The sequence below is a fragment of the Nelumbo lutea genome, chromosome 1 (assembly GCF_056320005.1).
Source record: "Nelumbo lutea isolate HS-2025 chromosome 1, American lotus-T2T, whole genome shotgun sequence".
NCBI lineage: Eukaryota > Viridiplantae > Streptophyta > Magnoliopsida > Proteales > Nelumbonaceae > Nelumbo > Nelumbo lutea.
Genome location: NC_142684.1, coordinates 78,986,568 through 79,130,746, shown reverse-complemented (window position 1 = coordinate 79,130,746; position 144,179 = coordinate 78,986,568). Strand labels below are relative to the sequence as shown.

The following is a 144,179-nucleotide window of genomic DNA, read 5'->3' as shown; positions in this document are numbered from 1 at the left end:
GCAAGGCTTGTAATAAACCACACAGTTGTTATGGATGCCTATAAGTCTTATGTAGTTAGCAATCAAAGACCGCATATGCCACGGTGGTTCAGAATTGTTGGCTACCAATAGAAGCTCAACAATAGTTTTCGCATCACCTTCAATTATCATGTGTGATATCAGTGTGTGTTTGGGGATTTTTCCACTTTGATTGTTAAACTGTAATTTAAATTGAAATGTTGAGATTTAAAACACCATAATAGCAAATGCTCACCTACATAGTGTTTGGTATTGTGGTGTTTTAAGTATCAATGTAAATGTATGTAGTTGAATCATAGAAATGGTGGTTAAGAAAACAACGTGTTTTAGAACATGAAAGAATGCATGATTGTTTAATGTAGTTTTGAATGCATATGCGCTATTAGGAACTAAGGGCCCATTTGGTTCGTGATCAAAATCGGAATTAGATTCGGAATCCCTTGGAATTGGAATTGGAATGGTGTATTTCATTTGGTTGTTTGATTCAGACTGGAATCAGAGTCAGATTCTGATTTATGCTATTAAGAGGCTGGAATTGGATTCAGCCATGATTTTCAATTTTGTCCCTAATAAAAAAAAAAAGAAGAAAATGCATGAAAATACCAAAAAATGCAAAAATTTTACAGGAAATGCAGAGATTGCAATAATTTTGTAGAAAATTCAGAAAAATGCATGAAATACTCAAAATTTGCAGAAATTGTAAAAAAAAAAAAACCAAATGTAAGAATTTTGCAGAAAAAATGCATACCAAAAAATGCAAATATTTTATAGGAAATGCAGAGATTACAGTAATTTTGTAGAAAATTCAGAAAAATGCATGAAATACTCAAAATTGTTAAAAAAAATGTAAGAATTTTGCAGAAAAAAATGCAGAAACACCATTTGCAGAAAAAATACAGAAAAATGCATAAAGAAATTCTATTAAGAGGTGTCTATTAAATGGGATTCATCTTGTGTTGTAGTAAGTAACACGTGGTAAGTATTAAATCTAAGTGGGGAGAGGAACCGTTGGCTGTACAGGGTCCATTACCACCAGCTCTTTCAACTAAAATACTTACCACGTGGAGTTAATACTTACCCGTACACCATGTGGGGGGAATGTCATGTTTCATTGCAGGTGTGTATTACATTTTGGTATCATGAAACACACATGGGAATGGCACCCCGGGAATGGGAATGGCATTCCCTGGGGTGGGGTCAGGAATGGGCATTCCCCCCATATAGGAGAATCCCATTCCGCCTAGAATGGACGTTTAAGCAAACATCCAAAATGGGAATGAATCATTCCGATTCTGATTCTAAATTCTTATTTTCTTGAATCAAATAGACCCTAAATCTGTTCATGAATGAGACTCGGGCTTAGCTTTTGTCAAAATTTGATGGTCCAACCCAAAACCTGAACCTGAAACGTTATGATACCGAGCCTGAAGCCCGACCCGTGAATAAATCTGCTAGGCACCTCAAAAGACAACTGAGTGGAAATACCCCCTGTGGAAGGGAAAGGGAGGTGTTTTGACATGTTCCCTTACACTCCATTCACTTCATCTATGATATTGATACGGTAAAATGCCTACATAACAACCACATCGAGTCTAAATACGAAGAAAAGTTGTGCTTTGATCTCAGCACTTCAGTTATTGATTTTCTCAAAAAAAGAAAAAAGAAAAAAAGCACTTCAGTTATTGACAACTTGCCACGTAGAGGGCAGCGATGAAATGTTGATTTATACCATCCATCTAATGATCTTAACAAAACAAATCCATTTACTGACGGCCTACTTTCGTTAATTATTTGTTTGACACCCAGCCCTTAATCAATTAGTTAAGTGAATATCTATCCAAAATATATATATATATATATATAGAATGAAAATTATTATTATATATTAAAATCAAATTTAAAGCGTTCATGATGGTATTTTAATTTAACAACAGAGTTACTAATTATTAACTCTATTCAATGATTGGCCAATGAGCTATGAGTTGCAGAATAGCAACGTAACTAAACATCAGAAGCACAGATGTTTAATTTTAATTTTAATCAGGCAGATGAACTTGGGGATATCTTCCATGAAACTCCAAGTGTTTTGCTGCTCTAGAGGCCTCCAATCCTCCCTAACAAAAACTCTCTCAGTTGCCCAACCGCCTGCACCTTTCCAACATGAGTTCCCTGAAAAAAAAATGAAATATCACAAAAATAAATCATATAGCTAGTTAATAATTAGAACAAATAATACTCTAAAATTTGAAGTTTGAATAGTTAATAATCACCCAACATAAAGAAAAGTTTTGGGCATCATGGAGTCTCTACATATTCACTCAGTTTGGAAAGAATACAAATGCAAATACATAGAAAATAATACAAAATATAAGGTTTTGCATTCTACATATTTGCATTTGTACTCTTTCCAAATACATGTGTGTAGTTCATGACATAGCTAGAAAGGCAAAAACAGCTAACAAATCTTTCGTTCCTTTTACTCAACCCCCCCCCCCCCCCCCTAATTCATCAGTCCATTTCCTGCTGTAAAAGGGGGCTCCTGAATCCTGATGTTATCCTAATTATGTTTTGAGTGGCTTCTTTCTTTTGAAAAAGAAGAGAAAAAAACTATTATATGTGTAATGTGATCACATGGAAGTGTATGTGGTAACTGCAACAATAAAGTTTTTTCCTTTTTAATTTCCAACTTACCTCTACATAGAAGGAAATCATACTTACACCTTCCGAGGTGGTAAGGCTGGTGTCAGTAACCTCAAAGCCTAGACCACTCATGGCCTCCATCAGTTTAGTGAATCCTCCTCTCTTCTTCTCAGAGGTTATCTTTATACACAACTTATTCTCATCTACATGAGTCACTTTGACGTCTGTCTGTGGAAACCAAGTAACAAAACTGGAAGGTTCAAAATCTTCCCAGACAATAAATTAAGAAAATAATTAAGGAAGACGTACGTTTACACAAAGATCTAGAGAGAATTACCTTTATATCGCATTTCTCAATCCCACCTGTCGTATCATCCTCACCACTCCTGGGCTTGTGTATTTCCTCTTCACACGGCACTGCTATCTCTTGAAGCTGTTCACTGAGACCCTTCACTTGCTCCTTTAGGCCCTTAATATAATTGATCGCATCATCGATGATGGCGGCTTTATTCATCTGAAAACCCAACAGATAATTCAAATAAACTCAGTGAAGTCTTATATGGGGTGGCACCCAATACTCCAACAGGCAGGACTGATCAAAGATAGCTAGAGGGAAAAGGAAACAGAGAAGTTGGAGTGATTGCATTTGTTATAATTGGGACTAATGCACGTAAACTCATGAGCCTGTCTTTTAGTTTCTTCCTCCTCTTCCTCTCGGCTTCGAGATTCTTAGACTTGAAAACTGTTGTCTTGTCATACTTACGCCAACCCCGACCTGCTCTTCTCCCGCTGTTCTCTTCATTGACCATGCAGAGACCATCCATGAGTGGATCCGCCATGAATATTTCTATAAATATTGGAGATGATCTCTGAGAGGGAGGGTTGTGGGAAGGAGGTTGGGTTATGGAGTTAGTACTCACACAGTCACATTTATGGAGGGGAGAGCAGTCAGGGAGCCGAGAATCTTCGAAAGTAGTTTGTTGAGTTGCCGTACTATCCCATCATGATCACAGTTTCTTGGCGCCAGTAGGTTAACTTTTAGCATGGGATTCCATGTAGTTTCTCTTCTTAACTGAATGAATATAAACACTCCAGTGGTCTAATTGCAAAGCAAGGAAAATAACTGGGGGAGATCACCGGCAGCTGTCAATGTTATCACTTAAAAAGCTTTTCAAGTTTGGAAATTGAATGCAATTTCTTTCAGTTTCAGACTTTCGGGGCTGGCATAGTGCGGAGCCAGGCAGCACATTTGGTAGGGCGGAGTCGACACCAGCACAGGACCAATGGCGCGACCACATGCGGCGAGCTCGGATGACTGCCCTGTCAAGGCCGGATCGCATCCTGACTGTTTGCATGCGTCCATTGTCACGAGACCTCAAGTATAAGTAGGGCATAACTTCCCCAAGGTAAAGGATTCGAAAACTGGAGCCCAAACTCCCATTCTCCCCATCTCTTTCGCTCTCTAGCTTTTTGGCAACCTCGTCTAAACTCCTTGGACCTTGTCCGTCTTATCTACTATGCCCTCACTAACTTGATCGTCGGAGTCCCTGCATCGAGTTATCACCCGAGGCCTCTGATGTTCCCTTCCTCACAGATACTCGGCCTCAACCGGCATCAGTCGACCTTGGACAAACTTCATTGACCCTTGGCCATAGCACACTTCAAGCTCCTTTGGCCCTCGGCCTTGACACCCCTTAGATCCAACCACTAGCCTTCTCGTCCTAGAAACTAAGCAAATTTATTGTGTTGCTCTCGGCCAATTTGAGCACCAACAAAGCCAATATTTGGTCCATTAATATAAGATAAAAATATAGGTGTCAATGGACCAGATTTGGGTTGAAACCAATCTAAATTAAAACAAATTTGAACATATTGGATGATCCAAACATTGAACTGGACCAGTCCAAAATGGTCCAAAACATTCATTGGATTGGATTGGACCTGGTCCATTTGTAATGGACTCACATTGGATTGGATCAAATTGGACCAAATCTAGTCCAATTGACACCCCTACTCACAACGTGTGCCTTTTACAGCCATGCATTGGAAATATCTTTGTAATTGCATGTGTTTTTTCATGGGAAGATGTTCCCAATGCAAGGCTGCAATGGACTTGTGAGAATGGTGTGAGCATGGTCTTGTGAGTATCAAATCTTATTTCCTAATACTTAGTTTGAAAAAATACAAATACAAATATGTACAGTGCAAATATATGCAAAATACAAGGTTTTGCACTCTACACATTTGTATTTGTACTTCCAAACTGAGCCTAAGGAGTACAAACACAAATATGTAGAGTACAAAACTATGTATTTTGTATTATTTTTATGTATTTATACCATACATATTTGTATTTGTACTCCTTCTAAACTGAGCCTAATAATCAAAGTTCACTCCAGTGCATTGGTTTAAATAGGATAATTGTTGTGTTGTAAAATGAGGTTTTAGACAATTATCAGAAAACTTATGGGTAGCTTAAGACAATATGTAAACAGTAAGGATACAGTTTATCAATTTCATGAATAGTAAAAATAATTTAAGAGATTAACCCAATTTCTAATGAAGAAAAGGTGAGGAGAATAACTCTTGACAATCCTTCTCAACTCTCAACTCTCCAAACTAATTTGTACATGTAAGATTTCTTGGTCATTTGAGAAAGCTCACTAGACAACCAATGAATGAGTTCCAGTTAAAATGTTCACTAGTTGGTCAATTTTGTCTTTTATTTATTTATTTATTTTTTGCATATAATTTTACTTCAGCCTTGTATAATTGTACCCCACTTTTGTTGGTGTTGTCTACAAGCTACTATATATGGTCTGGGTCTGACCATGTATTTCTATTATAATTGGATCAGGGTTGATTTTAGTTATTCCGAATGGATTAAAAGCCAAACCGATTATACAAGTAACATTATAACGTCAACTTTTTTCTTGATATATTTATAATATTATCATATTAATATTCAATTGTGTCAATTCAACAGATAAATGGGTTTATCGTTAAATTACTGCTTAAAAGTAGAGTTGCAACTTGGGCAGGCCCAATTTGAATCCAACCTGAGGCCTGAGTTTTTGGGCTTTGATCTTGGCTTAGATAGAAAATTTAGGCCTGACCTAAACCTGGTTGGGCTTGGGTTCAGACCCTGGATAGACCATGCCCAACCCTTTTCTAATATACATTTTATTTAATTATAAACAGCGTGGCTCCCTTTTATAGAATAAATAAATAAATAAATATATATATATATATTATTTATATTAAAATATCTTTTTTCTAATTATACATACATATTCAAATATGTTTCTTTCAATCCATTCTACTACTTAGTTTGGCTATGAATCCCAAAAAAAAGTGATTGTACCAAAATATATTCACAAGTTCTTTTAAACTTGACCGAAAGTTGGATTTGACATCAGGTTGGGCCTGAACCAAGCCCATGATTTGCATGGTTGAGCCAGTGTTGACCTCAACCTGACCCAACCTACCCAAGAAAGTTGCACCTCAAGTTAAAAGTATAAGTTGGCCAGGCCACTCTTATGAACTTAGGCCCCATTTGGTTCATGGGAATAGGGGTCTGGAATCGGAATCGGAATAGCCTATTCCAACTCCAACTGTTTGGTTGGATGGAATTGGAGTCCCATTCTCATTCCTGCTGGAATGGTATTCCCTCATTTGAGAGAATGGCCATTCCCTGCCCCTCCCTTGGGAATGAAATCTCATTCCTGTTGATTTCAATTCCCATTTCCATTCTTGTCTGAACCAAACAGACTATGAGAATGGACCATTCCGATTCCGATTCCGATTCTAACTATGAACCAAATGGACCCTTAGATTTCCTACTTTCTCTACCCACACCCTACCCTTGGTATACTGCAGCCACATATCTCACGGTACAAGATGACAGTGTGGCTGCAATTTAAGGCGGGTAGACAGTGGGCAATGGGTAGAGAATTGTGGGCAAGGAAATCCAAAGTGCATTCTTTTTAGGTCAGATCTGATAGTTGCAATTGCCAATTAATAATGGATAATTTACTAGAATACCCCTATAATTTCATAAATTTACTTAAACCTACCTTATAGTTTATATTTTACTAAAACATACCTTATAATTTGCAACTTATTTATTTAATTGACCTTTCACTAAGAACTATTTATTTTGTCATATGAAAATATTAACACGATCATTTAAACTAAGTAGAAAATGTTTAAGGGCATGGACTCATGGTTGTTTATTCCAAAAGTATCTATAAACTAAAGTGGAAAATGTTAAGCCATAGTTATTTATTCCAAAAATACCTCTAATACTTTTTTTATTCGAGTGATGGAAAACATTCGGTTGCGGCTGTGGCTAAAAATCACCTAGGCAGAGTTTTGGATTAGAAGAGGTGTAATCTTGGCATCTCTATCATCAACGTCGTGGATGTCCGGGTTGCATGAGAGGCCCATAATCTGGCCGGAAACTTTGCGGTGCAAGAGATTATCATAAAAGGAGATTCGAGAATAGTTATTTCTTGTCTCAGAGGTCAAATTATGCCTCCCTAGACGCTTAGAAATATTGTGAAGGACTGCTTAATGATCAGAGATTCAGAGACCAGTTTAGGCATGGGGTGGAATATAGACACGTGTTTAGAGAAGCTAATTTAGCTGCAGACTGGATTGCTGGTGAGGCTAATTCGGTTGGTAATGGTTATATTTCTCTTAACCTTTGTAATCTCCCTTGGGACCTCGACTTAATTTGTTAAGAGTGATTTGTGGGGTTGTGCTACCCCAGTCTAGTCTAGTGTACCAACTCCTTGTTATGAAAAAGATTTAAAAAAAAAAAAAAAAAACTGGTTCTCCACATTTATCGAGTCGGAACCAGATCTACTACCCTGACCTGGACCAAAGCCAACCAATTAAAAGTTTAAAACACTTACGTGCCTAACCTGGCCCATGCCGGCCCATGATCACCCCTACCTGAAACATTTATCGGCTGTCCCCTACGCTTCCAACTTTTTATGCAGCCAAAAAAATTGTGCATTTTTTATCTCAAAGAACTCTCACGACTGTCTCTGACGGACTCTTCTGAGAACGAATCCTCAAAACACTCGTCGAAAGCAAAGTTTACGGTCTACCGCTACCGGCTTGTCAGGGCGAAGAAATTATCTCCGGTTGACGATATAATCGAGCACCAGAAGAAGTAAAACGACATATCGAATAAGGATATGTGATCTGATACGTTTCTCTCTATGGCCAATCGGGTATGTTTGAACGTGCCTGCAGACAGTTCGATCAAATGCGCGAGTTAAAATGCACCCGCACGCTGAAATCCTTGGTGCCTTCTCCATATCGACTTGCACCGATTTCAAGAAGTTCTATAAACTTGGTTAGATTTTCCGTGAATTTATCGGATTCTCCAGATAGTACAGTATTATGATCTGGGCTTTCTGTGACATGAGTTTATCGGATTCTGCGCTTTCCTTTATTAATAAGATGGAAGGGGATGATTTGGGTAGAATGGTATAGATTTGTTGCGTCCCAGATGTTAAAAGTATCAATGTCAAGCCGCGGGGCATGTTTCTTGCGTTAGAGGCGGTTAAGTTAGTTGTGGAATTGGATACGAAAGGAATGAAAAGTGATATATTTGGCTTTAATGCTTTGATTAAAGGGTTTTTCAATGCTGCAAATTTAGAAGCAGCGAAGTGACTTTACTGTGAATTGCAGAAAATTAATTCCGAGTAGACAGAATTTTGAGGCACTTGTCCCTTTTCTCTGTGACCAGGGAGATTTTGATCTGGCCCTTGAGCTCTGCGAATAAAGTCTAAGTTGATGACATATGAATGCTGATCTCCTGTAAGCAGTGGTGGATGGGCTGGTCAAGGAGTCAAAACTATAGGAACAGAAGAAGCTTCTGAAGCTAGGCGGTCGAAAAGTTTCCCCACTCTGGCCTACAAGTGCCTTTGTGATGCGCATCGATAATTTTCTTTGGTGCATATTATGTAAGTTGAGTCCATTCTAATCACCAAAGCGATGTTTTCAATGGTTGATAACCTGTTATTCCAGTTTCCAATGTAATAAGAGCCTTCAATTAAATTCTCCCCTTGTTGAGCCTAACATGCCTACTTGATCCAGTCATGATTGGCCTATTATCCTTGCAAGCAGAAAGAGTACATGTTATCATTTTGGTGATATTATACTGTCCTCATTTGTATGCATAATTTTCTTCACTTTTTATTTGTTTTAATAATTGAAGTGTAAAAGCTAGGAGATTTGCTTAGTGCAATAGTAAAATCTTGGGAAACCGTGGAAATATGGGTTTGAGTCTGAGACTTGCTACTTTGTGCAAGAAAATGCCAATGGTTAGGTCCATATCCAGTCCACTCCTCCCAAGACCCTGGATAACCAGAACAAACATTGAGTACTAGACCATTTTAGTTAAGTACAAAACTTGGAAGTTCAGAACATATCAACCGATCTTAAAAAAATATTCATACCATGCCATGGATTTTCTTAATGTAAGTATTTGATGGTTTATGGACATTATGAGGGAGGTGTTGAGGCTGTGTTAAAAAGTTGTTAAGATAAGGGCTATGGTGTTACGCAAGGAAGTTGACTTTCAAAGGAGATGAAACAGGAAAACTTATTGAGAATGAAACAAAGAAAATAGAGGAGTATTGCAGCTGCTTTTATGTAAAATTAGTCCAAACATTTGATGTATGCATACCATAATTTATGGATATTTTGCTTATTTCATCAATTACTTTATATTGGTGTAGAATGGTTCTAATCTTCAATTACAAAGAAAAGGAAAGATCCAGTTTGGGTAGGATTGAAGGGTAGGTTCCTTCTTGTCTAAACTGGACATGTGGTTGACAAGGGGGCTTCTGGAGCCACCAAGGACAAATATGAGGCAGTGTATCTCCCATGTCAAATTGGCCTGATCTAATGAACGTTTTGCACTGTCTGAACTGTTTAGAAAAAAACAAAGATATGACTAACTAAAAAAAAAAAGGCTACATTGGGAGTTGATTATTGAATTTTGATGGCTGGCAATTCTAGAGGACATTAATAATTTCATATAAGGAGTAAAAGCAAAATAAGTAGGCTGTTTCTGCTCATCTGCTGAAGATATGTTTGATGGGTCTTTGCCGTGAATCCTAGCTGCTTATTACTTGCATGGAGATAATTGAATCATTGAGTAGATGATTTTGTTTGACCTTTTAACTGGGTAGTTCTATGTCGTAAACAGTAAACACTTGATATATGATTTTTTATGGCTAACTCAATATATGAAGTGTTCTATTGTTGCTACATTATTTCTTTTTCCTAGTCATTCAAGTCTTAACCCCGAGTTGGAAAGTTTGGTAACCATCAGTTTGCTTTTTCTTCAGGATATTCCCCATCTGATGCATGTGCACTGAATAATTGGTTCAGTGTGGCCATATGTAAGGTATGAGGTGGCTCCCTTTTATATACACTTTCTCAAATAGGTCTTTGTTTTGAAATTACAGCAAAGAGAAATATGCTAATCATGGGTCTGCATTTACACATCTAATGATTACCAATTTTTATACATCAAATTAGAATTGAAAGAGAGCAGATCCAACATGTCTACATAGAATCTGTATTTGTCATCTTATACAACATGTCATATGTTATATGGATCATAAATGGTACAACATATGGTTACTGCAAAATGTTAGAGATTAGTGAAAATTGGTTACTCAGATAACATTTCATTCTGACCAAGAAAACTTTTAAACCACTGAACAGAAGCCTTGGGGATCCTTGTAAGGTTGTTCTTGTAGTCTATGTAGTACAGGCCAAATCGGACCGTGTAGCCTGAGTTCCATTCCCAGTTGTCAAGTAATGACCATATGAAATAACCACGTACATCACAGCCATCTTGCCTGTTTTGATTCATGTTCTATTTGTTATTTGTGATCTTGATTGTGAAAGACATGAGAAAAGGAGCTGATTCTTAAGTTAGCAAACATAAACTGCATAAAGTCCCACACTGAAACTACACCAAGTGCACAGAAGGTGATTAATTACCTTATAGCAGCAGATAAGTTTGACAGGTAGTCCCTATGGTAGCTTATCCTCTTATTATCCTGTAAAGCTGTGCTCAAGGCCATGAAAGGTTTGTTTGGATCATCCATACCTGCATCAGTGAAAATAAATTATGACATATCTCCAAGAAGTTAGAGCTTTAGTCATTGAGATATATTATCTTACCATTTTCAGTTATAAAGACAGGTGGATTCCCATATTTATCTTTTACGTATCTTGCTAACTTGCGAATACCCCATGGAACAATATGCAGCCAGTGAGATGCAGCCTGTAGGAAAGATACATGAGAACAGCCTTGTGGAAAAATCTATGGGCTATGGTACATCTTAAAATAAGCTTATATCTTGGACATACTGTCTCTCCAATTGCAATTCCACCTCGAGAAGCTAAGATGAAAGACATACAACACCATTATCAGATCTTGACTTGATCCAATTTGTTAACAAGTACAAGAGCATTGCTTTGGCATCTTACATGTTGTAATAACAGCAGCATCAGATGAAGCATCCTGCAATACTAGTTTACGGATTCGAATCTGATCGTTGCAAGCATATAATGTGGTATAATGATTTAGGCCAATAAAATCCATTGAACCTACCAAAAGTTTGGACATCTCAGATGTGATTTCAGGAAGCCTGTGCTTCACAAGATTCTGCATTGAAAGAGGATATTTCCCGAAGAAAAGGGGATCAAGAAACCTGCTTGCAGTTGTTTCCATGTTAATCACATACCCATATTTAATCCTTTACCATCCAAATGTTCTTTTTTTTCTTAAACTTTTTATTTATATTAGATATTGTGAGAGGTTACCATCCAATCCCGAAGTCCATAGCTCTTTGTGCAGCATACTTATCCTCATCAGCATCAGATATTGGCTCATACCATTTGGCATCAAGTGCTATACCAATAAAGCCTCCTTGTTTTTCCTGAAAGACCAAAATAAAAAAAGCTTTATGAACAACTTTTCTTGTTAAATCTGGTTTATAGAACTATTTTTATTGCTAGTCAGAGAAACATATCTAGGATTATGATAGGTCACCTTGAAATGAAGCTGGTAAGTATGAAAGGCAGTGGCATGAGATAAGAGGATATTATGAGCAACTATATATGGTTCAATGGATGATTTTCCCTTCTTGCAGAACAAGTGGCCGAGAATGGAACATCTCCCTGGAGCTTGAAGTCCTGTGTCATAACCTTGGAGTGAGAACCCATGAGGTTCATTGAAAGTAATCCACTGCTTCACTCTATCACCGAAAGCTTGGAAGCAGGTAAACGCAAAATTCTCAAAGTCTTTTCTGCAGTTAATAGACACATATTCAGCAGAGACTATTTGTTACTATTTCAAAAATACCTGTAACGTAGAATTCTTACACTATTTTTCCGCTCAACCATCCATTGTATTTATCTTCAAGCGCCTGTGGAAGATCCCAGTGGTATAGGGTGACATATGGTTGTATTCCTAATAAAAAGAACTTTGAATCTTCAGTAATTTGGAATCTCATGAAAATTTAGTTACACTTATCTGAAGGAGAGACCTTTTTCTAGAAGAGAGTCAATGAGGTTATTGTAGTATTTTATTCCTTCTGTATTGAGTTCTCCACTTCCCTCTGTTAAAGACGAGACTAAGAGAGAGCTATATAGAAGCAAAAGTCAGTTGAAAAGAGCAATGTTGAAAGCTGTGTTACCAGGGAATATCCGTGACCATGATATTGAGAATCTGTAAGCATCCATTCCAATGTTCTTCATTAGGTCCACGTCCGTCTGTTTATGGAGGATATCTATTGTTCAGTTGTTAAAACAGAAATTTTACTGCCTTTTGTTTTGACTACACCACATGATTATATATTATTATGTTGACCAAACTTAGAATACTATTTATTTGTTGACCTTCATCCTCACCGACATGATTTGTTCTTTTATTTCATATATTGAAGGAAAAATATTAAAATGACATATGCAAATGGTATATTGTTTTGATCTGTTCTTTTTATCTTATTATAGTTCTAGTCCACCTTAACAACCTTATCTAGATGAAGTCATTCTTCTTAATTTCCAATGGTTATGATGGCTTCCAATATTAAAAGTTAATGAATCAAACAATCCACCTCTGAACCTGGTTAGTATTCCTTTGATTTCACCTTGAATCGGTGATATTGATCAACAGCCACGTCTGCGTTGCTAAAGTCCATAATCCTCCCTGTTTACAACACAGAATTGAGCTTGATAAAGTTGATCTGTAAGATGATTATAATAGGTACCCGTCATCCATCTTCGAGTTTGAATTCAAACCTGGTCGCCTAGTGAAGGTATCCCATATACTGGCTCCTTTATTCCCTTCATTTACAGCTCCTTCAAACTACCACATGGACAAGTCACGGCACCATATTCAGCAGTCATGAAATTGTGATTGAAAGGAAAAGAGAAGGAACCTGATAAATTTATCCAAAAGCAAAAGAATTGAAGTTTTTTTTTGGGGGGTAGAGACCTGATAAGCAGAAGAAGCAGTTCCAAAGACAAATCCATCTGGAAAGTCAGCTCGACTGATGGCCTTGGACGACGATTTCACCAACAGCTCCATGATCAACAGCGTGATTAGAACGAAGTCCATTGATACAATCTAGTTTGTCTAACTGGAACCAAGGCTATGGAAAGTTAAGTTTGTGAAGCAGGGTATATGAGATAAGCAATAATGGAGGAGTGTGCTTCAGTCGGGAAGGTGAAGACGTGGTTGCAGAAGAAGTACGCAAAAGCCGCCCTTTATTTTATTCTCTGGGCTCTGGCTTGTTAAAGGATTTTGGGAGTTCGTATTTATATAATTTTAAGTTCCTAACCTTAACGTTATGTGCACGTTAGGGGTGTTTCGTCTCTTGCAGGATTGGACTGATGTTCGATTGAGTGTCAGTTTAGGATAAGTAGAATTTTAACTTTAAGCTACGGAGAAAGATTAACACGCAGAGAATGGTAGGGTTCCACGTCAGCAACGAACAGTTTCCTTGACAGTTTTATACGTCATCATTTGAGGCGCCCATTTGTGAGGAGCAGATACCGTCTTCCAACTGATCTTCGGTTGGTTGCGTTTATTACTAATACGTTGCATTTAGGTTTAGATTGGATTGGCTTTTTTTTTTTTCTATATTTTTTGTCGGTGTCTATGATTGAATTGGTTGTTGGAGAAATGGTATGATAATAAAAGTTACTTTTGATAATTTAAGACAGTGGCTTAAGATTAGTATAAGAGTGTAGACACTGCATAGCATGATTCATATGCTAACATGCAATTATGCACCATTTAAGTGCAATTTCTTTCTCCTGGACGTTAGATAATCTCCAAATTTACTTTTAGTGTATGTAGGAGGATGATGGTGAATTGGTGATGTTCCATTGGGAGTATATGGTTTGTTAAAGTGTTAACAACGAAACGAAAGGTCAATATCTTCGTTACAATTTTGATGTCGTTGAAGAGTAGAGCATTTAGCTTTTTTTTGTTTATTCTTTTTTTTTCCATGTGGATACACATAGGGGTATCACATTCCAACCCTTGTGTAGGTGGAATCAAGGATTAAGGTATTGATACGATATTCTTGATATAGAGTATATCATATTTCACGCGTCATGTGTATGGCCGTATTGTGCTGTATTGATGTATATGATTCAATACGCACTGATACGGAGATGTATTCATGCCTAGTTTGATAAAACTATATATTTACTACTTTTGGATTGTCTTTCATCTTTAATAAAAATTAAAAAATACATTTATAAAAATTGAAATGGATAATTTAAGATTTAAAAATTTCAAAAAAATTTAATGAGAACTAAAAATTATAAAATTAATATATTTCATCTACCATAGATGATTTATATATTTTATTTTACATATAATTATATGTTAAAATGAAAACATGGTTATTATTATTTGAAAAAAAATAGAGTTATTATATAAAAGTAATAAATAAATAAAAGTTTCCTAACAAAATCAATGGAAAACAGAAAAGTATAATTATAAAAACTGAAATGAATAATTAAGATTTAGTTTTCCTAAAAAATTTAATAAAAACCGAAAATCATAAATGATTTATTTTATTTACCTTAAAGGGTTTATATGTTTTATTTTACAATTATATGTAAAATAAAAGCATTATATGTTAAAAATGAAAATATATTTATCATTTAAAAAAGGAGTTGTTATTTATATAAAAATACTAAATTAATAATATTCTCAAATATTAATAAAAATTGGAAATTATAATTATAAAAATTGAAAGAGTGATAATTATTGTATGATGTTTGAATGTTCTAGAGTCCCGTTATTATTTATTGTAATGTTTCTCTTCATATAACCTATTGAAGTATGCATTTCTCATGTGTTTATACTTTATTCGTAGACAATTCTGCTTTTAGTTTAATATTATTAATGTATTTATGTGATTTGTATGCATTTCATTAGCTTATCCAAGCATTTCTATATTTTCGTTTGTATCCATGTGTTTCCAAAACATATCCGTGTCTGTGTCCATATACGATTTATCCGATATGATACTCGATACCGATACTTTGATCCTTGGGTCTGTGTCCATGTGGTTCCAAGTCTTCGTTACAAACATTTGCAGACTGCATACCTTACTAACTAACAAATTGATACCTTGCAATTCAAACTTGTGCTCGAAAACCCAGTTCAAATCCATTTTAATGTTAGATCCTCTAGCTCTAAGTAACATCCATACGCCCATACCTACAGCTGTTTGAGAGCGCTTCAGCATTGTTTGAGTTGTATTGAATGAACTGCTTTCAATAAGCTAGTACAATTAGCTTCACCAGAAAATTGATTTTGCAGTTCATGCATGTTTTTGGCTTTCTAGGTTTTTCACCAAACATGGCTTCAAGACTTTTTTCTGTATTGGGCTTACCTTGCATACCTTTATTTGCTTATTAATTATTTATTTTGGCATGGGTTTAGAGAAATACTTTTGGTCCTTAAAGAATGAGGGGAAAATGGTCCTTTTCACGGTGGATAATGGGGCAACATCACCTTTGCTTTGAAAAATTTTAACTTTTAAAACAATTTGTCTCCCAATAAAGTCTTGCATTGCATTTGTACATCCAAATTTAAAGCCCGAATGATGCATATTTATGTGAAACTAACCATATCCTGTAATTGATCCGATCCATGGATGTAAATTCAAAAACAAACTTTTGATGTAATCTGGGATGTTATGCATCTCCCTTTGTGATCAAATGTGGTCTGGCCCAAATGTAAGAACTGGATATGGATCAAATGCATTAGATTTGACTCAAATTTTCCTACTCACACGGACTCGGGTATCATTTGATTTGCTCCAGATCCAACTCTTTCATGCCATAATCCTATTAATAGACAACCTTCTATGTGGGGCCCAATTGATGACGCAGCCAATTTATTTAAATGTGTCAATTACATAAGTGGAAAAGTCAAAAAGCAAATATGGTTTCCCATACCTAACTTCTGTAATAGGTTTTTATTTGATAAGTAACAATTTTTGTGGGGAAACAAGAAAGAAAGATAGGAAACCCTTTTACCTAGAAAAGTGGAGTAAGTTATGCACGCTCAAAAGTAATGGAGGTGTAGGAATCAGAAAATTAGAGCTTATAAACTCTGCAAATTTGATGAAGTTAGGTTGGAGAATTCTGGAAGTCCAAGATAACTCATGGGAAAAAGTAGTAGAAGCCATGTACCTGAAAAATGAGAATTTTCTTCATGTCCCCCATCAACGCCAAAAAAAAAAAAAAAAAAGCTTCTTTGGGCATGGAGAGGCATTTGCAGGCAGAAAGAAAATCTTAAGAAGGGAATGGATTGGAAAATAGGAAATGAAAAAAAAAAAAAAACGCGCTTACAGACAGATAATTGGGTAATGAACAAGCCCTTGAGAAATCTAATTCCAAATAATACCAATTGATAGATCATGAGAACGGAAAAGTAGAGATGATTATTGAAAATAATAACTGGAATATGCCAAAAGTAAATGAGCTATTTTCAGAAGAAATAGCAAAAAAAAAAAAAATCAAGCAATAATAATCCCCTCAATCAAGAAGGAAGACGAATAGTATGGGGAGTAGACCCAAGTGGAATTTTTTGACTTTTCTCGGCTAAATTTTCATATGGAACTTATTTAAAGAAGAAGAAATGAATAAACAAATAAAGAAATTTAGTAAAAATAGATATAATTAATTGCTTTCAGTCTCTCAGAAAATGTCATCACTATTCTATAGCCTATCAATTCCTAAGTGTGATGAGTCTACGACTTTACTGGAGTGGTGGTCAGATGTAAGAGACAGTGAGGCAAATAAGACAGTTGATCTTTCCTAAGATGTGGTATTTATGGAAGAACGGAAGTGGTAAAGTACAAACAACAAAAGTTTTAACCCTCCCCTAGATAGTGTGAATAAGGCCTTACAAAGCCAAAAGAGAACACCTGGAAGCAAAAGAGGGGGCTGGCTAGGTTTGCACGAAAACAAGATGAACTATTTGGATTAATTGGGTCCCATCAGGACAAAAGAAATAATAATAATAAACAAGCTAGGGACGGGTGTGCTTTCAGGTTTCAATAATAGAATAATCCATAACCGTGACAGTCAGAAATGAGAGCGGGCCTGGAGGCCCATAAGTTAGCAAAGTCGATAAGGTTATGTTTGATTTGAAGGAAAATATAGGAAAATTATACAAAGTTTATAAAAGATTTTCCCACCTTTTCCTTTCTTTCCCTACTTTTCCCCAAGTGGAGATGTTAGGCTGAAGTCCGCTGAACTCGTCAATTGATGGCAATAAATGTTTATAGCGCAATCAACCATTTTAATAAACACCTAAGTTCATCTACATTCTTTTATCCGTAAGTTGTACAGTCATTATATATAATATTATTTTTATTTTTATTTGTAAGATAATAAATAATTTTTTTAAAAGAAGTTTGGCTCACAATCGAGTTCGAGCCAAGCTCGAATGTACGAACTTTTGAACCAAGTTGAATTTAAACTTAAGTCTCTAACTTAAATCGAGCTTGAACTCAAGCTCGAGCCTAATATTGGCAAACTGAGCACTAATAGCTAAATATTCGGTGTGGCTCGGCTTGAACCCATCCCTAATCATTAACACCACCACCCACAAACCCAACAACTAACACCTCTCCTAACCTCGCAACTACAAAGTTTTTTTCTTTGCTTGGCTTCACCATAAATTGATTCCAAAATCTACCAGAATTCATCCAATAGTTTTAACATATACATCTGTTTTAATAAGGATGCCATCATAATTGAAGGAAAATGGTAAGGATTAAAATACTGATATACCCAATACGGTTATACTTATGCTGTTTTTTCTTTTTTTTAATAATTAAGGAGTTAGGAAAGAAATCTTCAACCTTTTAAATATTTTAAAAAGTCTGTGTATCAATGTATCTAAACATATTTAAACACACCAATTCCAATACAATATGCCCTATTGATATTTTTAATCCTTAAAAAATGGTTTATATTAAAATTGATTTTCTTTTGAAAAGAAGAATATGGATGACAGATGACTATTTTGAAGTGTGATTGTAGTCGCTCTACAAGCCTTGTTGAGCTAATGGCCTAAATGCCAATGAGTAAATAGCCACAATTCTGATGAGTTCTTGTTAGATGACTCTAGGCAAACTTTTAAAGAGCAACAATAGTGGTTCTACAGTAGGGCTTGTGAATTTATTACTAGTGTAGAACATTTTACAGTGGGGCCCATGAATTTATTATTAGTGTATAACATTTCACAGTGGGGCTGATGAATTTATTACTAGTAAAGAACATTTTTATTGGTTTCCCTACTAGCCACTGCAGCCACACATTGGAAACATTTTTCATGAATGATTAGGGAGATGTCTCCAAGCGAGAACGACTGCAGTGGTCTATTGGGAGAATGTTGGGAGCATTTTGTTGGTAGCAGATCCCTACTTGAAATAAGAGGATTGTGGGATATATATTTGTGTATCATTTTTTATTTAATTTATATTTATATTTTAGTTTTTAAATTTTTATTTATAAAAATATTAAAATTTGAATTTGAGGCTAAAAGAGGATTTGACAAAAATAGCAGGGCAATACACCTTTGGAGCCTTGGAATTCATAGATCACAAAATATCACCCAAAATCAAAATAAAGATCACCCTTATCAAACAAGTTATGGATTACAAAAGTTTATACATACATAGTGGTTAACTTGTGACTCAGTGATTAAGTCAAATGGGTTAATGGTTCAATCACCTGATTTTGAGTCTTTTTTTTTTACCAAATCAATGGTGTTTGAGGACTTTTCAAGTTTTTTAAGAGAAGCTGACTTGAAATTGTGACCAACTAACGGTTTGAATATATGATTCAACCCTCTGGGTCAACAACATAATGAAACACTAGTTTCATGTTGAGAAATTGTAGGGTTGTTAAGACGTCGGTTATATGATGTAGTTTTTCTTTAAGGTTTCTCTTTTGATTGAGTTACAAGCAAAAGCTTATAATTGCATGTTTTATTGCCTTTTTTTTTATGCCTAATAACAAATTCATTCATGAATGCTTGTCTTACAATTAGAAAAATCAATAACAAAAAAGTAAAAAATACAACGGTAAAACCTTGTTAAGACAAACTCAAGAAACCTCTACAAATGGCGCAAAGCTGCAAACTAAAAAACGTCAAAAAGGTCGGCTATATCCCTCCAACAGAGATGAATTTAGAAAGTGTGTCTCCCTACAGATATTTGGAGGAATCTCTGCAGATGCCAAATTGCCAGGTCACTCCTCCCTCCCTGGCAATTCCAAGATAAGATTTCCATGGGACCTATAGGTGGCATGTTGTGGCCTGCCACCTTAGCCTCTGGGATATGCAAGTCCCCACCAGCTCACACCTGAGTTTTGTCTTGTGACTACTTAGAGCTCACATCAAATATGGATTCTCCTTTAGGTTTTTGGCCCATAGTTAGCCCATAACTTGAACTAATGGGCCCAAACCGTGGCATAACATCCAATTCCACATTCTCAAATCCAATAAGCTTTCCATTGTCAATCCTATTGGTTGTTATCACATGCATAGTTTCATCATTAACTTTTAAGCAATGTTTTCAAAATCGGACCGCATTAGACTGTTGAATTGAAAAAATTCAGAACTGGTCATTTGATTGGTTTTGTTTCACTTCAAAACTGCTATTTAACCAAAAACCATTGATTTAATCAATAAACCGCTGAACCGGGAGGTCGTTAATCTCATGGCCCATTCTCCTGTAAACGTTCATATTCGAATGAAACAAATCAACAAGTTATGCTTTCAATTCTTGGCTAAAGCCTTATAGACATCCACCAATACTTTCGCTCTGATATATTTACTCAATTTCCATACTTCTTTGGCATTTAGCTTGTATGATTTTCCCACTGCTTCAGCAATTGACTTCCCAACACTAGCAGTAAGATATGCAATAGGCAAACCAAAGAGATTTGGACATAGAGGTCCACCTTATCCAATTTATTGTCCTCTGGCTCCAAATCTGCAACACCTTTCTCCATCACAATCAGATCATCTTTATAACTCCATGGCTCATTTTCAAACACTAAATCTCTTTTCTGTTTATCCTGAAATTGAACCAAATACGATTTTTCTCCAAACTCTGAAACAGCTGCTCCACCCAATAACCTCCATTAAGTGCTCACTAAAGCCACTCGTAAGCCTGACAGCCAAACTGGTTTATCAGTGAAAAATCCTGATCTCTAAACACTTCTTCGAATCTTTTGGTCCTAGATCTTCATTACATCCCTGAATTGTTTGTTGTTCTTCTGAATCAAGAAGATTAGAAAGTTTTGAAATCAATGTTATAGTCATTGTCAAAAAAAAAAAAAAAAACTCGCAAAAAGAGCAAGAGAGAACTCATCCCAAAGGGAAACAGCAAGAAAGAGAGAAAGAGAGAGAGACCCTCAAATATTTTACTGTTTATATGCAAAGGAATACATGTTTTATTGCCTAATTGGTGTTAGAGGTAATTTTAATTGACTAGAGATTAAATTGTTGGGAAATTGTCTAAAACCCACCATCACTTTTTATGAATTCTCTTAAGTTCACCATAATTTTTTAAAACGTCCAAACTCACTATGTCAATGAGATTTTATTTTCTAAAACTCACCATCCGTTAGAACACCGTTAAGGTTCATTGACCCAAATTGTCCATGTCAACCTAAATGCAAGTTTCATAATTAGAGGCGTCAAGAAGAGGCACCACTATACTTCCTTGCTTCTTCATATAGGACATTACTTCTCTTTGTGCTTATCCCTCCCTCACTCATTTCATCATTATAGGACCCATCATTACATGAAAATCTATTCTCACCTCTACAAAATCAATGCCATTAGCAGCAAAAAAAAAAAAAAAAGGGAAGTCCTACTTCTCCAGCAATAGCTTTAGCCAACAACATTTTACCAGTCCCAGGAGGCCCATGGAGAAGAATAACTTTTGGGCAATAGATGCTTTTGTTTTGAAACTCTTCATCATTCTTTACTATTCGCACAATTTCGTGTAATTCCCTTTTCATGTATTCCTGTCTAGCAAAATCATCAAACGTGACACCAGTGGTTTCCTATGCTGATATGAATTTGGCCCTGCTCAGATGGTAAGAAATAAAGATACAGGACAACAGTTAGACTAACTTGTCGAAAGTGCTTTTGACAACAATTAGATAGACTTGCAAAAATATCCAACATGGAGTACCCAAAGGAATGCATTATATATAGAAAAATTAAGGGGTCATTTGGTAAGTCTTTTTTGAAAGATATTCTGGAAGCTCTGACAGTCAAAAGGCGATATAAATTTTTGCATCAAGATCTTAATAACTTAAAGACCATTTGTTTAATGTGTGTCTTTCCGCACAAAGATGAATTGAAAAAAAAGCGAAAAGCTCAACTTGAAACTTCTCAAAAATAACCCGAAATAGGCTTTCTACGTCTTTTCCAGATTGTTGCTAGATCTTTTTCCAACCAAACAGAAAAAGACCAAAATGCAGACTACTAAGCTTTTAAAAATTCAACAGCCTATGCAAAAGAACATGCCAAAAATTTACGAATTGAATTCTGTATTGTGATATGAGGTAAACAATCAAAATAATCTGTAACAGGTTTAGCGAATTCATGAATGTGGCAATTGAATTCTACAAACATCTTCTCTTTTACTCTTGGTAATTTAACAAGTGAACTCTTAGGGGTGGCTTTTCTTTTCCCTTTCTCCTCTCTAGTTAGTAAGTTGGATTTAAGTTCTAATATCCAAGTGTTAAGATTACAATTACGAGATGCATTGTGGTAGGACCCTGACTTGAACATTTTCTCATTTAGATAAATGTGGTATTCTACTTTGCAAATCAGAAAATTTTGTTCATATTACATAAATAATTGTTTAAGCCTAGTTTGGAAGTATGAAGTCTGAACTGCATTAGCGAATCCATAAGTTTTACATTTTGCCGGTCACCAACACCACCCACATTAACTAGGGCCAATGTGGATTGGTCCTGATTCAAGGAACTGCTAGGGGATCAAGCTTTTGTTCCTTCATCTAATGTTATTGTTATTTTAGGAAATATGACTTCTCGTGCTTCAACAAATAAGTCTGTTATTATACCACCATTGAAATGTGATGTAATTGTGCCATACTAAAGTCTAATATTCTAAGGAATCTAGGCAAATACTTTTACAGATGTGTAAGCCCTTCTCCTTAATCTCTTTAGGGTTAGATGTATAATTGATTATTATTTTACATGTTATTTAACAAGTATTGTGTTGTTATTTTTAGGAAGATGCCAAGTGTTCATTCTTCAAGTGGTGTGACCAATATGCGAAGGACATATAAGAAAATGAGATTTTTCACGCAATACAAGGTGATGGTTCAACAATGGAGTTGCCTCAAAGGGATATAATAAATGAAATGAAAATGGAACAAGCATGTTTTAAACATGAGATACAGTTGGAAGTAGTCAAGATTAAAAATATGATAACCTTACTTTTAATGGCAATAGTTGTTTTATTAGTTTTGAGTATTATGTTGCTTCTACGTTTGTAGGATTTTAGGTATAAATGTGAAGCCAATGAAACTTCTATTGTGGTTACATTAGAAGAACATTATCGTATATATTTTTTGTCTTTATGTGTTGGTCAAAGTTGATGTATCAAGGAGGTTTCCTAAATATTGATAAGACGTGGTCCTCCAAACTGATCTACCTGATATGAAGTGCACAAGTTGGGATTTAAACAAAAGAAATAATACATCAGCCCATTCTTAAGCTGTACAAGCTCTACAGATAGAGTTAAGGAGAAGTAAAAATGATCAAAATGAGAGAACTCAATAACACCTAAACTACTTATGGACAGGTAAAAATAATAAAAAAAAAAATAGAAGCTAGTTATTAAAGAATTGGTTTATCCATTACTTTGATTTGAGAGAACTCAATATAAGAAATTAGTTTATGCTTCTTTAAAAAGATATACATGAAGCTAGTTATTAAAGAAAGAGAAGTACACAAAAATCAGATGCCAATGATATAGTTGAAACTCAAAGGAATTCCTCCTGCAACTAGGAAATGAGGATGTTAGAGTGTGGAAGTGGGGCAACTCTAGTTTGTTCTTGGTGAGATTGCTCTATAGGCAACTATTGACTAGTGCAATGGTACACCTGGTGACATGCAAAAGATAAAGGTAGCATTCTCACTTGTGATATGAGCATCCACTCCATGGCATGTGTATTCTGACCATAACTTAAGAGTCATCGGACCACCTCTTCCTTCATGGCTAGTTTGTGACCAGTAAAATGCTCTACTATTGCAACATGTTGAATGTCGTCAAATGGTGCCTCTCAGTAAAATAGGGATCATATGAAATTCATTTCTCATCTAATTAACCTGACAATACATAGGCGTGAAGCTTGCGAGAGGAATGTCTCATAAGCTGTTGGGTAGAAACCAAGTTTATCCATAAACTATTTCTCTTTCAAATAACCAAACTTATAGATATTCAGCTAGTACAATCCCAAACAAGATATCAACAAAAAACAATCATAAACCAAGCAAAGAGAGACACACGATATTTAACATGGAAAATCCCTCCAATGTGAAGGCTAAAAACCACGGGGCCAAAGAAACCCAACCAAAATCTCCACTAATAACTTGAAGTAACAATTACAACAACTCAAACACTACAATATGCTCACAAACTTAAAGCAAATATAGATTCTCAAACATATACACAAGAATACCAAAAGCTGTGAAAAGAAGTCAGAAAAACTCATAAAAGTGGTTACTGTTCAGGCCACAAAATTGAGACCTGCAATGCTCCAAATTAGATCTCCACCGTCCAGATCGTAGGTCCCTGAGTCCGAACAAGCCCTCCAAATTTCAGCCAAATTGGACCACAAATGACCCTTGATCAGAGTATTTGATGAAGACTGTCGCGAGTTGTTTTCTTTTCCCGGCCAGCTGCGAGTTGCTTCATTTCAACCTCAAATAACCGACAACTCAGAACTCCGATCAAAGATCCAACCGTTCAAATGAGGAACAACGAGTCATCCACCTGCTATCCAAGTTTCAACTCGATCGAATGGTGGATCGGAAAGTTATGGCCGTTGAAGAACGCTGCACACTAAAAATCTGCAGCACAATTTTTCTGATTTCTCTCTTTTTGCTCTCTCTGTATTCAACACACTACACAGATCAGATATAATTTAAAACAAAAACAATGGACTGAAGGAATATGGGTTGTAACATAGGTCAATGTCTCATAATGGGCTGGACCCAACATAAGCAACTCAATTTAAGGGTCATTGTCTCATCCCTTTAGACTAAGAGTTCTAAAACTTCAAAATGAAAGACTTGGAAGAACGATATTCAAGGTTCAGATTATTTTCAAACCAACCTGACCTTTTGGTATTAGGGTTCTAACCTAGCCCAAGTTGCAACCCTAACTAGTAATTAGAATGGCCATCAATGCATCATAGTTAACTAGACCCACCAAGGCATACTTTGATTAAGCTAGAAAGCCTCTAAATTAATAGATCCATTTGTAGCCGGATCCAACTATTAGGGGTCAACTAGGGGTGCAACTTGGGCTGGCCCAGCCTGAGCCCAAACCGGCCCAACTCGGAATTTTACACAGGTTGGGCTTGGATTATCGTCCTTGGGCTAGGCTCGGGCTTAGCCCTTAGGTAGCCCGAGCCCAGCCTAAGCCCATGTATATATATATATATATAACTTTTGTATAGATATTTTGCATACATATTTACATACATACATAAATATATGTATATATATTTGCATAAATACATTTATATATGTATAATTTTAGAATGGGTTCATTGACCAACCCGAGCCCAGCCTGGGCCTGATCCCAACCAAAGTACAGCAAATTACAGGCGGGTTGGACTCGGGTTGGGAAAACCAAGTTTGACCTTGGGCTTGAGCCAAGCTCGGGCCTTAAGCCCAAATTTTAGGGCTGGGCTTGGGTTGACCATAAACTTGGCCTAACCCGCCTGACTTGCACCCCTAGGGTCAACTACCCCTTAATTATTTATACATTTTTAATAATTAAACACAAATGAGAAAAATTATATAGGTTATTTGATATTGCCTTTAATTAGTTTCATTCATACCCAAACAAAACAGCTAATCAAATATATCATTTTGCTTTTAATAATTAAAATAAAAAAATTCAAGCAAAACAGGTAATCACTCGGTAAAGCACTGTACACCAAACACAGTAAGTATCCTTTCTATTCTCATTTTTAACAAAACATGGTAAAGCATTTTAAATGGTGTAAATTTATAATGCATGTAAACCACTCTAACATGTCCTGATGAACCTCCTCAGAAAACTTCACGTACGGCTGCATTGTCTTCAAAAAGAACTTCAAAGGTGCATTACTATTGGTCGTGAACACAATTAGTAACTTGAAATTTGAATCATGTGGCATCACAGAAATACAGAACATGAAGAAAATTATGGGAAAACAAGAACTCACATGGATGATTTTCCAAAAATAATCTGAATTATAGACCTCATTGCTTAGTATGCAAAACTGATGTTTTGACTTTCAGGGATTTCTCATGCCCAAAAATGGTTGTAGCTAAATATTACCTATGTACATAGATATATTCAAAGTTACTAGCTCCCAATATGTCAAACTATAAAACTAGTACAAACCTATTTTACCTGGATACGGCAAGGACACAGTTGGGTATGACATCCAATATGAAATTTTCACTAAAAAATTGAAGTATCTATAGAACCACTGTACAGGTATCCAGGTACCATAGTGGATCCTTTTATCTTTATATCTAACTTTGCAAATTGATTATTCTCTTTAGTTTTTTTTTTATAATTATTTAGTGTTACAACACAAAATTTTCCTTTAGTAGGAAACCCATAAATCTTTCCTTCATTTTCATTGCCCCTTGGACATGTTGAGCATGTTTACACATGGCAATGCAAATCAGGTTGCCTGACTTGAACTGCAACTAGAGCTGTCGTCTACATAAAAAAACATTACATAAGAAAAAAGAGAGGAATAAAAAGCACTCTAATAATAAGCCCAAGATAATAAGCATGCCTAGAGAGGAATAAAAACTTTTTTGCATGATGCCTTACTTGAATTCGGTTCTGATCATCATCATAATCAACAGCAGCTACTCCTTTATAATGCACCATCTAGGGCCATTTGTTCAATTAAGTAACTTGAACCCCCATCACTTGACCCATGACTCATATATATCAGACAAAGAAGCCCTCTGCAATTCCATGGCTCCATCTAATAACCCCATTCTCTCACAGCTGGACCTCATCAATTGCCTCTTCTTTATCATCTTCTTCTAATCTAAACTCACCTTCCTCAATATCTCTTCCACTGCCCATTACCTTGCAACAGACATTCCACTATCCATTACCTCTTCTTAAGTGGAGGTGATCTTGTTAGATTTTTTTTTTCTTTTAATGCAATTTTTTGTAGTTGAATGGTACTATTCATTAGCCTCTCCACATGTCTGATTTTAGAGATAATTAATTTACTAGTCAAGATGCATTTTTACAGTTCTGTAGTTTGAGACAAACCTATATCAGCATTTATGGTTGAGAAAACCTCAACTCTTGGCTGCACTACTCTTCTTGTAGATGGAGACCACTCCGAGCTTGAGAGTGTGATTGTGACTGCGTACGTGGTTAGGGTTGTAGCTGAGTAAAACCCCCATACCAATGCACGAGTTGGGATTGGGAACTAGATTGAGCACCCTAATAACACAGTGATAGGCATGTGATTTCTTAGTAATTTTAATACTTATAAATGAAAAAATAGAATAAATAATCATCAACGGACCTCTACAGCTGAGTGCGATTGTGGTGAAAGAAAACCTCCGTACCAATGCCCCATTTGAGGTTGGGTACTAGTTTTGGAGGAAGATAACCCTCATACCAATGCACGGTTTGTGGTTGTTGGTTGAGTTGTGAACTCTGAGTTCGCAACCAATACTTACATCAAGAATTGAACTGGAAACCAAAACTTTTTTTTTTTCATATGCCTGCCCGTTCAACCACCAAATTACTTGAAGGCCTAGGACCTCCTCTTGATGAGTGACTTCTCCCTCTTGATGGGGCAGCACATCCCCTTGATCAACGCCTACCCAAGATATTAGATGTTGTATCACCTTGTCCTACTTGATTAGTCCTAGAGCAACTCCTTGAGTTATGACCATACTCTTTACAATGAGATCAACACCATCTCCTTCATCCACTACCATGATTAGCTGTTGAAGGACCTTCATCTGTAGTACGACACCATTGTACCCTTGGCCTCCCAATTTTCTTTGGGATTTCAGGTGCTTATATTGGATCCCAACTCGATGTAGGCCAATGTTTTTCCTCTGGGATTGGATGCAAAACATGACTATAGAATCGCAGATATGAGGCTCAAGCATATGACTCATGACAGTAATCCTCAATATTCTCCCTTTGTTGCTTTATGTAAACAATTGCATGAATACAAAGTAACCCACGTAGATCCCATTGCCGACACGTGCATGACCTTACATTAAGTTTTACCACATTGGTACTGGAATTATACCACACTTCATATTCATTTTCATCATAGTGTAAGATATCATAAGCCCTACAAGTAGCAAGTAGGTTATATAAATAAATAAGCTATTATTATTGATCAAAAGTAGAATAGAAATTAAGGAAATATTAATTTTATACTTGTAGTTGGACCTCCTCCTATTTAACAATTTTTTTATGTTTCCCATGATAATAGTATTACCGGTCATAGCTCGGCTACACATTTCCTTAACCATTTCCATCCACTTCCTTTTAATACTTTCAAGTAATTGGATGACCGGCATATACCTAGATGACATTATCCACATGTTAAATGACTCTGTTGAATTGTTCGTGATGTCGTCGACCTTGGAATGAATGGAAAATGCATGTCTAGACCATAGGGTTGGATCAATTTGATTACACCATTAATAAGCATCGGGGCTGATATCCTTTATAGATTGCATTGCAGTTAGAAAACCAGGTCTTATGTATGCTCTAGCAGCTGCCCAAAAAAGACACTTAAGGGCTTCTCCTTTGTACAACCTTTTGAAATTACTATACAAGTGCCTAACACAATATGTATGCTCAACACCGGGCATGATATGTTTGCATGCATTATCTAGTCCCTGTAGGCATAATCCATAATAAAAAATAAATAAATAATTGAAAAATACTAATAACAAATACTAGTAATGAATTCACATAATAATTTAGGTAGTTAGTTAAAAGCATACCTTTTGTCGGTCGGACATCATAGTGAATCTACAACTAGGATTTACTATAAAGGCATTTTGTAACTGCTCCATGAACCATGTCCAACTGTGAATGCCTATCTCAACTATGCCAATTTCTATAGGAAATAGACAATTGTCACTATCAAGACCAAAGACACCATCAAGTCGACCCTTGAAGTGGGTCCCGTCCAATCCAATAAATCTCCTACATCATATAACCACCCATTCCTCATCACACCATAACTCACAAAAACCCGCTTGAAAACATCAAGCATTGATAATGATACCCTATCAACATGAATTCTAGCAATGCTCCTAGGATTTGAACTCAAAGTAGCCTCACAATAGTTATGTGTGCCATCGATTTTCTCCATCGTTTTCATTTAGCTCTATAAACCTTTTGAGGCTTAATATCCACATCATATTTCTCCCTCAAATAAGAAACCATGGCCCTAGCTGACATTGTAGGATCTGTCTGTATTCTATCTCCTATCTTTTTAGCTATCCAAGAATAACTAGCTTCCTTATTTACAATCAACTTAGGACACGTATGCTCACTGTGTAATGTCTTTACCATGAAGGTAATATCATCTTGTACAATTGATGCATAGATCCGCCAATGACAGCCTTCTGTTGCACACTTATAGATACACCTATCGGGACCATTCTTAACCCTTATTAGAGAAACCCCCTTCAAAACATAATAGTCTCTAATTGCCCATCTAAAATCCCTCTTGTTGTTGAACATCATTCCAACTGCCAATTCCGATTTCTCTTCATTCCATTGAGGAATATCTTTTTTGTGTCTTTCATCATCAAATCTAATAAAACTCTCATATTCAAATGTTGGCTCATCCCAAATGTAAAATTGCAACCTGTCCAAAAATTAGATGTACTACGTTCATAAGAACCATGCTATCAGACAAGAACCAGAAAAAAAATAAGAACCATGCCATTGCAGCCTACCCAAAAAATCAGATGTATTAAATTCATAAGAACCATGCTATCAGACAAAAAACAGAAAAAAAAAAAAAAAGTAAGAACCATGCCATTGCAGCGTGCCCAAAAATTAGTTGTATTAAATTCATAAGAACCACTATATCAGATAAAAGGAAATCAAACAAAAATAACACAAAAAAAGAACCATGCCATTGCAATTTGCCTTTTTTAATGCCCAAAAATCAAACAAAATAAAGCATTTTGTGTTCTAAAGTACTAAGGCTGAACAGAACAAAGAGACAGACAAAAAAAGTATAAGTTGTTTTCTACTGTACTTAGTGAATCAAATCAATTCTGATGTAATCAGATTGTTAAATCCAATTATAACTATGAAAAAAAACTAAAATATGATAATGTTTCTCTAAACAGGTTTGTTAAAACCACTTATAACCATCAATTTTACAGGTGTAAAGAGAGGAAAATGTCTTGTTTTACTATTCTATAACAAAGTACTTGGTCTAAAAAAGATGAATATAGTGGCATAGCTCTGTTCATGGTGGGGACGACGAATAGTTGCATTTGGTCTTACAAGAAGCAGACAATTGATGCAAAAAAATAAAAAAAAGTAGTAAAAAAAATCATGATTTCCAACAAACAAGCAAGAAAGACTATGCCATCCTTTTTCTGCCATTGATATGTTTAAAAGCTCTTCTTCCAACAAAAAATAAAAAAAGAATGTTCATTTACCTTGAACATGGTAAGCTTCTATTTAAGTATACTTGTGTCGAATGTGTTCTTCACAGGATGGTGACATCGTTTTTTCTTTTTTTTTTTGTTATTCATGCTTGGTTCTTCATAGGTTGCTTGGTTCTTAGATGGTGGCCATTGTCTTTTTTGTCAGACTGGTTTCTTTTTTGTTCAGACAGTTAGGGTTTTGGGTTGAAGAATGACGTGGTGTGCTCTTGATTCCGTTCTGACTGTTCTTCTCAAACGATGGGAGAAACAGCGACAATGCTGAGAAGTTGCGACAATATCCCAAAGAATGACGAGGGTGTACTCTTGGTTCTGTTCCGACTGTTCTTCTTCTCAGACGATGGGAGAAGTAGCGGCAATGGGTTTTCACGTTCTCAGACGGGGAAATTGCAGCGGCAAGTGCTGGTTTTCTCTTTTGCAAATGGTGGAAGTAGTGGCCTATGCTTTCTCTTTCATTCAGACTGTTAGGGTTTTTGGTTGAAGAATGACGGGGTAATTTTGGGATATAGCAAAATGGGTCAAACATAATAAAGGGTAAAATAGTAAATTAGCGGCGTCCGTTATCTCACTAACATGGTGAGTTTTGGACGTTTTCAAAAGTTATAATGAACTTAAAAGAATTCAGAAAAAGTGATGGTGGATTTTAGACAATTTTCCTAAATTGTTTATCGATTGTTTTGTCAAAGTGGTTCTCTCTTTGATAGGTGCACCCAACCAAAAGGCACTCTTATCTCTCCATGACCTCAAAATAATTCATTTTTTTGCATATTTTATAAAATAAAAGAAACCTAAAGACATTAAAAATTCAATTGTCATTAATTGAAATGTTTATCTCTTAATTTAATCTAGTGTTCATTCAGTGATATATTTATAATATTATAAAATTTATTTAATATAAAAAATAAATACAAAAATTAATATGAAATTAGATCGCTAATAATATTAAAAAGAAAGAAATTAATTAATTTGGAAATCTCATTCCAAACCAAAATATTTTGTATATTATTTTAAAAAATTCATTCAATACAAGAAAAATAAATCTAATGATTACGAAAAAAAGGATCCGTAGATAAACAGAAAATGAATATCACATACTCAAACAATTAGTTTAAATAAATAATTGTCATAATACTAATCTATATTATATATAGAAAACAAAGTCCGTCCATCGCATGGGTCCTTGAATAGTATTATATATAAAAATTGTGTCGAAAGGGCGGCCCAGTACACTAGGCTTCAGCCAATGTGGGGTCTAGGGATTGTCTTGGCCCATGATGGGTTAGTAATTCAATTGGTTGGGCTTATGACATTAAAATGATAATAACTAATTAAAGTATAAAAAATGATAAAATGCAAAGAAAAAACAAATATTATAGAAAAATTGATCCTTTCTAATATTATATATTTATCATATTAAATAAAAATTTAAGTGTGGTAAATGAAAATTCTTGCTTATCAATAATGGAAATGGACAAAAATACACAAAGGATTTAATATTTGATGACCATTGTCCTTCTGATCGAGTTAAATAATTCAATGATTCAACTAGATATAGCATGTGTTTGGAACCGTGGGTGCTTATTGAATAAGCAATGCCACATAGGCACCACTTCAGAATTTTCCCCATTATGTGAATCCATATGCATAGGGACTTGCAAAAGTAGACTTCGGTTTATGTGCACGTCTACCATTGGGGGAAGCTTCATTTTAGTGCTTCCCCCAACAAGTAGGTGTTTATTCACTGTTTTCCTAGTGTAGCTCTTAATGGCACCTAAGTGTCAATAAATAGGTTTATTATTGCTTTTCTCGATTTTCTAAACAAATCAAGTAAAAATGTTTAGTCAATAAACATCTACGGTTACAAGCACATACATAATTAGTAAGCCATTGGCTAAATTGATATCTTTTGTAAGTAAATGGCTCATATAATAACTCTATAAAATTGGTTGAGTAATAGGTCATCCAATCATATCTATCATATTAACAATGGGTAGGAAACTTTGATACTTATAGGATTTTTAAACTTTGATACTTGATAGGATTTTAGTTATGAAGTCAATTGAGTGAATGTGAATCGGTTTATATTTAGATCTAACTCATACAATGTATTTTCATGATAGGGTTGGATTTAGTTTAGGCCATATTAAAATAGAGTTATTGACATGAGCCTTGCTTATTGATATCCACTCAAATCTAAAATAGATCCAATAAGGTGATAAGGATTATAATCTAGAACTTCTTAGATCTGGGCACAGATTTTCTTATATGTTACAAATTCCCTTACATTATCCGATTCCTCTAAGGGTTCATTTGGTTTGCAATTGGAATTGGAATGATCTATTCTTCTTGTATTTTTGGTTTAGATAGGAATTAGAATTGGAATCAGTTGGAATGCATTCATTCCCATTCTCAAGAGAGGGAAGGGAATGGGAATGGAATTCTGATTCTACTCAACCAGATGGTTGGAATCAAAATGAACCATTATGATTTTGATTCCAATTTCATATCCTCTTCCCGTGAATCAAATGAGCCCTAAATTTTGTGTAATATGAGGCCACATAAATTCACCAACAACTAGGGCTGCAAGTCGAGCCGAGATAGGTTGGGTTGAGGCCAACCCTAAGTTACAAACCCCCAACCCGACCTTCAACCGGATCTACCCAACCCTAATCCTAACCCTAACTAAATTCCTTCAACCCTAACTCAACCCGAAGTCAACTTCAGGTTAGGCCCAACTCAACCTTCTTCCCATCCCTTAAAACCTCATGGAATTTCTTAATTTTAGATCTTAACTCAACTTTCACTATATATATTAATCCTATGTTTCATTAGTATTTGTTTGTTGGCGCTATTTTTTTATTTTTGTTCTTTTAGTACAAAATTAAGAAAAACAAGTGTTAGAAAGGTCTATAGTTTAGTATGAGTTATGAGTTATGATGGATCTTTTATGAGCGGCAAACAATAGAGAGGCGATGAAGAATAAAATTTTCAAAATAATGTTATTAAGGTTTTAGTCTTTCTTATTAGGATTATGTGAAGTGATTATCTTAAAAGAAATACATGATACTATGTGATAGGGGGTATACAAATATTATGCATCTAAACAAGTCATCAATGTATGTTATATATTACATATAGCATATATTTATATATGACATGTACTATAGAGTCGGGTTCGGGTTGGGTCGGGTTTCCTAAGGGGTCAACTCTGACCCAAGCATCAACTTGACCCAACCCAACCCAACTTTTTTGGGTTAGGTTAGGGTTGGGTTCGGGCCAGCCCGGCCCAAGTTGTAGCCTTACCAACAACCAATTCAAATGTCATTTTCTATTATAAAACTAATTAAATCTAGTCAAAGGTACTTTAAACTATTTTGTACATAGGGTCACTTCTAATCTATACTACTTTAAAAAGCACGAATGGTCTCAAGAATATTTCTGGAATTTTCTAAGGAAAAAATTTACCCTTGTATATTTAAATTTACTGATAAAAAATGGGGGCAAATAGGGTAATTGATTCTTGATGTTAAATGGGTTAAAAACAAGCAATTTAAATATATTCAATTCATTCAATTCTCTCTCATTAAATTCAACATTTAAGTTTTTAACTTGCATTCATGTTCATTGAATCATATATTTAAGTCATTTTTGTTTCTTCTCATCATTAAGTTCTATTAATTAAATCTATATTTAATAAACTAATAATTCCAATAACATAAAAGCTTATACTTTTAAAATCTACATAGCAAAAATAGTATTTTCATCTAGGTGGTGGTAAGAAATTAAATCATTTTGGGTCAAATGGGTTAATCCTTGTTTCCATGACTAAATAATAAAATTAAAAAATAGATAAAATGAAAAAATACAAATTAAAAAAATTGGGAACATTTTTAATATACATATTAAACAATAATAAGTATGATAAATAAGAAATTTTTATTAATGATGGAAATGGAATGTAAAATATAATACCAATCGAAAATAAAAATATTTCTCTCTCATTAAATCATATATTTAAGATATATTTTTCTCATCATTAAATTCTTGTAATTAAATCCACAATATTAATTTTAATAGTATAAAAATAAATATTTTGAAAAATAATTTAAAAACAAAACCATTTTCTTCCCTGCCAGTGGTGGGCAAGCAATTCAACCATTTAGGGTCAAATGGATTAATAAATAATTTCATAATACTATAGAGATGGTGTAAAAGAGAGAGAGAGAAACTAAAAACCTTTTTTTTTTTCCAATCACCTAACATTAAAGGGAATTTTCAATATAAGCATTTTGTTGTGTCCAACATGGATTAAGAGTCCCATGTTGGAAACAACCACATAAGCCTCCAATGACATGGCGAGGGTTTTTATAGTTTGAAATGTAGAACTGGTTGTCAGAGTTATGTTGGTTTATGGACGAACTTGTATTTTAATTTTAATTGTACAATCGGCTTTGACTATAATTTTTCCTAATTTAAAATTAATCCTAAAGAAATGTTGTTTTCTTATCTAGATGGTGGATCAATGATCCAACTTTTCCAAGAAACCCATGATGTCGTATAATTGAATAAAAAATATTTAAATTTATTTTTAATCATATTGTTATTTTTGTTAATTTTCAATTTTTATCTTAACTATGATATATCTAAAATTTGAGTAATTAATATGAAGAAAAATTTTTCACGTGCAACACATGTGCTTAATTAGTAGTGTATTTAAAAGTGGGATTAAGACTTAACCTTTCTTAACATTTGTCCTAAATACTAAACCTCCCTTCTCTTTTCAAAATTGACTAAAACCTCCCCTCTTTAATGTTTAAGGAAGAGCTAAAAAGTCTAATATACCCTTTTCAATTAGATGGATTTTTATTTAAATTTCAGAAAAGAAAAACCATATAATCGTCTTCGACAAAACAATTATAAAAGAAAAAAAAATAACATTTTTAGTTATGAAACCCCATGGCCGCCATTAAAACCAGACAACAACACAACTTCAACAATATTAAACAAATAAAAAAAAATCCTTGCATACAAATGCACAAATATACTAAAAATAAAAAACCGAGTACGTAAAACCTCTGTCTACATGTAAAGCAAAGAATATCATTATAGCAACATCCACTCTGCCTATCCAATCACGAAGACGATCAAGGCCCCATCAATTCCAAAGATTGGGTAATAATGATTAATGGGAACGTTGGTAGAAAAACTTAAAATTTCCCCCGTGAAGGGGGGCACCAAAATTTTATTAATATGTAAAATAAAATCCTAGGAAGGGGGACATAAAGACCGTACCCCTGAAAAACTATACACCACAATACAACAGCTCATTATAGAGAGAATGTTTGATAGCAAATAAGAATGCTTCTGTTAATCCGTCTGTTCTTTTCACTGGGTTCAACTGCTCCTGGGCAAAACCTTCTCTAGTTGATTTTAATCGGAGGCAAGCTTGGAAAATCCATTGAAAACTTGAAATGGAGAGGACTTGCGTCTCAAAAATGAGATGCAGAGTCTTTTGTACCAAATAAGCTTTCGCTTTAATTTGAAGTGGGTAAATCAGCATAGGAAGGAGGAGAAAGGCAACTACACCTAGAAGCATAACAACCATTGAGTCCTAGAGTTTAAGGTCTGTTGTTGGCATGGCTGGGTGAACGGTAACACAGGCCTCCTGAGCGGTGATAGAGCAGATGGTGATCCACACCGTGGTCCTTGAAAGGGGCATGCAAAATAAGGTTTTAGAAGAATTAACCCACAAATGATAGATGTTGAATACAAATGTTTAATGACATTTTGTTAATGGAGGGGGTCTTTAATTGTCCATGACAGCAGCCTACAGGGAACGTCTTAGCCACAACCACTCAATTTCTCATCACGTTCACCTAATCCGAATAATTCAATATAATGTGGTGTTTACTTCTCCAATTTTGCCAAAATGAGGTCCACCCATATTCTACTGCGGTTTGGCCCATGAGAAGAAAATTAGATAGAAAGCCCCTCATTTGTTTCCTTGTACAAGTGTCCTCTAACCTTTTTTCTGATTATTAAACCACTTTTGAGTTTTGACAGTAGAAGAAGAAAGGATATATAGCAATTCAAATGTTCTTGCTTCCAAAAACCAATTTAGAGGTATACATTGCGCAATGGCCACACCACCCCTCCACCTGGTTGAAACTGGACAATCTTGTTAAGACCTCCAGACGACACGCCATAGAATTTTTTTTTTTTTTTCCAAGAAGAAAAGGTTACCATGGAAATTTATCATTTGTCTCCAAACGAACTCTAACCACATTTCTGTTTGATGTGGAAACCTCTTGATTTAACGGGAATTTGCTCCTGTACCATATTTTGATGCTTCTAGAGTCGAATCGAACCCTCCTGAAGCTCAAAAGAGAAAAATAGCTCCTGCAAAGGAAAAAACAATATGAAGCAAAATAAATGAGAAAATCTTAACCATATATAAAATTATAAAGCAGTACTAGTTTATTTTTAATTAAAATAGCACCAGCCTTTTCTATTGGTACTGGATTAATCCTGCAAATCCCTTTTATTCTGTCTAGTTTTTGTGGTAAATGTAAAATTTCTACTCAACATCATAAGAAATTGACTTGTAAGAATAAATCATTTTCAAAAGCAAAAGCAATAATAGAACAATGATAAAAAAAAAAGGTAAAGTCGATTTTTGATGTGGTAATGTATGGTCTCCATTTTGTAGACCCAAAGAGCGGTCTAAGTTTGTCCCATGGAAAAATTATCCCTTATTTTGTTGTTATTTTCAAGGAAATAGTGACCATGCAAATTATGAAGACCAAAGCACCCGTTCCACGATTCTATCACCCTGCCCCCGGAGGCCCGGCCTCGCTCGATCTTCTGTATATAAATGGTAGTTGGTGCAATTTGGAACTCGGGACATAAAAACCAAAACCTCACGACCTCATCACAGGCAGGAGCTTTAGAGCTAATAAAAATGGCTCTTAAACTCAACGTTATGACCCCTCCTTCCTTCGCACAATTGGGATCCACTAGCACTAGATATGTCGTAGCAAGGACTACTCCAAGCAGCCACCGACCGACTTGGCGCATTAGATGTGTCGCCAACGTTCAAACCCAGGAGGATTCAGAGGCCGCTAGGAAAGCCGGAACATACACACCCACCATCTGGGACTACGACTTCGTGGAGTCATTGAAGAGTGACTATGCGGTAATATCACTGCGTACTCCTCTTTAATTTTCTGTAGTAAACTTGTGTGTATATATTCAATGGTTCAGTACTAGTCTATATTTGCTCACCCTCATAGTAATAGTAAATAAATAACCCTATCTATATCTGCACTCTGCAGGGTGAGACGTATGCAACACGAGCCAACAAGCTAAAACAAGATGTAAGGAGTCGGCTCGTTGCGACAGTGGATCCATTGGCTCGCCTCAAGCTCATCGATGTCTTGGAAAGGCTTGGGGTTGGCTATCTTTTTGAGAAGGAGATCCAAGAAGCTCTACAAGCTGTCTACAGTGAGAGCAGTAAGCAGATCATGAAGGAGGACTTGTATGCGACGGCCCTCCATTTTAGGATCCTTAGACAACATGGCCACGAGATTCCCCAAGGTATAGCCAAGCCAATATATATTTATATAGCTAGATTAATTCAGTAATTAAGGTCTTATTAATTAAATAATGCAGTGCTCTTTGAGACGTTAGAAATATATATATATATATATATATATAACAAGTTATGAAATGGCTGCAGACGTATTTAATGAGTTCATAGATGAGAAAGGCAAATTCAAGGAAAGCCTATCCCAAGATGTTCAGGGATTGCTGAGCTTGTACGAAGCCTCGTACCTCGGTGCAGAAGGTGAGAGCATATTGGATGAGGCGAGAGAGTTCACGAAAGGGCATCTCAAACATCTCAAGGAGAATGTAGACTCACGTCTCGCCAAACAACTGAGTCATGCCTTGGAGATCCCCTTGCAATGGAGGATGTTTAGGCCAGAAACTAGGTGGTTTATTGAAGTTTATGAGGAGCAAGAGGATATGGATCCTACTGTACTTGAATTGGCTAAGCTGGATTTCAACATGGTGCAAGCAGTACACCAAAGAGATTTAAGAACTGCTTCAAGGTAAATCTAGCTAGCTAGACATTAATTTCATATAATGGAATTTTGACTCAATTATTTGCTCTGTCGCTTTAATTACTTGATAAATTCGACCAATATCATATTAATTATAAAAAAGAGCATGGCCAAATTATTTGACTCAATTGTTTGGTTTGAAGGAAAAGGTAGGAAAAGGAAGGGAATGATAGGGAAATATATACAAAATTTATAAAGGTTTCCTTACCTTTCCTTTCCTTTCCCTACTTTTTCCTTCAAACCAAACATAGCTTTAATGATTGAAAGGAAAATGAAAAGTTGACTTGCTAATGTCGTATCACAAACTTGGTTCAGTTATTTCCGACCATCTCTTGCCTGACCAGCCAAAAAATTGAAAAAAAAAAAAAAAAATCCATTCCAGTTGCTAGTTTTCAGGTTCTAGAAGACACATAATAATACAAACATAAAATTGGGCGGCACACTTTGCCTTATTGAACTACTTACTATATGCTACTAGGTGGTGGAGAAATCTTGGTTTAGCACAGAAGCTGAGCTTCGCCAGAGATCGATTGGTGGAGAGTTTCTTGTGGAGTGCTGGGGTTACCTATGAACCCCAGTATCGACGTTGCAGGAATTGGCTTACCAAAGTCATGAAATTTGTGCTGGTATTAGACGATATCTACGATGTCTACGGTTCTTTGGAGGAGTTGGAGATCTTTACTGATGCTGTTGAGAGGTTAGTATCTAATTAATGATCCATATATATAGTCATTGGACTGTCATTATACAGAGATAAATATTGCTCATACATAGTCGATCGTCTCTGGTATAATAGAATAGCTAGAATCAGAATCATAAAAAAGTTTTGATTTATGAGTGTTGGGTTTGGCCGGTTGGTCCTCCTTTATAGGTGGGATACGGCAGCAATGGCACAACTTCCAGACTACATGAAGATGTCCTTCTTGGCCCTTTTCAACACCACCAATGAAATGGCCTACGAAATTCTCAAAGAACAGGGCTGGGACATCCTACCATATTTGAGAAAAGCGGTATGTATGAAGTCACAAGCACTATACATAGCTGTTACTCCCCTTTTACCTTTTAATCATCAGTTGCTAGCTGCTAGCTTCTCCTATTTCAATATTGCCCAAGTGGTAAATTCTATGTTTTGTTTTTTTCTCAGTGGGCAGGTTTTATTAAAGCGATGTTCCAGGAGGCAAAATGGTACCACAAGAATTCCACACCTCCGGTTGAAGATTATTTGAAGAATGGATGGGTTTCATCATCTGGAACTGTGTTTCTAGTCCACGCGTTTTTTGCAACTGGACAGGAGATCAACAAGGATGTGCTCGACCACTTGGAGAATACCCCAGATCTTATTTATGGTCCATCCATGATTTTTAGACTTTCAAACGATCTTGCAACTTCATCAGTAAGTTCCTTCAAATTAATCTTCCAGTACTTAGATCGATGTTGTGTTAAGGAGAGAAGTCTTGATGAATTAATTTAATTATTTGCTTTTCACATTAATTAATTTAATTGTTGATACAGGCGGAGCTTGAGAGAGGTGACGTTTCATCGTCAATCCACTGTTACATGGTACAACACAATGCTTCAGAACAGGTGGCTCGGGAATACATTAGAGGTCTAACGCTAGACGTTTGGAAGAAGATGAACAAATCTATCAGCAATTCTCCTTTCTCGCTCCAATTCGTTAACTTCTGTCTAAATCTCGCCCGGACATCTCTTTGCATTTACCAATACGGAGATGGGCTGGGAGCTGAAAGCAACAAAAGCAAGGACCATGTCTTGTCGTTGATAATCCAACCTCTTGGGATTGAAAGCCACAAAGCACCTGTAAATGGTAGTTTGCTTTCAGTCTCGTAGTTGTGTGCTTCAACACAGTTCTGTCCTGTTGTACTCGCCACATATATAGAACCTAGCTTGAGCTACATGAACTCAAGATCTCCCCATATAAATGTAAGCTAAATGTTTACGGTAAAGCAATTAATCAATAGTTTGACGGCAATAACTGAAGTTATTTATACATTACTATCATCTGAAGCGAAGCCATCTTCCTACTTTTTGGGGGAAGCCCAACAGATTCCTGGCACTGTTTTCCATCTCTCTCTCTCTCTCTCTCTCTCTCTCTCTATATATATATATCTCTCTCTCTCCTGCATATTTCTTCCCATGGCGTTCTGGAACCACTTGAAATGAAATAATAATTTGGTTCAGGGCTTTTATTCAAGGACAACTCATAAGGGTGGTTTCAGGATTTCAAGAGATAGAACTACGAACTCGTTAGATTTTTTAGCATAATCATACATAAGTTCAGGCAACATTTTTTGCGATACTAGCAGCACCATCTGTAAGGAAATTCACATTGCCCGGAAATGGAGATGGGATCTGCTCCAGGGCGCCTCACGACGTCCTCACAGGCACATCCTGCCGTCCATTGGGAACATCTCCCATAAATAAAGTATGGGAGACGTTCCGAATGCACGGTAGGATGTGCCTACTGTGAGGCACTATGTGTGAGGAGCAGATCTGATTTCCTAGAAAAACTAGATTGGCTGCTATGTAAAGTGCTTTGCATAAGGGGGTGAAAGTTGAATAGTGAGATCAGCTAAGAGACGTCGAAGCCAAATTAGTTCAACTGTGACAGAGGCCATTGCATGATTTTCGGCATAGTAGCCAATCCATTTTTCACGAAAGGACGAAGCACATTGAGATTGGTTGTCATTTTATTTGGGAACAAGTCCAAAATGGAACATTACAAACTCATCACTTATCTAATTATCTTGTTCTTCTCAACCAATTGATCTTCTCACCAAGGCTCTTCCTACAGACAAGTTTCACCATCTTCGCTCCAAGTTGGGCGTTTCGATGCCCTCTGACACACCAACTTGAGGGGGTGTTAGGATTAGAGTCATGGGCAAGTTAGCCCATGTGCAATTTAACCAAAAAGAATCTTGGCCCACTTGCAGTGCAATTGCTTCCGGCAAGAATTCACAATCATCAAATCCATGACCTCTACCAAATTAGATGAGAGAATCAAAAAATGCACATCCCAGTGAGAGAATAAGCATTCATGGTTAGGGAATGTGCAGCTACATTGGTTGTACACTTAATAAACTAAAAAAGAAGACAATGAGGTTGTGCTGCATACCACCGCAGATCAGAGAACTGGAGCTTGATGCAATAACCTCCTAAGATCTCATAAGTTTCAATGCTACCAACTTCCAAGCAAACACCCAAAATTATAATTCATTGGTCAAGAAACGTAGGAGCATAGTCAAGCACCAACTTTATAGCTTATGACTCCGCCAAAAGTGCATCCTCCACCTGAATGGACTCTACCAAAGCTTCCAAAAACCTACCTTCTCTGTTCACTGCTACACATCTATATCTATGCTACTTCTAAAAGTGCCAATAGCCTCTCCTTCTGGAATTTTCATTGGGCAGATTCTACCCCTACATGTCTATGCATATAGAGGGAATATATGTAATTTACTCCTACAGTAATTATTGTTGGGATATGGAGGAGAGTAGAGTTGTTAGGACTTAGGATGTGAGAGAAAGTAGACTAGGTAAGATAGGATGGTAGCAAATGATAAAGGCTCAAGTTGTTGGGAAATTGGGAACTTGTATTGGGTTGTTCTCAAATGTACAAGCTTAGCCCTATTTATAGTAGAGCCAAGTAGGTGGAGCAAAAGCCAACCAACATTCTAGACATCTCTCTCTAGAATTTTACCTTTTCTAGAAATCATCATCTTCTAGACCCAAATACACTCTACAAGTTAGAACTTCAAGGAAGTGTATTACTTTTTTTAGAGGCTTAGAGATTTAATTTCTAGAATGCTAATTAATCTAGAAGTTTGAACTTCTAGAAAACGTCTGGAAAGTTGATTATTTTTTAACACTCCTCTTTAATGCACTTTCTTGTAACTCCTACTTGCTCCCATAACAACTCAAACTTTGAACGTGGTAATGCCTTTGTGAAAATGTTTGCTAATTGTTCTTCGGACTTGCAGTGCTTGAGTTCAATTTCTCATTTGCTAGTTGTCTCTCATAAAAAGTGATACTTGATTGCAATGTGTTTCATCCTAATATGGTATACTATATTTTTTGCCATTGCTATAACAGACTTATCGCAATAGATCGTTGTCAGTTCCTTTTGCCGCTCACCCATGTCTTCAAGTATTCTTCTTAGCCATATAGATTGACTTGTTGTTGTCGCTACTATGTACTCAGTTTTTGCTGATGATTGTGCTACTGTAGCTTGCTTCTTTGATGCCCAAGAGAATATTCCAGATCCTTATGAGAAGGCATATCCTGAGGTACTCTTCATGCCATCCACTGATTCTGCCCAATCACTGTCAGTATAGCCAATCAATCTTGAGTTAGTAGTGGATTTGTACCAAATGTCGTATTCTTTTGTGCCCTACAAGTATCTTAGTATCCTTTTTGTTGCTCCATAGTGAATTTGACTTGGGCTTTGCATAAACCTCGAGAGTAAACTTGTTGCATACATAATGTTTGGCCACGTAGTTGTGAGATAGAGTAAACTCCCAATAAGGCTTCTGTAGATTGAGGCATCAGCCTTCTTTGAACCATCTCCTTTCTTGAACCTCTCATTTGTAACGAGTGGTGTAGTGACCGTCTTGCATCCTTCCATCTTAAACTTCTTCAGTAGATTCTCTATATACTTCTTTTGTGATATAAAGATACCTTATTCTTCTTGATTGATCTCGATACTAAGAAAGTAGTGCATAATACGAGATCACTCATCTCAAACATCTTCATCATATCTTCTTTTAACTCCTTAATCATTGTCTCATTGTTTCTTGTACAGATGAGATCATCTACATATAGAGAAATAATGAGAGTGTTAAAGTTACCTTGGGTCTTGATGTATAGAGTAGACTCACTTTGACTCCTCCTGAATCCTTGTTTGATGAAATAACCATCAATCCGACTATACCATGCTCGTGGTGCTTGCTTTAGGCCATAGAGAGCGTTCTTCAATCTTAGTACATTGTCTTCTCATCCTTTTACTGTGAACCCTTGAGGTTGCTCTACATATATATTTCTTCTTCGAGCACTCAGTTCAGAAATGCCGACTTGACATCAAGTTGATAGATCTTCCACTTCTTTTGTGCTACTAACACTACGAATGCTCTTATAGTGTCTAAATGTGCCACTGGAGCAAAGGTTTCACTGTAGTCTATCACAGGCAACTGTGCATAGCCTTTAGCGACTAGCCTCGCCTTATGATTTGTCTTGTAGACCCACTTAACTCCAATCACTTCTTTGTCTTGAGGACAATCCACTAATTCTCATGTCTTGTTTTTCTCAATCATTGTGATTTCTTCTTTCATTGCTTTTACCCATACTTCTTGTTTTGCTGCTGCTTCAAAGCTTTCAGGCTCCATAGTTACAAAGTTGCATGTCTCATCTATCTCACTAAGTGGTCTCGTCCTTCTTATTGGCGATTCTGGAGATGACTCTTCTTGTTCTTCTTCTATTGTAGCCGATGATGGAGTTAATGGTGATTTTGTAGATTGAGGACTTTTTGGTCCTTCTTCTCATTCATTACTGATTGGCTTTAGTTTTTGTACTTTTGGTACCATGATGCTATGTTTCTCCACTTTTTCTTCTTTTTAATTCCATGTAGCATTCTCCTCAAACTTCATATCTCGACTAATAGTTAGCTTCTTGATCTTTAGGCTATAAATTCTATAGCCTTTTGATTGCGTACTGTATCCTAAGAATATTCCCTTCTCTGTCTTCTCTTCTAGCTTGTGCCTTTTTTCTATTGGAATGTGAACATAGCAAATGCATCCAAAAACTCTCAAGCGTTGTGCCGGCGACTTCCTTCCACTCCAAGCTTCTATAGGAGTCTTGTTTTCTATTGCTCTTGTTGGACATATGTTAAGTTGATAGACTACAGTATATACTACTGCCCAAAACATCTTAGGCATGCCTTGCCCCAAAACAACTGATCTTGCCATCTCCATTGTTGTTCCGTTCTTCCTTTCTAAAACTCCATTCTTCTCTAGGGCATAGCTGAGAGACAATTGATGTTCTAAGCCTTCATCTTTGCAAAACTTGTTGAACTCATTTGAAGTATATTCTTTTCCTCTATCACTTCTAATAACTTTTATGCTTTGGCTGCTTTTTTTGTTCAACGAGACTCTTAAATCTTTTAAAAATCTTAAAAACTTTTGATCTTTCACACATAAAATAAACCCAAGTTATTCTTGTAAAATCATCAATGAGGAGAATGAAGTACCTACTTTGTTCAAAGGATATCGTTCTCATTGGTCCACAAACATCTGTATGTATGAGCTCCAGGATTGCCTTGGCTCTCCATGCACCACTTGATGGGAATGGTTTCCAATGTTGCTTACTAAGTAAGCATCCTTCGCATATGTCGTTCATCACTTGAATGGATGGCAGATCCTTCATCATATCTTTTTGATGGAGTACTTTTAGCCTATGCAAATTGAAGTGGTCAAATCTTCGATGCCAAAGCTATGATTCATCTTCCTAAGCCTTCATCATCGTCTCGATGTATTGCCATAAGATTGGAAAATTCCTTTGGTGCTGCATCTTTACCTTAGCAATCTCCAAGCTTTTATTTTTATTGTCGTATATCATGCATAAGTCTCCTTTGAAGAGTAGAGAATATCCTCTTTCCACCATTTGCCCAAAACTTAATAGATTTGTCTCTAGTCTTGGGACTAGCAACACATCTTGTATGAGTTGTGTCACATTCCTTGTCTTAACAGTGATAGTTCCTTTACCTTCAACCTCCACTAATTCTTCATTGTCAAGCATGACTTATGACTTGACTTACTTGTCTATATCTTTAATGATCTTTTCATTACCTATCATGTGATTACTATAGTTGCTGTCCAAATACCAAGTATCGTCCACTTCTGAAGCAATATGACAAGCATAAAATAGATAATTATTTTTATCCTTCTCTTTAGAGTAACTAGTTTGATGCCTTTCCTTAAAATGACAATCCTTCTCTACATGCCCAAGTTTTTTACAGTTTTGACATTGTGGTTTTCCCCGAAACTAACAATCTTTCTCAAGATGATTGGTTTTCTTTCAAATATGGCATGGTAGATATTTTCCTTTTTTATCTCTCCTAATATCTCCTCCATTCTCATCATTTCTACAACTTTCTTCTTTTCTAGAATTTTCTCTAAATTTTCTTTCATCTCTTTTGGATTTCTGAGACCTTATATTGAGATTAGACTGAAATGTGTTCTCCATAGAGCTTTCATCACTTCTACTCAGTATTTTTTCGTAAGCTTCTAGAGAGCCCACCAACTCTGTTACTAATAGAGTGGTGATATCTTTTGTCTCCTCAATGGTGGTTACTATTGGATCATATTTTTCTACCACACTAATTAATATTTTTTCAACCACCCTTTTTTCAATAATATCTTCTCCATATGCTCTTAATTGATTGACAATTTCTCTTAATCTAGAATAATAATTTTTAATGATTTCAAAATCCTTCATCTTCATATTCTCCAAATCCCTTCTAAGAGTTTGAAGTTTAATAGTGTGTACCTTGGCACTACCTTGAAACTCCTCCTTCAAGTTATCCCATGCACCTTTGGCACTTGTAGCACCACTAATTCTTGGAAAAATCAATTCTGCCATTGCCATCTGTATGTGATAGAGAGCAAGATTATCCGTCCCCATATTCTTCTATAAATTCTCTTGCTCTGCTACAGATAGAGTAGAACTACTTTCAGGGATTGTAAATCCCCTTATCTATAATTTCCCATAGACCTTGGGACATGAAGAAAGTCCTCATTTTAGTAGCCCAATAGTCATAATTTTCTTCAGAAAAATGGTGGACATGATAAATTTTGGGATAATAGGGAATTTTGGCTAAAATGAAATAATGCCCAAAAATAATTGAAATGGCTCTGATACCACTACTAGGATATGGAGGAGAGTAGAGTTGTTAAGACTTGGCATGTGAGAGAGAGTAGACTAGGTAAGATAGGATGGTTGCAAATGATAAAGGCTCAAATTGTTAGGAAATGGGAACTTGTATTGGGTTGTTCTCAAATGTACAAGCTTAGCCCTATTTATAGTAGAGCCAAGTAGGTGGAGTAAAAGCCAACCAACATTCTAGACATCTCTTTCTAGAATTTTACCTTTTCTAGAAATCATCATCTTCTAGACCCAAATATATTCTACAAGTTAGAACTTCTAGAAGTGTATTACTTTTTCTAGAGGCTTAGAGATTTAATTTCTAGAGTACTAATTAATTCTAGAAGTTTGAATTTCTAGAAAACATATGGAAAGTGGATTATTTTTTAACAAATTAAAAACAAAAGGCAACAGTTTTATCTCCCACAAATTGTTCCCTCCAACCTCATAGTTTTATCTCCCACAAACACCTTTCACATTTATATTCAAAGAGACAATTGTTTTATCTTCCACAATCTATTCCCTACAACTTCACATCAAGAAAAGGGGCAATGATGGTAGTTTTTATTGTCAAGTTTATTGCGTATATAAGCATCTTCTTTTACAAACCAAAACATTGAAAAGGTGCAGACTACGTTCAATTTCTTTTCTCCTTTACATCTCTTGTCTTGGCCAAAATTGGGAAAGGATAGGAGCAAGAAACATGTATATGATCAAGAGACTCAAGAAGAAGAAGAAGAAGAAGAAGAAGAAAAGTTTAAGAGATTCTTTGCTTTATCAGAAGTTTCAAAGATATCTGATCGTAGAAGATTGGAAATTAACGAGTTGTCATCCTATTCTCCTTTGAGGAAGAGGATGAAGTCGATGGATGAGCAGGAGAAGTCGGGTTGGGTTCCCAAGTTCGAAATGGAAAACTTTGAGGAAGAAATCAAGTTCACAAGCCCTGTGGTACTGCTCCCGCCTCCTTGTTACAAGAAAAAAGAGAAAAGAAAAGAACAAGGATAAGATACCTTAGAGCTGAAATTAACCCTCTAACACCATCTTTCACAATCATGTGCATAAAGAAAAAGAAATAAAAACAAAAAAAAAATGACTACAAACCTCTTGTTTCTTTCCAGGACACACATTCTTAATTGATTTGACTATTGTTATTGGTTAGTACTCCTTTCATTTATTGATCTTTCTTTCTTATAATAACCATGCAAATGATAAATTATATCTGATTTGAATGGAAGCTTCAAGATGGATCAAAATACCCATTGTTATTTTTCATTTTTTTCTATAAGAAAAGATTTGGAAATTTATAAACTGTGTCAATGGCCAAAATAAGAAAAGGGGTGGTTTTTATTGTCAGGTCGTCTATTGCATTCTCTTACCACTGTTTCTAGGATCCTTTGTTTGGTAGAAAAATCACCAAGGATCATTTGTATCAGAACCGAGTCGAAGTCCTTTAGTTATTCTTTTCCAGACTAACTAAACTAGGAAATCAAGTAATGTAACTTTGTTGGATTTTTGTTTGCTATGCTGGAGCTTTTCCTCCAAAGACGATGTTGATAGTTGGGAAATAATTTTATTTTAGAAAAAAAAAAACTTTTAGTTTTGCCTCTATTTCTTTCTCATTGTTCATCCTCTGATTTTTAATCATAAAACTATCTCATAGCTTGGTTTTGATCTTAATCTTAGGTAGTTGTTTAGAATCCTAGAGTTAGAAACATGTATCGATACAAATTTAAATACCTTACTAAGAGATGTTTATAGTTTTAGAATTCTATAGGTACTTACTAAAAGAGTTAATACAAATAATTTGCTTTCTTTCAAACAAGCAACATGTATTAGGGAAATTGCACTTAACAGATGCTACTAAAATGATTTTGTAGTCAAAGCATCAGCAGTATTCCTAAGCATACATTGATTTCAAGAAGCCAGATGATATTATATATTGAGTTTGTTGAGTTCTTTGATGGGCATATTTTTGTTAATGAGAAGGGTAATTCAATGAAATATATTCTTCTATGCTTTAAAAATTTTTTTAAAGGTTTTTCTTTATTTATTTGGCTCTTGAATTGGTACTAAATCTATGCTATTGCTTTTGAGAGGGGGAAATTTGTATTGCAGTAGGAGTGAAACATGGTTGAGAAAATGTTATGGGATATGAATTTGATCCTATGGTTTGATCTTATTTCTATAAGAAATTGTTTTTTTTTTGTCATTTATTTAATATGACCAAGTCTAAATGGTTTATGTAATTTGCACAAGTTGCAATTTTTTATCAACAAAAAAGGAATTTTATTTGATGAAAGACTAGGAATTACACGAGACATGGGGTGTAGGTTCCACCCCTTCACAATGGGTTGCAAAGTCATGTTCCAAGAAAGATGGCCATGAAGGAACAATATTCAAAGGTATTTTTTTCACTTAGTTGTTTATCCCTTAATGTAAATTTCAATATTTTCTTGTACCACATATGAAGCTCATCTACTAGTGGCCAAGTAAATCCAAAGCATTGCTTCACAATGAATGTATTGTGAATATATGATATTATAGATGTGTTGAAATTTTTTCTAACTCTTTTTAATTTTTCATACTTTAATAATTATCATAACAATCTCCCATGTGCAACACACATGCACAATTACTAGTCCAGTTTTAGTTGTGAATTATAACTTAGATGGGAAGTAGGTATTTGCCATTGGTTCCCCTATTTTCCAGAACAAGGGAGCCCAAGCTTTGAATTCCTACAACAATTATGCCCAATTAGCCTCATGAGTTGAGCTTTATTAGGCTCAAGCTCTACTCAATTAGCAAATGAGCTTATATATTGGACTCAAGCTTGACTTAAAGCTCAATTTAGACCAAACCAAATCAAGCTTTTCACTTGCCAAACTCAAATAGCTCATAAAAAGTTAGATTGGTTTTCACCCCTATACACTCATACCATAAAGGGTAGGATTTTGAATTTTAGGGTGCTTTAAATAATGGGTAAATTACAAAGACCCCTTGTACTATGGGGTTAGTGACAAAAACCCCTATCCTTTTTTTGTGACAAAAACCCCCTTGAACTTTGGTCATAAGACAAAGACCCCCCTAGCTATTAAGTTAGGTAACAGAATGTATTAAATAAAATAACCATATGAACTTTCTTTATTTTCTTTTTATTGCCCTTTTCTCTTAAACTTAATCTAACCTACCTTCATGCATTAAAATACCAAAATCAGCCACAACGACGATTGACTTCCAGTACAAGGAAATCAACCCCTTCTTTTTTCATTTCTTTCTTTCTTCTCTTTGCTCCCCATAATCCCTCGCTTCTCTTGTTGGAAAATGTTTTCTCAACGAAAGTTTCCCAAGATGATTCAATTGGATGATCAAACGATCACTCATATAATGAGATTGGATTCCAATAGTCTTTTGAATCAAAGCTTCAATCCAAATGACATGGTCTTTCATTTCCTTAGATGCAGAGCTTCTTCAACTCCAAAAATGCAATTTTGTTTTCTCATTTTGCAAATCAGCAAGTGAACTAGATGCAAAGCTTCTTCAACTCCAAAATGCAATTTTGTTCTCTTTCATTTCCTAAAAATTTGCCATAGAAAAAAAAGAGCTAGTTTGAATTGCGATCAATTTGAATTCAGCCTTAGAGAGGGAGAGACCGGCTAAGATAGATCCCTGACCAATTTAGACATAGACATGCTTTTCTTGGGTATGATTAGTGAGAAACTGAGAATTAGTTAAGTTGCACAAGTTAACTACAAATCATTCTCCATTTCATTTTCGATTTTTAGAGTTGTCAAAGAAATTTTGGGACTCAAGTTCCTCTTGTTTCTTTCTGATCTTCTTGTCTTCTGTTTGTGTTTTTTATTTCTCCATCATGGAGTTTTTCGCTTATTAATTTCAGCAAATTCTTGGAGATCTTGTAGTGAGAATGTTGTTTTCAAATTCCCAAGTGATTTTTCATTCTTTTGATTTCTTATCCACTTATGTCGGAAACTGGATCTCTAGTTTTGTTCTTTTCCAAATTAAGATAGATCTTGATAGGGTATTTGGTATCGATCTCTTCTCTGATAAGAGAAGAGATCTTCTTCTTTCCCCAAGCAATGGTGCCTAGCACCGCTCACAGAGGAGATAAGAACAGACAACAAGGATTGGGTAATAATTCTCTATATCATTATTCTCAAATAGGGGTGTTTATGTAACCAAGTCAGTTACAATCAATGATAGAGGATCATCGTGCCAATATCAAATATTTCATTGTTAACTGAATTGATCTCCTATAGCCAAAAATATTCCCTCATGCAAGGTGGCAGGTTGCATGTGGGACTCTCATGCATAGTGGTGTCTAGGTGGCGGGTGGTCCAGATGGGGTGCACTCAAAGCAAGATTCAGGATCCATAACATTTCCCCGCCCTTAGAACTCGTCCTGTCCTCAAGATGGGTACTAGGTATCGCTTCAAGAGATCCAACTAGAGCTCCCACATGGCATATGTTGAGGAAGTTCCTTACCATTGGATCAAAAGTTCTATGGCTACTCGATTCCCCCTCTTGATGATGCAATGATCTAATAATGCTATTGGGTTGGGCTGGAGAGTTCCCTCAGCTATCAACGGTGGCAAGATGGCAGTAGGGTGTATATGGGCCCCAATTTCCTTTTCAGCTAAGAAACATGAAATATTGGGTGCAGTTTACTCTCTACTGGCAACTCTAGGTGATAAGCTACTAGGCCTATCCTTTCTAAGACTTTAAGTGGCCTAAAGAAATGGGTGGATAATTTTTGGGATCTCCTTGTGGCTATGCTACTTTGGCAGTATGGTTGTAGGTGTAAGTAAACCTAATCCCCAATCTCAAACACTAAGTACTTAGTGGTGTCTAGCACATATGATGGCAATGTCAGGGGGTGGGTATCCATAAACAATTTCAAAAGGAGAAATCTTGACTGAGTGGTGTGTGGTGTTGTACCACCACCCAACTAGAGAAAGCTACTTAGACCAATAGTGGGGAAGAGAACTAGTAAAGCACCGGAGGTATGTTTCAAGGGTCCAGTGAGAACCTCAATCTATCCATCAGTTTGCGGGTGCTATGTAGAGCTCATACAAAGCTTTGTCCCTTGAAGCTTGAAGAATTCCTTCTAGAACTGGCTAGTGAAGGTTGAGTCCTAATCACTCACTATGGATATTGGCATCCCATGCAGTTTGAACACCCTGTCTACAAATGCTTGAGCAACATCCTGGGCCGTGTATGGGTGAGATAAAGGGAGAAAATGTCCATACTTACTCAGTCTATCTACCATCACCATGATGACTAACTTTCGGTCTAAAGTCAGAAGACCCTCAATGAAATCCATGGAGATTTCAATCCACACCTTTGTAGGAATAGGCATAGGTTGCAGTACTCATGGGATCGGGAGATTCTTTACTTTGTGTCACTAACAAACCTCGCATTCACGAACCCATGCCCATCTTTCCTTCCTATAACCCTTTCAAAAGTAGACCCACTTAAGGCATTGTAGTGTATTCTGATACCTCGAGTGTCCACCTATAGGAGAGCAGTGGGTTTCTTCAAAGATTTTGATCCTAAACTAAGAAATTGGGCTTATCATCACCCACCCATTTTTCCATATGAGTCCATGCTTCACTTCATATCTTGGGCCCAATTTGTCTCCCCTAAGGATGGCCTCCTTGAGAGCTTGTAAGTCCTTATCAATGGCTGCCACCTCTTTGAGTGTTTCAATCCAATTGGGAATTGGTTTTGAGAGGGCATGAAGAGCTCCGGGGTGGCATCTAGATAGAGTGTATGCAGCAAGGTTCTCTCTCCCCTTCTTGTATTGTACCTCAAAATCGAAAGCCCATCAATTTGCATATGAGTTTTTGTTGGGACAGTGTGTGGATTTTTTGTTTCAACTAATAGACTAAGCCGCGATGGTCAGTTCAAATAGTGAATTTCATCTCCAACAAGTATGGCCTCCATTTTTGAGTGGCCATCACGATAGCTATGAGTTCCTTGCCATAAGTTGAGAGTGAGAGGGCTCGACCCTGTAGAGCCTTACTAAAATAGGACAACGGTTGGCCATTTAGAGAGAGCACCACCCCGGTTCTGCTTCCTGATGCATCACATTCAACAGTGAAGGGGACTAAGAAGTCTAGGAGAGAGAGTAGGGGTGTCGTGGTCATTGTCGTCTTCAACCCCTAGAAGTCTAGATCGGCCTCTTCTGCCCAGGCCCAACTTCTCTTCTTAAGCAACTGGGTAAGTGGCCTTGCTAGAAGCCCATACCCCTTGATAAACTTGTGATAGTACCTTGTAAAACCCATGAACCCTCTTAGCTCTTTTTGTGTCTTCGGCCAGTTCTAAATACTTTGTATCTTGTCTGGGTCGATGCTTACCCCGTCTGTTGATATTATGTGTCCTAGGTGCTCAACTTGGTTTATGGAAAACTTGCACTTCTTCATCCTGGCATACAATTTATTTGTCCTCAAAACTGCCAAGGTCAGTCTCAAGTGGGTCACATGCTCAATGTGGGATCTACTATAAACCAATATATCATGAAAAAACAAGAATAAACTATCAGAGGTACTCACGGAAAATTTCGTTCATCAATTCTTGGAAGATTGAGGGGGCATTTCTAAGACCAAATGGCATCACGAGAAACTCATAGTGCCCTTCGTGAGTTCTGAAAGCAATTTTATGCTCATCACCACGTTTTATCTAAATCTAGTGATAATCCAAGAAAAGTCTCCAAGACCCATCCTTCTTTCGGACCAATAGAACTGGAGCTGAATACAGGCTAGTGTTGGGGCAGATTATACCTTCACGCAACATCTTCTTAATTAGGTCCCCAATCTCTTTCTTCTGGAAGTGGGGGTACCTATATGGATGAACATTTATGGGTCAGGTTCCCCCTTCAAGGACAATAGCATGTTCCTAGCCCTAAATGAAGGTAGACCCGCCGGCTCTTCAAATACATTAGGGAATTTAGTTAGTAGTTCATCAATCTCCTTACATGGACTTCTAGCCTCCTATGTTTCAATCTGGCCCACCACCTATAATAAGTAGACCTGATGGGCTTTACAAATGGCCCATTGAATGGAATATGTTTCATGGGCCTCTTATTGTTTTGACCCTTTAAGGACGTGCGTACCCAACCCATCTGAGTATTAAAGGCTCATTTTGCCGAAGTCCCATTGGACTGGGCCTAGTGTTTTGATCTAATGGATTCCCAATACCGTGTCATATCCTGTTAGGGCTAAGAGGAAAAAAAATCTACAGTAATGGTGGTGCCTTGGACCTATATAGCTACCCTTAGACAGACACCGTTCCCAGTGAGCTTCTCACCATTGGCGACTACAACCTCAAATGCCTAATTAGAGGTGGGTGTGATATTGGCTTTTTGGGCTAACCATGGATCTAAGAAGTTGTGGGTTGACCCACTTTCCACCAGAATATGCAAGGGATATTAACTAACCTTTCCCAACAATCTCATAGTCTAAGGGGAATTTCTTCCAATAATGCTTGTAGAGAGATTTTTGGGGTTACCTCATGGTCATCTCTGCCCACCAACTAGTCGGGTTCATCATCTACAGTCCCATGATCCAAAACAATTTGGGTTTCTTACAGCGGTGTTGAGGGTGATAGAGCTCATCACAATGGAAGCACAACCCCTTAGCCCATCTCTCTCTAGCTTTCGTCGAGGTTATCTTCTTTACCTCTAGCATCTTATAAATGGTTGGACCGGCTATAGGCACCTTGAGTTTCTGGAACTCCATTCAGCTGATCCTCCTCGCATTGCACTTCTCTTCCTCAAGAAGAGCCAACCATATGACTTGTGTCAGAGTGACGGGCTCGAACTTCTCATCACCAGCTCTGAGAACTTCTCAAAGTCTTTCCACAAAACACCCGACGAGGAACTCCTCCGACAGCCCTTTCATGCGGCTCAACAACATTTGGAAGTCCTTCAGATAATCCTAAACTTCGGTCACCTGGGTGAGCTTGGCTAGCCTACCGATGCAGTTAGCTCCCATGGGACCATTGAACCTCCCCTCCAACACAGCTACAAATTGTCTCCATGTGGGTGAGGGATGGAGATCTTGAAACCAACAATACCATTTCGTTTCCTTATCCAATGTTCCTCAGGAACTTCTTGAATTTCAAAGTATTGGCGAATTTGGAGGAGCCACCCATCCAAATTTGCATCACTAAACCAGGGAAGGTCTAGTTTTAGTTGCCACTAGAAGCCGTCATGAGAGCCTCCACTACCATTGTTCTTACCGCCTTAGGTTTGCAAGGCTTTCGGGGTCTCCACCTTTGCTTGAGTTCAAGAGATTGAGCTTCTGAATGTCCTCATCCAATCTATGCCCAAGATCTTCCTGACTCCTTTCGATACTGTTGAGCCAAAGTTTCACATCCCCCATTTCTGGCTATCAAGGATCTGGTGGCTCTGATACCAAAATGGTATTGTTCTCTTCTCTAATAAGAGAAGAGATCTTCTTCTTTTCCCGAGCAATGGTGCCCGGCACCGCTCACAGAGGAGATAAGAACAGACAACAAGGATTGGGTAATAATTCTCTATACCATTATTCTCAAACGAAGGTGTTTATAATGTAACCAAGTCCGTTACAATTAGTGATAGAGGATCACCGTATTGATATCGAATATTCCATTGTTAACTGAATTGATCTCCTGTAATTGAAAATATTACCTCATGCAAGGTGGTAGGTTGCAACATTCTTTTAATGAAGAATTTATTGACTATATCACTAAATTACCTATCTCAAGCTCTAGAAAGATCCCAAGCTTTTGTTGATTTCCGTCATACTTTTTTTTATTTCTCTTTATCTTCCACTCTATTCTAGTTGAAAAGAAAAGATTCAAACTCTAAAAGAACTATCTGTGAAGAAAAAGGATGAACTTGACCTTCCAAAAATGTTAAGTTGTACACAATGATGATTGATTTCCAACACAAAGGAAATCAACCCATTCTCCTTCGTTTCCCTTTTGAGTCTTTGTCAGCCATCGAAATCCATAAAGCATCAAACTTCTTATACGTGGCTAGGACATTCAAGCATCCACCAAAACCCTATAAATCCATCCCTTTTGAGTTGATGAAGATGAGCTTGGACTCATCGTGATGGAGGACGAAGATGGTCTAGTCATCCAAGCGGGTGCTGATAGTATTGATGACAGTGCCAACCATGGGGACGATGAAGTGGAGATCATAGATGGCCGGAACATTCAAAGCTATGATAAAGACCACGTCTCCGCTATTGATGCCAAGCAAAGTAAGGGCTGAAGCGAGTTGTAGGCACTGACATTAGATTTAAGACCAGGTGTAGGAGAAATAGATGCAATTGTCGTATAATAATGATAATAAGGTTAAAATTGTCTGAATAATTATCAAAAGGGCTGTTTGGAGATTTAAAATTCTTGTAACAACAAAATGAGAATCTTTTTAGATGAAAACTGGCAAAATGCTAACAAAAATGGGTCTTGTCTAAAGACCAAATTTAGGGGTTCTTTATCGCAAAATCAAAGTACAAGGGGTCTTTATCACTGACCCCAATATGTGGGTCCTTCTAATTTACCCATAAATAATTATAAGATAATTAGGGATGCTTTAAGCTAAGTAACCAAACTAATAATTAACCTTGGTCTAATTCATGTACATTTGCAACCATTCTTGTGACTTGAAAGGGTACATTCCTCGTCTAATAGGCAATGCATGAAATGTGTTATGTGTCCATTACATACTGGAAAAACTTATAACCAATCAACCGGTATCATAAAATTGATAACCTATCGAAGTTACAGGAGTTGTAATTGGTCAAAGTCAAAAGCCTTTAGCATAGTTTTTTGGTAAATTTCTTAAATTGCCCTTATGGTTTAGCTAATTGACTAAGTGTACCCTTACTGTTTGAAATTGACTAATGCTACCCCTACTATTTTTGACAATTGACTAATCCTTTCTAGTCATTAACATGCATCAACGGAGATATGAAAATGACTATTTTACCCTCCACTATAGATTGCACAGATCTCTCCCTCTCCTTCTCATTCTCTTCGTCGGAACTACTAGAACCGTCATAACTGTAAATTAGACAACAGTAAGACTCCTCCAATTACAGCCAGAACTATTGTTAGCACCCAATTTTTGTTCAGTCCCTTCACTTACCTCTTTGTACTCCCTCTTAGACCCCGCAAACTTAGAAACACAACTAAATTGACTTGACACTCTAAAACCCAAAATACTCCCTTTTGATGCAATCCACAAGACAAATAAGAACCTTGATTAGACATCATCCCTAGACTTGGAAAATTACAACTTAGTTACACATCACTTTTCATGGCTAAACTATAAAGATTTATCATTCATCATGCCAATTTCCTTTTTAACAGCCCCAATCTTTGCGATAATCAAACTCCCAACTCTTCAAAATCAAATCCAACATATTCATCACCTCAAGATCATTAGGAAACAATCAACTAGTAAATCCCACAATGAATCTACGATAACCAACCATAAAAACATCAAGATCTTATTCTGATGGCCCTGAATGATTACTAAAGTCGACTATATCTTTCTCACATTAAAACCATCCACTTGACTCCTCCCCTTAATCCATGCCTATCCACTAAATTGTAGCTCAAAATTCACCCGTTTAACCCCCCGTCAAGCTTAGATCCTATTACAGCTATTATCCCAACTTCATCTGACCGATTAGACCTCATCACTGTGTTAAAAACCCAAAAAACCCTAGCACATCAAATTTTACGACCAAACTCCTCCATTGGCCATTACAAAAGTGAGATTCCATTTCAAGCCTTCTCATTAGTTGATAAACAATTAGCTAAAACATAGACCCAAACCAAATCAGTCAATCTACACATCTGATCAAAGATCCATCTCTTCCATTAGATTCAAGACGTTCAAAAACGCCAACCCACCAAATTTCATCCCAAAATTCCCTCGTTTGACCATTTATCAAACAAAGATTTTGTTTTAGCAAATCTCATATATCTGAACTTGTCAACCATAGATCTCCATCATCCCGAGCCCATTTGACCAATCAAACATCACTACTAAGTTCATAGACCCAAAAGACCCCAGCATGCTAAATTTCACATCCTAATTCATCCGTTTGACCATTAAACTAGAAAGATACCATTTCAATGCACCATATTAAATTGCCACATCATCTGACCCAACGTGAAACCTTAAAAGGGTGATGGCTGATGTCAGACCCATTCTTGACTCATTTAAACACTTGGACCAATGATACAATGCCTAATAGGCTTAAAAAGCTCAAAATACCAAACAAACCCCTACTGAAGACCAAGAAAAGACAAAATAACTTCTAAAAGTTCATCAAATTTACATTTTCTGCCACTGACAGCCCCAAATATGAGATTGCAATTTCTGACACACCCCAAGCTCCCATTGGACACACAAAACCCATGAAAATCATCCCAAATCAAAGAAAACATTTCACCAAATAGGTAAACTTGATTGGACATTCATTTCTTTGAAGAATCTTTACCTATTTTTATGAAAAAACCTCTATTGAAGCCCAATCACTGTAGCTGAACGAATTCAGACCTGACCCCTCTCCCTTTCTCTATAAATACTGACCTAATTCAAGCTCCAAGGGGGGACTGAGGAAGGAAAACCCAAAAGGGGCTGAAGGGAGGGAGATGAAGGAAACCCAAGAGAGGCTCCTAGAGAAAAAGAGAGGGAAGAAAGTTTTCTCCTAGACCATATATTGCCTTTTGTTCACCCAAAATTTAGAGGTGCTCTGAATATCAGATTCAAAACTCGTCTCTTTCACCTTCAAGTGGAGGTTGTTGCAACCAAAAACACTCCCTAGCTCAAGAACCCATCTAAACTTCGTTCTGTCTCATCCCTAGCTGTTGGAAAACTCGTGTCAAGGTACATACAAAAGGTAAGTCTTATTTAGTCTTTCTGGGTTGCTTGAGGTTTTGAAATGTTGGAGAACCATTGTTTGCAATTTCTTCTTGGTTGAGAATAGAGGTAGAGAGGCGAGGGTCTAAGAGAAATCAGTACCTAAGACCCAATAACATCACCTCAATATTGATCTTAGGAGAAATTGAAATCATGTTCCTCCGGATTTGAGAAATTCTTGCAACCATTTCTGTTTTTCTTTGAAAGAAAATGAGCCTGAACAACTCTCATATTGGGCTGCTACAACAGCTTGGAGAGAAGGGTGCCTAACACTTTCCCTCTCCCAATCCTTAGAACTCGAAATCTCTTGGTTGTGTGCCTTTCCCAAGGAGGATAGAGTCACTATCAAAGACCTAAATCAACTTTTCAAACCTAAAAGTGAGGGCCCATTTCCACTAAAAAATGGGTGGTGACTCCAACTCTTTGAGCCGGCCATAAGCTTCTCGGAGCTCACAACTATAGATCTCTCAGAACCACCAAAACCACTGCTCTTCTTTGGAACTGCAAAGGCCGGGCCCCTCTCATTTTATTTGGAATCGCTGCAACCTCCGTTGTTTTCTCACACTCTTCTCAGGAATCATCACTCCCCTTTTCTTCTCAAGGCATGCACACTCAAATCATCACCATGACACTAGTGAGACATCCCCTTTTCTTCTCCAACACTCTTCTCCCAAATCCCATTACATTGGTCCACAACAAAGACCTTGCGAATGCGTAGAATGCTTACCAACAACTTCCTGGAGGAGATCAACAAGTTGATCTTTGGAGAAAGGTTCTAGAAGCTTATGGACTGGCTCTTTGTATCATCATCACCTTCGTTGGCACCATCTCCATCAGCGTTTTCTGTTGACACCACAACCCATTCAGCCATCTCCTCAGACAGAGACCCCTTTAGGCACTTGTTCTAAAGAACACCCATGTCTTACAAGCAGTGGTCTCCACCTACTATTTGGCGATGAAGTTCCTCACGGACTTCGGTGTGGGAGTAGCATGGGGTGACCAATTCGAGTCTCGCAAATGCTATGTGGCCGCTTTAAAGGGAAAAACCAAGGTGGTCGGCGAACTCAAACTGGAACGCCCTACGGAGCAAGGCGAAGAGCGAGTTGCACCCATGGAAGAAACGGTCACGGTCCCGACTTCGACGGCAGGCGAAGAGCGAGTTGCACCCGGCATAGACCCTATGCTCATAACTCACAAGCTCAATACTAACCCCGTAGTCAAACCCATTAGATAGAAGAAATGCAACGTAGCCCCAAAATGCTGGAGGGCGATCGATGAGGAGGTCGAGAAGCTCCTCGAAGCAGACTTCATCAGGGAAGCTCATTACCCGAGTTGGGTAGCCAACCCAGTATTGGTATAAAAGGCAAACGGCAAATGGCGCATGTGCGTCGACTACACCGACCTAAACCGGGCTTACCCGAAAGATTGCTTCCCCCTCCCCAGGATTGACCGCCTAGTAGATGTGACATCGGGACACGAGTTGCTATGCTTTCTAGACGCCTACTCGGGCTACAACCAAATCAGGATGGACCCAACCGACGAGGAAAAAACAACCTTCATAATCGAGTTTGCCCTGTACTATTACAAGGTCATGCCCTTCGAACTAAAAAATGCTAGGGTGACCTTCCAAAGACTTGTGAATAATCTATTTCAGCCCTTAATTGACACAAAAATAGAATGTTATGTAGACGACATGGTCGTCAAGATACAATTCGCATGAATTAGTACAAGACTTAAATTCTGTCTTTCAAATTCTTCGACAATTTAACATGAAACTAAACCCAAATAAGTGTGTCTTCAGTGTCACCTCAGGTAAGTTCCTAGGGTACATCGTCAACTAGCGCGGTATTGAGGCCAACCCGGACAAAATAAAAGCCATCCTAGATATGAGACCACCACAAAAAGTAAAAGAGGTTCAGAGGCTAAACGACAGGATAGCCGCTCTGAGTTGTTTCATGTCTAAATCAACAAACCGCTGCCTGCCCTTCTTCAAGGCAATAAAAGGAAAAGGGTTCGATTAGAACCCGAATTGCCAGCTTGCATTTGACGAGCTCAAAAGATACCTCGCCAGCATCCCAATGTTGACCCGGCCCAAAGAGGGCGACATTTTGGAACTGTTCCTCTCGGCAAGCGATGAAGTGGTCAGTTCGGTACTAATATAGGAAGCAGATCGGGTCCAACGACCCATCTACTATGTTAGCAAGATACTGCAGGGAGCAGAAACAAGATATCTAGAGATAGAAAAGCTAGCCTATGCGTTGGTCATCGCGGCCCGCAAACTCCACCCTTATTTCCAAGCTCATATCATCGTCGTCCTCTTCAACAAACCCCTAAGACAAGTATTACTTAGACCCAAGGTCTCTGGACAATTGAAGAAGTGGACCATCGAACTCAGTGAATACAACCTCCAGTACAAGCTCCGAACTGCCATCAAAGCCCAAGCCTTGGTAGACTTCATTGCAGAATGCACGTTCCACTCTGAGACCCCTGGCCCAGCCGAGCACGAGGCTCCCAGTTCAGGTGAGCTCGATGCTTCCAGGAAATTCGAGTCCGAGCACTGTGAGGTCATACCCAGATCGACATCTCTCCTAGTTAGGCCAAGTGCGAACTAGGATGAGGAGCCCTGGATCCTTCATGTGGATGGCTCCTCGAATCAGTAGGGTAGCGGAGCCAGTGTAGTTATTCGCGGCCCGAGTGGCATAAAACTGGAGTACGCGCTACGCTTTGAGTTCGCGGCATCCAACAATGAGGCAAAATATGAAGCACTGATAGCCAGGCTATCCCTAGCACAAGAAGTAAGAGCGAAGCACATAGTCGTTTGCAGTGATTCCCAGCTCGTGGTCAACCAGGTCACCGGCAAATATGAAGCTCACGAGTCAACCATGATTGCCTATTTAGCAAAGGTAAAGGAGGCTCTCCTCAACTTCCAGTCACACTTCATCAGACAAATCCCGAGGTTAGAGAACACCGAAGCCGATGCCCTGTCCCGGTTAGCTAGCACCAGTGACAACACCATGAGAATGGTGTATATAGAGGACTTACCTCGGCCTAGTATTCCCAGGGGGGCAGAGGAGGTCACTCCTGTCCTTGAGGCAGAGCCAAGCTGGATTGACCCACTCGCGAGCTTCCTGCTACACGGAACCCTCCCTCCAGATTGCAACGCAGCCAGAAGGGTGCAGCGCCAGGTAGCCAAGTATGTCATAATAGACGGACGGCTGTACCGACGATCCTACACGCTCCTCTATCTATGTTGCTTGCGACCTACTGAGGCCGAGCTCGTACTACATGACACCCATGAGGGTCTATGTGGCAGACACTTGGGGGGCAGGGTTCTCGCCCAGAAGGCACTTTGACAAGGGTACTACTGGCCAACAATGAAGGCTAAGGCCACCGAACTCGTCAGAAAATGTGACAAGTGCTAGAGGCACGCCAACATCCACCATCAGCCTACTGCCGACCTCAAGCACCTCACTAGTCCGTGGCCCTTTGCACAGTGGGGCATCGACCTGCTAGGACCATTCCCGCCAGCAACATGTGGGAGGAAATTCGTAGTAGTGGTAGTGGATTACTTCACGAAGTGGGTAGAAGGCGAACCTCTCGTAACAATCACAACACGAAACGTCTAGAATTTCTTTTGGAAGAGCATAGTATGTCGCTTCAGGTTACCTCGGGTACTGATCTCCGACAATAGCAAGCAGTTCGATGACATAAAATTTCAGGAATGGTGCCAAGATATGGTGATTCGGCAGAACTCCACATCAGTCGCACACCCGTAGGCAAACAGTCAAACAGAAGTTATGAACAAAGCTATCCTCCGCGGACTGAAAGCGCGACTAGACCGAGCTAAAGGGCTATGGGCGGACGAGTTACCAAGTGTTCTATGGGCTCACCGAACTACCAAAAAAACCGCCACGGGAGAAACCCCCTTTAACCTCACCTACGGCACCGAAGCAGTAATACCAGCGGAGATCAAAGTACCCACACTACGACTAGAAGCATACGACGAGCAGACGAATGGAGAAGAACTACGTACCAACCTCGATCTACTCAACGAGGTAAGAGATCTCGCGTACATCCGGACTGCAACTTACCAACAAAGAGTAGCTCGGTACTACAATGCCAGAGTAAAAAAGCGGAACTTCCGCGTTGGTGACTTAGTTCTCCATAAGATCATGGCACTTAAGCCCGATATCGGCAAACTCAGACCGAACTAGGAAGGGCCCTACCGAGTAAAGAGAGCACTCGGAGGAGCATATGAGCTCGAAACATTAGAAAGCAAACAAGTACCCCGAGTACGGAACGTCTTTAGCTTGAGACAATACTACCTATAGATCACCAAGCGAAGTAGACTAAATCGCTACTAGAGCCTAAGGGCTAGAATACCGAGCTAACAAGGACCTCGGCATGGGCAAACAAAGTGCTAACAATGAACTAGTAAGGACATCGGCATCTCAGAGGCCAAGTGTTGACACCAAACTTGAAGGGATAGGAAATCCATCACATGGACGCCCAAAGATTGCGGAATAAGGGGGCAAATTTCAAAAATTTTTCTCTCCCTTCAATTGGGAATCGAATTCCCTATTTAGAAAATCATATTTTCAATGATCATTCTTGAACCATAAACTGAACCAGATCTAAACCAAAAGGAGTAGGGAGAGATAATACCTGGTATAGAGAAATAATATCTCTCAATGGATGTGTTCACGCCCAAGGAAGGATCCAAAATCTGCTCCCACTGAAGATGGCGCAGTGCAGGGTGGAGCAGAATCAACAGTGTTCTTCCAAAAGAACTTGATCAAGAATCACTTGGACGGCTTGTGAATACAACTCTCACCAATCTTTTCTCCAAAAGATTGGAATCAAGATCCAATCTTGATTTCTCCCAAGGAATGGAGATCGAACTGTTGTATGCGGCGGCGGCAGGAAGGAGGCGGCAAGAGAGTATTTGCAGGGCACAAAATTCTCTCTTTTGTGATTTCAGCTCTGAAGACAAGACTATTGCTGGTGGTTGTCTGTTGTGATTTCTAAAGGCTGCTGCCCCCTCTTTCTTTTATAGACTTAAAGGGATCAGCTCCTAATCCCATTAGGAGTTGCTAACCCAAATCATATCTGGATTAGAAGTCCCTTTAAGATAAGGGATAATCCTTATCTTATCTGCAGATTAGATCAGCCATCTCCTAATCTAATTAGGAAGTTTCCAAATCTAAATCTCATTTAGATCTTGGACTCTCTGAGTGGATAGGGTGTGGGCCCAATCCTATCAGCTGATCTTATCTCAGAATTCGCCCCTTAAGTGACTAATCAAATTAGCCCAGTTCAAAATGGGCTTAAGGCCCATTTAGGGTTGTATATTCATTTAGCCTTTCAAACTGTTGCCCAATTGGGCTTCCTTGTATAGCATGGGACCCAAACATTGATCTACACATCAGCCACATGGGTTCAACCTAGCCTTTGTTACAAGGCCTAGCCGAATACACTGTTATGGACAGTGCACCCCCTGAAACCTATCAGATGGGCTCTATGGGCCCAACACTTACCCTAAGTGGTCCCTAGGCCAAGCCACCTTGTAACACCCAGGGACTGTGGATAGATGCAAGATTAGCCCATCAGGTATTATCCTCAATGGTTTTACACTTAACCTCTCAGCCCATAATGATCATACACTGCTCGACAAGAGAGGACCTCTCCCTCGGCTGCGAGGAACAGTGTTGCACTCTCTCTTGTATGGATCCCGGGAATTAAAACCTTTTGCAAATCATTTCAAAACCATAATTTATATACTTTTATATCTCATATAAAATATATTTTGCAAAACAAATCTCAACGATTGAAATCGGCTGCCGGCAGTCTTGGTTTCCATCAGTGAAAGTGCATCCCCGATCATTACCTTTGTCCGACAAAGGGGCTGATCCTGTCACCATAATCACCCACTCAGATGAATTCTTAGACTGTCCCAACATATCTAGGTTTTGACCCCTGCTAAGGATCTCACTGATTGGTACATCAAAGACAACCCAATCCGACACCTAGTGCAGTATCATAATCGAGTCTAGGGGTTGGGTGTAATTTTCCAGTTTTGCCCATCAATCTCCAAGGTCCAGGGCAATACTGAAAATCTAGTCCAATTCAAAGATTCAATTAATCCTACACTGTATGTGCCTAGGGTCTCACCCTGGTAGCTGAGACAAGCAACCCCAACTGACTTGGTGGCACCACAGTGTCAGCCTTGTCAGGATAAGTCTCCCCAGACCGACCCACTGGCTGTGAACATTCTAAACTAACACGAGTCTCATTAAGTGTCCAGTTTAAGGGTATTACATAGAAACATACCAAGGGAACATGAATCAAATATGCACTTTTATTCATTTACAATAAACTCATAAAGTACATCATTTTGATTGAAGATAAGGGCATACAAAACTGTCTAACAAAAACAGGCCGCACGAGTGCAGTAACTCGGCCAAAAAATGGATTGGGCATATGGTCAGTTCGGCAATATGGTCAGTTCGGAAGAAAGAGTGAACAACACTTAACCAAAAGAACATTCCATTGCAAGATACTTTGTTTACATTCCAAAAAAAAAAAAAACAACAGAAGCGAGCTCATAGGCCCGGAGGTACTTCTTCACCATTGGAAGGCACTTCAATGATATCCGAAGGTCCAGCCTTGTCCTCAGAGTCTGGTTCACCATCAGCAGCGTCGGCCATCTCCTGAGTAATGCGCAAAGTGGTTATGGCGCTAATATCGAGCTTGGGGTACGTATTCCGGATCATCCACCGTCTCAGTTTAAAACCCCTTCTGTACGAGCCCACCATTAGGTCGTCAAAATGCGGCGAGGCGATATAGTCTTCGACAACCTTCTTCTTGGCATCCTCAATGCCTTGAGAAAAGATCTTGGTCCTCTCCTGAATTTCCTCTTGAAGGTATTCGACCTGATGCTGCAAGTCCAGCTTCAGGTTCGCCTTGTGCTTCACCACCACTCCCATGGCCTCAGTGTCTCTCTGAGACCTCGCCAGCTTGGCCTGTGCAGCAAGAGAAGCCGCTTCGACATCCCGAGATACTGCTTCGGTAGCGCAGAAAGCCTCTTCGGCAGCTCGTGCCAGCCTCGAGCTCCTTTTCGCTTGGGCCGCTAAGGGATGGATGGAGGAGTTCACCTACCAAAAGGAAAAATAATGGGAATGTTCAAATAGCAATAACAAGAAAGGTAATGACAAGGAGCTCGACAAGAAGTCACTGACTTTCCACCATGGCATAAGAGGCAGCATGCCCGACTACATGGTTCAAAGGAAGATCGGTCCACGCCGCGACCTCCTCAAGGTAAACGACCTCCCTACTTTTTTGAAGAGCGTGGTTCGGCGACAACACGCTCCTGAACTCGCCTTGGCCTCCCGAGCCTGAAGGCCTAGCTCACGTATAAGCAGTCTCAGTGTAAGGAAGAGCCCCTGTATAAGCAGTCTCAGTGTAAGGAGGATCCCCGTATAAGCAGCCTCGGCGTAAGGGGCCCCTGTCGCTTCTCGTACTAGAGGGGCCATCTCGGGCTCCCCGGGCGGATCCACTGGCGGGTAGCCCGATACCTCGGGCTCCGCATCTTGGGGCAGTTCGACACGAGTTCTTTGGCAACTCGCTTCCTTCTCTTCATGGCATGAAACAGGTTCCCACCACGAGTCTTCTCTACATCCATTACACTTGCTAAAAGAGATCGACGTCAGGAAAACGGAAGAATGGAAAGCAAAAGAAAAAAGGCAAGCCTCTGAGCAAGGAACCTACCCGAACTTAAGCCGACCTGGATGAGCTTGGCCTCCGTCAGATAATGGTGGCATTTTAACCTAAGCCGGGCCCATTCCCAGAGGCCCTTCGTCGTCTCCCTATCTAGCATGACACCAGGATCGGAGGCAGCCATCCCTCACCCGGTTTGGAACGGCCACCCCATTGCACTTCGCACCCCAAAGTAGTCCCGTTTCCACGCCGGGACCTTGTTGGGAAGATCGTGTAAAAGTTTGAAACCCGGGCGAGGAGACAGGTATTACACCTGCCTACGCCCGAGAAGGGGACCCGCTTGCTTCTTAAGCATTAGAATGGAGGAAAAGATCTCCATGTCTAAAGGCAAAATCTATTCGCAGAAGAGGGAGATAGTCCCAATCAAATTATGGATGGAATTCGGGTGGAGCTGACCGACAGTAATGCCAAAGTGGTTCATAACCTCGACGATGAGGGGGTGGAAAGGTAGGTGCAACCCAGCAACGAGCTGCTCCCGGAATATCACGATCTCGTCAGGACCATGTTCCCATGGGAAGTCGCCCAAGGGTATAAAGTAAGTATACTCCCCAGGGTAGGTTAAACTTGGTGATTAGGGAGTAAAGTCCCTTAGGCGTCATGGTTGAGAGCCCGAACTTGTCTAACGTCTGACCTCGATGGGAGGAGGATGCCAAACTACCCGAGGCAACTCGACCCACGGGTTCGAAATCTTCCTCGAGCTCTACCTTGAGTTCACTAAGGCTGTCGGGGGTTGCAGCTCGGTTCGTAGAACCTGCATCTGACACCCTCGAAGAACTGTCTGAGCTGTCCGAGCCAGACATCGGGAGGAAAAGAATACTAGGAAGAAAGTGCCGACAAACCCAAAAAAAAGCAAACAGACTATGGAAGGTTGGCGCGAGCTAAAAACTTGGACGTGAGCTCAAGAAGCAAACATAAAAAAATGGCAATGGAAAGCGACTGGGGGTCCCCCACTATTTATACCCACAGTGACCCGAAACCGACGGTTCTGATCGAGGCAAATCCAATGGCCCACGATCAAGCTGGCCGCACGCCTCCTAAGGCCGGGATGTGACTGGCCACATGTCTTTCGAAACTGAAACAGCGCCGACGCACGTCACCCCGCATTGAAGGTAGCAACAAAGCATTTTTTCAAATTTGAAATAACCCCCGCTGTCACGTATCCCAGCGGCACGTTTTTTAAATTTTGAAATAACGTGCACTACCACATCTCCCAGCATTTAAAGACAAATTGACGCGCTTCCTGACTTTTTGGCACTTAGAGAAACCTGGAAATAACGCACACTTCGCGCTATCAGTCAACTGGTTCGAAGTACGGGTTAAATCCACCCGCCACCTTGCGAACTCCCCGCGCCAGGGCAAGCCCCTTAGCGCGAGGAGTGGGGGGCAATTGATGAAGGAAGATATGGCCCGACCTCTTAACCACCCAATGTGGCAGAAGCAACAGCTTGGCACGGTAGTACGCTCAAGGCGCGAGCTCCGAGAGGAGGAACCAGCGGTCCGAGCTCCCCAAAAGGAGCCCGAACTCCCTCTTTGACCTCGAGCATTATGAGGAGCGCAAAGGGCAACAACCCGAACTGGCCCACCCCAGGGCAGTTCGAGCCACACCTCTATCCGAACTCAAGATTTCACCTCGCACACCACTCCGGCACTTCGTTTCCAGGTCACCGAACTGAACGACCGTGCCTGACACCAAAGGAGTTCGTATCCTGAGGCGACGCACCTGACTGACTTAGGATCTGACGCTTGACAACCGCACTTCAATAGCCACCTGCCACCGCCACCTCCAATCACAGAGACGGCTCCAGCAAAGAGAGTAGTGGCGATTGCCTGCCCCAGCAGAGGTGATGACACCCGAACTGGCAAAAGTGCGGAGGTAATGATACCCGACCTAATAGAAGCTTGGGAGTTAGTGCGCGAAGTGGTTATAAAAGGCTATCTTCCCCCAAGAAGGAGGTAGGCGATAACTTTGCGCTATCTGGTTTTAATCTTGCCTTGAGAAAATACTAACTTTAGCTTTGGAGCAATCTCATTGGGTTCCTCCCCGGAGATTCCTCGCCTTCTTCTTTGTTTTAGGCACCTGTTGCTCTAGTCAAAGGCAAGGTCGTTGACAAATAGGACCGACCGGATTGTGCTACATCAATATATAATAGAGTATATATTATTAAGATTCAATTTTAACCAAAATAATCGAACGAAACCGAAAAATTCAATTTCAGTTATTTCGGTTTTTCTAAATTTCGGTTTCGATTCAGTTTTTATTTTTTTAATTCAGCTTTTAAAATTTCGATTTATTCAATTAATTGACTATGGCGTTAGTGAATTTTTAAACAGTTAAACGATAAGGGTAGTTTAAAAAATTTGTCCTTTTCATTTTTTATTCATGGAAGAGGGGTATTCACGTGATTTAATCTCAGCATATGTATTCACAAGTTTAACCCATAAACCCGACAAGTCTCTCCTTCACTGTCCGGTGTTAGGAGAAAAGAGAAAGAGAGGCATGGCGATGAGAGCAGCAGCGACGGCGGCGGCACCTCGCGGCCTGAGAAGGCTATTCTCTTCCTTCCCTTTACCTCCTCCGCCGAGCACTTCTGCGACCACGGCTCTTCCTCCTGCCGAACCATCGCCGAACCTCTTCGTCTCAGGTATGATTATCGTTCTTCTCTTAACACTTCTTCCCCTTATTGTTAGTTATTTTCTTTTTCTATTCATCAAGGAGAATCACTTTTATTGTCTCTAGTGCCCTAATCTGTGTTGAAATCGAGTAAATGTTTCCATTAATTGCTTGGTAGCAAGGAAGTGTATGTATCTTATAACAACTTTTTCCTTTTTCTTTGTGTGTGTGTGGGGGGGGGGGGGGTATAAAAGTTAGTTTCTTTTTAACCCTATTCTTTTGAACTGATTAATTGATTAAGTTTCTAGAGAAATTAGTCGATTTACTATTTTTCAATATTTCTTTTAGTTCTTTCATTCATTGTTATTTATATTTTCCTTTTTTTTTTGAGTTGCGTTCAACTGATAATTCATCAGTACTAATGCTTTTTATTGATTAAGTCTTATTGACCATCCGTTTCTTGTCTTTTTTGAACCGTTGCCCAGTGGTTGTGTTACTTCAGGAGTTCTGACTGAATATACTGGATTATGCTATTTTCCCTTTGTGCATAATTCGTCGATAATGAAAACTAAGAACTGAGATACGAATTGGTCGATGATGTATGTTTGTTACAATTGGCCTATGACGAATACTTAGAAGTTAGAAGTATGGCACTGTTGTTTTGCGTAGAGAATCATAAATTGAATTTGCATTGTGCAACGTTTGCTAATTGTTATTTGTCATGCCCGTATATATTACTTTGTATCTTAAGCTTTGGCATTGTTGTGGGGACTCTTTGGTAATAAAATGAAATACCTGAAAAAGGGGAAAAGGAAATTGAAGATTCCTCAGGAAGTTTATGAAAGATCACTTCAAATGTGTAAATACAGAAGAATAAATATATTTTTTTCCTTTTCCCCAATTGTTGAACTATAGGCTCAGTTTGGAAGGAGTATAAATACAAATATGCACAGTGCAAAACCTTACATTTTGTATTATTTTGTATGTATTTGCACTGTACATATTTGTATTTGTACTTCTTCCAAACTGAGCCATAAGTGCATTGATTGAGTTGTGCAGAAAAGGAGAAACTTAGTTGTTTTAATATTTGATTTAACCACTGTTAAATGTTCGAAGAGGTTTACTTGATATACTTCAAAGTTTATACTTTTCGGTTAGAAATATACTATACTTGTTTATGATTCTGAGTTTAATTTGGCTTGAAATTTGGTTGAATATCAATGATTTTCTTTTTTCATTCTTAAACCTAGACAACAACAAATGCACATATTCCAAGTAGCTTGTATACTATGTTACAACTAAGAGGTCCAGTCTTATTTCTTCCTCTATGGCTCTATGTGATGATTAGTGATTAAATTTAAGAGACAAACTAAGTAATTGCATTTAGGTTTACGAATGGAGATTGGCTTTCCTACAACTCAATGTTTGCTGAAGTGTTGAAAAGCATTTTGTTAAATCATAGAAACAAAATACAACTCACTAGTAGCTAAATTAGCTGGAAGTTTTGTATATCCAATTACGAAATACAAACAATCAGTCACTTGTTAAAAAGTGAGTCATATTCACTTGATTTGACTCAGTTTGATGGGATGCAAGTTTCCATCTGGAGCATTAGTTAACCTTAAAAGATCCAAATATTCGATCCTTTTATGTGATTACCCCAATAATCTTACCTACAATGCTTTGCTGTTTGTTCTGTACTACCTTTTCTTCTTGAGAAAATTTAAACTCCATGATGTGTACATCTATTAAGTATCTACCCGCACTATTTGATGATAAATTTTGGTTGTACATAGGGATGCAATTTGGACAAGCTTTACCCAAACTTAACTGATCCAAGCAAATGTTAAATTTGGGTTTGGTTTGGCTAATATTATCAACCCTTGGACTGGGATTGGTCTTGAAACTTTGATACTGTTCACTTGAGCTGAGGCCTTAGTTACTGGACCCAAGGTTCCTGTTTAAATTGTTTATTTACAAAATAAATATGGTGTCTGCTTTCACTGCATGATTATAACTTAGAATTCCTTTGAATTAGACAGTTCTTGTGATATGTAGGTCAATGTAAGTGCTTTTAGCTTATGTGATGTTTTTAGTCATCTTACCTAGATGGAGAACTTCATTTGGTTCTTGCATATTGGTTGGTTTTTTTTTTTATTGGAGGAGTAGCCACTCCCTCCCTTTATTTCTTTTTTCTGGGCCAATATTGGATCAAAAAGAATTTCATTATAAATAAATGAAGAAATCTTTCTTAGGAAAGATCTGTTAGCTAGCTCCAAAATTTTCTTTCCTTTTTTTTTGTTGATAAATAACATCAATTCCATTAAAATAATGAATAGATACAAGAAGATTTAGAGGCACGAGGAGCAGCCTCTCCAAACAGAAAATACACAAACTACAACAAAGAAATCAAGAATGTTGAAATTAAAACAATAGTTACAATTGTGCCCAGAACAATGTTTCCCTATTTATCCCTTGTTTTGCCAAGACATCAGCAAAAGCATTAGCTGATCTCCCAACCCATTGTACTGTTATAGACATATTTCTTGTCAGCCATTTGAATTTCTTTAACTCATTTTTGTAGCCCCAAGTGACATCCTCTGGATTATTTAACCAGTCCACCACTGACTTAGAGTCTCCTTCAATCAGAAGCTGCTCCACGCCCACTTCTTTTGCAAGAAGTATTTCTTGTATTGTAGCTAGCAGTTCTGCCCGGATAGAGTTCCCAACTCCTAAAGGGCTAGAGTAGATTAAGACAACCTCTCCAGCCTCATTCCTCAGTATACCTCCCATCTCAGAGGGACCCGTGTTACCCTGGCTACTCCCATCAAAATTCAGCTTCAAAGAACCAAGAGGAGGGGGGACCTAGCTAGTCACTGCCCTTCCCTTGTAGGAGGAACAACTTGCTACCAACTTCCAATCCTTCCAACAATCAGTAAAAGTAAAATGGTTAAATAATTCTAGAGTCTTTAACCAATGTAAAGACCTGGACAAAATGCAGTCCTTTAAGGTTTGACTGCTTCCTCCTTTTTCTTGGAAGATTTTGGCATTCCTTTCTTCCCATACCGTCCATAACAATGCTGCTCGTGAGCATCTCCACATTTTCCTTCCTCTTTTATGGGGCCAAGAGAAGAAAGAAGGGTTAAAGATTGTGCTTACTTCTGCTAGCATATCCCAACTAGACCCAAACAAAGATAGAAGCCAAGCCCAGAGCTCTGCAATGACACTACAAGATAAAAATAGATGATTACAATCCTCACCATGAGATCTGCAAAGAATGCACCCGTTTGGTGAAATACAAAGGACAAGTCTTCCCAACACAAAGACATAACCTTGGGGGGGACCGGCCTACACCAGATTTCTTTGAAAGGGAAACTCTGATGAGAGGGAGATTGGCAGAGGAACTTGAAAAAGGAACCACAAGAAAAAGACCCTTTGGGGTGAATGGCCCAAATCCTTTTATCAGGTTTCGAGGGATCCAACCAAACCTTATTAAGGAGACATAGAAGAGTAGACAAACACTCAATTTCCTCATCCCTTAATCCTCTACAAAAACCAAATTCCGAAGGCAAAGTTGGCAAGGATAAATTTGACGGAAGGAATTTTAAGATCACCTCATTTTTATACAAGGAAACCGTGTACAATGAAGGAAAAAGGTCTTTCAGAGGGAGATCTCCAACCCAAATGTCCTCCCAAAATCGAATAAAATTACCTGAACAAGCATCTTACCTGACACAGCTAAGGAACTGTGGAAGAACTTTGTGAATTGCTTTCCAAGGTGTGGCTAGGTTAGCCCTCCTTGATGCACCAGCATCCCAACCACTCTTTGAACATCCATGAATACTCTTCACTACTTTGTGCCAGAGCGCTCCAAATGCCATCTCCACAATCACTTCCCTAATAAAGCTGAATTCATTTTAAGCACATTCCCAAGCCCTAATCCTCCCTCCTCTTTGCTTCTACCCACAACCTCCACTTAATTAAATGGTCATTTTTACCTTCTCCCGGTTCCCACAGAAAATCTCTCATCAATTTTTCCAACTTCGCTTTCCTAGACGGTATCCTAAAGACAGAGAGATAATAGGTAGGTAGATTCATGAGGGTAGCTTTTATCAAAGTGATCCTCCCACCCAAAGAGATACAAATTTTCTTCCAAACAGCTAGTCTCTTTTCTAACTTCTCCAAGACTGGGGTCCAGAAGAACCTACTCTCCCTAGGGTTTGCTCCCAATGGAAGCCCTAAGTAAGACAAAGGCCAGGAGGAAATGGAGCACTCAAGACAGCCTGCAATCGCCTCAACCTCCTCAAAAACTAAATTTACTCATGCTATGCAGCTTTTTCCTAGATTGATTTTCAAATTAGAGGCTCCCTCAAAAACTGTAATCAATTCTTTCAAATTTTCCACCTTCTCACCGAAACCTTCCTCATAGAAGATCATCAAGTCATCTGCAAACTGAAGGTGAGTGACTAGAATTCGGTTTGTGCCACTCTCCAACCCCTTATCACATTTTCCCTATCAACCTTGGTGATAATTCGACTAAACACATCAGCTACCAAGGTAAAGAGGAAGGGTGAAATTGGGTCCCCTTATCTGATTCCCCTACTAGCTAGAAAAAAATCCCTCACCACCCCATTTACTAGGATGGAATAGTGACAAGTGCACCATCTTTCCCCAAACCCACACTTCCTCAAAACCTCTAGTAGGAACTGTCAGTCCACCAAATCATAGGCTTTCTCCAGATCAAGCTTACAAACAAAGCCTCTCTGCTTGGACCTCTTCATCTCTTCCACACATTCATTGGCAATCAGAATCTAATCAATTATTTGATGCCCTTGGATGAAAGTCCCTTGAGCCTGACTAATAATGGAGGGGAGGATTTCTTTAATCCTTAAAGACAAGATCTTGGCCAGAATTTTATAAATATTAGTCACCAAACTAATTGGCCTAAAATCTTTAGGATGGAGAGCATCAGCTTTCTTTGGAACTAGGGCCAAGAATGTGGAATTAATGCTTCAACTGACTATATGCTTCTCTGCGAACTCATTAAAAACCTCACAAAGATCATCTTTTATCACCTCCCAACAATCCTGGTAAAAAGCCATTGTAAAACCATCTGGTCCCGGAGCTTTGGACCTGTCCATCAAAAACACCGCCTTCCTAACCTTTTCTTCCTCAAAGTTTCTTTCCAACCACCTAACCTGATCTTCCTCCAACCTTGACCAATCAATCCCTTCGATTTCCCTCCTCTTTTCCAAGGGTCTTCTATAAACCGATTTGAAATGTTCCACAAACTTCCTAGCAATATCATCTTGGTTAGTGAATTCCTGCCCCCCTACCTCTAACTTGGACAAATTTTTCTCCTCCTCCCATTTGTTACATCATGAAAAAACTTAGTATTCCCATCACCTTCCTTAATCCATCTATGCCTCGATTTCTGCCTCCAGCTTATTTCTTCCCTCAGTAGGAATCTCTTCTAGGTCCTTCTTCAACTGTCCCCTCAGAACTCTCTCCCCCTCCTCCATTCTAGATTGAGCCTCTCTTTCATCTAACTCTTCTATCCTAGAGATTAGATTCACTTTTTGCTCCTCAAGTCTTCCAAAATGTTCCTTATTCCAAACTTTTATTTTGGCTCTTATCCTCTGTAGTTTCTTATGAAATCTTACACCTTTCCATTTTGTCCCCCTCAATTCCTCATTCCACCAAAATTTTACTTTATTCACAAAATCCGGGTGGGTTAGCCACATGTTTTCAAACCTAAAGGGTTTAGGTCCACTGATAAAATTTTGCACACCTATTCTTATAGGACAATTATCCGAGGTCACCCTAGGCAAAACTCTAGACACCAAGTTTCCCCAATAGTTCTCCCAGTCAACATTAAAGATAAATCTATCCAACTTTGACCACAAGGGCACTTCTTGTAAGTTAGACCAAGTAAATTGAGCATGCACTAGTGGGATCTCCTTTAACTCACAATCAGCAATAAAGCTATTAAACTTTCTCATGCTAGTTGTGACGGTTTGTTGGGAGTAATTAGTTTCTTCAGAAAATCTTATCACATTAAAATCCCCTCCCAAACACCATGGACATTCCCATAAACCTTGAATTGCATACAGTTCCTCCCACATGTCATTCCTTTCTCTATAATTATTGGGACCGTAGACATTAATTAACACCCAAGTGAAGTCATCCTCTACATCTTAAATTTGATGGAAACTGAGAATCTCCCTATTAAATCCTCCACTCCCTCTACTACATCATCTTTCCAAAGTGTGACAATCCCCCCCAAGGCTCCCCAAGATGGAGCTGAAATCCATCCTACTCCTCTAGACCTCCACACACTCCTCACCCATCTTCTATCCAGCTCTGACAACTTTGTTTCTTGCAACGTAACAATGTCAGGCCTTTCCCTTTTAAGTAAGTCCTTAATCACCCCCCTTTTCCTTGCACTCCCTAAACCCCTAACATTCTAGCTAACTATCCTCATAGGAACAAACCAATAGAACACCCTCAACCTTAAACGACAACTCCTTACTTCAATCCTTTTCTCCTATCTCCTCTACCACTAAACTCTAAGTTCCTTTCTATGTCACAAATTAATCTTTCCACCTCTGACCTTTTTTTCTGTTCTTTTTTCCTTTTTCCTCCCTCCTCTTATTGATTGTTTCCACCTGTTCACTCCTTTCAGCCCTTGCATCAGCCTGATCTCCCTCACCAAAAACCTCCACTAATGAGGTCTGAAGTTCTCCTCTAACAGGGTCATCCCCTTCCTTTCCCCTACCCATGACCACTTCATTGAACCCATCCATATATTCTTCATTTTGTTTGAGTAACTCAAACTCTGTGCAAATCAGTCTCCAAGCTTCATCTAATTCTTTACTCTTTTCTTCAAGATTGCCTTCCCCAACTCTCCCTTCTTCCACCTCTAAGCATACTTTTGTCATACATTCTGGATGGGATGCTGGTACATCTGTTTCAGGCATATCACACTCGTTAGTATCCACAAATAAACTGACAATCATACCTGATTGGTTAGGGAGAGCATTTGAGAAGCTAGGACTGGACTGTTTGCCAAAGACGACCGAGTCTGGTGTCATTTCCTTACAAGGGAACTTTTGTAAAGTGTTCATGGTAAAGTTAACAGCAACATCTAACTTACTCCCTTGAAGACCCGACTCCAGTACTCCCCTTTCTGGTTCATCCTTATCCAAGTTCAATAGAGAGGGTTGAGTTTTTCCATTTAAATCCCGAGAGCCCTGAGAGATTATGTTGACTTCCTCAGCTTGAGATAGAAGGAGCTGTCCAGTATTTGCAGCGCCTCCTGTACTTCTTTCTTCCTTGGAATAGTCTGCAACAGTCCCCTCTTCTTCTAAGAACAGAACCTCTGTATTCAAGCTTCCTGTTTCTATCGAGGTTTGTCTTGTGCACGGATCGAGACTACCCAGACTCGAGGCTCCATCTGACTCAAAGTCCTCATAACTACTGCTTTCTTCTCCAGGCCAAACACCAGATTCTAGCCTTTCTAACACAGACCGCTTGATGCTTCTTGGATTCCGCCTCTCAGGCGACAGCCGAGTCAGGTTCTTCGCTGGGATCCACTGCAGGGAGCAACTTGAGTGTTGACTCTGCCCTCCCTTTCGAGAACAAGCAGAAGAACTCGAGGAGGAAGATGATAGACGGTTAAGTGATCATGTGACCTCCCTGTCACATGTGGACTTAAGTAACCATGTGACCTCCCTGTGGTCACGTGTGGACTTAAAGTAACCATGTGACCTTCCTGTGGACTTAAGCGACCTTGGCTTCTTAGAAATGGGCTCAAAACTGGGCCCAACTGAATAAGATTTTCTCTCCCTTGGCCCAGGAGAAATAAGAGGGTCCACAGGCTCAGCATTCTTGTCCGACCCCACCTGAATATTAGGCCCACCATTTCGACCCACCCCCAGTTCACCCAGTTTCTTTGTTGGCCCAAATGCTGGCTTCTTAAAACTTGCATCTTCTTTATTCCCCTCCCCAACCTTAAAACTTTTCGTGGCATTGTTCCCAACCACCTGTAAAAAAGACCTGCTGGGGTTTTAAGCCTCTGACTTGTGTTTTAAGCCTCTGACTTTCCAAAAAACCCTTGTTTTTATGACTCTCCAAAAGCTGTTGGCCCATTTTAGTGTATGACCCAGATATTTTTGAGACTTCCAATCTGCTTCCTCCACCTGTTCTCCCTCCATTCTTGCTTCCTCCTTCCACAAGCTTGCTTCAATGGAGGAAGCCAACCAGACTGACACGAAAACTCCCTCCACTCTAATCTCCACCTTTCTTGGTATATCTTCAGGCTTCACTCCATTGAGAAGAATAGCCGCAGAGTGGTGGTCCCCCCCAGTAAGCACCATCCAATCTCCCTTCACACATCACTGCAATGACCTCTGCAACTTCTTGCCTCTACAGATGGAATGGCAGTCCTCAGATCAGTCTGGAAGTTGACAGCCGAGAGGTCTACTCTGTTCTCCCCAAAATCAACTACAGCTTTACATTTTTCAAAGGGAGTCACAATAAACTCATGCTTCAGTTTCAGGTTCAATATTAAATAATCTGCAACTCTCCTCCATTCAACATTCTTCGTCCCTGCCTCTACTATAAATTTATTCTCCCACTCTTCCTTCTTCGAGTAATCCAAAACCCTGCATTGACCATTGGCTTTTGCTAAGATTACAGATCCTTTCTCCATGCGTCCAGTTAAGGTATCTCTCTCAACCACCCCATCTTCTTTTCCTGAACTCTCCTTTGTTCTTGTTACTCCACGGAGCAAAAATTCCTGAAGCACCTTACTTACATCCCTCCACCCCTGGTTTTGTTTTCCTGCTGGGAAACAAACCAGCTGTTTCTTTCCTCCACCGAAGAACTCAGCCAGAGCTATGTAGCACCCTTTCACATTCTTTCTGCTCTCAACAGTATATTTCTTACCTTCATCAACTGCAAGCTCTTGACTGTTATTTTGCTTACCTTTCAAACTAGCCCCTTCCACAAACTTCTGCAACCATTCCACTACTTTTGTTCCAGGCAACAGAACCATAGTCCTCCTTGCTTCCCTTATCTTCAGACTCAGCTTTCCTCTACCTTTCTCTTCCTCAAACAGGAAAACCTTAGCTTCAACCTTCATATTTCTTCGTCATCTTCCTGCCTCCACGAACCTTTTCTCCATTCCCAACCTCTTCTTCATTCCCAAGGCCAGAGGAATATTGCCATTTATTTTTTCTTTCCTTCTATGTCTATTTGTGTATTTTGTGTGGTCTTCCTTCATTTATTTTTCTTTTTTCTTCTTTCTTATTTTTTAGAGTTTGAGACTGTTACTTCTGGAATATTTTAATTAGCAATTTAATTAATGCAATCCACAAATACCAGAATTAGCATGGACAGAAATCTTTAACCAGTGTTACATGTGGTATTCATAATCACAATGGCATATGCCAATTTGGAGCAAAATCAAAGACACCGTTTTTGGAACAAACAACGCATGGGACTGTCATCTAACAAAAACCAAAAGAAATAAACAAATTACAAATAGACACCAGCCTAAGGCCTCTTGTAACAAGAGTCTCTCTATCAATACCTTCTCTTGTGAGACAATTAGTATCACCATTGGCTGATCTTGGAATTCAGTTGAATGAGCTAATTGTTCTGGAAGCCAAAGTTCCAACTTCTCTTCCAAAAGGCCAATGTCCACAGGTGACTGTGTAGATTTATTTGTGTATCAGAAAAAAGATGATAGAAAATGCATATACATCTATATGCATATATTAGAAAAACAGCAGTACAACCATTATCTCCACCCTATAGCTTCCTACCAAAGAGTCACCCTTCCAGTGTCTTCACCATTGGCAAGTGATTTTACCTCATTACAATGGCAGAATATGAAAAAGAAAAGTGATCATTGTTCTTCAAATTTGGTCTTATGGGAGCACATATTGGAAGGTAAATTAAAAAGTTGGTTCCATTTATGAAACCAACTTTGGCAAGTGATTTGGCAAGTGATTTTACCTCATTACAATGGCAGAATATGAAAAAGAAAAGTGATCATTGTTCCCGATATGCATCTGTAATATATATATATATATATATATATATATATAAGATATATATATATATAGCGAGAGAGCGAGCGAGCGAGAGAGAGAGAGAGAGAGAGAGAGAGAGAGAGAGAGAGAGAGAGAGAGAGAGAGAGAGAGAGAGAGAGTGAATCTTCAAGGATGTATTGATGGAAAAAATAATAAAAACTGCAAATTTTCCCTGAAATAGGATTTTAATTTGGCTTGTTGAAACACTTGATTTATAATGTGATTATGATTCATATGACATAGTGCATGTGTTGGTTGGCATTTGATCACTTTTATGCACTGGCTGAAATTGCTACATCAACCTCTTTCTCTAAATTATAATGTGATTTTTTGGTTTAATGCTATCCATGATGTTTCTACAGGGCTTAGCAAACGTACAACTTCTGAGGGACTTAGGGAAGCCTTTTCAAAATTTGGGGAAGTGGTCCATGGTATGTTATAGGGGTGAGCAAATGGGTAGGTTCTACCCGGAACCAAATGGAACCAACCTCGAACCGGCCTTGAACTGACACTACCCGATCTGTTACAGGGTAGCGTCTGGTTCCAAATTCTTGGAACTGACCCCCATGGTCTAGGGGTTTACCCTACCCGAACTGACCCGATGAACCGGCCTTGGAACCAAATTTGCCTTGAAATAAATCTCAATATATTTTTAAGGATGTGAAGATTTTAGCCCAAGCACTCATGGTTACAAAAGCCATGGTCTCACTTGACCATCAAGTTTCTAAAGTGATTTGATCATTTGTTTTTATTTTAATATTTGTATGTGTATAATAAATAATGTAAAAGGTAATATTTACAAAATTTAAATCATGACAAATTTTCAACCATATAGGCATACATTAATATATTATGATAATCTACATATTAGATTACTCAATTTAATCACGGGAAAACTCCTGATTAGTACCCTGTACTTTGGACCTAGTGCCATTTTGGTCCCCAAACTTAAAATGTGTCAATTCAGTACGAAATTTTCAAAACGTGTCAATTCAGTACCTACCGTTAACCAGCTGTTAAGTGGCATTTGAAAAAGACACAAATGCCCTTTGAGTGTCATCTAATTTTCTTTATCAACCATCCAAACATTGACAAAAAATTAACAGTCCTAAATCCTTGTCTCTTTTATTCAAGAAAGTTGGGGTCCAAAGTGCCCACTGAGACATGCCCCCAAAATTAGATGACATCCGAAAGGCATTTGTGTCTTTTTCAAAGGCATTTAACAGCTGGTTAACAGTAGGTACTGGGTTGACACGTTTTGAAAGTTCCGGTACTGAATTATCGCATTTTAAAATTTGAAGACCAAAGTGGCACTAGGCACAGGGTACTAATCGGGAAATTTCCCTTTAATCAATAAAGATGATATAAGTTTTAAACTATGCATTATATATTATCATTATTGAAAATCAAGTTTTTGAAGGACATGTTTCATTTTTTTTCTTGAAAGGGGAGAGTAAAGAAAGAACAGGTTCCACAGGTAGACCCTGGAACTGCCAAGGCTAGAACTGACCATCATAGGGTAGGTTCCGGCTCCAAAAACCTGGAACTGACCCCTACAGAGTAGGTTCCAGGTTCTGCCATGGAACTGAATCGAACCGACCCATGCTCACTCCTACTATGTTATCCTTGAAACCATGGTGTTTCTTTTTGAGACTTCTGGAAATTTCTTTGGTTAATTATTCAGCACTGAATCATTTCTGGTTTGCAGCCAAAGTTGTGACTGACCGTGTTTCGGGGTATTCCAAAGGTTTTGGTTTTGTACGATATGCCACTGTAGAACAGGCTGCTGAAGGTATAAAGGGCATGGATGGCAAGGTGAGCTTCTTTCGTTTATCTCATATGAAAAATAGGGAAACTGTTCTATCATCGAAAAAGATAAGAAAGTGTTCTGTGAAATGCCAGTGGCAAACTATTGACTTTCTTCACCCTACAGATATGGTGAGACCCATGAAATGAACGACATGTTCAACCTTGTCTTGTAGGATCTTTTCATTGGGTCTCTTAATGTAGTACAGAATCCAATAGTTGGCACAGACTTGTTACTAGCACTTTTTTTTTATAACTTATGTACTAGCAATTACTCAATTGCTCTATACTGCTAAAAAAAAGCTCAATTACTCTTGAATTTCAGTAGTTTTCATCCACAAATAAAAAAACCACCATCACCAAAAAGAAAACATTTTAAAAAATCAAAAGATAAATAAAGAAAACAAAAAGAAAATGATATGACAAACTGAGATGCTAGAGCATCATCAGATTGTTCTCTTAGGAGTTGTTATTATAACTTGTTGCCTTGTTTGATCAAAACACAAAATAACTTATTGCTTTGTCTTTTAGTGAATAGAATTCTAATGTTATAAAATACTTAGGGGGTGTAATAATGAACCCAACATGCCATTCAGCCATTAATGATCTCACAACCAACCAGTATTATCAATTCAGTAAGGCAATGGATTTTGGATTCTTTAATTGATGCACTGACTATTTGGTGCCGACCATTCAACCAAAAAAAAAAGTTTGTAATCTCATAAATAAGTTAATATGGACTGCAAATATGCACTAAAGGATGGCTGGATGGTAGGGAATTACAACCTTTGTTTTTCAAAGAATGAATGTGCAGCATTGATTATTTGATGTGTCTCTTATTTTTGGCAACTCTGTAGCCATGCATTATTGATTTGGAAGAAAACTTAAAGGGTAAAACATAAAAACCTCCCCTGGATTTTCTGACAACCATATAAACCTCCCCTATGCTTTGATCTTGACAAAAACAACCTCCCTTGATGTTTGGAAAAAAAGGTACAAATGCCTCCCTTTGGGAGGTTTTCCGGTAAAGGAGACATTGAAGTTACTAAAATGCCCTCTCCCTCTCCTTATTTATCAAAAAACAAAAAGCCCTTGGAAAATTTGAATGTTAATCTGATGTGGATCCTGAGGGAGATGAATCATATTGCAGATGGATTAGCTAAATTTGGAGCAAACCTAGAAAATTTATACAGCAACAAGCTTCCCCCCTTGTAATTCTGTATTTCTGCTGTTTTCTTTTTTAGTACATCTGTTCATGTACTCTTTGTCTCTTTCAATGAAATCTGTTTAACTTTTCCTCAAAAAAAAAAATAGCCCTCTCCTTTTTCTTTTTCTCCTGTAATTGAACCATTGAAACATCACCGCTAGCTGCACCTGCTAATTCCTCCTCTCCCTCATCCTTTCTCTCCTCCTTTCCCCCTCTTTTCTTTCTATTTTCCCTCTGTCTTACTATTATCGAACCTGCTTCAAGCTTAATCTCAATGCTCAACGTTGCCTTCACCTTGAGCACTATTATTCTCATTAGATCTCACTTACATGGCCTAAATCAAACTTTGAACACCTGGAAAACTAAGAATAAGATAATACTTTTCCTTTCTTTTCCAATTTCTGTGATCAAGGGACCTATTTCCATTTAGTCGGTCTAAATGACATCTAATGAAGTCATCAAGCTTTGCACAAGTTTCTATCAAATATGGATTTCCTTTAGAATATGCTTGACAATAGTAAAAGAACGTCCAACAATTTACTTCTCCAAGTAATCAAAAACAACAGAAGGTTTCTGAGAACCAATGTTTTTTCCTAGCTTTTCAAACCATGAAAAATCAAATCTTTAAGTATTTTGAGCTGTGTCTTCCACTCTCCTTTCTCTCGCTCTCTATCTCTATCTGACCAGGGCGACCTGTAATTAGAATTGCAAACCAGTGGTATGACCTCTGATGAAAGCAAAACTAATGTGATGAAGATTTTTAGGTCTAGGTTGGTCGGTGTGTTCTGGTGTTTCGTATATGTTTTTGGTTCATGTTCTGGATCCCATTTGTGACTGATGATTCTTTGATGTCTGCTGGCAAAGCAACGATTAGTGGTAGGGATACCTTGGTTGTGATGGTTGGTCACCAATAATTAGTTTTGGATGGTCGCTGATGACCACCGATGCCCGGGGTTTCTGATGAAAACCCTAATAGTCAAATACAAGGGAGGTTTATATGATTGCCAGAAATTTCAAGGGAGGTTTTATATTTTACCCAAACTTAAAAGAACTCTTCTACTATCTTCTTTTTATCTTGGGCCTTATTTTAATTGTATACACCATCAGCCAACCTTATGCCATCAGGCCCATCACAAATACTTAAAGCAACAATATGCATATAAGAAAATAAATTAATATATATTATATTTCTTAATATATTATTTATATTATAAGAGCACATGAGGACATGTAAGCGGGTTATTTAAGGCATCTGCATCATAAATATTGATCACAACCAATTAGTGAAGCAGTCGGTCTGGCCCCGACTTGACTATGATTACTTGATGCTTTGACCTAGTCAGTGCTTGCTGGTTTATTCACTCAAAGGCAAAGCAACAAGTCATTTCAGTTCAGGCACTTTAACCTTTATTAAACGGCCCCTTAGCCTTGCAATTTTTTATTTTGATGCATATGCATAAAAATACTAGCTGGTAGCACATCCGATATATTTAACCAAACAAAAGAAAAGCGACAAAGTAGAAACAATTATTTTTTAATTGGATCATATAATAAAACTTAGCATAAGTTTGTTTCAATGTCTTAATCATGTCCAGGTTGCGATGCCTCTATAAGGTATTGATCAGGCCAATTTTGATATTTGCTATGATTTCACTCCAATTGACTTTTATCTGATGTGTAAGACCACTGTCGGAGTGCATTTTATGTAATATTTTGTTAAGCAGAAGTCAGATTTTATAGAGATCTTTGTATCTTCATCATATTCCCCAGTTAGATAGTGGGAGGGCATGGTTATTATGGGGCGCCTAGCCTAGGGTCTACAACCACAAAATTCTAATTGGGTTGGGAAGCAATGCAGACAACTGCATTTTAGAATTAAGTATAGATATAATTGAGCAAGTAGAAGGGGTATCATAGGTATACGACATTTGGAACATAGATCAATGTTGGGCGTGAAACTCCCTCTTATATTTAGAGAGAGATTTTTCTAACGTATATCTTCTGTTGTAATCCTTTTTTTTTAATTTTTATTTAGATTGATGACTATAATTTTTGCCTTGCTCGTAGTTTCTCGACGGATGGGTTATCTTTGCCGAGTATGCAAGACCAAGAACACCAAGGCCACCACCTGAGAATGATGGAATTCCATTTGGACGTCCAATGTATTGAAATGGCTCAGTCAAGCAGTACTCTTTATGAATCCTAGTTCTCTATTTTACCTCAAGAGAGCTTTGATTGTTCAATACCGGCAAAAATGTACTTGTTGAGCAGTTGGTGCTAGGGACATCTGAATAGGCTGAAGGAATGCAGAAATAGCAAATGAATAGATATTGAGAAATTAGCTAAAATCTATTGATAGAACGAGGGGTGTTACATGACATGTTGCCTACTAATTGACCTTTGGAGAGATACTTTGTTTAAAATTCCTTCGCACAAAGTGCCGAATGTCATGGGATCCTCTATTCTGATGGATTTGTTCTAAAACTTGAAGTTATTATTTCTGGATTTGACATGAAACTTGTTTGGTTGATACTTATGCTGAATTAGGTGTTGAACCAATTGTGGCGGTCCTAGCCCTTGTAGGAAAGGTCAGTCTGGTTCTGCTTCTCTTAACGAGGCCAATATTATTTACTTTCAAGTTTCAAAATGGGTTATTCAAGTTACAGAACTACCATTTACATCTGTCAAGTGTGGTTTTTTAGTTCCTTTGCTGTTCTTTTTATCCCTTGTGACCTTGTCTAATTACAAATTCTTTTTCTTCTTTAATGGACCGCGATTCCTATTCTTAAGCAACTTGTTGGTTTATGAGGAGTCCTGCTTCGTATTTCAAAGAAACAAAGGAACGTGTACGAACTGATTTTCTTGTACCTGAAATGAACCTGCTTAGCAAGACCCAAAAATTGGAGTTTGATGGTTCATGATGTAGAGATTCAATTGTATCGCTGGGTTGTTTGATTTACAAGATGATCCTTGCTTATCAAAAACCCAGTAATAATTTTCCTTTCAGGTAGGTAACACCTAACACCTTTCGAGTTTACTGTCTATTCTATTCTATTCTAATGTGCTAGGATGACTTCGTTAAAAGGGCCTCTATACCTATTCTGAGTGTCAACTGTCAACTGCCAATGACCCAGTGGCTAGTAGCTGATATAGTCGGGAGCAAACTCATTACTCATGGAATCGCAGGCTCTCTGTTGTATGGCTAGACCCTGCTCTGAATCCATACCTAATTCTCTGTGATGCAACTTATGTTATACCAAAAAAAAGTCTCGACTCCCTTGAATTTCGAATTTTTTCGATGGTTTTCTGACTGCCGTTGACCCGGATGGTTGGACCGTGTTTGGCCTAGGAATCATCCAGGCAACTGATTATGTTTTATCCTGAACTTGGTTTCTGGTCAGAAACTGTTGAATCGATCAATGACTGTTGACCCGAGTGGTTGAACTGTCGATTCGTTCAATGGTTTTTAGCTATTTTTATTTTAATTTTTTTTGTCAAAACAGTCAATCCATTCAAATTAGATGGTTAAACTGTCAACTCGGAAACCAGTGGCTAGAATGGTTCTGGGTCCGAATCGTTTTTTAAAATATTGATTTTTTTCTATTTATAACATGGCTCCGACACAATAAATACGTTAAAATGTCAATAATCTCAATTTCTGGCTTTTAAACAGAAACCATTTTTAATGTGCATCTCATTCTCCATGTTTCCCCCCTTTCGTTTCTGCAATTTTATATGCTATACAGCATGGTTTTGAAAACTGAACGGGACCAGATGGTCGCTCCAGTTGACCTAGGAATTGGTTCCATTTCATCGTAAAACTGCTCTTGAGCCAAAAACCATTGGTTTGGTCAAAGACTCACTGACCCAGGTGGTCGAATTGTCAACCCAGACAATGAATTTTGATCGTTTTTCTATTTTATTTATGCTTTTTTTTTATTTTTTTATTTTTAAATCAAAATGGACCGTTCATTCGAACTGGACAGTTGGCCCGTTGGACCCAAGAATGGTCTCCAAAACGGTTCCATGTCCAGCACTACTTTTAAAACCTTACTACACAGTTATTTAATCAAACCTACAAACCAAATATACAACTTTAGGATTGAATCCTATTTCCAGGGGATCAATATCCCCAAAACTAAGATGCTTCCCAAATAAACTTACCTTCTTAGATAAAGGCCTAGTACAGTATCTTACGACCAGGGCCCTAGCAATGCTAATAGATGGATTGTGCCGTATATGTTTAACAGGCCTGACTGTAGCAATGCCCTTACAATCACAACCCCCAGACCGAAATCGCAGGCTAGAGATTATCTCATAATATGCAGATTAAATAAATTGCTTGAGCTCAATGGGAAACTCAACTGGACTGATTTTCCATTTTCCAGAACAGGCGTTACATTTTCAAAGAACCCTCCAAAGTCGAATTTGGGCCGGAACCATATTTCCATTTTCATTTTTATAGCATTATTGTTTTGGTTATTCCCAGTGCCACAATACTATTTTGTCCTACGTGCTTTTCCCCGGTAGAACAGACTACAGAAACAGATTTTTTTTCTTCAATCAATAAGAGAAGAAGCACGTAGGACAATTTGTGTCGTAGCATTTACAGAAACATACTTTTACGTCATAATTCCACTCAAAATCTCGCAGGGGGTTCCAAAGTAGTGTCGGGAAGTTGAAGTAAGCGTAGAGCTCGAGGGAAGTCCAACCTACAAAACCACACTCGACAAACTCATTCACAGACAAAAAGCCTTCCCTACAGGCAGCATTTAGAAACAGGAATCCACCTGGCACTCAATCAAACCTCTCTTCCCCAAACCCAGATTCACAACAAACCCCCTTCCTCCTCTTCTCTATCATTTGGATTGGATTATTTTTTCCTGTTGTGGGGTTCCCTCCAAGTATTCAGTTTTCATAGACATGCTCCTTAAATTGATTTGTTGGAGGAGTACCGTCTAAGCGAAGGGGAAAGTTCTATGCCATGTCCCTTCATTTAATGCTTTCTTGGCATATCCATTTTCCCTCAAAACGATACCCAGAAAATCAAGATGATCCCTTTGACTCTGTAAGAGTGTTTGTTTAATTATTAAACAAATTGGGGTCCAGTGGGCGAAACTATCAAACTACCGGTCCCAATAAGAAAAAAAAAATGAAATTAAAGAGGCATTATCAACACCAAACTTAGAACCAAATCAATTTCGAATTAGTATGTGTTTTGTTATGTCAGACAAGAACGAGAATCCTATGCAACCCTCCACCCGGCCTTCCCCCAGGTGTCAGACAGTATTACACAAGCTACTTTAAAGTGTCATTTATGTCATTTTTTTTTTCTTTTCTTTTTCAAATGTACTCAGTGTCTGTATCCTGACTTGATTCACTTTTTTTCTTTTAACCTCACCGTGTGTGTGTGTGAGTGAGAGAGAGAGAGGGCATTGTGGATTGAAAGAATCTGAGAACTTTTCATGGTACTGGGTACTTTTCAAGTGTGAAGATGTATCGTTGTAGGTAATAAAAAAAAAGGCAAAAAACAACCTGATCATATGAATGTAATTTTCCTAAACCTCCATATAGAGATACAATGAACAGACTAATAAAAGGGGATGGAATAAGATAAAATGTTCCTGTTGGAATAGAAATCAAATCAGTGGTACAGAATTGCGCGAGTTATCGATTTCTTATCTTTCTTCTTATATCCCATTCCTGTAAAATGAGTTCAAGTCTCATTAATCAGGAAGAGAGTAGGCAGACGAGGGTGAAGAAGACTTTTTTTTCTTCCTGGGTCGAGTTTTAAGTAATAAGCGGGACCAAACTATATACCCTTTAACCAGCTAGAGCACGTGTCTTGCTTTGGGGGTGCTGTAGCTTGTAGTGGCTACACGCTTTAGAAGCGTGTAAGTGTATCCTTCCTCCATAAATAAATAACAAACTAGAAAAAAGTTCAACAAACCAACAAGATTTGCCCATCTCGACTTGAGCCCTTGACTTGGAGATGGAGTAGGAGTACAGGGTAGTGCTTTTAGTTCAGAGCACAAGGCTAAAGTGAAGACTTTACCGGTAAAATTCTGCCATGTCTGGGGCTTCATCTTGGTTCTCACGAGTAGTCCAATGGTAGCCACTGCCTATTACTTAACATTTTCTAAGTCCATTAAGCTCTTGATCCAATGCCCAGTTGCCCACGCGGACACGCCCGGTAGTCAGTAAGAGAAAGACAATAAACAAAGTAACGAGTATATATAAAGCATTGGTAGCCCTATTGCAATTAGTTAAGGTCTGTTTGGTCTACAGTTTGATTGGAATTGAAACTGGAATGATCTATTCTCATAATATGTTTGGTTCGAACAGGAATCATAATGGGAATCGGAAGATTTTATTTCTAAGAAAGAGAGAGAATAACCATTTCCTCAAATGGGAAATGACACCATTCTACCAAGAATGAGAATGAGACTCTGGCTTTGTCCAACCAAACAGTTAGAATCAAATCAAAATTATCCATTCTGATTCTGATTCTAAACCCCTATTCCTATGAACCAAAAGGGCACTAAATACTTTTTTTTCTTTTTCTACAGAAAGTTGTTAACATTCTTATAATTGAATTGAATTTATTCTGCATGGTGCAACTAAAATGTGAAGAGGAGATATGCTCCACCACAATCAGAGTTATTTCAGTATGGCATCGCATATGACAAAGGTAATTTTAATATTATTTATTGATGTTAATGATTGAGAGGGTGCTTGACAATTTGTATATATTTCGCAGTTTTCTTATGGGCAAGGCTGTATTTGTTTTAATATGGAATTGAAATTCTTTTTACATGATTTAAATAATATATGTAAAGGGATTCAGTCAACTAATACTCAGTAGTAAAGCCAAACCCAACATAATTTGGTCTAATTTATGTTGGACTCGATCTAATTAATCATAGGCTGGGACTAAAAGATGAGAGCAAACTAGTCAAGATTCTTGTATACCAAACAAGACCTATGATGAATATCTAGAGGAATAGCTAGGTAAATCTGCATTTGTTCAAAACTTCATTGGATATGATCATATGGAATAAGTGAGAGAGGAGGAAAAGGAGAAAAGCCCGCAACATATCAAAATGAAAATACGTTATAAGTCTGGCTTTCATAATGGTGCAGATCAGTGCAGAGTTGAAAGCGATATATGCTTTGAACAAGGGTCTTTTCTTTGTAACTTGAATGATGAAAAGAGTTGTAACTCACAACAGTAAAGAGAAGAGGTACACGGAACAAATTTAGGCCACATATGTTAATAATATATAAACTATAGTTGAGGAAGCAAGGGACAATATGTAGTGGAGTGGAGGAGTACGACTGGTTCATGGTTTCACGACCACGTGAACCATCCACTTACTACATTTGGCATTTGATGGCTGGCGTATTGATGATGCAATGATGATTGTAATAATTAATCCATCTTAATTACTATCTTACATTACACACTAAACTCTCTTTTTACCTCTTTCCTATTACAACATCTCTGCTCTATTGCCTCTATTACATTACTCGTTCCTTTTATTAATAATCTCCAAGCCATCGCCCATGGTGAAGTAAGTAAGGAAGTAAGACCACCCTAGCTCTGAGTCTGTACTGTGAAGGGGCCATCCCTTTGGTGGCCAGTCCTTTTCTGCTTTACATTTCACGTCTTCCTTTCAAGTAAAACAAGTTATCAATTGAAGTTTCAGTAAGGAAGGATGCCCAGAAGGAAAGATTGCCAAGTGGCAATGGTAGGGACTGTTGTGCAAAAGTTTGTTGCCCCCACAAGCAGAAGCGATTTGACCATTGATGAACACATGCAGCAGCTTTGCACTACATGAACAATGAAGGCCAGAGCATGGAAGATTCCTGCTCACCGAGGTGGCCAACTGAGCCAAATCTCTTAGTTGGATCACTTTGTATGTCAATCAAACTTGGTGCTCTGCTTCTACATATACACGCACATAGCTGTACTATTTAAAGGATTCTTGTGGTCACATCTTGATCATGCGTCTTGCCTGGCGACATTCCTGCTCATTGTTACACAGGGAACCGCCTTGTAAATGGAACTGTCGAACACCATGAACCAGTCAACCAGCCCGTTGGTGGGTAACTACTAACTACTATCTAGCTACCTCCCTGTTTGGTGTCCGTTCCATTTCTGGTTCAGTGAACCATCTGCTTAAGCGTATCTCTACAGTATAGAAAAAATACGTCTATCTCTAAGACCACTCTGTTTACTGTTTGTCGACAGACTCGAACAGGGTAGAAAGGGTAGAATATCAGAATATGTGATGGTACTCAGCTTTTGTTGCTTTAGGTTTAGGGGTTTTCAAGTTTCAATGCGACTCAAATCGTTTTGGTTATTTTTGGCCGTTCCCGCTCCCGGTTTTTCTTGTATTACTATTAAATGCTTGCGATTTGCGAGTTGGGAGTTGGTGCCCCACTGCCCCCCATCAGGCTTCAGTACGAGGACGAGGCTTCACCTGGGGCTGGGGGCGGGGGCGGTGGACCTATAATGCGCGTGCCCTTGGCCAGTCTTATATCTGACGCGGTCAGTTGACTCACCACTCAGTACACTGAGTTGAGTCGGTCTTATCTTATACATGTCTGCATTCGCTAGTCGCTACAAATACAACTTACAAACCCTTTGACATTGGCAGTAAATTAATACTGGCCACCCCGTCTGTCTCGCTCCTGAAAATGATGGAAAGGGTCCACGGATACCCTGATTTTTCAGGGAAGTGGTTAAATGCATTACTTCATAAATAACCCTGAAAATTTTGGATTATCAAAGTGATGAAATGAAGCTCAAAAGGACATGGTGTGTGAGGTGTCAGTGCAATCCATCACATCAATGGCCGGATCTTTACTAAACGCCTGCCTGAGTCGCCGCATCTCTCACCTGAATCTGATTTCAGCGGTTCAGCCCCAGAATAAATTAAGCTTCTAGTTACTTATTAGCGTCGTTTCCCTTGGCTTAACTAGCGTGGACAAAGCAGAAAAAGTAGTCAGGAGGTAGGTCTTTGCCTCTTTGGGTCGGTATAAGTCAATGGAAGACCCTGATCGGTTGGGTGACTCTTTTTATAATTTCCATTCCTTTATCCCACTGGAGGAGGATGTAAGGAGTTGTTGTCGGATTCATTCAATCCTTCTGCCAAAGTAAAAACACAGAAAGAAGCAAGAAAAAAAAAGATAAGAATTCGATGACACTTGCATGATTCTGTGTAGGTGCCGATATACTACAATGAACAGATTACAGTCTCAATTAATTAAAATCATAGACTTGGATAGTCTTTCTAATGAAAAAAGGTCGATGGTTTTAGCACGTACTTTTAGATTTTTCAGGAACCAATTTCTGTCTTCAGCTTTTGATTTACCCCATAATATGTTCTTCGCTTTTATACTGTATAGCAGACCAGTTGTCAACTTGCAGTTACATCAATACACTACATGAAGGTGATGGAAAGGGACTGTACCTTGGAGACCATTCATATACACCTGGGTAGATAATAAAAACAGCCTCACATTTACGAAAAGAAATACATGTACTCTCTCCATCAGTACAGCCAAGATCTCTTCTTTTTTCTGTTAAAGAAGCTGCTCTCAATCATCTTTGCTTTTGTGCACACCAAAAACCAAAAGAAGATGAAACTTTACTTTTGCAAAAAAGAGATGGATTTCTTACATTATGCACACCCATTTTGTGATACTATACAAATAATTGTATTGGAAATTATTAAAATTAAAACAAAAAAAAGGAGTAAAAATTTCCATCAGGAACAGAGCCTGGGCAAGGATCTGGCATTGCTAGAGCTCGATAGTCTTGACTTCATGATTTTTGCCATTTGGGTTTGCATTTTCCTACAAACCTTCTCCAATTCCATCACCCTCCATTGCATCCCTTGTAAATGTGCCCTGAGCTTCTCATTCTCGCTTGAAAGATCAAGCTTTCTTGCATATAGCACCACTTGATCTCCATCCTCAACTTTCTTTAACTTAGTTCCCTTCTCAGAGTAACTGAAGGGCGAATCACTAATGGGTTTGACATAGCTCGTGTCCTGGATTAAACTTTTGAGCTTGGAATGTTGGGATATGAGGGCCTGGACAGCTGTTCTTGATGGAAATTTTGAGTTTTGAGCGAGGTGTTTGCAAGCTTCTGATGAGAGTTTCTCGTAGTTCAGTGCACAACAGATCTTCGTCCTCTCTTCCTCCGATAGTCCAGCATGGACCTGCAGAAGTCCCATTTCAGTTCAAACGTTAGACAAAATTAATGGCTTGAAATTATGTCTACATCTATACTTTTAGTAGAACCCAAGCTCATTTTGTCATTCCCAACCCTTCTCAGAGATCTGATCAACCAAAAGGAAAAGAAAAATCAATCTCCCCACATCCCCATATTAATTCTCACTAGACAAATCAAAATATATTGCAAAGAATCATAAATTTCGAGTGTTTCTAATTGACAGAAGATAAATCAACAAAGTTGACACTCCACTAAAGTTGCATATACTTGGAGAAAGGAATTCTGAGAATGTAATATTACACCTCGAGATACATGTCCATTGCCCGGTATATTCCATCATGAGAGTCTCTTGCAGATTCTGGCAGAGCTACGGCTAATGCAACAAACTTCGAAGGTTTCAAACAGGAATCTGGCGCCACTTCTGCAATGTATAAGTCCATCAAGCTACCAACCTTCTTCAATCGAGCAGAAGACACCCAACAACCCCCTCCTCGAAGAAATGATCTCAAGAACCTAAGAACCAGATTCACATCATACAGATAAGCCACACCAGGAGGAGAAGGTACAAGAAGGTTATCAAGTGTTGCTTGATCCAGCTGCGAACCAATCATACTTTCTAATCTGTTCCGACAACATTTGTTTACATTCAAACTCAAAGCCACCCGAAGAATCCCAAATAAGCTCTTGCAAGAAACAGAACTCCAATGAAGGGAAAAGAGCATCTCCGCAACACTCTCTACAATCATACGCTTCTCATCTGATGTTGCTCCTGAAAACCTTGATTTTTGGTAATAGAAGAGAAACCTACTTACAATTACATGACTGAACTTTTGAGCAACCATCGCCTTTATCAAATTTTCAATCAAATTGAGGTGCAAAACCACAAAATCTTCAAACCACCAAGTTGCCCTTGAGAAACTATTCTTCATGCTTTCAGTGCTTCTGGTATCGCAGGAAAGCCGGAAACCAGAGCTGTCAGGGGAAGACGTAGAGGGGCTTACATCACTAGACATAGCCAGCCTTGGTACAAGGGAATCCAAGCATTTCTGAAGTATAGCTGAAGAGTTTTCTACCAAAGGAAAATCTTGGTACTGCTTCAAAGCTACAAGAATCTCAGACCAGGTCCAGTCGGGAATCCCTTCAAGGGATTTCTCAGTTTGTTCGATTAAATTTTGGGTTCCCGAGACGTCTTTAGCCATTCCCATGAAATGGGCAACACTGTTTAATAGGATGATGTTAGACGGAGTTACCTCTATTCTGCCATTATTATAGCAGAACCTAGCCATGAGCTCAAAACCCTGTGCTCCTCCTGGAAAGTCATGGAATATGACCTTGTCATTCCTGCTCTTGCTCATAGATTTACCAAATAGTTTTCTTAATCTACCCGAGAACGATAAAATAATTTTCTGCAAGTACCCATAAGGTAATAAAGTCAGATGAGAACGGATCGAAACAAAAGAGAACTATGAATAATAAATTTGTTAAAGGAGAAATGAAAAAAAAAAAAAAAAAGAAAAAGAAAAACAGGTCATTCTAGTAAAGGAATATGAGCTTGATAAAAACATAAGGTACATACTACAAAACAGAGCAACTCGAAAGCAACAATAGAATAAGCAAGGAAATTCAATAAGTATACATAGGCCTACATAAATACACATATGATGGAAAGATAATTTTACCAATTCCTGCAAACGAATGGTGAGACGTCGTTATAATAATGAATTTGTGAAAGGGTGATCAGGAAAAGATGTCTGTTTGTCATCCCAGAATAAAAAAGATGAGCTAGGAAGTAGCAATAAATAATGCGGTAGCAACACCAATATCACTCAAAAAGAGTGAAGGCAAATAATAAAGGTAAGAACATTTATTCACCAAGAAAGAGAAATAAACAGGATGAAAGAAGATATTAGTAGGAAAAAAGAAAAATGAAGCCCAGCTAGCACCCTGTTTTGTGAAAATAATGGTGACAAAATGTTGCAGCTCTAACTGAAAGGAAGAAAACGAAAAGAAAGGAAAAAAATTTAAGAGCACCATGTTCCTGTAATACAGATGCAACTTAACTAGATTTAACGAGAACAAATGCACTATACAACAGCATCCAAAGAAAGAGGGAAAATAAGGGAGGAAATAGAATTAGAATTCTCATGAACAACTGGTCAAAAGCGGCAAAGGCTTCGTGGCTGGAAAACAACAGAACAAGCGGAGAAGAAAACTTTTTCTGCATCTAAACTAACAAGCAGAAGCAACCACAGTGCAAGAACTAGTTACAAACAACAGACCCAATTCAAGCAGACTAAATCGAATCAAACAGGACATCGAGAGAAGGAAAAAGAAGTCTGCGACTATCCAAAGAATAAAAGAAATGAAAAGAAAGAGCAGAGAGTATAATTACCTTATCCACCAAGAAAATCTCTTGCCCGTTAACATCCACTTCGAGATTACAGAAAACTTCCATCATTGAGTACAAAAGCAAAGACAAAAGACCACTCAAACTAAACGTTTTTTAACACCAGAAGAAGACTTTCTGAAACACCAAGCGTAAAATTTTAATTTCTCAGCTTAATTCAACAGCGAGGAGGAGAGTGAGGAATGAGGACGAAGGAGAAGACATGGCCATAAAAGTCCATATTCTTAATGGGTAAAGAAGACAACAGAAAGAGGTCACTTCGATTCTGCTGCTTAGTCAATGCGAGTGGAAGAAGCAAATGTCTCTGAACTCAAAGATAGAGAGAAGAACCAACAAGGCCTAAAAGACAGAGAAGAAACATATAATAATAACCGAAAGACTTAAAAAAATAACAGATGAAGCTATGAAGCAGAGTGAGCCCCTCTTTAGAGAAACAATTGTAATGGCCGACCCCGACTAAACATCACAGCAAAGCAAAATTTTTTCCTTCCAATATGTTGTGAAGAGACTCCCCAGAAACGTAGAGCTCAAGCTTTATTTCTGGACTTTTCATTCCATTTTCATCGCTGCAAGCCCGCAATCAAAGAAAAAAAAGGATAAATTACAAAACCACCCCTATACTATGGGGTCAGTGATAAAAACCCCTGTACTTTTTTTTCTGATAAAGACCTTTCTGAACTTTGATCGTTAAACAAAGACCCCCTTGGCCACCAAATTACCAAAATACCCTATTAAACTTTTTCTTTTTTTTTTTTTGTCATTCTCTCTGAAAACCTAATTGACCTCGGAATACCTTTACTTGTCGCCAAAAAGAAAAAAAATTCTCATTTTCTTTGGCAAGAAATATCTGGCAATGAGAAATCTGACTTTTTCCACCGATGATCATCACCGAAAAACAAAAAAAAAAAAAAATCTCTAGTAGTGTGTTGCTAGGAGTGTCGCTTTTCTCCAAACATCTCAGCGGAGAAATGCCAGCATCACTTCGAAATTGCAATATATTCAGCTTTACAATAATGAATTTTCTAGCGAGTTGGGTTTTATCAGAATGTGGTTTAGGACTCCTCCCTCGCGTATTTTGTCGATGAAGTTCGATGAATTTGATCCTAGTGCCCCCCTTCAGTTTTGATTGGCTGAAGTTCGAGCTGCCATTCTTAAACTGTATAGCTGCTGTAATTTTAGTGTAGCTCATTTATTTAGTTATTTATTTTGTTAAGTGAGTTAGAGAATTAATTAGTTAGTTTTAGTGAGCTGGCATTTCATGACGAGGTGGCAGTGTTAGTTACAAAGTTTGTTATTCTTTCTGTTAGTTTTCTCTCTTCGTTTTGTATATAAGCTCATGTAAGCTACTGTTGTTAGTAGCTGTTTTTTTGATGAATGAGAATTTTCTCTTCTTCATTTTCTTCTGGTTTCGAATTGTTCATAAACACATGGCAGTCTATGAGCTTCGTCGTTAGGGATGTTGCTGTCGTCTTTGGATTGGCGGCAGCTACAGCTTACAGCAACAATTGGGTTGTTTGGCTGCTTTACCGGGCTGAGCAGGGAACAAAGTTTTTCACTCTCTTTGTACTTGGCCATGATTGGGGAGGTCCCCTGCTTCTATTCTTTTTAGTATTATAGAACGAGTTTTGGATTGCACAGCAGCCTTGGGATTTTCTCAAATAACCCAAAGCTAAATAGTATGGTTGGGAGCTTCTCCAAAAAACCAAAGTTAAACAATGTGGTATGGTATTACGTTGATAGCTCTATTTCTTTTTTGAGAGATCTCATGAACTTAAATATCAACTCTAGGAATTCTGGGATTCAACGAATTGTGTTGTGATGACATTGCAGGAGAATAAGCAACAAGACTCACCATCAAAACCACGGGCATGTTGAGAATGACGAATCATGGCATCCCATCAATTAGTTTTCTATACTGGCCTATTGTTTGCTCTTGATTTCATTCTTTCTTTAAATTCTTCTCCGTTCTTGTTTTCTTGGTGTTTTTTCGCTATTAATTTCTTATTTATATTTGATTATCTCCTCCTTTACAAGAGTTTGGACATTACCCGAAGGCTGCATTTCTGGTGCCTTTTCCAATGCTTGCATTTCCTTCTATCTGCTGGTAAATTAGCTATTTCCTGATTGCTTCAGAATCCATTAGATCAACTTATATATGCGTTTCCTATTGTTTCTCTGTTTGCAATTTAATTATGTTACAGTAGAATAGAAGTCTCGAAAAGTCAAGCTCACACTTCCATCCAGACAGCGACTTGTTTGTCGCTCATGAGAAGAAAGATATGATCACGTCCACGCTCTGTTGGGGAGCAATGGTGGAATTGTCCTTTGCAATCGGTACTATCCAAATGCTTAACATCTATGGAGTTCTATACTGGGTAGGTTCAGTTTCTTCATTTTTAACTCATGCCTTAACTTGCTTTAACATGATCAACTCTTACAAGAATTCTTTTCTCCGATTATATGAAGTAATCTAAATTATTTTCTGAATTGAGATTGAATTTTGTTACTTACTTGCATCACCGTGGTCATGGAGATAAACTTCCATTGTACCGTGGTGAAAGTATGCTTTATGCTTTACGCCCACCGCTGATGTTTCCTTCTCTCTCTCTCCCTCCCAGTCTCTTCTTCCTTCCTCTCCTCTGTTCTTCTTCTAGACCCATTCCTTGCAACGGAGTCAACCGGCATCGTCATTTTGAAAACTTTAAATAATTAGAAAAAGGTAATTTAGACATTTAGAAAACTTCAAATAATCAGATGTAAATCTTTTTGAAATTAATTGACGGAATACTAATAAAGGAAGTTATTTGTTTATCACTAGCCCCATAATACCGGGGGCTGGGTGGGGGGCTTTGTAATTTACCAAAAATCTCTGCAGGAGTGAAGGGCACACACCCGCCATTCTCTCCACTATATTTATTATTCATCATTAACCAATCTTAGAAGCTTTTTTGCAGTAAATAATTCTGTCTTACTAAAGGAGTGCCTCCCCGCTTTTCCACGTGATTTGTAATTGACCAAATTACCATTTTATCCACTTTGGAAGCAAGAAGCCAAGAAGGTCTCATGTCTGGACCCACCGCCCATATGGGTCCCACTAAAAAAAACAAAAAAAAACAAAAGACCTATCCGTCTCTTGATCCAAAATTAACCAAGTCATCTTATCTTTTCCCTTTGTAGGTTTGTTCCCCGTTCAGTTATTCCCCATCACGTCTAGTCTGCTGGGAAAATAAAGGCGGTTTGCTTGCTGTGTTGTAGTTGATACTTATTGTATGTCTAAACTAATCTTGAATCTTGTGGCTGAGGAGACACAAAAACAAGCAAGTACCCCAACTGAAACGGAATCCTGGTTTTGGATCTTTATAACTAATTGATTGCTCAGTGTTGTTGCAACTTGCATGTAATATTTTCTTCTCGAGTGGATCCCACGGCTCTGATCGTCAAACGCGTACAGCGTACTCTCAAGTCGCAAATTTTGGGCTGTGTATGTAGCTCCCAAAGACCGATTGCATGTCACGCTGCCTTCCACTATCCAGAACAAACTACGCTACTTTTTTCTTTTTTCCTTTTTTTTTTTTTATTTTTGCTAGTACTAGTAGAACAAGGGTACTTGCAATCTATTATATTTATCCAATCCAAAGTGATATCTTTTAGTCTTATCTAAGGCTGTCATAAATCTGATCACGAGAACTTCTGACTTTCAATGATGGATCCTTGTACCGGATCCGATTTGGGTGTACCCGATACCAGAATAATTTGTTTGTTGTAACCAATGAATCGGTATCCGTATCAATATCATAATGATATAACTAATCAAAATTCGCCATTGTTGATTAGTCAAATCTCTTCCTGCCGGCTGCATAGTTTTCCCTACTAGTAATTATAATAAGGAAAAACAGTTCAATCCCCGTTTAGCTGTAATCGTAACCTTTTTTCTTTTTAATTTATATTTAACACATTAATGAAGAAATCAGAAATACAAACGGACCAACACGTTAGATTGAAATTTACTCAACACCGAACCCACATGGGAGTGTGGGACCACAGCCCACTTGAGTTGGCCAGCATGATAGTATCTCTTCTGAGTTCTGCAAGACCTGTTCATGGGTTGGATAGTCTCAGTCCGGTCTGGGTCTGATTTTTTATAAATCGGGTTTGGTCATAATTTTAGGTTCACAGGATTGGACTCGAAATTAAAGCAATGAGTTTGACTTTTTTTTAGGTTGAGTTTGGGTTTTTTCAATAAAGTCTAGTTCAAGTCTGAACCGGACATGATACTATATATTAAATAATAAAAAATATATTTTATTTAATAAAAAATATATATAATATAAGCCCTCTTAACAAGAATTTAAAATATTTTGGCCTTTCTCTTATTTGGTCCTGCAATAAATATTCTCAACTTAACTTTATTCTAGAAAATATGAAGGCTAAATTAAACATTTGGAGAACCACTGCAATCAATCAAGCTGGAAAGAAAGTTCTTATTTAATCTGTCCTTCAAGCTTTCCCTATTCATGCTATGAGTATTATTCAATTCCCCTAGAAAACGATAGATCAAATGAATAAACTAATTAAAAATTTCTGGTGGGGTGTGTCTTCTTCTTGTAAACATCCTTATCGTTGGTGTTCTTAGAATGTTCTGTTGTTACCCAAGGCATATGGTGGACTAGGTTTTAAGAATCTTATTTTGGGGAACCATGCTCTTATCAAGAAAATAGCTTGGAAATTTTTAAATGAACAACACAAATTATGGGCTCAAATATAGAAATCCATATATCTCAAAATTCATAATATAATTCCTTATGCCTCTACTTCTACTGGTTCTATCTATTGGAAAGCAATATGTCCTAAAATACTAGAATTAGCTTTTGAAGTAGGTCATTTTGTTAATGAAAATTCGAAATTTTTGGTTCATCAATTCCCATGGATTCAGAAAAATCATAAATTCCATTGGATTACCTTTCTTACTGCCCCTCATTTGTAGAATTTGAATATTTTGTCCCTAATTTCTATGAGGCACTGGAATACAAATGTAACTCAACTTCTCTTCTCAAGAGAAGAATCAAGGGATATCTTACAAACTCCTATTTTTCCCTCAACAATGAAATTAATTGGATTTCGACCCCTCATCATTTTGGAAATTATTTAGTCAAGGAAGAATACAAGACTAAAAAAATGACTATTCTTCCAAATCTATCAGAAAATTTCAAATTCTGTTTATCCAAGATTTGGAAGCTGACTACTCCTTGTTATCAACTCTTTTTCTGGAGAATTCTTAACAATTTTGTTTCGGTTAAAACTTTTCCTTTTATAAATCCAATAGACATGCTATGTACTCTATGTGAAAAATCAGAAGAAACAATTACTCACCTTTTTATTAATTGCCAATTCTCTCAGGCTGTGTTATTTGGAAATCCCTGCAATCTAAACTTGTATAATATTTTTCACGACTCTTGGGCTTCCTGTCTTAAGGATTTTTATAACCAACTAGCCGATAATCATCTTTTCCTTTCAATGTCTGAACTGGCTAGCTATTGCTTGTTATTACATCTGGTATGTGAGGAATGAGAAATTTTCAAGAAAAAGCAAATTCTACCTTCTCAGATCACTTCTATGGTTAATAAAATCTTCCAACAATCCATGGAATCAAGGCCACATGCAAATTTACATCACTCCCTTTCTAGAAGTCCAAGAATGCAATTATCTATTGCTAATTCTACTGAGCTGATTGTTTTTACTGATGCAGGGAAAATTTCAGACTCTTTATACAGTTTTGGTATTGTAATATTAAATGCAGGTCTAAACTATAAGGGAAGAACATCAAATCCAACTACTGACCAAGCAGAACTATATGTCATTATGCAAATGTTGATAGAATCATAGAACTACAACATTGGAGTAAAAAAGAAGTATATATATATTCGGATGCAAAGCAAACAGTAAATGTCTATTCTTCCTTGGTTCTGCCACTGGTTTTTTATGCCAATCAAAAACTTAATTTCTACTTTAAACCTTAATATTACTTTTTATTTTGTAAATAGAATGTTTAATGTTTCAGCTGACAACGTCTCCCAGCACGCTAAAACCTATCATTTATCCTTTTTTTTGAATATTATGATTATCCTGAAGGGATTTCAAGAGTTGACAACTTTGTACAACTTTCTCCTATCTAATATATATATATATATATCTTGTTTATCTTTCCCCCCCCCCCCCCCGAAAAAAAAAATAATTTGGATTAAAGAAAGGCTTATCTTTTGCCACGGGTAGATAACTAGTAGGTATGAAAATTTCTTCTGCGTTGCCGCGAGTACCGTAGAGATGTTCCCAATCTTTTGTGTATAGCACAGATCTGGAGTCGGCTGACAATAACGTTCTGCAAACGCACCGAGAACATCTTGCGGCTGTGGTCTCGTGCACATGGATATAACCAGCGTTTTGTGGTCTGCAGATCAATATCAAAGATATGACGTTGACACTATAATATCAGTATTAAATCATCCCTTCATTTCTGGCTTTTCATAAGCCATAGCAATTTTTTAATTCAGAATTGAGATTAGCTGAATGCAATGGCTTACGTGAGTGATAAAATATATGGAGTTTAAGTGAGAGGGTAAATGATTTAGATCTCATGTATTTTATTAATTACTGGCATGGAATATAATCATTAATTTTATAATCTGCTGAACAGCTACTGTGTTCTACTAATCATTTCTCAACAATTACTTATAAGAGCCATCAACAGTCATTACAAATTAACCAACCGATGGGGGTATGATGGAAAAGAATCAGAATCAAATTTCTAGAATTAACAATGCTGGTTTTATGGGGTTTATTTTATTTGAGTTTTAAGACCCTAAAACCCTTAACCGAGGTTAAATTAAAACATCTGTCATAATTAAATTAGTTCGAAAGTGTTTTACTATGGCTGAATTTGGATGGAGTACACATTTGTATTTGTACTCCTTACCAACTCGGCCTAAACTGTTATTTACGTGATAGGACAGCTTGTCTTCTGCCATATGAACGTGAATGGCACCATTTGAAATGCAAGAATGAAACAAAAGCAACCCTTTCAAAGTCAAACTATGGATGGGTCTAGAGTCTAGACCATACCCATACCCATACATTATGCTGCCTTAGAGTTTGACATTGCCAGTATTTGATGAGTGGATGGCTTGGTGGTCCACCTTCAATAAAAAATTATAATTAAGAGCTACAACTCCTACAGAAAACGTTACTTTATGTTATATAAGAAAGCCAAGAACCAATTAATATACTAACCTCTTTCTTACTCGAAAGAATGATTTTCTTTGTTATAACGACTGGTGAGAGCTAGGTCGGTCGTGAGGACCATCACTTGGATGGCCATGCCCATGCATCCATGACCTCACAACTAAAGGTTCAGAGAATTCTAGCCTGCCCAAGTTGTGCCCGCTTGAGTAGATGGAGTGACAAGAACCCAACGTAAATTAAATCACTCCCAAAGTAAGGTTTCAGTTGTTAGGCCAAGAATTCCAGCCTCTACATGCAAATGCAACTCTCGATGTAAGGGTGTCAATGGATCGGATCAATAAGATATATTAGATTGGATCAATCTAGTTCAAAATATTTATTAAATTGGATTGAACCTGGTCTGTCCGTAATAAATTTATATTGAATTGAATTGGATTAAGCCAGTACTTGATTCATTGATATAAGATAGGAATATATGTATCAATAGACCGGTTTTGGGTTGAAACCAATCTAAATCAAAATGAATTCGAATAGATTGAACAGTACAAACATTAAATTGAACCACTCCAAATTGGTCCAAAACATTCATTGGATTGGATTGGATTGGACCTAGTCCATTTATAATAGACTCACATTGGACTGGATCAGATTGGACCAAATCCAGTTCAATTGACACCCCTGCTCCATCCATGTATCCACCACACAAACCAGATTTCCTGCCCACTACTCTCTATCCACTGTAAATTGCAACTATACATCACTATTTTGAATTATGAGATGTGTGGCCGTAATTCATGAGGAATAGAGTGTAATACGGAATCTGGGTACACAGTGGCTATGGAGTTCACATCTGCACCCAAGGGGGCGCCCTAAAGTGTTCCACTGAACATCCCCGCCCGTGTATTGGGAACATCTCCCAATAATACTACCAGACCCGATGGTGTCATCATTGGGAGATGTTCCCAATACAAGATGGGGATGCACTGTAGGACGTTGTGGGGCGCCCCCTCGTGGGGAGCAGATCTGAACTCATCGCTATGAGGGTTAAGGATACGTGTCAACCATGTTCACTGGTTTACTTCTTTCTTTATACTCCCTATGAAGAGTTATTTCTATCAATTTTAATTTCTTCCTTTTTCTTTGTTACTGTTTTTTCACCTAGTAAGATTAGATGACGAATTCAATGAGAAGGGATTTATGTTTACCATACCCACAACAAGTTTGAACTTTGAATCATGGTTTTAAAAATTGGATGATCAGACCGGTTGACAAAGGAATCGTTCAGGCAATCAGTTCCATTTGGCCAAAGAGCTGATGGCCAAAACGGTTCTATGTCTGATTCAGTTTTTAAAACCTTGCTTTAAATTGCATGAATTGAACTGTATGTGACAGTATTATTACTCACTCAGCTTGGCCCAGTATCTCCCACTCATCCCCTCCTATGAAGGATCTTGACGTACACACCTCATTCAGTTAGAGGGAAATCAAAATCTTGAGAAATTTTGTGAAATTGAAAACCATTGTTCATTCATATCAGCAAGAATGAGCGCAAATTGGCTAAATTGAATTGGAAAGTTGGAAGACAAGATGAGGTCACGCTATGCAACAAATATGACCTACAATATTGTGGTTGGATTGTGTTGGATATACCATGGGTCCAGCCCCATGAAGAAAGCCCATTTAACTGGAGGGGTGAAGGGGCAAGACAGTAATTTTACTCTTGTCTCCAATTACTCTTATTTCGAAAGGAAAAGAAGAGTAAGATACGTATTAGGGGATTCAAGCCGAGCCGGGCCAAATACTTGGTTATTCAAACTCGGCTCACTGAAATAGTCTTATGCTTTAGCTCGGTTACAAGCCAATTTTGTTTTAATAAATAAAAAATATACATATAAAACTATCTTTTATATACAATAAAATAAGAAATATAAAAATTATTTATTATTGCTGAGTTTCACTAGGCTTGAGCTCGGCTCGATTAGCAAACCAGCCTATATATCAGGCTTGAATTCAGCTCGATTAGCAAACGAGCCTATGCACCAGACTTGAACTCGACTTGAAACTCAGTTTAAATCAAACCGAACCAAAATGAGCTTTTCATGAGCCAAACTCAAATAACTTGTGAGAAGCTCGGCTTGTGACCCCTTAATTAGAGATTTTGCAAAACACAGTTAAATGGACGCTTTTAGCATAAGCTAAGCTATGGTTTGTGACCCCTGGAAGGCCTGAAGCGCAGCAGCTTTTGATGTTCCGAGGTGGACGGCACACAAACATCCTATACACTTTATCTGGTGAAAAATCCTAAGAACCCAAATCAGGTGTCAGTAGTTTGAAGGACTGTCAGCTTCTTTGAATAGTTTATCTGGGGCATTTCAAAGCAGCTCAACAAGCTTATTTGAATCTTCACTTAAGCCCTCCAAACGGGCCCTGTATCTGGTAAATGGAGTACCTTATGTACCGTGGTCGTACTTAAGTTCTTCCAAATGCGATGGGTCAAAAAGATGCGATAGACATGGACCGCCTTTAAACAAAAGAAGGACGCAATGGGCCAAAACGCCTCTAGTCTGCAATATTTACAGCCCATATCTGATCCATGGGATCAGTAACGCCCAAAGGGGGAACAGATCCGGTTCAACTAGGACATCTGCCAGCCTAAACCCGAGAAAAAGTAAGTACTTAAAAGTCTTGGGTTGCATCAGCTGTAGTGCGGTTCTAGTTGGAAAAAAAAAGGAAGGAACCCAAAACCATTTAAGCTTTGAGGACGGTTGATGCGTTACTGCTAATTAAGGCCAAAAAAATATATAGCATTACTCGGAATGGACTTTCTTAAAGAGAAAGTTTTTAAAACTGCATCGGACAGGGAACTCTTTTAGGAACTGGTTCTCAGGTTAAACAATTCGACCGTTTGATTTAAATGGATGAATCATTCTGATTTAAAAATAAAATAAATAAAAAACAGCCAAAAATTATTATTCAAATCGACAGTTTAACAGTTTGACCACCCGGTCAGTGGTTCATTGACTAAATCAACAGTTTTTGGGTGAAACAAAACTGATCAGATGACCAGTTCCTGAGTTTTCTGGTCCAGTCCGGATTTGAAAACCATGTGAAAAACAGAGAAACCGAAAAATCAAATTGAACCAGTATATTTAAAAAAGCAAAGGTATTATATATATTGGTAATATATTATAAATTCAAAAAATCAAAAAAATGAACCAATCAATTGATTAACTAATTAATTTTGGCTCGATTTTGATTTTTAGTTTTTCAAAATTAAAAGATCAATTTGATTTGAAAACAAAGGTCCATGGTTCAGAAGCACCGTGAACACCCCTAGACTTGCCCACCAGTACTGGAAATAGTGGGGTGGGGGTAGGGAACTGAGAAAGAGAGAGTGATTGCTTGTGTAGGGAGGAGACAATAAACAAGCGTCATCCCTGCGGCAGCATAGGTGGTAAGCTAAAGGGATTACACATTCTCCCCACACCACCGAGGCACGGACTACATTTCACTATAAGTGAAGGTTCAAAAAGAGCGCTGCGACTTGTTGTGGGCCTAGCAAATGCGGAACAGTGTAAAGCTGAAATGAAAGTCTGGACTCCGTATCAATGAACAAAATATTGTCATCTAATAGGTCCCCTACATGATAGCTAGACAGTCTGTCATCGTCCATGATAGATTTGGCACATGTTAGAATTCCATCTAAAAATGGTCTTATTAATTAAAGAGTAATGAACATGTACCAAATCAATTTTCCAATTCTTAGTCTTCTTTAGAACAGAGATTTGGTTTGAGAGGGTTGATATTTGGACATATACTACTTCAACAAAGACATTTGGCTCTGTCATTCAATGTGTGTAGGCAATGCCACAGCTTCACTACTTTTTATAATCTAAAGAATAATTTAACCAACTTAAGTGTATAGAGTTGTTTGTGCGTACCAACTGAGCCACCATCAGTTGGCTGTGTGTACTGAGATTTTGCTTTCAAGAGTTCCTGTCTCCAAACAGAAAAGAATCACAAGTGCTAACTTTGAGAACTTCATCGTTGTTTCTACAAAACTACCTCCCTACATTTCTAGTATAGAATCTGAAAAATACAAAGAGAATTGGACTTCTCTTGTTAGGATGATTGGTAGTTTTCACAAAGCAGCTGGAAATGTGATGCTAACTTTCTACAAGTGAAATTTTACATGGTAACAACTTTCTCTTTGTAGCATCTCTCCATCTTCACATAGTTCCATGGATGTTATGGACAAGTTTTCTTGTAAAACTCATTTTCCTGATGGGACTTTTACAGGTTGAGCACCAATTGTATCTAAGGGTGTCAATGGACCTGTTTTGGAATGGACCCGGTCCAGTCCAAAATTAATTTAGACAGAATTTCCTGGACCAACAAGACATATTGGATTGGACCAGCTCAGTCCAAAATAATTATTAGATTGGATTGGACCTGGCCCGTCTGTAATAAATTTATATTGGATTGGGTTGGATTAAGCCAATATCTGATCCATTGATATAAGATAAGAATATAGATGTCAATAGACTCAGTTTGAGTTGAAACCAATCTAAATCGAAACGAATTTAAATAAATTAGAAGGTCTAGACATTAAATTTGGCTAGTCCAAAATATTCATTGGATTAAATTAGACCTGATCTATTTATAATAGGCTCAGATTGGACTAAATCGGATTGGACCAAATCCACTCCAATTGACACCCCTTAATTTTATCTTGTAAAGAAAGCGCTTTGTTTAACAGAACTCCTACAACCAGAATAAGAGGCAATTTCTCTGGATATGTTTAGTTGTAGTTCTACTTCAAACCATTTTTCAGAGTTGTTTTATTTTTAATTTTTCTTTTAATTTAAAATTTTCTGTTTTAATCCTATCATTATTTGTATTTATAATTTGGACATCCAAGTTGCGTATTCTATTATTTGCAATGTATACTTGCAGCCTAGCCATTAGGTTTCCCCTCTCAAATCTCAACAACTCAAAAAGCTTCATGTGGCTTGGCAATATGTAATCGTTACCAGTCGTTGATATTCTGATTGCAGAAAATACAATTTTTTTTTCTTTTTTTTTTTTTAAATACAATGTTAACAACTGTTTATAAAACATTTCCTTTTCTGGCTATTGCAATAAAACTCAACATTTAAATATCTGAAATATGCGATCTTTCAATCATCATTTATTAATATTAAAAATTCTAAATGCTTACATATCCCATGCATCGCATGGGCAGTCTTCTAGTAATGACGGAAAAAGAAACAAGAGATAAGAAAAATAAAAAAGAGGGAATAAAAACTTGAAAAAGAAAAGAATATTGAAAACAAATTGGAGGGATGGCAATTACAAAAGCAGTGATAGGAAAAGTTAACCTAAATTTTATATACCGTCTTCACCTAAGAATTTAATTCACTTTTGCATAGTAGATGATACATTTAGGCTGTTTTTTTTTTGAAAGAAAGGGTAAAGAAAAGATAAAAAAATCTATACAAATTTGTAAAGATTTCCCTATTTTTTTTTTCTTTTCTTCCTTACTTTTTCCTTCAAGCCAAACACAACTTTATTGAAATTTGAAAGTCTTTTGCTAGGGTGCAGCATACTTGATATTTATATGCATAGTGAGCGAGTATGTGGGCTTGCCTATTTCATTACAGTTTACATGAAATACTAAGCTAGGGAGGACGACTGCTTCGCAGGGGCTAATGAAAGGATAATATACTCCCAAGTCCCAAAAGCACTTGATTTATGAAGTGAAATGGATGTTTAGATTGAACTCTACTATAAGAAGAAAGACGATATCATATATCAAAAGTAAAAAAATTAAATAATATATGAGTTGAGATGGAAAACAATGATGTTGGAAATTAGGGTTATTAAAACTTGGAGGAGAAATTCTGAGGCGTGTCTGAAGACACTATCGTTAGAACGTTATTTATCCCCACCCACCATTGAGTTTGCTGTTGAGTTATAGAAAAATTCGTTCCCAGGATACAACAGAGCCTTAGGCAAGAATCTGCAACCAATAAAATTGAAGAGTTTCTGATAGTAGTAGATTGGACTAAGAGAGAGACAAAGTGATTTTCAAAAATTTGTGTGCAAATGTTTGATTCACGCACCTTAAATAATTCCTAAAGAGTCATTGAGCAAAGGAAGATGCTAATTCAGAAAAGGCTCATTGGGCAATTACAATTTCAAAAATTTTGATTGTTAAAAGGTAATTAATAGTTAATGACGGTTTTTGAATTGTGCCTCTTGATCACACCTAATCGAATCGTGGTCGTTGATCACATCAACGGACAGCCTTGCACCGAAAGCCAAAGCTACCATTCGTGAAACAAAGTGCACCTCTAAAGCACATCATTCAAAGTTAAAGAATCATGGAGTAAAGGAAGGTGCTAGTTCAGAAAATGCTCATTGGACAATTACAATTTCAAAAATTGTGATTGATAAAATGTAGTTAATAGTTAATGACTGTTAACTTTAAATGGTACCTCTTGATCACACCTAATTGAATCGTGGCCATTGATCACATCAACGGATAGCCTTGCATAGAAAGCCAAAGCTGCCTTTCGCGAGTAAAATGCACCTCTAAAGTACATCATTATGCCTCACACATGCGTGTATACATATTGTGTAGTAACAAGCTTTCATACTCTCCTATATATATCTAATGAGTGTAAATCAATTCCTATTAAAAAATCTAAAACAATTCTTGTAAGTTTCTAATATGGAAAGTTAAAAACTGATTCTAGTAAGAAAAAAAGAACTACTCTTCAAAACATATATGCATGTGTGTTTTCATTAAATCTCTAATGAGTTAAAATCCAACAAATGCCATGGTTTTATATATAGTCAATTCTGAAGCAGTAATCACAACCAAATCATTTTCTCCCCACAATTAAATGTACCTCAAGGTAATTTGGTGAATACAAGCGATGCTTGTAACAGTGGTTAGAGGAGACTAGGAAAGGGAAAACGATTGGGGACAGAGATGTTAAGACTGAGTAAAAAATAGTTTTATTAAGATCCAGAGTAGAACAAACATGCACTCAACCTAATTCACAAAGCCTATCCCAACCATATGGATTCAAGGATACAAGGGCCATATCTATTGTTAAATTGTAAGCTGTCACATCATTTCTTGTTATCTCAACCAGCGTCCTTTCTCGATAGCTCCTATCTAACTTGTATAGATAAAACTTGACATCATTGCTAATTTACTACGACCTAAAAATCACAAAAGTCATAAATTGCTAATTAATGAATTAGTATACATTAATTTCTATTGGGTTTTGAATACCTAGGTTCAGGTCTCTCAAACATCGTTTGTAATTGATTTTTGAGATTATGATGGTTGAGGAGCAGAGCTTGATTTGGATCTCCTAATTAGTCAGATTTACCTTGCAGTAAGCAGTTTATTGAGTGACCTAGAACCAAGATGATAGGTCATGCCATTAGCCATAGGTTCCATCTTAACCTATTGGGATCGTAGTAAGCCATGGTGGAGCTTAAGTTGTGTAACTTATGCCCCAGAGTCTACAGGTTCAGTAACAAATTAAGATATCATGGCGAAACAATGTTCTGAGGAAAGTAGGGAGTATATTGTATAGCATCCTGTTTCAGATATCCATCAGTACTAGATAGAGAATTTAAGGAATGTGCTTACTACATAGTAGATTAGAGGTCATCTAAAGCAGATATTTCTTAGCCGGATGCAAAGTGTTGATGGCATTCTCTGTTAAGATTTTTTTTTTTTTTTTTTATGAATTAATTAGAAACAATAAGGGTTCATCAAATCCTCCAAAAGTATAAGTGCTTGCTGGTTGCTTGATTTAGATTATTATCTTGACAATCATCAACAGCTGAAATCATGAGGTTATTGTATCACAAGTTTATATTTTATGCTTTTGATAGAGCAAAATGGTGGGGTGGGATTTGTGTAGCCAGCCAGCCCCAAACAATTGGGGTTAATGCTGAGCCGAGTTGAGTTGAGAGATAAGCTAGTTCATTTGTTCATACAGTGCAGGATGGTAGAGCTTATGTGCAAAGGATTCAAGAAAATGCCCATCACTTGTTTATACAGTACAAGTGGGAATCTATGTGAAATAATATATAGGGAATTGGATCATTCCTCTTTCCTTAAATAGGTTTAGAAAACCGACTAACCATATCTTGACTCTATGCTTATAATACTGCTGCAGAGTTTCCAAATAACAACACATAATGTTGGAACGTGCAAGTGGTGAGAAACTATATATTGCATTACTTAAACCCTTTAAAAAAGTATTTGTAGCATTTGGAAGAGGACTGCCATCTCGCAAACATATCATGGGGAGCATACTAGCTACCTGCACACAATGTGAATCATGAGCATTGTGCGGTCAATTGGCTGGATCTCTTTCCCAGTCCCAAGAGACAGACCCTATAAGGTCTACAATTGGGATTATCAAGTCTGGCCCGATAAAACTGGATTATAGTTATTAGCTATACTTTTAACATATAATTTGACAATAAATCTACTTATTTGTTAAACTGATACATTTGAACAATTAATATGATAATGTTACAATCATATCAGGAGAAAAATATAGGTAGTTTTTATGGTGAAAGAGAAAATTAATTATTAAACAGGGTTAGCTTTGTAATATGCGAATATACATATATAATTGTATACAACTAAATATATTTTGGAACAATCAAAAGGAATACTGGCCCAGTTATAATCAAGACACATAGTATGTATTTGGTATAGTTTCCTTTTATTAAATAAATGCTTGTACTTGATTTGTCTTCAAAATTAAGAAAAGTACTTGATAAACCGTTTGTTGACAAGTATGTGCCATTAGGCGTCACATCAACAGTTGAGTGAATAAATGCTCAATAGTTGAGGGAAGCATGCGGTTAGTGTACACAAATCAAAATCCGCTTTTATAAATATCAATGCATACAAACGAACATGATAAAAAAAAATGTTGATTTAGCGATAACATCACACCATTTTGATAAACCAATCACAAAACGTCAATGAAACAAAATACACACATAATGCATACCAAAATCCTTTATAATTAGGTTGGTTCGTTTTAGGTCTACTGGGTCTTCCTGACTCATTCTTAGCCAAACAAGACGATAAAATCAAAGTGGGATAAACACGGAACTATGATATTTGATGGATGGATCATATGTTGATTTGGTCAATTAAACAAGTCAGTCTTGGACAAATGCAATAGCCCATGTCAACAACTGATATCAACTGAATATAAAATTTTTAATTTGAGGTTCTGCTCAGTAGTTTGGCAAGTTGAGATGAAATGTGATTCAACAGCTTAATCTGTTTTTATGCATTTTAATTGAAGTTTGTGATTAGAACAAACTGTTTGGAGGCCTAGTTCTTTGCATTGATCCAGTTTAAGCATCCTGCATGTCCACTCTGAATTTACATGTTTATATGTTCTAAAGAATCATATATTTATTTTTTATGATAGGAATTTCAAAATGCTCAACTAATATCAGAAATTATGAAGAATATTTGAAATCCAAATTAACAATCAGATAAATAGTGAGACCTATGATGGCCATCTTGATTATATGAAGATTAGAAAGCATACTTACAATATTCACAACTGAATCAATGAGAAAAAATAAATAAAATAATAATAATAATAATAATAATAATAAGACACTTGGGGGTGTTTATTTGGGGACTAGGGAAAGTCTATTTTTTTTGGGTATCATTTGCCTCAGGTAATACCCATCTCCTAGGTGGGTAAATAGCTTTCCCACCAAGGAAAGTTGTCAACACTTGAACGAGACAAAATGCCCCTTTTAAAAATTGACTTTTATGGATACAATGGCCATTGCCTTATTACCTGGGAAATAAAAGAGCATGGATATATAGACTTACCCAAGTAAGTGTTTCTCGGGAAAGACTTACTCAAGTAAATAATTTACCGAAAAACAAATGGGGCCTTGATTAAAAAATCCAATGGCAAATCCAAAAAGGTCTCTAAGAATTGAAAAGTGAAAATCAAAATCTTGGATGAATCAATATATTATTGGGTCATAACCAAAATGGCAGTAGACATATGGATGATGCCAGGGGCATTACAGATGAGGTTTAACACTTCAAGTGATGCCCTTTTTGAAACATTGAGTTCTTTGGTTAGAGAAGAACAGTGATGTGTTGTTACTCAATTTGGGGTTTTGAGTGGCTTCTTGTAAACCCTGATGTGTATCGGTCTCTTAACGGGTGTACTACTAGATATAATCCTTGCACCCACAAGGTATCAGTCTTGAGACAGGCATACTAGATGACTTGTGGGTGCATGGATTACAACAAAAAATAATAGAAAATCCAGTAACATGCCCATCTGGAACCCAACCAAACACACTTGTTTTTCATAATAGAGGACCCAATAAATAATCCATGAAAACTAAATCAGAACAATTATAGGATTTCAATGACCAAAGTTTGGAAGGTGTTTAACTAGATGGAGTGAAAGCTGGTTGGGTTAAGACCTTAGATGCTAGAGATTTTTTTTGGATTTAGTGGGTATTGTAGAAATTGTTTGGGGTTGGTGAGAGGAGAGGGAGAAAGGACATCAGCCTCCACACTCAACCATTCTAGTCCAAATCAATGTTTTAAAAAATGACTTGAAACCTGAACCGTTCTGGCCATCAGTTTCTAGGTCGATAGTTCAACTATCTAGTTTAAACAGATAGTCCATTCTGACAAAAAATTAAAAATATTAATTAAATAAAAAATGACCAAACCTGTTGAATAGGTTGAACAGGTCGATGGTTCAACCACCTGGGTCATCAAGTTGTTAACCAATTCAACGGTTTTTGGCCAGGGACCAGGTTTGGGGTAAAACATTCAACAGTTACCTGGATGGTTCCTAAAACAAATTGTCCGACCGTTCGGGTCAATGGCAGTTCAAAAACCATGGTCCAAATACAACAATCAAGACTTTCAGTGATAATGATTCTAAAAATGAAACGAAACACAAAGTAGGGCTAAAAAGGGAATTCGAAAAAATATAATGGCCATGTGAAATGGCCTTAAACGTTTTTTTAACGGATGGCTTGTAGGGGTGAGCATGGGTTGGTTCGATTCAGTTCTATGGCAGAACTTGAAACCTACTCTATAGGGGTCAGTTCCAAGGTTTTGGAACTAGAACCTACCCTGTGAAGATCAGTTCCGTAGCCGGTTCTGGCCTTGGCGGTTTCGCCTTCATAGTCGGTTCTAGGGTCTACCCGTGGAACCTATTCTTTCTCTTAAAAAAAATGAAACATGTCCTTTAAAAAGTTGATTTTTACTAATGATAATATATAATTTAAAACTTGTATTATGTTTATTGATTAAATTGAGTAACTTAATATGTAGATTATTATAATATATTAACATATTGTTCAAAATATATCATATTATAACTTAAACTTTATAAATATTACCTTTTACATTATTTATTATACACATTCAAATATTAAAATGAAAACAAATGATCAAATTAGTTAAGTAACTTAATTGTCAAGTGAGACCATGGCTTTTGTAACAATCAGTGCTTGAGTTCAAACCTTCACATTCTTAAAAATATTTGGAGTTTATTTCAAGGCAAGTTTGGTTCTAAGGCCAGTTCCACTAAGGCCAACCAAGGCCAGTTCCACCAAGGCCAGTTCATCAGGTTAGTTCATGTAGGGTAAACCCTTATACCCTGGAACCGACTTGGGTAGGGGTCAGTTCCAAGAATTTGGAAACATACATTACTCTGTAATAGATTGGGTAGGGTCTGTTCAAGGTTAGTTCTGGGTAGAACCTATCCATTTGCTCACCCTTAACAACTTGTACGTATCATGTGGGGTCATCTTATAAGTTATATTTAAGTAATTTTTCAAAGTACAGGGTACATTTAAGTAGTTTCTCAAACATATAGCGTATATTTAAGTAATTAACCATTTTTATTAAAAGAAAAAGTTTGGGGGCTTACACATAACCCTCCCTTAGACCCCCTCAACCTGGATCAAAGTAGGATTCAATCTCAGGCCTCTACTACAACCAGTTAGATGCTTTACCCCTTACAACCATAGTGTCTTTGGGTATATTCTTGTGGATAGGAAAACTAGCAATGTTTTCAAAACCGAACTAGACCAAACAATCGGACCAAAAAAACCCAGAACCAATCAGGTGACCAGCTATGTTTCACTGCAAAACTGCTTTTGGCCAAAAACTGTTGATTTGGTTAGCGAACTACTGACTTGGGCAGTCGAACCGTCAACACGGACTATGGTTTTTGGTTGTTTTGTTTTTTATTTATTTATTTTTTTTGTCAGAAAGGGCCATCTATTCAGACTAGATGATTGGACCATTTAACCCGGTAACTAGTCCCCAGAACGATTCCCTATCTAGTCTAGTTTTAAAAACCTTGAAATCTACTGTCTAGGTAAAGTTTTTCCCACATGCTCTCCTAGGTAGAAGTTTCTTTTAAGGCTGCCAATGGATCCAACAACCAATCCAATTATATGATTATAACACCCGAGTCTATATTATATGTCATGATTATAATTAGATCATGATTGGATTTGGTTGTTTAGAACTGATTATTAAGACCCAAACTTATATATATATATATATATTTAGCAGGACCCGTGTGATGCACACAAGCTTTGCAAAAAGAATTTAAAGCAAAAGGAGATAGGGTGCAACTTGGGTGAAACCAACCTGAGCCCTATCCAACTCAACCAAATCTTTTGCTTAGGTTGGGCTTGAGTTTTCAAACTTCAAGTTGATCTTGGTAAAAACCTTAAGCCTAACCTAAACTCAAGTTGGGCTTGAATTGAGGCCTTGGGTCGCTCGACCAAACCCGAGCCAATTTGAGCCCACCCAACATTTTGTGATATGCATATCTGCGTGCCATCAATCTATTCTACTTAAAAATTGGGCTACACACGCCCAAGCCCAAGCCCAAACTGAGATTTGGGTTCATCTCAAGTTGTGCCTGGGTTGGTACACTCAAGCTAAACCTTGAGTTGGGCCAAGCCCAAGCTAGAGGTTTGAAACTTAGGTTGGGCTTGGGTTGGCCCTCAACCTAACTCACCTAAGTTGCACCCCAAGTAGCATTATGACTTTCCTAATTGTATTCGTTTTTATTTTATTTTTAATTGTTTTCACTTTTACTAAATTTTTATTTAGTGGATTAGGGGATTTGAAATTAATAATAATTAAGTTTAAGACTAACAATTTTGTTAAGTTTTTTAGTTCTACTAATAAATTTTTAGTGTCATTTTATTTTTTAAATGAAATCTAAGTATTAATTTGTATTAACTTTATTTTTAAATAAAACCTTATTAATAAAATTATATTAAAATAAATTTTTCTAATTTATATAATTCTTTTCTATATTTTTTATTACATTATTAACTTAATTAGTTAACTAATTTATTCTGTTATTAGTTAATTGGTTAACTAATTAAATAAGCTTTAATAATTAAGTTATAATTAGTTAACTAATTATATAATTATCTTATTATTTAGTTAATCATTTAATTATATAATCATTTTCTAAGTAAACTAAATTTGTTAGTTAATTAGTGTAATTAAGAATCTAATAACTAATTAATTAACCTTAGTTAATTAATTTAATTTAATTAAGGTATTGATTCATAGGGTTATTCTATTAATTTTATTTTTTATATTTTAATAATTATATTTTGAAATTCTACTTAATTTAAAATTATTACCTTTAATGTTTGTTAAGAGAAACAAGTTTTATTACTTTTATTATAATTATTCTTTTTTTATATATTTTGTATTTTTTGTAATTAATTGTAATTTTTACTTTTTATTATTTTTCATTTTAACTATTCTGTGATTACAATATATTGAAAATAAACATTAAAACTAAAAAAATTACTAACTTGTATTATTTTACCTTTTTTGTATTATTTTGTCCTTTTTTATATTACTAATTTTTAATACTAGTTTCATAGTGAAATTTTTAATTAAATATACTGATTTTATAATTTAATTAAATAGTACTATGTTCATTTAAAATTATAATAAATTATTGAGTTATTGATGGAACACCTATCCTTTATTGAAAACCAAATATTACAGATTCAACATGCCTTTTAAAGAAGATAAGTGAATTCCTAGCATGCCTTCGTTCTTAGAAAAATAGAATAGTTATAATAAGAAGATTGCCTTTGAAGATTGACGTTAGATAGTTGCAAGTAGTAAGGAGAGGATAATGGCATGAGTTAAGGAGGTAGTTGGGAATGATGTGTGTATGTATGAGAGAGAAAGAGATTTAAGGAGGAAGTTTCTCACTTTAACATGATGTGTGTTAGTGGTAGATAGAGCCTTGCTCATGTGACTCAAGGGGAGGTCTAGGTTGAAGAGAGAGTAAGTGAGAAAAGTGAATGAGAGAGAGCAAGGATGGGGTAAGGAAGAAAGGAGAGAAGAAAGAAGGGGAGTGGGAGGAGAGGGGTGCTGATGTGGGGCCTAAATGCTGAGTTAACATTGCCTGCGAGGCTGCAATAAACACAAACGTTGTAGTTGAACTATTCTACAACAACACTGGTCGCAGGCTTAAAAAAAGGGATTGTAGCATATAAGGGCATTTTTTTGGCTCTAATATCAATAAAACTAATAAACTTAATAAAATTTTAAAAATATATTAACTTTTTTTATAATAATATCAAAATGGGACAAAGTTACATTTCATCTTCTTCTTATAGCTTATTCATCAGAGCCGCCTCCGCCCACCTCTGGCGACACCTTCGCCCTTCAACGTCTATCTTCTACCAGACCGATCAAACATGCAGCTCCTCTATCCATTTCTCCTCCATTAATCCAATAACCTCTCTCTCTCTCATGCGCATCACCTGAGGGCAAAGGAAGGCGGGCAGAGGGAGAGAATGTCGCCCCACAATAAACCCTTCGTCCATGGAATGAATATTTCGGAAATAGATATACATGAAGTCATATGTGAACCAAAAGACCTGATCTATTCCGGAAGCATCTGATTCGGAGGCAACCCCTTCAAATCCTTTTCACAAGAACTATTCCAACATGGCTGCTGGGAGGGGCAGTTCTTTGTCTAACCTTAACCTAAACGTACTCGTCGGTGCACCTTACTCGGTGGGGATCCTCGTTGATCACGATTACCGGCGGCCCGCCATGCTTAGCCAGCGCTTCTCCTACAAGGCATTGCTGATATTCTTATTTCTTAGGAGGAGCCGACGACCGTGAGACACTGGCTTATGCCAACCGCATGTCACATCACCCAGATGTGAGCATCACCATGATAAGGTTCCGATTATCGAACAACAATGACAGTGATGATTATGAGGCCGAGAAGAAGCTTGATGAGTCAGTTCTGCTCGAATTTCAATTTAAGAGCATGAACAAGCAATCTGTCTTGTAGCATGAATCGGTCGTGGCGGATGAGGGGCATGTGGTTCCTCTAATTGGATCTCTGGAGGACGACTACGACCTTATCATGGTGGGAAGAGGACATAGGATCACCATGGTTGACTGGAGGGAGAGCACGGAACTCGGGTTTCTTGGCGACAAGCTTCTGTCATCAAACTTGGTTTCCATAATTTTCTCCCTGTTTGCGAAGCGGTGAATTCCGATCCAGTAATTAAATGAAAAAACCAAACTTTGAGAAACTTTGGCTACCGTCAGTCTTGCACCATTTTGGCCTGTATATAGGTAGAAGGTCAAGCTGAGAAGGCCCGCTCTAAGGAGCTGAACCAGGGCCGAAAGAGAGTATAAATCTCAAGGTCTTATCGGCTACTGTTGATTTTACGATGTATGAATCTATCAGGATGTTTCAACAAAACGGGCAAGAGGAGGAAGGTGAGCAACAGTGTTCAATGCCCTTTATTGATATTTATTTTTTAGAAACTATATTATTTTAGTTATTATATAAAAATATTACTTTTTATGGATATTAGGGCAAAAGGTTGCCCTTATCCGCTAAAAACTCTAAAAAAAATACAAAGGTACCTTTGTAGTATATTACAAAGGTGCCCTAGTCTTAAAAAAATACAAAAGTAACCAATTTAATACCTGCTTTAATTTAATAGTATGATATATGATCATCAATTTAATTCAATTATAAATGGGTCTTATCAAGTTGGTCTTGGAGCTTAACTTTACACTGTGTCTCGGGCTTCAACTTTAGACTGGACTAATTAGAATTTTCACAAAAGCCAAACCCAAATCCAAACTCAACCCATAAACAAGTCTAATGATTCAGAAGTTTTTTTACATATTTACTTATCAGGCCGTGTCCGGTTCCAGACTGACCCGACTAGACCTAGCCCTTTGAGATGTTTTTTCAAAGCCTTCCTTTCTTAATTTCCAGGAAGAAATAAGAATATGATATCAACACAATCAATTCTCATTGTCCAACACAATCTCAAAACTTGATTCGGCTTTCAAGTTGTTACTTTAAATGTCTGGATTATAGAATTTCAATTACAATTCACTAGTGTAAAGATATGAACATGTGAAAGCAGGGTAAAGATATAAATAAATATTACATGATTAATTTGCATTTAAGTTAAATTCGGACGCACTGAAAAGTGGCAATTTTGGGTCTACCATTCATAACCTGCCACATCCCCTTAAAGCCACTCTTCATTTTTTCCTAAAACAAAACCTAAACAGCGTATGGTTATATGGTCATTGTCTCTTTGAGCAGTGGCGCAAAATTGTAGTCTTTTCCTATTATTATTATTATGTATTTTTATTTTCTATTATTCATTGATGGTATGATAGTGAAATGGGATGTTGAGTAACTGTTCGGGCAAATAAATCTGAGGTGGGTTTGTCATTTCCATGAATTGAAAAAAAAAATGAAAGAAAGAAAGAAAAATTGGCAAGTATAAGCATATACAGGTAATCTATGGTGAGATTCAATATAAAGATACAGGAATTTAGTAAACTGTTGGTAAAATTGATATTTGGGTCTTGAATGAAAGGGTGATTAAATAGTAATTTCAGTTCAGTATATCAAAAAAAAAAAAAAAGAAAAAATTGCAGGGATTAAGCAGTGTTGGTTAGATTGGGATTTTACTTTTCTACCGAGTAAGGCAAGCAGGACAAAGGGATTCTATTAAATTTTGACCTTAAAAGGAAAATAGATATAGTCATGGTGAGCAAAATACAATGGACGAGGAATTTTGTTCATCCAGAAAGGGAATCTTGTTCTCCTCAAGTTGCAAATTTTGCTTCTCTCTCTCTATCTGTCTCTCACGCTCCCACGTTTCTCCTTTCTTATTCCTTTGTTTACTCTGTTATTTGATTCTATAAGAGGAGCTGGCCAGGGTGTAGAGCAACAATAATCACGGGATGGGCGACGAGAGTTTGGGAAGAGAAAAGTTAACGATATGGTATACTATGAACTAGCGGGGATCTAGCGGGCACCCGTGCGATGTATTGGAAAATTTGAAACATTAAATAATTTTATTTATTATTTATTAATAAATTAATAATCAAAATTTATTGTTAATTAATTAAAAGTATTCAAAGTTATTATTAATATTTAAAATTTTAATAATTATATTTTTCATTTAATATTGATTTAGATAAAATAATTATTGTTAATTTAATATAAACAAGTATTTTTTTCATAAATTTAATTTTATTAATCATTTATAGTAATTTTAATAAATGTTATAATTTTTATTATTTTTAAATGAAATTTTGATTGATTTTAAATAATAAAAATAATTATAAAAGCTAACATTTTTATTAATAAAAATAATAATTAACAACCATATAGGAATGGCAACAAGGTGGGATCGAAGTGGGACACTTCATCCCTGTCTCTGCCCTATGGCCAAGACACTCTACTCCATCCCCACCTCGTCCCCAATGTCAGGCAAGTTCAAGGCAAGGCATCCACTCCCCGTTTGGAATGGAGAATCCTTGAATTTCCTTGCCTCGTCCCCAATGTCAAGCGGGTTCAAGGCAAGGCACCCACCCACTCACTATTAGGGATGGAGAATCCTTGAATTTCCCCACCTTGTCTTCGATGTTGGGTGAGTTCAAGGGAAGGCACCCACTCCTCAATGTCAATAAATAGTCAATAAACATAACTAACTAACATAATTAATTATTATTTAATACTTTCAATAATTTTTATTAAATATTCACAATCAATATTTTTCATATTTCATTTTCAATAATTATAGGCAATCATTAGTTTAGTGATATTTTAATAAATATTAAATAAAACTTGAAAATATTAATTACTGACAGTATTTAAAATAAGTAACTTTCAATAACATTTTGCAAATTTCAGTGATTTTCAGTAATTATTTTGAAAATTCAGTTTACAACATAATTTAACTTTCAGGATACAAAATAATTATTATTTATTATTTATTTACTTTTCAGTAATTACCATATCATTATTTTGTAAGCATACCTCTCTTTCAACCGAAAACAACACAGAAAACAAATGAGTAAACAAAAACTGTAAGTTGAAATAAAATAGAGAACTACTTGAATGGAAATAAAACAGAGGAAAAATTATAAAAGGAAGAGGGAATGATAAAAGAAGTTTCGGCCAAAGGACAAAAAAGAGAGTAAAATCTAAGCTAAAAAAAGGAAGGAAAAATTAATCTCTTAGAATCCTATACACCCACATTCTCTTATTTTTACATGAAACTAGTGAATGACCCCGTACTATGTATTGGGAAGTTATATATCTATATATATATATATATATATATATATATATGAATAAACATTAATGCTTTTTATTATCATTTTTTATCATACACTGCCATTTTTTAAGACAGTCATACAATCTACAAGTCCACATAAATTGACCATTATATGTCAAACCCGTAAAATTATACGGGCCATTAAATTCAACTTGAACCATTTATTACTTTAATTTAACCACTCTTCTTCTTATTATTAATTTATTTTAGTATTTAATTTAAATTTTTGTTATATAGTAATAATATTAACTAAATTTGTAATATTTAAATAATTAATTAAAATATTTATTCCAACCAAGTATAAATATTATATAATAGATTTGTTAATTCATATTTTGCATTTAAGAATAAACATTAATTATTTGGCTTGACAACTTTAATGACTGTTAATAAATATTGATTTTTATTTAAGATTTAATTACTGTATTCGGTAATTATTATGGGGCATGCTTTGAATAAACATTAATGATAATTGGTGATTGTTATTTCGTTTTTTATTATTTACTTAATTAAGTACTTGATAGTTGTTATTATTATTAATTATTTCTATAAATAATTGATTGCTATTATTATTTACTTAATTCAGTAATTTTCAGCAAGTAATTATTTGATTTAATCTGAATTATTTCATTTTTTAATTATTTATAATAGACATTTAGGGTAGGCTCTTTATTTGATTTAAGAGACTTACTGTGTTTATCTAGCCAATGACCCCATATTAAGTAAGGGGCAACTACAACATCATTTAATTTGAAATTTACTATTTAACAATAAAAAATCAATGCCCTATTGAGCAACCCACCCCCAAAAAGATATCAATAACTTTGAAATCATTAATCTATTTATAAAATAGTAAATTTAGATGGATGTTTACAAAAATATCACCAATACTGCTTAATATTTAGGGACATATGAACAGATAAAAGGCATTTAAATGATGTTCGTTCAAAGAGGCAAAGAAGAAAGAAAATCATTCAAAGGGTTGCTATGAAAAACAATCCATGCCAAACAACATTTGCAGATGCATCCATCATTTGAAGTAAGAGATAAAGAATATATGACTACAATCAAATCATCATCATGTATGACTACAATCAACCCATCCAATAGAGAAAACATGAAAGAAAGGAGAATAATGGGACCATAATGAGTATGAAAGTCACATCCAAGTTAGGTGGCAACGCTTTTTTTGGTCAATCATGGTTATGGATTTTAAGTCTAAGCTCCCCACAGTATGCATAGACTGGCCAGAATTTATCATTAAGAAAAAGGTAGGGAACCTGTACATAACTTAATGGTATGTTTTAATTATGAGATTGGGAGATAGAAATAGAAAATGTAGGTTGAAATTATAATTATGGGCATGTTGATGTGTCAAATTCAAGTCAATTAGAATACTCAAAGACTTTTAGTTCATTCATTTAGTGGTAATCTGAATATTTTTTTTATTCCATGTCTTTATTGAGTAATATAGATTAATAATATATTAATAATTATGAAATCTATAATAATAATATTATTATTATTACTATTATTTACTAATAATATGTTCTTATTATGTGTGTATTGATTTTGAAAACAGTAATATTAAATTATTATTATTATTGTTATTATTGTTATTATTATTATTATTATTATTATTATTATTATTATTATTATTATTATTATTATTATTTGAAGTAATTAATTTTTTACAATTATGATTTTTAGTTAATTCCTAAAATAGTAATTGCTCTTATAATTCTTTTATTTTTAAAATAATGAATAATTGAACGTTTATAATTTAACTTTCACTAAATGAAATATTTATTGGAGAATAATAATAGTATTAATTATAATTACTTATAATAATAATAGTGTAAATAATTAACACTAATTATATACTTAAAGAATAATTAATATGAAATAATATAAATATAAAATGATTATACCCAATTAATATTTAACATGATTAAAATACTTATTAATTATCATTAACTAATTAACATTCCAAAGTAATATTTATCATTATTATAATTAAGGAATTAATTATCAGAAAGTAATTATAATCGGTAATTAATTTTATCATAAATCAATATTATTATTAATAATTAATTATAATTGTTGATAATAATAGTATAATTATATTAATTAATATAAGCATTAATTATAATTATTGATAATAATAATATAATTAATTATTTCATATAAATATATAAATTATAAGTTTTGATAATAATTCTGAAATAAATAATTAACATTAAATATTTATTTTCAAAATAATTAATATGAGTTAATATAAATATAAAATGATTATTCCTAAATTATTAATTACCATTATGAAAATCGTTGTTAATTATCTTTCCAAATTAATAATGAGAAATATTATCAGTAATTAAGTATTAGTAGTAACTATTATAAAAAATTATTATCAGTAATTAATTGTTATTAATGAGTTACTATTATTAGTAATTGATGAGGGCAGATTTGACCCTCCAATGGAATTGTGACACATGGCACCTCATGCCAACTAAGTGCGGCCTCTTGACAGCTCACCACAGGCAGCTCGCCATAAGCAGCTCGCCACAGGCAGCTCACCATAGACAGCTCGCCATAGGCAATTCGCCATAAGCAGCTCGCCACAGGCAGCTTGCCACAGGCAGTTCGCCATAGGCAGCTTGCCATAGGCAACTCGCCATAAACAGCTTGCCACAAGCAGCTCGCCATCAGAGTGCTAGCTTAAGCATCAGAGAGCCCCCGCTAGGAAAATACCCCCAGGTCCTCTGATTCAGTTCTCGCAGGTCCCTCAGCTCCCGCCGCCTACAAAGAGGAGGAAAAGATGGAGTTCTCGCAGGACCCTCAACTCCCACTGCCTACAAAGGAAAGAAGACCACCTCATGCAGAGGGAAGTCAAGTTGCACTGCACCAGGGAGCTCCACCATTCTCTAAGTCACAGGCCACCTAGTAGGGAGTTCGCCACCAGGTAGCTCTCCACCAGGCAGTTCGCCACTAGGGAGCTCGCCACCAGGCAGTTCACCACCAGGGAGCTTGCCACCGGGGAGCTCGCCATCAGGCAATTCGCCACCAAACAATTTGCCACCAAGCAGTTCACCACCAAGTAGTTCACCCCCATACAGTTCTCCACCAGTCAGTTCACCACCAAATAGCTCATCACCAAGGCACGTCACTACTGGGCCAAATAACGAGGTACTTAGCCAAAAAATTTTTACATCACAAAACATTGGTATGTGGCCAGAAACAGTTACATCAGTAATTAATAGCTGAAATTAATTAATAATAAGTCATTAATTATTATTAGTACCCCTCTCTTTCAAAAAGTTGACTCATCATTATCGTCATCATAAATGACAACAACTTGATAAATACATAATTTGATAAAAATAGGTAAATATCATTAATTTATTTTTTATCTTTTGAAAAACTAAATAAGAGAAAAATAAAGTGTTAAGAATTGCAAATGAAAAATTAATTGGATTTTTGCAAAAAAAAAATTACTGAACATAAAAAACCAATTATTCAAAAATAAGGCCGTTATTCAAAGAGTAATTAAAATTATTTAGTAAATAATAATTTTAAGAAATTAAAATTAAAAATTAATTAACTATCCAAATTAAAATGAATAATTTCAGAAAATAATTTTAAGTAATTAAATTTTTCTATTAACATTTTTTAATAATAATCAGTATTATTAATAGATTAATAATATATTAATGATTATGAAATCAGTAATAATAATAAGTATTAATTATTTCACTAAATAAAATATTTATTGGATAATAATAACAGTATTAATTGTAATTACTTGTAATAATAATAATGTAAATATGTAACACTAATTATATATTTATAAAGTAATTAATATTAATATAAAATGATTATATCCAATTAATAATTAACACTATTAAAATACTTATTAATTAACATTCCAAAGTAATAATTATCATCATTAGTTTTAGTAATAATTAATTATAATTACTACTAATAATAATAATATAGTTATATTAATTAATATAATATCATTAATTGTAATTACTCATAATAATATAATTAATTATTTCGTATAAATGTATGAATTATAATTTCTGATAATAATTATAATATAAATAATTAAAATTAAATATTTATTTTCATAATAATTAATCTGAGTTAATACAAATATAAAATGACATTTCTGAATTATTAATGACCATTATGAAAATATTTATTAATTATCATTTCGAATTAATAATGAGCAATATAGTCAGTAATAAATTATGAGTAATTAAGTATTAGCAATAATTATTATAAGAAATTATTTTTCTGAATTAATAATGAGCAATATTATCACTGATTAATTATTATTAGCAATTAAGTAATAGATGTAATTATTATAAGAAATTATTTTCAGTAATTAATTATTATTAGTATGTAATTAATATTAGTAATTAATAGCTGGAATTAATTAATTAGAATTAGTTAGCAGTGATTTATTAGTAATTAACAATAATTATTATTAGTAATTAATAGTTGTAATTAATTAATTAGTTTAGTAGTTAATAGTAATTAAAATCACTGTTTCCTTTTTTAGGAAATGATTGAAAGTGGGAGTTTTCCACTTCTCACAACTCTAGATGGTGGTGGGCTCCACTCTACATGTTAGTGGGCTCTTTTCTTGAACTATCACTACTCAGAATTTGACACATGTCTAGTGGGCTTTGTTCTTGAAGTACCACTAATCAGAATTTTACATGTGTCTATTTTGTTTAAATCTTTGGAATGACAGGTGTCTGAATGTAGCTAAGCTACATGTCTGACTTTAGGAGACCTTGGCCTGAAATCATTATATATATATATATATATATAGATAGATAGATAGATAGATAGATATAGATATAGATATAGATATAGATATAGATAGATAGATAAATAGATAGATAGATAGATAGAACATTTTCAACGGTTATGGTTCTAGATTTTTAAAGTTCTAGTTAGTTCCAGTTTGTTAAAGCTCTAGCGGTTATGATTCCAGATGGTTAAAGTTATGATGAATCACTACTGTATTTATCCCTCTCTTTCGGTGGTTGGAGATGCACTCATTTCTCTCTTCTATTGGTGATTTTGCCTCACCTTTTGTCTGTTGCAGAAGTTTCTTCATTTTCTCCTTTATCCATTGTGAATATTTTGTTCTTTCTAGAGACTTGTATTCTTGCTTTGTATTGTTACCACTTCTCTGTTTTCATACAATGTTTCTGTACTTTCTTACTTGGTCCACTAACCACTACTTTATATTCATACAAGTTTTATAGTTGAATGAAATATGACGTTTTGCCTTAAAAAAATGGCCCATCAAATTTTTGCCCAATTAATTTAACTTTTTTTATATGACCAAAATCAAGGCAATTATGCAAGTATCCACTTTATGATAGTATTATACATAGACATGCCTTGCCTTACCTAAGGTCTAACACATGAGCATGCATGAAGGTAACAATTCATCATATTACCACGCAAAAATGAAAAAGGTGGTGGGTGAGAAATTCTCACAACTATCTCATGCATGTTTGCTTATAAGGCCGTGGTGTAAACAAGATTAAGGCTTTGTTTGGGAGTACTTATTTGAAAAATATATAAGCACTTATGAGCAGTTGGTGAAAAAACACTTATTTTAAATAGGGGTAATATAGGTATTTCCAAAATGAATAAGCCCAAAATTTAAGTGTTTATTGGTGTGGTCTTGGCCCAAAATAAGTGTCTATTCAAATAAGCACTTATTTTTAAGTACTCTCAAATTTGGCTTAAATTGATCATCCATGTTAATATAAGTATACATCTTTTACTTCCTTAGGTAATTTCTGTAACCCTTGTCTCTCTATGTATATTCGTTTGATAGAACTCTAAAATGTTTTATATATGAACTTTGGCACTTATAGCATATAATACCCTTAAAACAATCAACACTATGGTTCCAATAGCTTAGTTTGGAAAGAGTACTATTGTTGCCAAGGATGGGGCCGAGGGAAAAAAGGTAAATCTACTTCCTTAGCTGAGGCCGATGTGTCCAACCTAAGAATAAAGAGTACGTTAGAGGCCCCGAGAGTTACCCCAAGAGGGAGACTCCGATGGTCAAGTTAGTCGAGTGCTTCAAAGGGGTCAGATCAAGCTTGAGACGAGGGCTCAGACAAGGTCACTTGAGAGCAAGAAAGCTAGATAGGAATAAAGAGCAAGATGCCTTTGCCTGGAGCTAAGCACCCCTATTTATACTTGACCTTGCCTTGGAGTGGTTAGAGGTTGTTGGGAATGAATGACCAGGATCTCATTCGATTGGTGCCATGTGGCACAATCTTGGGCCCTGTGATATGCGCCTATATCACTTGCTCCTCACTCTCGATGCTGTGATGGTTGAGGTCGAGTTGGTGTGTTGAGCTGAGATCTCGGCTTCGATAGCACCATGTGGAAGCGTGGGATGGAGCGTTCAGTAGAGGCCTTGGCTTTAGCTGAATAGGGTGTCATAGGGCGTCGTACAACTGTACGGAGGCATCGGCCTTGGCTGCTGAGAGCTCCCCTGGGTAACTTTGTGGTGGCGGCTCATTTGTTGACACCTTGCTTCTTTGAGAACTATGTCGAGCCAAGGGCGGAAGGTCGTGCATGACAGGGGTGTAAGGCACTTGTGTTTGTTTGTCGTGTTCTGTATGGGCATCATCATAGATCTGTACATGAGACCAACATCGGCGTCGATCAGATGTGGGCGTGCACGAGACAAATGATGGTCCACCCAGTCTGGGACAGAGTTGGTGAGCAAACCAGCTACTTCGTTCAGCATCATTTCATATCCCCAAGGTTGACGCCATGTGGCATGCATCAGTTTAGACTGTTAGGTTGATAGCTCCACGACCGTTGGGTTGAAATGATCTGGGCCATAGGTTTCCCTTTAAATAGGGATGTTGGTTGAGGCAAACACTACCATTTTCTTGCTTTCACTTAAGTCTTTAGAGACATCAACCACCTACTAGTCAAACCCTTAGCCTTCTTCTTCAACTTAGACTAATAGTTAAAGGACTTCTCCCACAACCCTGTCCTATTTTGACTCTGATCCCGAATGTTATGAGCTTCCTGACCTCTTAGACACAAGTACGCCCCGTTCCACCTCGTACAGCAATGAGGATACCGCCAATGAATCCAAGAGCTCCTCTCGAGCCCCTAGAGCCTAGGTGCTAAGGAAGAGGACTGCCCCTAGAGGCACCGAGTGTAGCCGACGGGGCAAGGAATCTCTTGATGAAAGTATCAACTCTACGAGGCCAAGGGGGACGCCACAGGGAACATTTTAGTGTGCCCTTAAGTGGTAGAGCTGAAGGAAGTCAAGGACCCCACTCTAGAGGAGCTAACCGAGGCTGATGGCCGAGGTGTGACTCTGATGTGTTATCCACGCTCCGACCTGGATAGCAAACTCAACAAGGAGCAAGTGAGGGCCCTTCCTGAGATGTACCATATTCCTGGGGTCTATAAGCTTAGAGTCCCTAGTGTTAGTGATAGGCCATGGAAACCGGCCGAGGGGGAGGTGTGTGTACACAAGCACTACCTCCACTTTGGCCTCTAATTTCCTATTCCCCCACTTGTCTCCGATCTCCTCAATCTCTACAATCTCTCCCTCAATTAGCTCCCAACACCGTTAGGACAATCATAGCTGTGTTTGCTGGCCTGCCTCCGAGGTGTGCACGTAACCATGAATATCTTTCGGTGCCTATGCACCTTTAGGAAGCACCTTGCTAGGGAAGGTCTGTTCTACTTCCAGGGCCGACAGGTAGAGTGGTGGACAACCCATTGTCCATCCACAACTAGAAGAAGAAATACTTCTTCATGTCCTATTTGGAGAGTTGGCCTTTCAGGTCTGAGTGGGGGAAGCCAGATCTCGTGGCCGAGAGGATATAGCCTTATAATAACAAGGAGGAGGCGGATGTGATGAATTGGATTCGAGTGTTAGAGATGATTTGTGTTGAGCCCTTGGTAGCGGAGGAAGCCTTGGTGTGGGTTGGCATCAGCCCCGCCTGCTTCTATCTTTGTCTTTGAACTAACACCTTGTGTTGTGTGTTGCAGAGATGGATTGTGGCATCAAGGATAGAATAATGGCGATGGCAAAGTCCACAAAGAGGGGATCGAGTGAGGGGCCATCCAGGAGGCCAGCCTTGAAGGAACCGCCTTGGGTGAAGGTGTTGACTGAGGCCGAGATGAGAAAGGCATCGGCTGAAACCAAGGGGATGAACGCTCCCACACCCAAGAGACCTCCTGAGGCCCCCCAACCTCCGAACGGAAAGAGATTGGCAGTGAAGGACCATCAGCCCGAGGGTGCATCGGGGGCTTGAGGCAATTTGAGTCCCATTCTTTTGACATGCCGCTGGTGGCGAGAAGGGTTTATCACCCTAGCTGGAGTGTTCGGGAGGGAGACTCTCTCACCACCCTGGGTGTCGGCCGAGCCCTGGTGACCGGGATGCTTCTAGTGGTGGACAGGCAGTCATGGACCCAAGTGTCCGTCCAGGGGGTCTAGGACATGTTGGATCAGTTGGCTAAGGTGAGACTTCTACTCCTCGTACTTACTCAAATTTCTTCTTTTGCCTTGCTTTGATCTGATGATTACTTATTCTTTGTAGACGTCTTCCACCGCAATTAGCCTGTGTGACAAAGTGGAGGTCCTCCTTCAACAGCTGAGGACCTCCCAGGAGGAGATCAACAAGCTGAAGCGCCAGCTAGCCAAGGCACAGAGTGGTCGAGAGGTGTCTATAGCTGCGACACATGAGGAGTGTGACTGTAGGAAGGAAATGAAAGCTGAGGTCTCAGCCAAGGAAATGAAAGCTGACATCTCAGCCAAGAGGGAGTAGATAAGGGCTCTCTGGGCTTCTCTGAACGATTTCAATGAGCAACTGAAGGAGACCAAGGAAAAGTGCAAGGAAACGGAGCAAAAACTTTAGGAGGCCTTAGCTAAGGTTGTCAAGGAATGGAAGACCACCGAGGCCTACAAGGAGGAGATGGCCAAATTCGGTGTCATTTCCTACTTGGAAGGTATCAGGTGCTGGGACTCTAACCGAATTTCAACATCAGCCTACTAGGACTTCAAGCCAGGGACTATCAGGCAGCCAAGGAACCGGGTCCAACCTAGACGGTGCAGCTAGGGGTGGCAACGAGCCGAGCTTTTCATGAGCTGCTCGAGCTCAGCTTGGCTCGGTTTCAACCAAGCTCGAGCTCGAGACCAATTCAGTGGCTTGATTAATAAACGAATTGAGCTCGAGCCTACTAGAGTTCGGCTCGTGAGCCTCACGAGCCGACTCGAATATATAATATATATAATAAAATTATAGAAAATAATATATATAATAAAAATAATATAATTATTAATTATTATAATTCTTAAATTTTAAATATAAAATATTTTTTATATATATAATTTTTATTTCTATAAAATATATAATGAATATTTTTATAAAATGTAAAACGAGCCGAGCTTGAGTTTACGAACTTTTGACTCGAGCTGAACTCGAGCACAAGGTTCTGGCTCGAATCGAGCTCAAACCTTGTAGAATAGTATTGAGTCGAGCTCGAGCCTAGTACTATTCGGCTCAAATCCACCCCTAGGTGCAGCCCTCAAAGGGCCAAGTTGGCGATGTGCAAGTTGCTCAAGCTAAGGCAACCGAGGAGTGCGTGGATGTTGAAGCTTGAAGATGTTTCACGCAGGGTCAGGGTCTCTTCCAAGGAATTTCTTTCCATTTTGTCTATTCTCCTCGTACAAATCCAAGTTTTTTTATTTGTTTATTGTTTTTGTAAGGTGATCGACCTCCCCCAACCGAGGCCGACTTTTTGTAAAGCTTCACATAGTGCAAATGAAATGAAAACATACTAAGTTTTTTTTGTCTATCTTGTGCCTTTTCTTCTTTTCATGTCTTTTCTTTCCTATTGTGCTAGGGGCCAATGCCCCCCTTCGATAGGTCACAAGTAGCAGAAAAAATCATGACTTTTGATTTTGCCACTCGCTTAGGGATTCAAGGTAAAGAAGTTAGTCCGATGTTGAGCTTCGCCACCGAGGGCTTAGGGCCCATTTCCTTAAAGAGAGGGAAAAGGAGGCAATTGCCTTAGCTCGCCTGGCTTACTCTTCATAACTGTCAAGGTAGTTAGGCCGAGGCTAAGATCCGCTACCGAGGACTCGGGGCCCCTTTCCTTAGCGAAAAGGAAAGGGAGGCAAACATGTTTGCCTACTTAGCTTAATGATCCTTAGGGACTTAGCGAATAGACTTGCATGTAGCCAAAGCTCAGTAAGTGGTGCCTGGCCAAGGTCACAGAGTGCTTTTTGCCTTGGTGAAGTAACGCTATTTGTTTGGTGTGTTTGTTCATCGCGTTTTGTGTTAAATGGAGGGCTAATGTCAACTCTTCAGCTTACATGAAGACTCACTCCCATGAAGGGTCTCTGGGTCCAAGGCCGATGTTAGAGGCCACTCATTAACTATGACTGAGGTCCCGCGAGCTTTTGCCTTAGCTAAAGTAAGGTAACTAAGCATACAACCCTTTTGAGGGTCGTGTGCCTTGGGCCGACATCTAGTCCCGGCATATAACCTTGGTGAAGGTTATGTGCTGCGGCTGGTCACTTGTCCAAGGTGTCCTAGCGTCTAGGTGTATGAACTTTCGGGGGTCGTGTGCCTTGGGCTGATGTCCATTCCGAGCATATAATCTTAGTGAAGGTTGTGTGTTGCGACCGATCATTCGTCAGAGACGAGAATGTATACAACAAAGATTTGAGCCGAGGTGAGAGGAACTTTAACAATTTATTCACAAAAAAATCACTAGACTTATTTACATGATCGATCATACATCTAGATGTCATTAGAGCTCCCAGTGCAAGGCATAGGTCTTCTATTCACGAGAAAAATGTTGGAGGGCCAAGGCTTCTCATCTCCTTTAGGGGCCTAGTCGAGGGTATGGCCTTAGGTGTCTTCGAGCAGCAAGTATGCGGAAAGGCTTCTCAGTTCCTACTCCCTAGCATTGCGTCATAGCATTTCCTAGCAACTTGCTTGTCTTCCCTAGCCACTCCAATGCCATGTTTGATGGGGAACTTCATGACGAGGTGATAGGATGAGATGGTCGCCTTGAGTGCATCAAGGGTCGGCCTCCCTATGACTGCATTATACGAAGAGTCTTTCTTCATGACCAAGAGCTTGATCATTCTTGTAACTTGTTGAGGCTCTGCCCCTACAGTGACGGGTAGGGATATCTTCCCCTCGAGCTTGGTGACTGCCCCGGAGAATCTAACTTGTAGCATGTCAGTATGTTGGAACCGATCTGGTGCCAGATGCAACTTCTTGTAGGCATCACAAAACAGTATATCAGTTGAGGAGCCGCTGTCTATGAGGACTTTCTTTACCACATAGTTGGCGATGGTGATAGATATTACAACCCGTCGTCATGGGGCAGTGAGACACTATGTAAGTCATCGTCGGTGAAGGTGATGGTGTCTTCTGGTCTCGGTTTTTTAGGCACTTGGTTTTGGATATTGAACTACTTGGCATACAACTTCCAAGACGAGGCCAAGGCACCACTGGAGGTCAGGCCTCAATGATGATGCCAATTACTCCAGCTAGAGGGTGATGAGCCTGGGGCACAATCTGTTGCTACTACTATAAGGGTGAGGTAGCAATGTCGCCCTCGATGTAATCTGTCAAGTACCCATGGAGGATGAGGGATTTGATCTCATCTTTCAGTTCGTAGCAGCCTTCAATGTCATGGTCAGTGCAGCGGTGGTAGTAGTAGTACTTCTTTGGGTTTTCCCTCTTAGGATTCCTCTTCATCTTGGTTGACCACTGCATATAGTATTCCTTCCCTACTTCCATGAGGATATGTGTTCGGGTGGAGTTGAGTGGCTTGTATTTGCTGAAGGAAGGGGCCGGCAACTTCTTGTTGGTGTCCTCATTATTGTTGTTGTGGCCATGACTGTGGCCATCTTTGTCCTTTCTCTTCTTTTCCAAGGCTCCTCGACTAGTGTCGACCTCTAGTTCTTGGAGGTGCTCACTGGCCTCGACCTCCTCATTGGCAATGTACTTCTATGTTTTCTTCAGGAATTCTGCCTTGTTCTTGGGTGGTGTCTTGGAGATGGACCACTTGAGGGGGCCAGGTCTAAGGCCTTTGATTGTGGCATGCATGGATACCGAGGGGTCGAGGTCTCGGACTTTGAGCTCTCCCTTCTTAAAATGGTCAATGTAGGCTCGGAGCTCTCTTCGCGCTTTTGCTTGATCAACATAAGTGAGATGATGGTCTTCTGGCACCGCCGGCTATTGACGAAATGGGAGAGGAAGAGGTAGGAAAATCACTCCCATGAGTTGATGGACTGAGGAGAACCATCTACGTGGCGCTCCCTTGAAAGTGGCTTGGAAAGCTCAGCATATCAGAGCGTCAGAGTACCCGTAGAGTAGCATTACCAGAAGCTCTCCAAGTGGTCATCTGGGTCAGTGGTTCCATCGTATGTCTCCAAGGTGGAATCAGTAAAAGCGTTCATCCTAGTAGACGAGGGGTTCTAACTAGTAGGGGCATCACCTCGGCCCTCCTTCACCTGTCGAATTTCATCTTCAATGGTGCTAATATGTGCCTATAGGTCGCCTTGACATCGATCAATGGGGGCCTGGGCATCGCCCTAGTCTTCTTTGGCATGAAATGGGTCATCCCAGTTCCTAGAGTTCTCAGACGCTGGTACTCTTGGGCTTTTCGGGCTTGGAAATCATTGAGGAGATTGCGAAGGTCTAATATTGGTGATGGAGAAGCGTGGCATCAGCCTCCAGCCCTCGGAGGAGAACTGTAGTGACCAGAGTGCCTGCCTTCATCTCATTGGCTCTCTACGCATTGGTAGTGATCACGGTTTCGGTGGTTGTTGCGAGACCCAACTAGATCATCTCCCCTTCGGCTAGGGAGGCACAACGTCTTTGCTAGGGTTTACTCACCCGATGGCTACTGCTATTGGACGTTGAGGGGTCGGCCTTGCATGGGCCAAGGGGACGTTGGACTATTGGTGCATGATCTGAGCGCCCATTGAACTACCCCTGGCTCCTGACGAGGTGGCCACCTTGTGAGCGGCCTCCTTTTGGGCACCCCACCTTGTCCAATCTCTAAGTTATACTATCTAGTCTATCGAGGACCATTCTGAATTTGTCCATGGTAACTAGGTTCTAAGCATTTTGATTATTGTCTTGGTTATCAGCCATTTTCATAAGCTTAGTTGATTTGAGTTATGTATTCACTTAGGGAATGTCTTAAGAGCGTTTCCCACAAACGGCGCCAGTTGTTGCTGCCAAGGATGGGGCCGAGGGCAACAAGGTAAATCTGCTTCCTTAGCCGAGGCCGAGTGCCCAACCTGAGAATAAGAGAGTACATCAAAGGCCCTAGGTGTTATCCCAGGGGTGGAGACTCCAACGGTCAAGTTATTCAAGTGCTTCAAAGGGGTCATACAAAGCTTGAGACGAAGGATCAGACAAGGTCACTTGAGAGCAAGAGAGCTAGAGAGCTAGAGAGCTAGAGAGGAATAAAGAGAAAAATGTCTTTACTCGGAGCTGGGCACCCCTATTTATACTTGACCTTACCTTGGAGTGGTTGGAGCTTGTTGGGAATGGATGGCCAAGATCTAGCCCGGCTAGTGCCACGTGGTGCAATCCCGGGCCCTACCATATGCTCCTATATCAAGTATAAATATAAATATATACAGTACAAATACATACAAAATATAAAGTTTTGCACTCTACATACTTACATTTGTATTCCTTCCAAACTGAGCCTATATCTCTTTGCAAGGCATGTAGTTAGCTAATCAATAGGAGAATTCAAATTTGTAATGAGTTTCTCAAAAATCAAAAACAAAAAGTTACAGTGAATTCAAATTGTTAGTGGCATCCAAAATATATTTCTTATTGTAAAATCAACTAATTAATCAATGGTGTTTGGTAAGTTTTTCCATGCAGTCATTTAGGTTTTGGTAAGATCGGAAGATTGAAAATTCGTATTTTTTTTGGTAACCAAAAATTGGTAACACTAGAAGACAGGTGCATGCGGTAAGGCACAAAAAGATAAAAAAAATGTCAAATTTCAGGAAGCTTCAATTAATGCTTCCTGGTCTTTTCACATGATAAATAGATTCTAAATGCATTTTTAAAAGTTCAGTAGATGGAGAGACAATACCCAAAAGTTCAATACAAATTTTGACCATCTAAACTGCTAGAATTTTTTTTGTTTGGACTGAAGTTTGTTGGCCTTCACTCATCTGAAATTAATGAGAGGTAAACCTTTGTATTTTAATATGTTTTTATAATTCTTTTCCAACATTCTTATTTGTTGCCATTAATTACCTAGGTTTCCTTAAAAAGTAATAATTTTAAAATGAAAAAGAAAATATATACTGAGATACATGTCGTTGTCCACTAAGATGACCTGTTAGGTTGAGAATTGTGATTATTGTTAGGGATGGCAATGGAGCAAGTTGGGGGAAGGGTTTTGTAAATTCTAGACCCTATCCACCTCCTTAAGCTCCTCAACCCATACCTGCCTCAAAAAGCATAGCAGATTGGATTGCTTAGCTAGCTATCCTCCCCGCATTCAAGGATAGGGGCCGGTTGAACTTAGAACCTTCATCTAATTTAGTTTCCTATTATTTCTTGTCATATATAAGTAATAAGTAAAATAATTCAAATAAACAACACAATTTCTGATCATTTGATAAGGCAGGTAAAAAGACACAGAAACTATCAATTATAAAATTTTAAATATTATTAAATTCAAAATAAATTTCATTTACTTTCTAACAATATGCGAGTTGTGGAGAATTAGGTTGCAGGGTCGTCCCTTCTAACAGGGACACTGACCAACCCGCTAACTACCAAAGGTTTGGCGTATCGAAAACACAAAGTAATTGCTTAAAGCTCCAATGAACTGGCAGGTTATGATCAAAGCCTGATTGGTAATGGTGATAGACTGATAGCTAGCTAAGCAATAAAGAAAAGCTTTGGCTCGTTAACGAATGAAAGAATCAAGAGTGAACGCAAAAACAAGCACTTACTGACTTACTTACCTTGGATGACTAGTCATGAGCCTGCAAAGAGGCACAACAGAATGGATAGGTTTGTCTCACTCAAAGACAATATGTACATTTCTCTCTTTTTCCTTTCATGTGAACAAGCTAAAGGTCAGAACAAAACGTAGCATGAAACTTTTGCTAGTGATAATTCTGCTATTCTTTTTTTTGTCTTGTGTCCATTTTGCAGCCCTCTGACAAAGGAGAAACACAACCCATTCATCAATTTTGTCGTCAAAGCTCTTTCATTGGCCACAAAATTAATTAAAGCAAGCAAGACGATGTATCTTAAATTAAAAGACTTACTAGTGCAGTCTCTCCTGCAGATGATCAAGCCCTTTTACCTTTAGTCCTCAAATCTGGCCACTAGGAACCCAAGCCGTAGCAAAGACTGAGCTGTGGCCCTTCCATGTGAGAACCAGCATATCTCCTTCCCTCTTCATTCCCCAACCGCTAGCGTGTTCATCTAGTAAAAACTTGACTTCTCTTACAGTGTCTTCACAGAACGGCACACTGATAAAATTCGCATTCTTCATACGTTGTGACAACTTGACACCAGATTCTAACCTCTCTATCCTTTGCAACCCTTCAAAACACAGGATGTTCTCAATCTTATGACCAATATCAGCCTCATATTCCATTCTATGTGGGTTGTCCTTGGGAAAAGTCTCAAGGGCATCGAACGGTATCCATAGATAATTGAAGGCCGTAGTAATCCTTGACATGAGGCTGCTTGAAACATCCAAATCCAAGTCCTCGTCAACCACAGTAACGATGCAAGGGTTCAGGCCCTTGATCATCTCTAGAAATGCATTCCGGAAAGGCTTTAAACGCGCAGCGGCGCTCCGTGGGTCATCATCAGGATCAGCAGGCAAATAGCGTAGCCAATTTTGGCAATTGATGACCAAGGCCTCGTCATCTCTAAGATGTAGCATCGAAGGACTCAGCTGAGCCATGAGCGATTCAAGGTGAAAATTGGAGTTGGAGGAGGAGGAGTACTCACCCAAAGAAATATGATCATGATGATCATCAGAAGCATTTATGCATGAAGACGAGCCCTTAATCACATGAAATTCAAAGGGGACCACCCTGGACTTGGCAAAATTCGCCAAACGGAGACCAACTTCATCGCTCGACACATTAAGCAAGGGAGGGACCGGCGGTCTACAGGACGGCACAGTGATTCGGACCGAGGGAGGACCTTCAGGCCTTTTTGCCAAGGCGTCGATGAGTGTAGGCCACTGCATGCAATGCGTGATGCTAAAATCCAAGATATGAACTCTTGGGAACCCCTCCACTGCCTTGAAGATACAACTATTCGATGCACGAAAACCAAACCTGTGCCAGGGGATGAGATCGACGTACCCTGCTAACTGGGTCACGGTCATCGATCTCGTCTGAATCCTCTGAAGCGTAGTTGTGCCATGAAAATTCATGTCTGCAGGGAAAATCCTAGAGACCCTGCAGATAAGTGCCCTTAAGAACCATGAGGTAAGCCTTTGATTAGGGTCACCTACTGAGGAAGCCACGTTGTTGAGCACCCACATCACTTGCTGAGCTAGGGTCACATCGTCGCTCTCTATGGCACCTGCACAGTGAAGGAGAAGCTTCTCTATACAAGCTCCATCTAGGTTGCCGAGGCATCCTTTAAGCGCGCCTGATAGAGAGTCTTGACGGTTGTTGAAGATGCCATGATTTGCTGGAAGGGAGACCGGCATCGAGTTACCTCTTCTTTCAGTCTTCATAATGGCGCTTATATAAAGTAGCCAGTAGCCCAGTAGGGGGATCGATATCGATCGATGCTAGCTTTAATTTCTTTGATTAATAAGCTACCACTCTGGCTCGATCTACGTGCATGGAGATGGAGGAGTTTGATTATTATTATTGGAGCAGAAGGGATGTAGTTCAGGCAACGCTAAAGATGGTGTTTGCGTAACAAGCGTCGGATGGATATTGGTGAATGGGATTGAAGATGATGGGCTTTATCATAATGAAGATGAGATGTGGGTTTGTATATATGGCCGGATCGATGAAGCTGTATGTCTTGGTCTGGGAGACCTAGATCTACACCGTTTAATTTGTAGTGTTTTAAATGTAGAAGTGGAGGATAGATGAGACTTGAAACCTGAGAATACAGAGATAGCTAGCTAGCAAATGAACCATGGTTTCCTCTCAACCTTTCACTTCCTTTTATCTGTTGATTTTAATTATAATTTCACTCAAAGAAAAATATTTAATTTGTTTTGTTTTTTAGGTAGCAACTAGCAAATGTGAAGGAATGGAAGTGACGATGTGGCATGAAAAATAAGAGGACTTAGACAAGGGAAGTATATTATGGACATCCTATCTCACCAAGCCATGCACCATTATCTCTGGATCTTGAGCAATAAATCTAGCTTAATTAGGAGAAAAAAGATAAGACCAATTGCAACTAGTCTATAAAACTGCTTGGAGCATCAAAGATAGAATTAAACAAAGTGATTTGACGGTTTCAACTACTTTACTTAGCCTGTTAATTAATAATTGCTTTCTCTGAAACCTTTGATAGATTTCTCCAATTAATCAATCAATGGGCCAAGGCAGCTGTCCCAGCCGACTAGCTTTTTGTCGAATATAACATATGCACATAATTTGGCCATGGCAGACAGATATAATAAATATTTTAAATTAAAGAAAAAAAATTAGGAATATTCATTCACTCTTAATTTAAACTCTAATAAAGCATATACCCACCCACCGACCCATGAATTGTCAGTGGAACCCATCTAAATGACTTATTGAGAATGGGAAGATATTGCAAGTTGCAACAAATTACTAGTTTGTGCATTTTTAACTTAATCAAAGACAGGCTTAGTGATTGATGGATACCCATCCTTCCACACACATCACAAATAAGATGAGGTGGATTGCTTGTGGCATGTAAATCCATCACAAACGACAAGTAGGCTCCTTACCATAAGGCTTTGTTCATCAAATTGTCGACCTATTTATGAATTGATACCACAGTCCACAGGCACAGACATGTTAGTTATAAAAGTAGACAAATTAACCAAAGCTTCTCCGTTCTTCCAATCGTTGGGCACACTTCAGATTTCACTTTAAAAACTTATGGGCTGCTGCAATACATCAAAGACCCGTCGCTTTCTTTCATCAAAGATCAAAACCCAACAAAATGCTGCGACATTGGGCACTCATTCTATTACTAGTAGTCAGGAATATGTTCCAAACTGCATCATGATCAAGGAGGGTTTTCTAGGTTTTTTTAGGTGACATGACAAAGTAAAGAGTGTACATTGATCCAATGAGTGCATTCCCATTGTGCTCGTATACCCAGAAATTCAGCTGACAGGGCTATTCACTGGGCTGGCCGGCCGGCCCATCATGGTCCTCAGGACTGGCTTTGTTTGCTCTTTGCCATGGCCCATGAGCCATGCTAAGCTAGCTCTCAGGAGTAGACCTGGTTGTTAACCATGTCATTCACATTTTGATTGGACCTTCAGCCTTCTATACCAAGAAGTAGTCCAGATCATGTGGTGATACAGTCTTTTCTCTTTACCACGAGCCATGTTAAGCCGCGTCAGCCCTTGGTTTAGGACCATGAGTCCCAGCTTTAGCTTTTCACCATGTGATCCAAATTTTAAGAGGGACGTGTATGCCAAGAAATTCATGTTCGTTTAGCTGTCAAGGAAGTTGAAGTAAAATTTTAAAGCTTTTACCCTCACAAAGAAAACAAATTTCAAAGGTGTAAAATAATACTTTTTCAGACTTTTTCAAACAACAAAACAAAAGCAACCCATAGGTAAGACATCGAATATTTTACAAGGTTAAAGAAACAAGATCTCAAATTCTGGGTCTATGTACAAACAGGTCCAAACCAATTTTCATGTGTTTATGTTAATTGGATACCCCCAAAGTTTTATATATGTTATGTTTTTACGCTTTTTGCTTCTAACAATGTCAGACAAAAAAAATCTAAAATTGTCATTTGGTAGGGTTATATAAGATATCTCGAGGAGAGAAAACAAGAGAATTAGCAGGTTTATTGTCAAATTTCCAAGCTAAAAGATTTCTCTGTTACCGTTGGGTCATATTGGGCATGATCACTAATAGGCTTAGAGTTTTGGGAAGTTACTTCCAGACCTTATAGGATTTGGGTCAAACTGGACCGAGTATTTTCTGGCCATGTTGGGACCGGTCTACTCCGACCGAAGCTAGGCCGAACCCATTGACAGTTAGCCCTAATTCTATACATAATTCCATAGTTTTGAAAATTTAAAAAGCGGACAGGACCAAATGGTCAAATCGGTTTACCTGAGAACCATCCAGGTAATTGGTTCTATTTCAACCCAGAACCGCTCTTGACCAAAACCGTTAACTTGGTCAGCGGTTCGTTAATTCAAACAGTCGAATCATCAATCCGTCAAATAGGAAAACGGTTTTAACCATTTTTTATTTGAATTATATTTTAACTTTATATTGTTTAAATCACAATGGCCCGCCAATTCGAACCGGATCGTCAAACCATTTGACCCAAAAACCGGTGGCCAAAATGGTTTTGTGTCCGATCCCGTTTTTAAAACCTTGCATAATTCTACAGGTTCTAATAATAAGCACTAGGTTAAGCTTTTTGCTAATTAGAACATGCCATGTCGGAAGTGATAGAAATCTAATAAAGCAAAGGAGAATTGCACCCTCATTTGTGTTCTGTTCCAAGATGGATGTCAATCGAAAAAACAAAAAGAACAAAAAGTCCTTTAACTATATTGGGTTTTGTTTTGTGGTGATGCAGAAGGCTTTTATGTCTGTGAAAATTTGTGAAAGAACTGAAATGATTGCTTTCAGAGACAACTTAGAAGTACAGTGCAGAAACCATGCCACATGAAAACAAAGGGAGCTCCCCAAAGATCACTTGGTATATATTAACATATTATATAAGCTAATTAAGCATTTATAGTAATGTCCACGCAAACAGTGTTTACAATGATTTGATCAAAGCTTGAACACTGAAGGAGAGAAGAAAGCAAACTGTTTGGCTGTGTAAGATTAATTTGGTAGTGTTCGTCAACAGTGGATTTAAATTTTGTTACAGCCCAGCTTCTGTAGTACGACATTAATAACTGCATTGAGCAGATGCATGTTTGGTTGTTCTTGGAACATTTTTACTTACTGTCTTTTTCTTCCTTTTTCCTTTTTTGAGAGGGAGGAAAATTTACTTCACCCAGAGAAAAAGTTTAAGCCCTTGCACATCTACACCCAATGGCGTGTTCTCTTTTTGGCCTTTGTAACTATATTTGGGTTGGATGTGGCTCGGGAAATCCAAAGAAAGTAGTAAAAATACTTTCTCTTATTGCAACCCAAGGTTTTTAAAACCTAACCCAACAACGAACCGTTCAGGGGTGCAGTTTTCGGTTGAACGGTCTGATCATTTGAATAGAATGGATGGCCCGTTCTGACAAAAATAAAATAAAATAATGGCCAAAAACTGCTGGGCAGTTCAAATAGTTTGAACGGTTTGACCGTCTGAATCAACGGTTTACTGACCAAATCAATAGGTTTTGGCCAAAAAAATGATTCTAGGGTAAAATGGAATAGATGATCGGTTCCTGATTTTTTCAATCCCACTGTCCAATCCAATCCAGTTTTGAAAACCATGAACGTCAAACATCAGCTCTATTTGCTTCTTTCCTAATTAATTTCATAATCTTGTACAATAATTGAGAGATAAAATTGATGTTACAAGCAAACTGCATTCAGATTAGTCGAGGATTATTAATTAGATAAGTCCTATAATTAAGAACTTTATCCAGCCCCTAACCCAATTCATTGCATGTCCAAACCAGTATTGTGCAGGCCTGAGTTCCAACATGAACAAGACCAATCCAACAGGATTTACATAGGGGTGTAAACGGGTCGAATTCGACAACATCAATCCGATTAAATATTAAAATATTCGATTTGATTTGAATTTGATTAATTAATTATTTTAGGTAATTAATAAATATACAAAATAAATATTTTATTTATATAAAGTATAGAAATATATAAATTAGTTATATAATTTAATTATTTATATATTTATATAAAACATATAAAAATTTTATATATTATATATAAGAATTAAATAATCAGTTGAATTCGGATATTTATCAAATCAAATTAGGTCATATAATTCGAATCTGATTAGCTATTCGGTATGAATAGAATATCCGAATTCGACCGACTAGATATCCAAATTATCCGAATTCAATTCGATTATGTCGAATCTCGAATTCGAAATCGGATTTTCAAATACCGTTGACACCCCTAGATCAACAGAATCAGCATGTTTGATTACAAATTAACATATCTAAATTCATGTCTATTTTGTAAAGTTCTATCAATCCTACACTTTTCATTTTACTTTGATTATTTTTTATCCACCTCCCAGTTGCTATCTAGCCTGAAAGGATGATTATAAGAACGGTAATAGAAGAACAGAAAAAGACATTGCTGACAAGGTTTTAAAAGGCCAAAGATATAGTTGAGGCGTAGTGGCCCTAAAAGGTGAGGCATAAGCTATAAGCCTCGAGGTGAAACAAGGCATCAAAAATAAAAAAATAATAATAATAATAATTAAATTTTATAAATAACAAAAAGAACTAAGATTAAATGATATAATTTACACACATCTATAAAATAGGAGGTCAGATTTGGTCCTCACAAAATTGTACTCACACTGTCCTCACACCCTTTTACAGTCATGCATTGGGAATATGTTCATACTTTATGTTTTTATTTATAAGAAGATGTTCCCAATGCACAATTGCAAGTGGTTGTGAGGATGGTGTGAGCACGATCTTGTGAGGGCCAAATCCGAATTCATAAAATATAAGTCTATAAGTAGGGGTGGAGCCCATTTTTTCATATTAACCCTAGTAAAGTTAAATAAAAATATAAGTGTGTGTTCCACTTAGGCATTTTATTGGGACTTTAGACAAATTGACTTTTAGACCATATAAAGAGCCCATTTGGGAGGGTTCATGTAGTGGTTGAGCTGCATTGACAAAGTAGGTGTTTGGCATCAATGTTGGGAACATCACATCATTTTCTCACAAAAATAGTGCTAGGTATGTGGCGTTGTAAGCACTGTTTTCTCTTATTTTTTGCTTCAAATTGGTGCTGCCACATAGGCATTTTTTGAGAAAACAACACTAATTTTCTTTGGTACCAGTGCTGGCAGCAACGCTTTCAACATTGATCCATACTATCCAATATCTAGGATGATGCCACATTGACGCCACATCATTGCACCACTAGAATTTGGCATTGCTCCATACCACACTTTTCTGATTTCGAAGGCGTAGTCTGGAGCAACATTTTTTCTAGAAAAATGGTATCAAACAAGAGGGCATTGTTTGAAGCACCGCTTTCTCTGATGTGGCACCTACATGGTGCCATTTTCTCTGAAAATGGCATCGATGCCAAAGACTTTCCACAAAATTGTTTCCAAAATATACCTATGATAACTTCACTAGAAAGTCAAGCCCATTTATGACTATTTTCAAATTTTTAGATTTTACCTAATAGGGCTTCATGATTTTCTAGGTTTCTTGGCTCACGCAACGATAGAAGTCACTATGTTAAAACCCTCCAAAATGGGCACAATGCCCTTCGTAAACTGTGACTTTGTAGGTTGAAAATTGAAAAAAAAAAAAAATTGACATTTATGAAGTTTTAACTTATTGTATGACTCCACTATAAAAAATTCCTAGCTACACCACTATTTATAAGCAAAGTTTGAAGTATCAAAAATGCCAAATGTATCATAAAGGCAATTTTAAGAGGTATCGGGATACACCTTGGATATGCATGTGTGTTGGAGAAAAACTAAGATACGTATATATATGCTTGGAAACACTATAAATACTTTAATAAATCATAAAAATACATCAACAAAACTCAATATAAGACCTCAATCAGGTGTATATACAATAAATTAATATATTTTAATGGTTTTATGAAGAAATATATTGTAATTAATTATAATTTCATTCAAAATCCGATGTTTAACTATAATCTTAAAATTATAATTCTTAAGTTATAATGTTTTATGGAATGGGAAAAGCCCAACTCTCTTATCCAACCATAAAACATGTATTGGCACAACTTCCAAGTGAAAACATATTATTATTTAAACATTTATTATTTATTATTTATTTCAAAAAAATTAAAAAATATAAATAAAAATTATATAATATATTCAAATTATAGTTATTAAAGAAAAACTTCAATGGCTTTGTGGATATGATAGATCATCTATACAATTATAATATATTCAATCATTATGATCAAATGATAAAATATAATTAATTATTTATTTATTTTTAGAAGAAATTTAACCAAATAATTATTTATTTTTTTAATTCTAAAAATATAAAAATAAATAAAAAATAATTATTAAATAAGATATTTCAATTGGTTTGTGGATATGATAGATCATCCATAGAATTATAATATCTTCAATTATAGTGATCAAATGATAAAATATAATTAAATATTATTTACTTTTTAATTATAAAAAGATAAAAAGTCAAAATATATATATATATATATATATATATATATATATTAAAGAAGAAATTTTAATTGCTCTATGGATATAATAGATAAATCCATAGATCTAAAACATATTTACTCTTTATAGGCAAAGAAAAAAATTACATTTTCAAATTTTTGTTAATTTATATTTTCCCCAAATATCTTCATG

General features: G+C 37.5%; 5 protein-coding genes, 1 long non-coding RNA gene and 2 pseudogenes across 12 annotated transcripts; 4 read left to right on the top strand and 4 right to left on the bottom strand.

The window, feature by feature from the left end:
* Positions 1-1,936: 1,936 nt before the first annotated feature.
* On the bottom strand, positions 1,937-3,497 carry LOC148875596 (transcription factor DYT1-like). Its single transcript, XM_088965040.1, has 4 exons — positions 3,303-3,497; positions 2,996-3,172; positions 2,710-2,886; positions 1,937-2,187 (listed from the first exon to the last, which is right to left on the bottom strand). Exons 1-4 carry the CDS (start codon positions 3,495-3,497, stop codon positions 2,113-2,115), a joined length of 624 nt encoding a protein of 207 aa, XP_088821166.1. The 3' UTR covers positions 1,937-2,112.
* A 4,161-nt stretch (positions 3,498-7,658) lies between these two features.
* LOC148875595 (uncharacterized) lies at positions 7,659-12,585 on the top strand. The gene is made up of 4 exons (XR_016105745.1): positions 7,659-8,026; positions 8,423-8,639; positions 10,032-10,090; positions 11,853-12,585. It is a non-coding gene; the product is annotated as an uncharacterized LOC148875595 (long non-coding RNA).
* On the bottom strand, positions 10,183-13,499 carry BGLU41 (beta glucosidase 41). Of its 5 annotated transcripts, XM_088966488.1 has the most exons (14): positions 13,199-13,496; positions 13,003-13,069; positions 12,852-12,910; positions 12,399-12,474; positions 12,249-12,320; positions 12,085-12,172; positions 11,753-12,008; positions 11,524-11,639; positions 11,312-11,411; positions 11,188-11,221; positions 11,068-11,099; positions 10,879-10,981; positions 10,696-10,804; positions 10,183-10,550 (listed from the first exon to the last, which is right to left on the bottom strand). In XM_088966488.1, exons 1-14 carry the CDS (start codon positions 13,319-13,321, stop codon positions 10,361-10,363), a joined length of 1,425 nt encoding a protein of 474 aa, XP_088822614.1. In that variant the 5' UTR covers positions 13,322-13,496; the 3' UTR covers positions 10,183-10,360. The 5 variants fall into 5 exon arrangements, with proteins under 5 accessions (XP_088822614.1, XP_088822615.1, XP_088822612.1 ...); XM_088966489.1 differs by having other exon boundaries at positions 11,188-11,411; positions 12,819-12,910; XM_088966486.1 differs by having other exon boundaries at positions 11,188-11,411.
* A 23,517-nt stretch (positions 13,500-37,016) lies between these two features.
* On the top strand, positions 37,017-40,344 carry LOC148875593 (alpha-terpineol synthase, chloroplastic-like). The gene is made up of 7 exons (XM_088964915.1): positions 37,017-37,426; positions 37,566-37,827; positions 37,970-38,342; positions 38,833-39,051; positions 39,226-39,364; positions 39,499-39,747; positions 39,867-40,344. Exons 1-7 carry the CDS (start codon positions 37,106-37,108, stop codon positions 40,200-40,202), a joined length of 1,899 nt encoding a protein of 632 aa, XP_088821041.1. The 5' UTR covers positions 37,017-37,105; the 3' UTR covers positions 40,203-40,344.
* A 28,043-nt stretch (positions 40,345-68,387) lies between these two features.
* LOC148875592 (organelle RRM domain-containing protein 2, mitochondrial-like) lies at positions 68,388-84,247 on the top strand. Its single transcript, XM_088964914.1, has 4 exons — positions 68,388-68,648; positions 79,080-79,148; positions 80,426-80,532; positions 83,798-84,247. The coding sequence occupies exons 1-4, from the start codon at positions 68,504-68,506 to the stop codon at positions 83,897-83,899; spliced, it is 423 nt and encodes a 140-aa protein (XP_088821040.1). The 5' UTR covers positions 68,388-68,503; the 3' UTR covers positions 83,900-84,247.
* Positions 84,248-91,240: 6,993 nt separating this feature from the next.
* LOC148875591 (Phototropic-responsive NPH3 family protein) lies at positions 91,241-94,940 on the bottom strand. Of its 2 annotated transcripts, none has more exons than XM_088941613.1 (3): positions 94,369-94,940; positions 92,279-93,382; positions 91,241-91,962 (listed from the first exon to the last, which is right to left on the bottom strand). In XM_088941613.1, exons 1-3 carry the CDS (start codon positions 94,432-94,434, stop codon positions 91,507-91,509), a joined length of 1,626 nt encoding a protein of 541 aa, XP_088797739.1. In that variant the 5' UTR covers positions 94,435-94,940; the 3' UTR covers positions 91,241-91,506. The 2 variants fall into 2 exon arrangements, with proteins under 2 accessions (XP_088797739.1, XP_088797744.1); XM_088941618.1 differs by having other exon boundaries at positions 93,656-94,884.
* An 880-nt stretch (positions 94,941-95,820) lies between these two features.
* Positions 95,821-117,053, top strand: LOC148875590 (temperature-sensitive sn-2 acyl-lipid omega-3 desaturase (ferredoxin), chloroplastic-like; annotated as a pseudogene).
* Positions 117,054-135,395: 18,342 nt separating this feature from the next.
* LOC148875589 (scarecrow-like protein 32 pseudogene) lies at positions 135,396-137,596 on the bottom strand (annotated as a pseudogene). Its single transcript, XR_016098254.1, has 2 exons — positions 135,740-137,596; positions 135,396-135,627 (listed from the first exon to the last, which is right to left on the bottom strand). The product of XR_016098254.1 is annotated as a scarecrow-like protein 32 pseudogene (transcript).
* Between the last annotated feature and the right edge of the window lie 6,583 nt (positions 137,597-144,179).

Bases quoted from the DNA above. Each gene is read 5' to 3' on its own strand.
- LOC148875596 (XM_088965040.1), bottom strand. From the start codon at position 3,497: ATGGCGGATCCACTCATGGATGGTCTCTGCATGGTCAATGAAGAGAAC. The intron at 3,173-3,302 runs GCAATCACTCCA...TTGGGTTTTCAG, and splicing joins TAGTCCCAATTATAACAAAT to ATGAATAAAGCCGCCATCAT. The intron at 2,887-2,995 runs GTAATTCTCTCT...TGGTTTCCACAG, and splicing joins TTGAGAAATGCGATATAAAG to ACAGACGTCAAAGTGACTCA.
- BGLU41 (XM_088966486.1), bottom strand. From the start codon at position 13,321: ATGGACTTCGTTCTAATCACGCTGTTGATCATGGAGCTGTTGGTGAAA. The intron at 12,911-13,002 runs GTTTGAATTCAA...TGTTGTAAACAG, and splicing joins TACCTTCACTAGGCGACCAG to GGAGGATTATGGACTTTAGC. The intron at 12,475-12,851 runs GTGAAATCAAAG...CTCCATAAACAG, and splicing joins ATCAATATCACCGATTCAAG to ACGGACGTGGACCTAATGAA.
- LOC148875593 (XM_088964915.1), top strand. From the start codon at position 37,106: ATGGTAGTTGGTGCAATTTGGAACTCGGGACATAAAAACCAAAACCTC. The intron at 38,343-38,832 runs GTAAATCTAGCT...ATATGCTACTAG, and splicing joins GATTTAAGAACTGCTTCAAG to GTGGTGGAGAAATCTTGGTT. The intron at 39,365-39,498 runs GTATGTATGAAG...TTTTTTTCTCAG, and splicing joins TACCATATTTGAGAAAAGCG to TGGGCAGGTTTTATTAAAGC.
- LOC148875592 (XM_088964914.1), top strand. From the start codon at position 68,504: ATGGCGATGAGAGCAGCAGCGACGGCGGCGGCACCTCGCGGCCTGAGA. The intron at 68,649-79,079 runs GTATGATTATCG...ATGTTTCTACAG, and splicing joins GCCGAACCTCTTCGTCTCAG to GGCTTAGCAAACGTACAACT. The intron at 79,149-80,425 runs GTATGTTATAGG...TCTGGTTTGCAG, and splicing joins ATTTGGGGAAGTGGTCCATG to CCAAAGTTGTGACTGACCGT.
- LOC148875591 (XM_088941613.1), bottom strand. From the start codon at position 94,434: ATGATGGAAGTTTTCTGTAATCTCGAAGTGGATGTTAACGGGCAAGAG. The intron at 93,383-94,368 runs GTAATTATACTC...GGGTACTTGCAG, and splicing joins AGATTTTCTTGGTGGATAAG to AAAATTATTTTATCGTTCTC. The intron at 91,963-92,278 runs GTGTAATATTAC...GGACTTCTGCAG, and splicing joins CAATGGACATGTATCTCGAG to GTCCATGCTGGACTATCGGA.